Source organism: Patiria miniata, unplaced genomic scaffold (genome assembly GCF_015706575.1).
Source record: "Patiria miniata isolate m_02_andy unplaced genomic scaffold, ASM1570657v1 HiC_scaffold_9, whole genome shotgun sequence".
Lineage (NCBI taxonomy): Eukaryota > Metazoa > Echinodermata > Asteroidea > Valvatida > Asterinidae > Patiria > Patiria miniata.
In genome coordinates, this window is record NW_024037076.1 from 12,768,376 (window position 1) to 12,912,554 (window position 144,179).

At 40.3% G+C, this 144,179-nt stretch overlaps 3 protein-coding genes across 5 annotated transcripts in view; 1 reads left to right on the forward strand and 2 right to left on the reverse strand.

The window, feature by feature from the left end:
* Nucleotides 1–24,276: 24,276 nt before the first annotated feature.
* On the reverse strand, nt 24,277–25,165 carry LOC119720155 (pre-B-cell leukemia transcription factor 2-like). Its single transcript, XM_038189714.1, has 2 exons — nt 24,829–25,165; nt 24,277–24,409 (listed from the first exon to the last, which is right to left on the reverse strand). The coding sequence occupies exons 1-2, from the start codon at nt 25,131–25,133 to the stop codon at nt 24,292–24,294; spliced, it is 423 nt and encodes a 140-aa protein (XP_038045642.1). The 5' UTR covers nt 25,134–25,165; the 3' UTR covers nt 24,277–24,291.
* Nucleotides 25,166–25,380: 215 nt separating this feature from the next.
* On the forward strand, nt 25,381–85,826 carry LOC119720154 (target of rapamycin complex 2 subunit MAPKAP1-like). 2 transcript variants are annotated; one of them, XM_038189713.1, is made up of 11 exons: nt 25,381–25,507; nt 29,375–29,973; nt 48,915–49,085; nt 56,238–56,392; nt 57,351–57,523; nt 58,560–58,748; nt 70,355–70,464; nt 74,747–74,854; nt 79,622–79,759; nt 80,178–80,321; nt 84,199–85,826. In XM_038189713.1, the coding sequence occupies exons 2-11, from the start codon at nt 29,784–29,786 to the stop codon at nt 84,396–84,398; spliced, it is 1,578 nt and encodes a 525-aa protein (XP_038045641.1). In that variant the 5' UTR covers nt 25,381–25,507; nt 29,375–29,783; the 3' UTR covers nt 84,399–85,826. The 2 variants fall into 2 exon arrangements, with proteins under 2 accessions (XP_038045641.1, XP_038045639.1); XM_038189711.1 differs by lacking the exon at nt 25,381–25,507 and adding an exon at nt 27,362–27,395.
* A 54,318-nt stretch (nt 85,827–140,144) lies between these two features.
* LOC119720507 (kinetochore-associated protein DSN1 homolog) overlaps nt 140,145–144,179 on the reverse strand; it is a 9,985-nt gene continuing 5,950 nt past the window's right edge. For both annotated transcript variants that reach the window (XM_038190191.1, XM_038190192.1), the window contains exons 7-8: nt 143,562–143,797; nt 140,145–143,246 (exon numbers count right to left, since the gene is read on the reverse strand). In XM_038190191.1, the coding sequence (XP_038046119.1) occupies nt 143,143–143,246; nt 143,562–143,797 (340 nt within the window). In that variant the 3' untranslated portion in view covers nt 140,145–143,142. The remainder of the gene's footprint in view (nt 143,247–143,561; nt 143,798–144,179) is intronic.

Here is a 144,179-nt window from a genome sequence, read left to right on the forward strand (position 1 = left end):
GAAAATGTCTGCAGATTTTCAAAAGAACTGAAGAAAATCTCTCTTTATAGAGTATTTGAGACAAACTGCATCAGAACCATTTGACGACAAAGAATTTAATTGTAATTTCAAAGGGTGAGTTTTTGAAAGACGATCATTTCCATTAAAGTAAAATTCAAAGAAAATTTAAAAATAACAAAAATACTTAATTCTAAAGCTGAAGTGATTTTTTTGCACTGTCCCAATTCACTGCGTGCAGCTGGTGAGACATTCTGCAAAGATTATTTATTTTTTGGCATGAATTGATTTAACTTTTGGCCTTGACTCCCACCCAAAAGTGTAAGGAGGGGATTAATAGAGTCAGAGGTGCCCCAGCGTGCAACAATAACAACCTGTGCCTTGGACAAGCCACGGACAGACGTCAGGCTCCAGCCCTGAGCCCACCGCACATAAGAGACCCACGGCACACGACACACGCATGGTGGAGCCCTTTCAACACTTAGGGCCAATGAACCTGTTCAGCAAAAAAACGATAAGCATGAAAAATGTGCAGTGTGTGTGTGTGTGTGTGTGTACTTGGAAAGGGGCTCCCTGTTGATGAGCGGCTGACATCTGCAAGCACCTCGACCGCACCGGGGATTGACAGCCCCACGCCGAAAAATCAAAGATTAGCAAACGTTCCATGCCCAATGTTTTATCAAGCAAGATGCAATTCTGCTCATCCGAAACTGTTGGCAAAGTGGGGGTGAAGAAGTGGGGGATGTAAGGAGGGAAGAGGGAAAAAAAGCAAGAGCACAAGACAAGCTGACGTTCAGGACGGGGGAAGCGGTGGGGATAAACAGGTAATTTTCCAGTACCAGAGATGAGTCAAATTCCGCCTGAGTGACGGTTTCTTCTTTCCTCTCCCTCCCTCCATTTTTTTCCATTCTTTTTCGGTGGTAGATCCGTGGGTGCAATCATCTAGAAGTTGTTACGATGATGACATTTACGCAGGCCCGGGCCGCGGCTTGCTGCCTCGGCCTGCCAAGAGTGGCAGGGGCAGGGGCTGGCCCCAGACCCCGGCCATTGATTAAGGCATTTCGAACGAATGTGTCAGTATTTACTTTGGCATGATTGCGGATTTTTTACGAGTGCAGGGTGAGAGATTGCGTCCGTCATCGCGGGCGGGAATGATATTGCGGGCTTCTGCACTTGCCTCTTTTTTAAGCCCTCCGATTCTCTTTCTCTTCTTCTTAGGGATCAGTGGCAAGGGGATGAGCTGAGCATGATTGGGGGTACGATCCATCTCCAAAGGTAGAAGGCCTCTCGCGGTCTTTGAACCAAATGGACATGAACTTCGCGCGGCACAGAAATGACCAAGTCGTTAACAGCTTAAACTGGATGGCTTCGGCCAAGTCAGGGAGTGACAGACAGAGAGCGAGACCAATGTGTGAGAGAGACCGGGAGACAAACACACAAGACAGCCAGTCGCACTGGAAAAGCGAGTCTCACACACAGCCCACAGAATGCCTTCCTCTTAAAACAAAGCAGACAACGCGATGACATCAAAACAATGACCCAGTTTCCCCAACCAAGTTACTCTAGTTATACTAGGATTTAACATCTGCAAGTTGGAACACATGTCAACTTAAAGCTGCATGTCAACTTACTGCACGTACACATGTAGACGCACCCATACTTGTTTCACATGACTAGTGTGGACTTTCCATTGCTTTCGTGTAGTTAACAAAAACCAGTGAAAAAACTCATTTTTCTCAAACTGTGAAAACTCTTTCAACCCAATTTTTTTTCTATGATTCCCTTTAGTGGTTCTCTTCATTCTGCTACAGATAAACCTAACCCAAAAATGCCTCTAAACCTGTTTTCCAGAAATGGGGAAACACTGTGTGGACGTGGGGCAAGTCCACACAACGTCGGTGCTACCTACATTATGTGGACGTCTTTTGTTCGGAAGTCCACACTGCGTATGTAAGACAAACTCACTTGCACAGGCATTACCACCTTCTTGCACACAAACCTTGAAATGAGCGATCAAAGCCTTCCATTTTTTTTGTCTGGTGCAGTTAGCATCAGCAGCACAGAACAGGGAGCCCCTAATTACCCCGAGAATTTAACCAGCACCCAGCGATTATCCAGCTCATGGTCTATCCAAACTGGCCTTTTGTGCAAGAGGCTTACGGCTCATTACAATATAACTGAATCTTCTGCCCAGCTGAATCAAACCCACCCCTTGTCATCTGGTAAGGTTGGGGATGGTTGTGGCGGGGGACAAGGGCTAACTGATTGAATACTGGAGGATTAGCCTGGCTGAGACTATTCAGTCATAATAAATAGGCCGCTGCCAAATATATGGGATAGCATCCGTTTAAGCAAACAACATTTGGAAGCGCCACAAATTGGACCACTGCAGATCCTTATTAGGTTAACAGATATTTTGTTGTTGTTGTTGAAAAACTTCACCGTCGATTCCTTGCCACCCGGATACAAGAAACTATCAAACTGTAAATAGCCATATCACGGACAATCTTGCCCCCAAAAAATAAAATAATGTAGATTAATGGGGAGGGAAACCAAAGTTAAAAAACGATTAAACTCTTGGGTTTGACTTTCCGAATGACAGCTTCAATTAGAAGTGAAAATTATCCGACAGAAGCCACAGTTTTTTTCTTGGTGATGAACAAGATGCTAAAAAGTGACAATGAATATTTTAAATGTACATTGTAGTAAATGTAGTTCAAAAGTTCATTCTCAGTTTTATCACTATATGAAGAGATTATTTCCTTTTGAAAAAAAAAAAAAAAAAAAAAAGTTGCATGGTTTTGGAAACTTATAGAACATACACAGCAGTTTCTTAACTACATTTTTCGCTTTAATGTATTCTTAAATTGCATGCAACTAGATAATAGCCTTTGAAACTGACTTTGTGCAACCAGTAGAGGGTGGAATTCTAAAAGGTAACAAAATGGCACTTATTACATTCTGGGAACAAGTTCTTCATATAATCTAGGCATCACTCAATAGAGTGAAACATTTGTCAAGTTGCAGGTACCAAACGATAAGCCATCTTCCAAAAATACAATCCACAAAGCGAACTTTCATGATTTGGACCAACTGTTTCACAAAGCCGATATACCCACATTCCTCAGACGCTGGTCAAATATGTTTAACCTTATTTCCCTCGGAACCTGTCCCCTCTGGTAGCTGGTAAGCCTAATTCTAAATTCTATTTCGGTCAAGTGGTCTTTAATTCAACTCGGGCCTATTCTGGAGTGAGAATGACAAGCCACGAGTCCGTGGCCCTCAACACTGCGAGGAACTACCAACAGTTTAGTTGTTGGACACGCAGGGATTGTCTGCCTTGTTGACAAAGTAGCGGCTCGGCAAATAATCACCGCAACAATGGAAAGGCACACAGGACTGCCTCCCAGCTTGTACACACACACACACAACAGTTTGTCCGGGTACTCCGTGCTGTGTACATGTACATATGGGCTTCTTACTTTCGGATCTAACTTGGAGGCTGTGGTCCATATTGTAGTGTGTTCCATTAAGGCATCGTACAGCATCCAAACTTAAAGGGGCCAATTCATAAAAGAAAGTCATTCATTTCTCATACATGTCTCTCTTCTCATACATGGACAAACCTTCAAAATCCCAACAAATTTTACCCTTTCTTGTTATTCAATTTTATAAACCCATATCCCATCATGTGAATAATCCTAACTGAGGATTTGTAAGGACACTTCCTACCGCAACATGTATTGTAATACTGTGGAATAAATTGCCTTCATAAAGATGGAATTTAAACAATGAACATCTATCTTTGAGCCATACCACCTTGTTTCACGCAGGTGTCATTTTGAGCTAATGTATACTTGCTTGCTAATATGCATAAAGTAATAGCCTGGATTTAGACTGTGCAAGACTATCGAGTATAACCGACTACTAAAAGACATGTTGCTGAAGTTATAGGCAATTACTTATCACTATTCTCCAGCACCATTCATACTCCTGTGTGTTTTTCTCATAAAAGATTTCCCGAAGCTTCGGTTCAATCCGCACCTTAACCAAACACATCCTAGAACCCTGCAAGATTGTTTCTTTCATTTACAAACCACCTCTTCTCCCCCTTTTCAACCGCGGAGGCACAAACAATCATACAAAAACCACCCCGTGAATGGGTCTTTGCACCAAAACCTACAGCTGAATGTGTTCAAGAAGTCAGGTTTTCCATTCTGTGAATGGAGAACCCACACGAAAATACCCTCTGGGCCAAGATGAAGAAAAAAAAAAAAAAATGGGGGATCAAAAGTTTTGGACTGGCACGCACACACACGTTTTGTCATTGTGTGGAATCCATCTATACGGCGTCTAATTATTTGGTTTGGGGGTCTATTGTGCAGGCGTTGAGACCCATTCAACCTACCTGGACTAAGCCCACAATGGGGGGTTTATGCCTCTCTTGTCCCGAGCCAGACTCCTTACAGACCGGTAGGGCTGAGCCTAAATTGGACAACCCCCACGTTAGCCCCATCCTTTTCAAAATGGTGATAAAAGGCGGTTATCTCTCGCAGTCCCAGGATAAAGGCGCGCTGGCATTTAATCATGGCGCTTAAAATTCCCAATTTCTGTCACTGTTAAACCTCGGTATGGCTGGAAATCCAAATGAAAGGAAAAAAAAAAAAATTCTCCCAACCCAACATAATAAAACCGGTGAAAAGCAGCTGGTCTTATCTCAAGACCTTTTCCATTAAGCAATCTCTGAGACTTACTCCAGAAATTTGAGGAATTCTTTTTATCCTGACTTCTTTCCTTTAGCCTGGACCACCACACTCATGTAGGTCAATTCATGGTCAGAGTGACTTTCAGCTTTTGCTCCATGAAGGAGAGGGATTTTTATGGCTCTACAGTGGCTTAAAGAGGCACCAAGTGGGGCTTTCGGCTCTCACAAAAAAATTTCCCCCTCGTCGTGACACTATTAGCACTCTTGAACTGGAAAAGCTCAATGCTGCTTAGTGCTCCCAATTAAAAACTGTTATTTGTGGCTCTTCATCCGAGTAGAAAGTTTGGGTGTTAGTTTGGGTTCCATCGCAGCTCAGCGGCAAGGAACCCTGTCAAAGGATTTAATTAACCGCCCATTCACTTGGTAGGCCATTCAGGCCAGGTGTGGCCTATTATTAGGCTGATCCTGATTTGTGGTAGCGGAGACAGGTAGCGTGCGCATCACGGAAGCCCCTACAAAACAAGCCGCCGTGTCCATGTCCCAGAGGATTCGTGTTTTCCTGCTGACACACACACACACACACACACACACAAAAAACACCTCCTGCAGAAGAATAATTGTTTTCTTTTGCCGTTCTCTCTGTCTGTCCCTGGGCTGCCCTCCCATGGGAAACACTGGAAATGCGCAGACATTACAGGGCAGAAGAGCCACTTTACAGCTGAAGAATGGTACAACTTTTCATTACATTTGTGGCCTACGGACATCCGAGACACAAGTGAGAAGCTCGTCCCATCCGTTGTTATTAATATTATAAAAAAAAGCAAGCCGATGAGATCTGCGAGCTATGATTTCTGTTTGTGAACCTCAACTTTGAATAAAGGATGGCGCGAAAAAAATGTGATTGCGTTGCTGTTTATAAAACTGGGCTCACAGAACAGAAAGGACACGACAAAGCTTGATGTACTCGGGCTAATATCAGATTTTCTGGTTTCTAGACACACGTTCTTCCGGACACATTAAGAAAGAGGAGATTGATATCACTGTATAATTACACATTAAAACTCACACGGTTGAGGTTTATAAATTTGCAGTTTCAAGAATCCGTAAAGCAAATTTCTGTCGTAAACTTTGACACACCTGCATTTAGTCGTGTAAAAGAATATTTGCTCACATGCTCAAATTCCCCATTCATCTTCCTGCAAGCCCTCGTTCCCAGCAAAACAATTTACTTTTCGTGAGCGCAGGACACATTTTTTTATGTATGGCAGAGAGGAAGGGAATGTATGGGGGGGTGGGGGTGTTAATACATTTTTTTTCTGCACAATCCTATAGACGCAAGCCCAGTTCTGAATACGATCTGATAGAGGAAGGATGTCGGTGGAACACGAGCACAAGACCCGTCGCAAATCAGCAAGCCCATCTATGTTTACACTGCACTGGTTGAGTCTTCCTGCTAACACAACGCTGCCAGCACGTTCCCTTGATTTTGCCTGATTAACAGCCCGGCCCGGGCCTAGTAAGCCGACACCGTCCTAGTGCTGGGAACACTGCTAGGGAGTCTACTAGAACCCTGCATGGCATTGGCAATTCTCCCCCCCCCCCCTCCATCCCCAAACCTTCCTTTTCCCTTTCTTTCCCCCTTTTTACTACCCAGCCAAATTTACACATCGTGAGGAGCCAACTAAATGGAAGCACGGTACGGAACGCCGGTCATTAGCTACGATTTGGACTAATGTTACAGCGAGGCTGCGGCACCGCTCCAGCGCGGTCAATGGACATGTTTGATAGAATAAACACGCTCTTGATACATGTAATCCATCCCTACGTTGGGAGAAGATTCAGGCCTCGGCACACGTCAGCAGATCGACTTTCGGGGTCCGTTTCCAGCCATTGTTGGCTGTGCCTACGGACGCATTAGGCTCCACTATCAATCGGGGAGTGCTCATCAAATTGGATTTGCGACGGAAAAATGGAGGGAATTATTGCATTAATACGAGCTCTGAAAGCCCAGGGAAAATGAGATGGGGAGTTCTGCATGCGCACACACTGCTTGCTACTTATAATGCATTTATAATGGTACTTGTTGACATTTTTGACAGATTTAAACAGGGGGCTCTTTGTAACTGTGATGAATACCATAAAATTCCATCATGTCTACAGCACATTTGAAACAACAGCTTGCAATATGAATATAAAACTTGATGACTGAATTTATCTTTTAAAAACATTATGGCATTTTAACAACGCGCAGACTATTATTTACCCGAATATTTTTACAAGCCAATTTTCTTTTAAAAGCCTTTTAAATTGGGTTTTGCCCTTCACCGACCTATCTTATAAATACTGTATTGTACTCAGTTATTAAAGCCTATTAACATGTGCAAGGTTAAAAATCTTACAAATCAAAGCTAAATTTAAGCCAAAATGATTCCCTAAATTTCAGATTATTCAAGAAATAAAAACGTAAACCCACATTGATTAAATTATCTCATTTAATAATTCTTTACTAGCATTTATTCTTTAACTACGAGTATAACTCAAAGTTCTTAGTTTGGCCAGACTAATATTTCAAATAATTGCTAAATGGCCATATTGTTTTGAAGATGCCACAACACTGTACCCCTCGCCACCCCTCTCCCCCAAACTTAAGGCCCGCTTCTACCCTCTCGTGGGGGTGAAGGAAGGCTCCAATTGGGCAACTAACTAGTGTCTTCCCCTGGCCTACCATGGGAGGAGGCAAGCTGCTTCCTAGTGCACGGGGGATATTGGGTCAAGGAGAACGGAGTAGGAGATACAAGCTAATAACATGGATTCCTCCTTGCATGCCTTGCAGGGGTCGAAGTTCAAGGGTCATTCGGGTCAACAGGAGAAACTGCATCACGACGGAGCAACACAGGAAGGGTATTGCAGATGCACAATTTTTCAACGTGGTTGTGAAAAATATGGACCCAAAGTGAAGTATCTGTATCTGTTATTCAAGACGGAATAAAATTCATTGGTTCCGATAATTTGAACGGAATATATTTGCCATTATGGCAATTTCTGAAAACTCAATGGGGCAGGGACATGCATTTTTGGATGAAAAATACTAATCAGATTAATCCATGTTCCTTGAATGATTTTCTACCATTTGGAAATCCTGATATTGTTGTAATCCACAAAATCCTCAGCCGTTGTGAATCAACAGCCAATTCCTGCCAGCTTTTTTTCCCTTTTTTTCCCCCCTAGGTCAAATGTATGAACTGCATGTACCGAGAGCCACACACATATGAAGGGATATTGATGCACATGACCGCAATGATGATGATGTAGGATGTCAGGCGTCGTGATGGATCCACATTGATCACTCACGCTCACATATTGTGGTGTTTTCATTTCCACTTGGAACACACACACACATAAAATGTTCAAGTGCTGTGAGCAAAAATAAATGAGAGAGCAAATCCCACACCAACCCTGTGATTTTAGTTTGACCCAGCAGAACGCAGATTTCACTTGCTGATGAAATCCCTCACTGGCGAAGCACCCACATTTCAACAATTGCCTGAAATGCTCATACAAATCATCAAACCAACAAACCCTTAACAAAGAAATGTTCAATTAGATGGTATATCAAAATCACAAATTCCGCCAAATTTATGGCTTATGTTTATCAGCAAGCAAGATTGTTTACTGTATTTTGTTGACAACTTTCAGTAAATAATAGTTGTCCCTAGAACATTTGTATACCTTTTTAAAATCCAAATACTTTTATAAAGAGCAAAATGCAGGAATATATCTCCCAAACATGTGTTCATTTTGGAACAACATGCCTGACCAGTAATTCCCTGGGGTGTGTGTATGTGCATGAGTATCACTCAATTCAGTTCCCCTCTCATAATACCCAAAAAAAGGTCACAACTGAAAAATGTCCAAGGACAGAAAGTCAACCTTTGCAGTCTGGCATCCAATTACAGGCCGAAAGTGACTGCCTTGAATGAATGCCTCCATAGAAACCAGTGCATTGTGTTCTGAATAGGCAGCTCGGTGACCTTTAACCTTGGGTTTTTTTTATATTCCCTCTGTGGTTTTTCCAGAGCAGGTCGGGACCCACCCTGCAAATTATCACTCAGATGCAGAATCACAATTAAATACATTAGGACTTTGCATAGGAGGGCAGGCTATGATACCAAGGTGAAAAATAACCTGAAGTGAAAGTGCTTCTATTTGCACTGGCTGTTAATGTTATATTAAGAAAACCTCATCTTTTTCCTACAAGATGTTTACACAATCAGGTAAAGCTCTCGGAAAAATTAGCTGGCAATGACTCATTTTGAAACTCTTAATCCTCATTTGTTATGAATATATCATTTCACTCTTGTGAAGTACAAGTCCCTGAGCTATAAGCAGATATAAAAATGCTCACATCGCTTTTGAGGATACATACGTTTTGAACATGGTGGCAACAAAATCACTGGTTTTCATACGGGCCATTCTGTAAATTTAGGGTGCAAAGTGTGACATTGGTCCTGCCCCTGCTACCTTGGTACTTAGTAATTGCCATTCAAGTATTATCAATTAAGAATGACACTAAGCAATTTGTTTGATTTGTTGGATAGGCACTTAGTTACTCATAATCACTCTTGGAGGACAACTGCATTTATTTTTGGTCTGACACATCTTTGATGACAGTTTTGAGAAACTTTTGTCTAGACCAGGACAATTTTACTTTTTCTTTTAAATAGATTTTTAATAATTGTCCGAAGATATAAAATAAATAAAATAAATAGGAGTGCATCCAGAATTACGAAATCATAGATGTCAGATGCAATAATTTATAAAATGACCCATACTGAAGAAGACAAAAATGGATTCTTAAGAAATATCTGTTTATTAAAACGTGCTGAATGTCCAAATGGTCAGATTATCAGTATCAGAAGCTGAATCCTTGACGTAACCCACGCTGGCTCAGCAGGCTCATCCAATCGCTCCATTTCCTGAACGATGAAACCCAACTAACACTTCAGATTACGAATTGCTAAAATAACTTCCTTCATCCGAGTGACGTACAAGAGCTTCCCCTCCCTCCTTATAACAGAAGGGAAACAAAAAAAGTACATTGTGCGCACATTCAATAATAGAACCAACAATATTGGATAGATACTGCTGTCTGGCCAGTGTATTTTTTTTTTGCAGAATCAGGGGGTGTAACCAGGAAGGGGGAGGAGCAATCCGCAAAAATCCCTTAGATTTCCGGGGGCGGATTTGGTTGGAAAGGGTGCTTTACAAACCATGACACCAGACAAAAAAGGGACCAAGCAGATTAACTATATTCTGTTTTTGAGAAGCCTTTTGGGGTGAAGTTTGTGTGTGTGTGTTTTCGTGACTGAAAGTTGGGTTGGGTGTACAGCTGTGGGGCAAAGGAAGTGAAAGAGATTAGCCATTCACAAATCCTAATTCTAGCCAAACAAAAAAATCTGAGAATATTTCTTGAGATAAAAAGGCCTGTTTTTCCAACTCTGATTCCAAATAATATGTTTAGGTTTAGCTGAATCATTGCTAATAGATGAGGTGTACTTTGTTTATCAGAGGTTATAAAGACATTGTTGACTACCAAAAAACTTTTTAAAAAGGAGGAAAAAACACAACAGAGAGAAGCAAAAATCTGTATTCTGTAAATCTGGCTTTATGCATTTCAAACTAAATTAAATGACTCTAAGCTTTTTCATAATGAAAAAGATGATCTTAATGGTGCATATTTTTAATGTCTAAAATGGTAGTTTAGACAGGTAGCAAATTTTATGTGCAAATTAGCCTGCCATGTCATTCTGCGAGTGTGCATCAGCTCGACTGATCATAATATTTTCTTTTGTTTGCCGTTCGCACCGTTTTGAGTGCCGTGTCACTCTTGCAATTTAATTAATTGGCGATCTCACTCTTGCAGAGATTGGAGAGACTCGAGAGAGAGAGAGAGAGAGAGAACTAGAGAGACAGTATTATCATGGACGAGAGTATGAGTTACAAATTAATTTGTCAGTGGCAGGCCGGGGTCACAATCCACGCTGCGCAGGGGTACTTCTTTCTACTCTAGTCGCCATGATGTGACGAAGCCCTGTCTTAGCTACTTATCACTAGGGGGATAGCTGGATGGGACTTGTGGACTAGACGGCAGAGTCGTTAGGTGTCAGGAGTGGTTTAAATTTGGCTGCGATGTGGCAGCAAGTGGCCCCCTTTTGACGGGTCCGGGGACATGGGGTAGGGGGTGAGCCATCGGCGAGGGGGATTAGGTTGGGGACTTTGGCCACTCGGACATCCAACGTCGGGCACTGTGCAGAACCAGTCATGGGAGTTTACCAAGGCTTTGGCGTGACTTCAGATTAACTTCAGACTTTAGCTCCATTATTTCAGACCCCTGACTTTGGGTGACTACAGCTCATTAAAGATCTTGTTTTTAACTTCAGAAATGTGCAACAGTACAGGACAAAGTTTGAAGAGTATTTTTCATTTGGTTTTCGAACATTCAAGTCACGCAAATTAATACAGCAGACAAGACAATCTTAAACTAAATGTGTGCAAAACTATTTACATGAATTTGGGAGAACAAAAGAAAATGACAGTGAAGTGCTCTGGATTTCATTGAATTTTTCACATTTTTTTTTTAAATACTGGAGATTATGTTGTTTATTACGGAGCACAAACTGAATTTTGGGGAGAGGAGACAAAGAGGGGTACAGCAAGCCTCTCCCTTACCTCTCAATTTATTGTTTCTTTCTTGAAAAATATTTTTGAAAAAATTAATATTTTTCAGCTCATTAGCAATTTTTATTTTCGCGTGCACCATACAGTCACACATGCTTCTTCAAAGATAGCTGATCCATACATGTTTTACAATGTAACATTCACTGTTCAGCAAAATATGCAAAACAAATAATCATTCTGTGAATACTGAGTGTCGATGAAATATTAATTTACAGGCTTCCGTTCTTGGCATTTAAATGGCTAGCTTTCCACGTCTGACGGAACCTAAAGATTACTTTCTAGAAAGAGAAATCAAAGCCTTTGCACACAGAAGCAGAGTCAGAGAGGCTGGAAACCTTTCGCAGCTTGCGCACGAAACCGCCCAAAAACAAAACGCAGCCATTAAGACTCTTCCTGCGTAGGAATTACGGCCCCAATCTTAGAATAACATGGAAGGTATCAACTGATCCATGGCTGGCAAGCCTGCGTAAATTTCCTCCAAAATATCCCGCCGCTAGTGTCAACATTCAACAGTTAGCGCACGCTGAGAACCACAGAAACCGAGGGGAAAGAAGACGACGATGAAATAGAGAGAATGAAAAGAAAAAAAATAAATTGTGAGTCAGCCTCCCAAATTGGAAATGGCCAGATCCTGGGTGCGGAAACCTTTAATTCTCCTTCACTATCTCCTACAAGGTCAATCTGGGTGAACCAAATCAACATTAAAGGGGACTGCATGCCAGCATTCAGGCAGCTTCATAAACAATTCCAACAACATGCATAGCATTTTAAACCCAATGAGTTCTTTTGTTTTTGTAGGTTATCTCTTAAAACTATTATTGGTTTGCTTGCGAGGTATGATTTTAAAGAATAAAAAAATTATCTCTTTGTTTTGTGCATGTCACATCAGAAGTGTATTTACACATTGAGTACGCAAACATCTACTCCGCAACAAAAAGGACACACAGCCAGGTTCAGTCATGGATAAATACATGTATCATCTTGAGAAACTTCAATTTCCAAATGTGCTTCTTATTATCAGAGTTCGCTAATAAATGGATGGGACTTGGGGCGCAAGTCGAAACGGTCTCAAACTTGTTATCCGTGAAAACTAAAAGGCCTGTCCAATTCTGCGGTTGTTCACTTTATTAGCCAGGTAAGTGTACGGCCAAGGTGGAAAACACTAGAGAAATCTTTCCCACTCTCGGCTCTGTCTAAAGCCTCCCGTGATGTAATGAAAATGTTACCACGGCTCCGTGCGAGCCCCCCCAGTCCTACCAAATTACAGACGTTGGGGCCGGGTCGCAGAGGGGATGGCTGACGCGAGACGAGCGGGGCACGGAGAGGGACGGGACACGCAACGGTCTCCTCTGAGTCCCGATCACTTTATTAATCACGGAGTTCAGCATCTCTTGAGTGGGGAGGGAAACTACGCGCGGATATCTGTTGCCCTCCCAGGGGTTGCGGGCCGGTCTTAATGGCTTTTGTTGGGAGCATTTCATGCCGGGGACGAAAAAATATTGCTGAGGAAAGAGGTATTAGGATGTTGCTTGATATTTCTTGCCGCGTGCATTGGTAAAGTCTTCATGAGACCGTAAATATGTTTTTTGTGCCTGTCGAGATTGCGTCTGTCATTTTTCTCCTTCTTGCCAATACAGACCTTTAGCATGCTGCCACCGTTTTAGTCATGTATCCAATAACAGTGCTGAATGATAATGTTTTTGTGCAACAAGGAACCAGACTGTTTGTCCTTCCAGCCTCACTTTGGTTACGTTGATTTGAATGGGAACAAACGAAGACGGCTGCACCATGATAATGGTCTATTGCTGCTGTTGTTGCAAATGGTGGGTATGTATGTATGTGCATGGCTTGATCATGAAAATTGTGATTCCTGGATTGTGCAATGCCGTGTCTGGGCCCAACCGGTTCAAATTTTATTTCCTTATTTGGAAACTTGCCAGCTGCATGCAAGTTCTCTGATTACTTATTCGCAACTTTCACCAGGTACATACATTCCAGAATCTTTTATAGTTGCACGTGCTCTCCACGTGTGTCCCCATTCTAGGACGTTTATCGCTGATTCAACACCCCAAAAATATTTTATCGCGCCCTAAGTGGAGTAAGTCGCACGCAAACCGAAAGCGGGACAATGGCAGATGTTCTCATATCGCGCGCAAAAAAAAAGTACAGGTTGTTTTTCACCGAATGAGAGGGAGAAGGAGTTGTCGCGGCAATGAGTCTGAACGACTTCTTTTGTCCTTCGCGCCCTGTGACCAACTTTTTTTAACGGTTTATCAGCAAATGAGATAACAATTAAGGGCTACGGCAAATAACGGCTGGGGCGTTATCTCCGCTACAAAATGGAAAACTCGGTTAGCCAGATAACCTGCCTTCACCTGTGTGTAGGACAGGTCTTTAATGGGTAATCGGGCGGCCCAAAGCAATGGTTTCCTATCAGGCTGCTGGAGTGCGCATTCTTTCCTCACTCACCCCCTACTGGTATTTATTCAATCCAGAGTCACTAGGATTTGGTGAGAAGAAACATGGCCATCCAATGAAGCCGACAAAGGCATTTGAAATATTCAATTGTGTCCCGGAGGTGCAATGTTAGTGCATCCCATCGCTCACCTTTTGTCACAGTATTTTCATATTCTAAAGAAAGAAAAAAAAGTGGAATAGTTGCCTATTCAATGTCAGTGTTATAATCTGTGCAATGTGGCAACTTAAAAAAACACTGACACTGCTATATATACTTTGTACAGGAATTCGGTGAGAAGGATCGACCTTGACTTACATGAGGTGTAGTAAATTGAGTTAAAAACATGAATAAGTCCAGCCGGTGCAACAACTTACAAGCCCCACATCCGATAAAGAGCTTTAAAAAATGATGAATCATGCCGAGAAAGCTAATGTTGGTCTGTAAGTGTGAAATGAGTACACTGTGTGTGTACATGTATGTACATGTACATGTATTATTGTATATCATCCTGTAGGTATTCACAGACAAAAAAACACTCTAAAAATGGAAGACTTCATGTATATTGTACACTGCAGTCAGTGTATATCTGTATCTGGGTCACTTTCTAAACTCTAGTGCGACATCAAAGTCAACAGTTTTTAGTCTTTTGCCACGCAAGACAAAGTTTTCCCTCAATGAACCGTTTCAGTTTCACCACAATGTACAAAATGGGCTTTTCTGCCATTTTTCCCATTCACAGTCCCAGCGAACGCATGCCTTGTGGTCAAAAGAATCACCCCCCAAAAGCTGTATACAACAACAAATACTCCGTTGTGCCGATATTTGGGAGTAGATTTCCCTTCTTTGTATGGCTGTTTTTATTCAGTTTTTTTTTTTTTTTTGGCAAAAAAGAAAAGAGAAAGCTGTAGTGCTGGTTGGGCATGCAGACAGAAGGCAAATTGTAAAGCAAGCGAGGTCTCTAGGTCTTACATTCCAGGCATAAACAGAGTTCACAGTGCCTGGAGGCGAGGTGCACTGGGGCCCCAGTTCAGCTATAGCCAGCTATGGTTGGAAGGATCGGGTGATTTATGTGAGGGTTCAAGACCGTGCATTGTGCTGTGACTGCGGTAATGGCACCGGGGTTGCGTCCCAACTTGATATATGGAAAATTCCTGGACGGATGGCGTCAATAATTTTCAGTTTTAATATCCGAATACACCTCCACTGGATCGGACCGGAGGAATGGCCCAAGCAGTACATGCAGCGCAGGAAGACCCCCTTTTCCCAAAGAATAATATACAGCGACTTGGTCCTGGGTGTTTTCGAAAACAAGATTTATTCACAGTGACTGACTGTGGCCCTGTGTGTACATGTACATGTCCGTGCACATGTACAGTCAGTGTAATACCTTACACATTGTAATTTGATGTATTAAGCCCGGTTGAGAGTTTGAACATGATGAGGCCTTTTCACACTATCTCCGTTTCGAACCGTGTTGAAACCTACCCGGATCCAACCCGGTTCAGCCCGAGTATTTTTCGACACGGATCGGAGAGACGCGACGTTCACACTGTCCTTTACGGGAACGGCCGCTACGTGAACCGTGTAACGTTCAATCCGGCTACGGCCCCTGTGAATTCACACTACAAATTCTCGACACGGATCGCATTCGGCACAGGGCGCTGCGATGATTTTCTCAATCCCATAATGCATTGCGACGCACGCGGCTGCTGCGCGCACGAGGCTTACGGACAGGCCGGTGTGCAGCGTGAATTTACTACTCTGTGAAATACGGACTCATTGGTAGTATTGCGCATGCCTATTAGGAGAAGGACCTGTCACGTGAAAGGGTTTGACCAATAATAAGAGAGTAAACGAATCCAATTTGGGAGTCCGATTTTTGTACGACACCAGCGCAGCTGTGTGCAATATTTCCAAAATGGCTCCGGTCATTTCGTTAGACGATTCGTTCTATTTAACATTAGAAATGTACTTTTTTGGGGTACATTTTGGGGACCTAATACAAGCCCAGACTCGGTAAAGGATGCTCCATACACCGATACATTATTGGATGGTAATTAGGGAGCGATTGTTTCGGGATCGGTGTTTATGACGGCGATAGTGGTGGAGGGAAATATTATGCACGGCGTGTCAGATTTTCGGTCAAATGTTGGCCTCAACTCAACACGGATCGGCCGTGAGTGACTCAAGCCGGGGCGGTTCACACTATCATTTTCGACACGGTTCACGCCGAAAAATGCAATTTCGATCCGGGTTGAGATTTTCAACCCTGGTCCCTCCCAGGGTTGATTTCGATCCGGCTAGAGCACTCTACCCGGGTCGGAACCGGGTTGAAATTTTAGAAGTGGGAAAAGGGTTGAAAAAAATCTCGGGGTTGGAACCGGTTCCAACCCGGAGATTTTGGACAGTGTGAAAAGGCCTATGGTGGTAGACTGCTGCACTGGCGCAGATACAGAGGTCAAGGTTTAAAGGTCGAAATCTCACAAAAATTCCTACAAACTGAAAGAGTCCCCGGCCATGCTGATGTTGTATACTTGATTATTTGTCATAGGAACGTTATCTTTTGTGTTAATACAAGGCGACTGCCAGGTGCTATTAAAGCTAAATAGTCTGGCTTCATAAATCATTTTTTTTGTGTACTTCGTACATAGCAGAACTGTTTCTTAATGGGCACTTACATGTACATTTATTGTGATCAAAACCGTAAATAAAAAAAACTTCACAGTTATGGTAAATCACCATGACAAGTATAAACTCAACTATAGGCACCGACAACATCATGCAGAAGCATATATACATGTTTACTTTGTGCCTAACTCCACTGCAACAGTTGTGTGAGAAACATTTAACACTGTAGACTGAACTGGGCCTACGGTCTAGTTCTAACAGAAAATATAAGGGGTGACAATATTGTCCTGGTTGCTTTGAAGTTTTTCCTGTAATTTTACAGTGAATATCCTTCAAACCTTGGCTCATGTTAAAGGTAATATACAACATTTGCTTCAGACGAAAACTGAGCAATTTATAGACGTCAGGGAATTGTCAGGTCAGGGAACCAGACTAGCTGGCTTGCACCCATTCGCGGATGTGTAACTGATTGCAAACAACATGTGGAGTAACTAAATTTGGTGAATTGGGGGAGTATTAGAAGGCCGACCATCGTTGGAAATTGACACAAACATTCTTTTTTTTTCTTGAAAATGACAGCACACCAGGTGAAATATGATTTAACAGGATGATTGAGACTATTCTTCACTAACAGTCCGGTATCAATTTGGTAGTTTTGTTTTTTGATGTTTGAAAAATACCTTTAACAAATATGAATAAAATAACCGTGATTGGGTTGACAGAAAGTAATGACTGAATAGCTTTCTTTTGCATTAGCCACGGCCAAAACCACACTCTATTTCATTTTGATGGCCTCCTAATGAAACCACACAATGGTTTCAAAAGCAATCTATCTTTACAGAGAAGTGAAAGCAATCGAGCGAGTAACACACTGTCATTCAGGAGGATATAAACACTGTTTTGTTATAATACATGTCAAATTCCAGTGACAGTGGATTGTTACAGCAATTGAATTTATAGCTAATGCTATACTGAATCCAACTTGACAATTACATGTTTTTAAAAAGAAACTTTACTTCTTGTCTCAATATATAGTAAATGGTATTGAAATATTAAAAAGGTAGATCTGAGCAGTAATTATTTGCAGCTTTCATAATCTTAAACTGTATCAACGAATGGGAGGCTTGCGGTAGCACCATGTGAATGACAGATATCTCTAATTAGTGAGTTGTGTGGTTCTGAGAAGAACCAGTTGGTTTAAGTCAAGTTTTACTCAAACTTTATGTTCTGTTTCATTTTTATTGTTTCTGAAGATTTTTATTATAGGACTACGCATAAATGCAGGTAGCCTAACACTTTGTTCCAAATTTTGGTAACAAACTAAATCTTGGCATAAATCTATAAATGCGTTATATGTAATTCTTAGTGAATAATATGACAGTTTTCTCTGACAAAAAGCACCTGTAATGAAACTACAGCAAGATTGTGCTTTGTGCACTCTTTTTTTAGGGTAAAAATCTGATATGAACTTGTTCAGGAGTAAACTCTAACCTGTTTTCAAATGTTTCATATTGAACTTAGGCCAAAAAAGTAAAAGTTCTGCTTCCGGTTACCCAACCTACCCTATTTTGACAGCCCCTACCCTAATTTCTTTTTGGAAAAAATGAGGGAAAAACCCTGAAAATCATCAAATACATTTACACCATGTACCTTTTATCTTTTACTAGTAATGCAGACACCTCCATATGATCATGCACAAACAAAATTGCCCCCCCCCCCCAAAAAAAGAAGAAAATACCCTACCTACCCTATTTTCAAATGCCATGTAATCGGAAGCAGGACTTTTTTGGGGCCTTATTACAACTTGACAAAGAATCAGGGAATGACATTTGCATGCATTTAATACAAGTGAAACCTAAACTCCTCCGTAATTAATGTAATTATTATGCTTAACCCCAAACCTTTGTAGATTTTACCAGGGAAAAAAAACTATTGAAACTTTAACTCCAGAATTCCCTAAACTCCTCCCACCCAGGATCCGCAGCACTTTCGGGCGGATTACCCCCAATAAACAGCAACAGACCGATATCGCCAACTGGAAATAAAAAATTTAAAAAGCAAAAACCCCAGCAGGACTTACAATGTTTGGCCCCAGTTAGTTCCCCATAGCTTGAGACTGGCCAACATAATTAGGAACAGAGCAGCTCCTGCCCTGCGACTGATTGAGACTACATGCTCCATAAATCGCCGGCGGACTCCCCGGCACATGGTTTGCATCACATGTACCTTCACAGTGAACTCTTAGGGAACATTTGGACTGATAGATTTTACTACTATCAAAATAAAAAGGGTCACACATTTCCAGCAGGCCAGAGATGCAAGAGCAACTTGAGACATTGACAGCATTCATGGCAAGAATAAAATGAATTAAAGGTAGCAATAGATCACAACACCGATCTCGTGTAAAACATTTCACCTACATTAATAAGGCCACAAAAAAAAATAGTTCTGCTTCCGGTTTCCCTACCTACCCTATTCTGACAGCCCCTACCCTTGGAAAAATGAGGGGAAAAAAACACCCAAACCAGAAATTTCTACCTTTTACCCTTGGCTACACGCAGACACCTCCATATGACCGTACACACAAAAAAATAGCCACAAAAAAAAAAAATTCCCTACCTACCCTATTTTCGAATGCCACGTAATCGGAAGCAAATCTTTTTTTTGCCTAAACACTCATAGGCTGACAAATATGATGCTCCATTGATCGATAATACGTCATATTTCGTTTGAAGAGGTTATTTCCAAATTGCAATAAAGCCTATAATAATCATTTGAAAAAAGTAAAAAATTTGTACTTTTTATAAAACTTCAAAAATAAAAACAATAAACATGTAACAGCTGTTTCTAAACTTCATTTTTTGCATAATTGTATTCCTAAATTGTGTTTAACTATTAAACTGATTTTTAGGCAGCCAGGACACAGCAGGATAAATTCTGGGATTCTAGTAAAAGGTATTACAAAATGGTATTAAACTGTTCATTTTCTGCATACAAACACTAGGAAAATCCCATCAATTGAAGACATTCAGTGTTTTTACTTATATATCTAAAAATAAAATTTTGTAAAAAATTTAATTTTTCAATTGTAGAAATATGTAAACTTATTTTAAACATTGAATACACGTCTGTTTAAACCCCGAAAATGGCATCGTCACGCCACCCTCAATCGTTTAAGAATAAACCCTATTGTAGGTTTACAACTGTAGGCAGGACCAGCATCAAGTTATCCACTTTTTAAACTATATTTGAAAATGCTGTTTTTTTAATTTTACAAAAAAATTCAATTAAATCTGATAATTACAAAGTGTAAAGTATAGACCTATCTTTTCTCTTCAATAACAAAGCACACACTTTCTTTTCAAAGAAATCAAACCTAACTTTCTTTTATCAAGAAATTTCTTAAAATCTTTAAAAATGGCCACATGTGCATGAAAAAAACATCCCTTTCTGAAGACCAGTAGAAGGAAAGCGCTGTAACTGTTGTAAGGACATTCTGTCGCCCAAATAAACTGTTTATTCGGAACAGCAGGAAATCGCTTGGCTTCATCTGGCTTGAATCACACAGCCTCAGCAACGGATTATGCTCAGATTTTGTCAGAACACTTCCAGGATTATGCCAATTGTCCTTGAAGACATTTTCTCCACAGCTTTGAATGTTCCAGCTTCAACTGGTACTGCGCTGGATATGCGGAATATAGGCCTACCGAATACTCAATCATCAACCAAAAATATCCAAATAGCAGTGTTTTTTTTTTATTCACACAAAATGTAAGCGGTCTCGAGGACATGATGAAAACTGTCCGTGATGTTCTCTCAATCATGTAAGTTGAGTGGGTTTATTTCTTTGTTTGCCAAATGCCACACTTTTGTTGAAAACAAACTATTTTTAGCTCAAATATCAGCCATTCTGCTACCTGTTCTTCGTATTATTTTTAACAAGCTCTTTGTCAATTTTTGATGAGCACAGATGCCTCCACGGCCAGTTAAGGCTGGCTGCTGACGCAAGTTAAATTTCATCAACGCATTTTAAATATTGGAATATTCGATCAAGACTTGACCAAATTAGAATAATTGAACATTAAATTATCGAAAATAGCAAATAAATAAAAAAAAAAAAAATGGCCAAGTCTGAAACTCGATGTTAGTGTGTTTATCTGTAACTGTGACAAGTAACAGAAAAACAATTAGGAGCCTATTGGCAAACAAATTTAATTACTGATGTATAGCCCAAAAATAGTGATTTCAACCCAAACTTAAACAAAACAAAGGAAGTTTATGTCCCCAAAACCCAACCAAAACACCAAAACTGACACAATGCAGAATTATAGAACGAATTGCAACAGAAATGGACAATTGAAATGCTTTCTAAATTGATTTTCAACAAACTGCATCTAGTATTTATACGATAGTATATGTTTCTTTCTATTCCTGTGTATGTTTTTTTTTCTGACTGGAAACTACACTGTGAAAATAATGTGTTTGAAAGTTTCATAAAATCAGTCCATAACAAGTCTCACGCTACTAAGCATCAAAAGGTTACCAGAGTGCGTGTATTGCTTTCAACTGAAAACCATTCTGTGAAAATAGACAATTGGGTGTTTCGATACCGTGTGGAATCTTTGATACGTGTTGCGGAACTAATGACATTTTCACACACATTTCAATTCACATTGTGAACTTTATAACAATATCACCGAAGCAAAGCCGTGGCTCACTTGATTTGAATTTTTTGGGGGGGGCAGCTACTGTGCAAGTACCCGCCTAAAGATACCTTCAACAAAAACCACCCTTGCTCTGTATTAACCACTGTACAAGATAACAAATCGGGCAAATTCTTTGCCCAAAACCTAGCCTTGTTTGGTATGCACTCAGGACCCTCTCCTGAACAACTTTGAGGAACGGGGGAGAAAAAAAAAAAAGCGGGATCAAAATTCACCCCAATGAGTCCCAGCCATTGAGAGGGCAAGATAAAGGCATTCAGCAACCGAACTGGTTATCAGTGGCCGGGAGTATATAGCGCCCGACTGATACTATAGAACTAATCTGCAACATCGAGCAAAACCTGGCAACAACAGATGCCAACCCCCAAAATATAAAAACACAACAACCCGCCGCCCCACAATCAGTGTATGCGTTTGTATGTATGTATTATGTCAGATGAGGTCTGCATAAATAGAAGCCGCCTTAAAAATTATATCGGTTTGCTGTGCAAACAGTGTCCTCATTTGACCCGCCATGGAGGCGGTAAAGGCAGGCTGTGCTCCGCCGGTGTTATAAGGCCATTATGGTCGCTGCGCCTGCCCGCATCTGTGGATTGCCCGGGACTACTGGCTTAATGCTCCAACAGAGCTGTGATATTCCCCGCTCCGTGCCACAATTTGATCTTGTGTGTGTGCCATGTGGGGTCTCCATCGCTTGTGAATACAAAAGCCAAATCTCTCATGCCATAATATTGCACTCGAGTTCTTCCCCGGCACACACACACGCACAGTGCTACTGATACAATTTCTCCTGTGTGAGAAACTGTCCCATCTGTGTATATGATTGTGTGTACTCGATAATAATAAAAAGGAAAAGAAATGCGCAGCGGAATAACTGTTAACGAGTACTGCCACTCCAGTATGGAAGTGTGAAGCGGGGCACGTTTACAGTTTGAGTGCCTGTCGATAACATTACATGTAGGGGTTCATATCTTTCATCGTTTGCCGGCTATTCAAGTCCCTGGCAATATATTTTCTATAGAGGACAAATATAAATCTCCCTGCGTGATTTGTAAAAATTGTCATAGATGAATGAAAAGTACTTGCTGACATGTCTATATCATTTCTTTCCAGGAAAAGATGAACAGCAAAAATTAAATGTAGGATTTTCAAATTGTCGGGCTATCTTATACTGTGGCATGTATTTTAGTATTTTGAAGGGGGAAAAATGAAATTCAAGAATGTAGTGTCAAATGCTGCCCTTATCAGTGTGTGCGCACACACTGATAAGGGCAGCATTTGACACTACATTCTTGAATTTCATTTTTCCCCCTTCAAAATACTAAAATACATGCCACAGTATAAGATAGCCCGACAATTTGAAAATCCTACATTTAATTTTTGCTGTTCATCTTTTCCTGGAAAGAAATGTACCTAAATTCCGACAACACTTGCCACTTCTTTCTACATTTTCTGAGCTTGCAATTTCACCACATTATGAGCCATAATTTGAAACAATACTATCCCTTGGAAATCCTACATGCAGGCTTACTTTAAAAAAACAAACAAACATGTGGATTGAGAGCGCCTGGCAGTTTACACATATTTTTTCTTTCTCTGTCAGCAACTGAGGCCCCGATATTGAAAAAACATTAATGATAAACAGAAGAATCAATATGTAATATGGAAGCCGTGTGTTTACCCGTTTGATCCGATGTTTGCAAACGCACCAGATAGCAGGAAAACTGTGATAAGTAATGGTACCCAAAAATAGTCACTCAATAGTTTTAATAACACAGATGTAATATTCAGTGAAATAAATACTGCCCACGAAATCCAGTGCTCCACAAATGCTAAATACAGTAGCATATTGAATTGGTTACAATGTAGCAACAATGTAGCAACATGTAATACAATGATGCAACATTGTAATAAATAACTTGGAAAATGTAATACAATGTATGAAAGAACCAACTCAATGCAAAAGACAACACAAAAGGCTGTATAATAGCATTTAGAATGACAATCCTAATGTAATAAGAAGAAATACTGCATGACTGTCTAAAATAAATGAACACAAATTATGTGAACATTTTTCTGATAGGAATTTCCACTATATGAGTTTCCACAAGTATTGAAGTTTTTTGTCCAGGTAAATTCAGCTAAACCATCCTGAAAATATTGTAAAGCTGTGATAGGTGGGAGCACAATGTGTTTTGTTAATCTTAGGGATTAATGATGAGGTGCAAAACTGTCTTAAATTAGGCCATTGTGCTCACTTAAAAAAAGGCAAACCACAAAACGGCTTTGAAGTCTTTTCAACTAATGACACAAACCACTACACACAATGAAACACCATCAACACAGTATTTGATAACATGTAAACCCATTTTCGCCTACATGTAACAAAAACTTCAAAGCTTATGAAAAGAAATGAGACATTGATGAAGAAAAGTAATTCCAACAATTGAAGTCTTAAAATGTGATGGCAGAATAAAAAACAAGAGCATTTTTTTAAAAAGTTATACCACTTTTTTTCGGGCATGTTTGGATAATCGAACCAGTTTGAAATATGACAATCAACATTTGCTGTGAAGTTTCCCTTGCACAAAGTTGCAGTAAATCATTGTGGAACATCAAGTAAATAAAATAGAAAGCAGGATTTTAAATTTAGAAAACACATCAATCTAAAAAACCACAAGAAAACAACACTGGACCCACACCAACTTTCGCGGTATTTGGAACCGCGCAATCGCGGGGTGTCACACACCACGCGAAGGCCGTCGACCAAAAAAAAAAAAGGATAATGGCCCACACTAGACAGAGACGACCGTTTCGCAAAAAAACCGTGATAGATTGATGGGTCTCTTTTGTCATTTATGTCACATAACTCGAGCAATGAGAACTGCCTTTCCCGCCATGACAATTAGTAAACACGACGGTGGCACTGATTTGTGAATTTGTTGGGTTGAAAAGTAAAAGAATTTGGATGTTGTGGGACGGGACCGGGTAGCGTTGGCTTGGCGCACGGCCGCTCGGTCGCGCACCGTACCGGGGTTATTTCAAGACGGGGTCGGGGGATTGAGGTTGGCCCCTAACACCTTACCTGTCTTCTCCTTGATCTCACAGAGCACGCTGAATAGAGCAGGCTTCATCCGATGACAGTTGAGTGCGTGTTTTCTGTGGGGGTGAATGAGAGGGGTGACACGCCGAGTTAGTCCGGGGATAAATCACCGGTGCAACGGGAAATCCGGCTGGAAGACAGGAGGAGGGGGTATACCGGAGCGAGAAAACACTGGGAGGTGACACCGGAGCGGCGCGACCGATTGGGCCGTGGGTGCGTGTTTTGGACGCTCAAACGGCTCGTGGTACCGCGATCGCAGTATGGAAGATAAACAGAAACCAACGCAAAACATTGGGGGACCAGACAACAATCTGCTATTTTGAACATTTTGGCAGAAGGTTACACGATTTGCCTTGAAATTGGTCGTCAACTGTACGACATGCACTACACACATTACTTGCACTGCGTAAACGGGGGAACTACAAATTGGACACCCGTGTTATATACTTCCCGTTAACGGCAACGGCAAACTCACCTTGCTTGGGCCTCGTCTAAACTCTGATCCGTGATGGTCATGATTTGCTGTAGAATATCCCCAATTTCCTGCTTTCTCGCCTCCTGCGAGTGCGTGTGTTCCCCGGCATGTTGTCCCTGTTGTTGCTGGTCCACCGTGCCGTGGCTGGTGACGGGTGGCGGCTGCATACCGTGGTGAAGATTCGACAGGCTCGCCATGGATTGTTGATGGTGGGGCGAATGCACCACATGGCCGGCCGATACCGAGTGCATGCTAGGCACTAGGGCTCCCTGGTGTTGCATTAGGGACCTTTGTTGATCGTCCATGTCCTGACAGAAGAACGGGAGGGAAAACACACGGCTACGTGCACCGATCGTCGCAGCACCATACACGGCTCACGTCGGACCCGTCTTGCTCAATCGGTTTCACCGCCGAGATTTTGTGGATCCTTCGGGTTGACAGCTCAAGCACGTGGATGAACGGGGGGATTCACAATGTACGGACGTAAACGTAGTAAAGAAAGGAGCCGATGAAATGTTTTTATTCTGCTGTGATGTGTGGAGGTGGGATGAACACGGCTTGACGGCCACAAATGCCACTCAAATCTGCAGACGTGTCAAAACCCAAGCCGCCATGCCCCGCCCTAATACGTAAATGACGGTTGCCACGGACGACCAACGGGACTTCTATTCGCTAGCAGGTAAAGTCCATGTTTGCTTTCTGTGCGGAGGGGTCAAATAGCAGAAGCCGTTTCGCTTTGAAACAGCCAAGACAAACCCGTACATTTTAGAATCGAGTTTTATATGGGTAAACACGGTGACTAGTCAGTCGGAAAACATCAGGGCATTGAAAGAACTCTCCATAATATAACCAATTGCCGTTACTGTCACGCGCTGATTAGAACGACACCCCTAATCGAAAGTTGAGCTGTCTATTCATGTATAATGTAATGTCGTAGGCTCTGATTTTTGTCTTGAAGATAAAATTAGTAATGGATAATTAATAGACGTGATTGAAAATGCATTTGTCTGTCAAGGCTGATCACGCCTATTGTTATGCGGCTCATACTCAATGTGACACATTACGCGTAACGATTGGTTCAGTTGTAAACAGTTATTTTCTTCCGTTATTCATATTTTGTGGGCGGTATATTTGAAATTGGTTAATTTACATATCTGTTAATTAGGCCGTCGAATTTGAACTGAGTTAAAATTTCGCGGACATTGTTAATTGATCAACGCAACGTTGCTATTTCTTTCTTCTTTTTGTTGGGAGGGGGACAATTTTCAGCTCGTCTCCAGCTGTGGTTTATGTTTGCATGGAAGATGGAGTAAAGTCAAAAATATTATGTCTAATATTAGCCTATGTATGTTGAACATTCTGAGAATGTATACATTTTAAAGTTGAACTTTTTGGTTCCGCCTCTTTGAAGGCGGTTGTATGCATGGCGAGAATGTAATCAAAATGAAAGTAAGCCAGTGCGTGACTAATGTTACTAACTTACTGTTTTTTGTGTCAACCCGTTCAAAACAACAATATTGCATATCCTTTTCGGTTATTAAGTTAACCCTGTGTCGTGTCTGCAGTTTCAAAGAACACGCAATTATCCAGGAAAAAAGGGAAGATAAAAAAATAGGCACGAGCGTTTTGGACAAAAAAAAGTATAGACCTGCATAACACGTGTGGCTAATTTAAAGCAGACGGCGTTTTAGTTCAGCGTGTCGGCTCTAATGTGGACCCGTGTAAATTGTGGTCCCTTGCTTTTCGGAATATCCCGTCCGGAAGAGGTTTCTCTTTGAACTGTCGGCTGCAACATCGAGCCTGATCCGTCTTTTCTGGTCAGACAGGAATACAGGTATTAGGGCATTGCACGTAATAATATGACTGATGTACACATGTACATGTATACATGTGCGGTATAATAGAGACTCGGGAAACTGGGGACTTAGTCAATTGAACAAACACGGGAAAGTAAAACCCATGCGTCAGGTCCATAAAGATATCATATGGCCCGCATGTGGAATGTAATAAACTTCTTTTAGGTTCATACAGTTTTTTTTTTTTACATGTCGTAGGTGCAAAAAAAATACAGTATGACTATGAGGAAATATAAACATCAGATCAACAGGCTACTAAATTCTTAGTCTGGTAAAAAAGTTTATAAAACGAAATAACACTGAGAATGGATGCATTACCCGACGCCGGGATTTTGTTCTTGACTTCTTCTCTCGGGAATTAGGCAGGTTACACAAAATAATGGATATGTGTAAAACTTACTAAAATATTACTAGAAGTAGAAGAAGAAAAAAACATGTCCAAACGGGGTGTCGAAAAAAAGAAGAAAATAATGTGCTACCATCGCGTATTAAACGGGTTCTCTGTTTTCAGTCGTCTTACAAAATAACGTCTGAAAAAAACCAAAACTCTACTTTTAAGTATCATTTTTTGTGTTAGCAAATTCCAACGACACAGCAACATGAAATGCAACGCTTATTTACTGAAAATAATCTACCCCTTAAAGGAAATGGAACACGCCTATGTAATATTAATTAGGTGATGCATGCTGGGAAGCAAGATGGCAGCTCACGGTAGGTCAAAATGATCTGAGATTTTCTCTACGCGTATATTTTTTAGACATAAACGGCATTTTCAGTGATCAAATAAGACCGTTTGAGATTTATTTACAATAATATGTTCCATCATGTTAAGTTGATGATGTAAATGCAGTTGATTGTTGTCTGGATTTGTTGATAGCCCCGTTGATCACGACTGAATACACCTGTTTTTAATCATTGTCACTCATTGTCAGTGCACTTGTTTGTCACCTGTTTACATGCATTGTACGTATACTATATTGTACATGATGTAGTGAAAAAAGGGGGCGATTTCAAAGCGAGTGCACCCACGGAACGGTTTACTATATCCTTTATTTGGAAAGATTCCCATGTCTGGCCATCACTAATTTTTCCCTTCAGTGACCTACCATCCATCAGAAATTGATAATGTCCTAACAAAAGTCAAATTTAGCAAGGACAATATTGAAGTATAAACTGAGAAAACACTTAGAATTTTCAGACCAGTCTCATACGGTTTGTGCACAGGGTTACAAGTGATGGCCACATATGGAAATCTTTCCCTTTATTTAGTATGTGCTGTCTCAATTGTGTACATGGTGTGTCTGTTTTCCTTCTAGTAGTAGCCTACTATAGCATGCCAATTTTGCCAAAGTTTAATGATTGATAATCAAATCACAGTCAAAGAGAAATTTATTGATTATTTTTATTTTTACATGAATGTTCAGAAGATTTCATGATGTACTGATAATGTTCCTGAAATTTGATTGTGGTTAATTCATAACACATTTTCAAAGTTTTCATCATTAGTACACATACACAAAGAATAAGAAAATTATAATATTTACTTAAAAAAAACCCAGAAATGTGAATGGAAGTCAATATAGTCATTGGTAGGCAGGCCACAGTGTTTAAGTACACTTTTGTTTACCCTGGCCGGTTTGGAATGTTATATTGTCCTTGTTTTCTGTCCCTCTATCTCTTCTCCCCTGCCAAACTGTCCATCCTCCCTTCCCTCCCCCCCCCCCCCTCGACCCATTTCTTCTCACATCCTTCAGTCTTGTCTGGTCATACTTTTTCAATTTCCAATTTTGTTTACTTTTTGATATATCTCTGCTTTGTCATTGTACTTTTGTTCATTTGTTGGCCGAATAAATAATAATAATAATATACTAGTGGAGTACTAGTACTACTAGGCGTAATGCTATTTTATTTTATACAACACCTGAATAAATCCCCGTCATCTGATTGGTGAATTGTAGATCACGTGACATATTATTATTCGGTATAAAGCACGGTGCGACCATGCGTTATACCCGTGCGTTATACCGTTTCACTTTGCGCTTGTTCCATGACGCGGTATTTGCGTGCAAAATGCATGCTGGTGTGCGCGTTCAGCGTAGCGCGTATTGTTCCAAAGAGCCAGCGCTACAGCGTTGGGTTCAAACATTTTCGTGAAGGGGTAGTTCAACATCTTTAAAATCAAAATAAATTGTAGTTTATAATTTACCAATCAAATGACGAGAATTTATTCAGGTGTTGTATAAAACAAATAACGAATGTTTTACGTTCGTGCGATGGAAAGAATAATTTCATTCGGTGACAGATTGAATGTTCTATTCCACTCGGCTTCGCCTCGTGGAATAGAACATTCAATCTGTCACCTCATGAAATTATTCTTACCATCGCACTCACAAATATTCGTTATTTGTATAATAACACATGTGCAGTTTTCAAATTACCAAGCAGTGCTGCACGTACTTGATTTTTGATGGCCTACATAATTTTTCATGTATTTATCGTGTCAACAAAACTTGATCGCTTTATCAATTTTGTTTATTGATGTTTTACACAGACATTTGGTTGTACTTTACAACAATTTAATTAACGCTGATGCATGTCAACATTTCCACACAGTCTGCACAGACCATGGGAAATTGTACTCATCCGCAGTCTATTTGCAAACTGAATCTTGGTCTTTCTTTTCTTTTCAGAAATCAGAAGACCTCCACTTCTGTAAAAGGAAGTAACATGATGCTGTCAGCTCCTTCCCCCATCTGGCTGGCCTGTTGAGTCCAATCAAGAACGTTGATGAAGTCTATTAAAACCTTATGATTTCTACGGTCTACATTTCGCAGAGGAAGCGTTTAAGTCCACCGAGGATCGATTGGACCAGACTGATAAGGAAAAAACACCTTGTAACAAAATCTGTGTTATTTCTACTATATTGGAACAATACTTGTCTAGAACAGCTTTAGAGTTTTTGCATCATCCCGTCAGGGATCTGTAGTGTCCGAACTGCAAGAAAGAAAAAAAAACCTTTCTAAGATGTGTGGCTTGTGATAGAGTTCAGTTATAATATTGTCAATCATAACGTACTGGAGCATAAATAGAAACAACAAGATGGCTCTTTTGGACGACCCAGCGTTTATCATCGCCCACATCCGGCACTCCTTCATCACCAGCGATGACACTGGGATGTGCGAGATGGCCATCATGAATGAGGACCTGGACTGGAAGGAGAGGAGGCAGGAAGCCTTGGACCGGAGGAAGAAGCCCTGGGCCCAGTACTACAGCATGGATCCCGATCAAGGTAGGAGTTACGTCTAGCAAGACTTTTAGGAAGACTAACTAAAGATGTAGTCAAGCAAATCAAAAGTCAGTGAGATGACAAGTCACATCACAAGGAATGGTGCCACAGGTAGCATTGTACTTGAAGTCCATCATACATCCAGTTGCAAGTCCTCGTGGGAAAGGATGTAGTATCCAGACGCCACTTCAGTGGTTGTGTACAGTGGTTGTGATGAAAAAAATGGGGTCAGGATGCAACATTCTTTCCCTCATGAGTCCATCACAAGTCACCTAGTCCCCATTCCAGTCACGAGTGGTAAATCAAGTGAACTTTGACAAAAGCAATCCGTTGTTATTATTCACCCACTGTTGCTTGTGACTGGACTTTTGATTTACTTTTGACTAAACTTGTGATGGACTCGACTACAACATTGGCCACAGGGATGGTGGGATTGGTGGTAAAAGCAATTTTCTCTTAGTCTTAGAAAGCTAAAACAAGAGAAAGAAGCCGGTTGTCCATACTACAAGCATGAATCCTTATCAATGGAAGTTCAGAAGACTTATTAAGTACTACACTAGCTCTGTATCTGGAAAATTTGGAATGAGTGCAAGATGGGATTGTTGGACTCGTGGTAGAGGTAATTCACTCTTGATTAGAAAACCCATGACAGGAGGCGGCAGCCATGGTCACAGCAGTACCCGTGTGTTGATCCTAATCAAAGTAGGAGCAAGGAAGACAGTTACAATCTCTCTCCAGAGGGATGGTTAAGGTGTGAGATGGGATCGCATGATCAGATGCTAGAATCAATTCCATGTAGAAACCTTGGGCAAGAGGAAGAAGCCCTGGCCAGTGGTCACAGTGCCAAGGGCAGACCTAGAGAGGTTACTGCTGGGGGGGGGGGTCTTTCAAAAGAAGGACTCTCTCAAGTGAAAAATGGACTAATTTGATAAAATTTTGGTCACTGCCGGGGGGGGGGGGGGGGGCCTCTACATCCCCTGGATCCGCCACTGAGTGCTGCGGCAATAGCAGCATGGCCTGATCAAAGTAGAAGTTTGAGGAGGACTTAACAGAGTTGTAATCAATCACAAGTCAAATTTCAAGTCGTCAATTCATTCATGGAACAGTGGATGGACGATGACTAAATGATGCCTTTGACGTTGTTCGTTTGAATAGCTTGTTATGTGGAGCGCTGTGGTCACGGAGCACTGTGGTCCAATAGTTACAAGTGGTGCGTGGTTCGAACCCTGATGGGGGTACATGGTGCTTGGGTTCCTGGGCAAGACACAAAAGGCAATTATCGATCTTTGCGAATCGGAAGAACAAATCGCAACAACAATACTACAATTGCCTCTCTCTCCCCAGGAGTGTAAATGGGTACCTGTGAAGGTAGAGCTCAGAATGCGCTGATCGCACAGACCAGATAGGAGAGTGTGATTTATACAGAGAGGTTCTGAGGGGTTTTGAGATGCACTAAAATCCCTTTGTCTTTAATGAGCTGATAATTATAAAGAGAACCTCTGGTCTCAGCCCAGTGCACAGCACAGGTTAAGATTAAGGTAGGTACTATGACATGCATGAGGTATTTCACCTCTGTGGTTGACTTGAGTTACATGAAGATCTGGGTCTGATGGAGGGCCAGAAAGAAGGACGATACAAAGAAAGTTGGCCAAGGAGGTTAAAAGCCATGATATCAATTGATATTCACAGTGTAGACTCTGTATAAGAAGGGTACTAGGAAGTCAATAATGTCATCAGTGGGTGGGTCTTAAGATGTATCAAGGATGCCGAAGGAGAAATGGGTGTAGGGGTGCTCAAGTTCAGCTCAACAAGTCTCTCATGTCCAGGATAAGGAAGCCTGGGACAAAGGGAAAGCTGTGGATATACTAGTGCATGTAGTTGCAAGTCATGACAGGGCCAGGATATGAAAGGCTTGCCAGACATCCTTGAAGACATTGGTGTCTGCTTGCCCTGTTTGTTGCCTATAGGGTGTTGTCTTTATATGATTTCATAATCCCAATTTTCCTGGTCTTTTTGTTTGAATTCTTCCTGAATCGCCCAAATCCATTTCTGTGCAGGCAGTAAATGCAGTAAATTGCTTATGCTGTTGTACATAGGTTGAATTTGTGTGTTAGTTCCAACCTGTGTCTCAGTGTGCTAGGCACAACATCTTATGGGTTCCATGCACAAGTACCCCCACAACGGAAAGAAAGGGAGATTTGGGGTTCCTGACCACTGGAAGAGACGTTTGAACGCTTTGCCGAAGACACCTGATAATCATGCGAAGACGCTACAACTTTATCCACATTCAGAATAAAATTAGTCATGCGTACTTTGCGCTATGCCCGTGTGAACCAGTAGGCGCACGCAGTGGTGTCACGTCCACTTGTCTCTCGAAATAAGTGAAAAAAGTGCCCTCTCTTGTCAGCGCATGGAACCCATGGCACGTCTGGGGCCATTAGGCTTGCCTTTTTTTCTGGTTCTCTGTTACAAAAATAAAATGCAATGAAAACTTCTCTGGCATGCAAGAGGTCATGGGTTCGAGTCCAACCCAAGGAAGATCAGTTAATATTATTGACAAGTTTGCAGATATTGCACGTCATGGATCATGGTCTTTGTGGAGCATCAATGTTATTGTCCAATAAGCTTACACAAATACTGACCAAGTCGGCTGCAGTCCATACAATGCTTGTAAGTCGTGGACAAGTTCAGAACGCCGTCCTGTGTGTGTGTCACACCACACTTTGCTCTCAGATCTCCCAGTGATATTGGTTATCTCTTTTGCCTGTTCTGTTTACATAATTATCTTCCAAGGGAAGCTGCTGTGACGTGTCTGTGAGCTATTTTCACCTCCGTGGCAGACTTGATGGATGGGCATTTATCAACATTTTTATCTGTAATCACCAGAGGAAATTTGGGCCATGTGTATGACATTTTCGGTTCACATGGACTGAGATGATCCACCCTTTTTCTTAATTCCTTAATTCCATATTTCAAGATTTCTTGAAGAGGCGAATTTCCTGTCCCGTACCACACTACGCTCATCTTGCGAAAACAGCAACAAGCTGCGGAAACCAACTTTAGGAAACCAGACTTTTTGATTAGGTCTAGCTGCTTTAAAAGACAGGTAGAATTGTGAGAATAAACATGGCCAAGCGAGTGCAAAGACACACGTATGTAAAAGCCACTTAAGGACTGTGAAACATTTAACAATTGTTGACTGCACTGTAATGTGGAATATGGCGTTTTCAACGCCCGAGGGGCACATCAGGTTAAAAACGACATATCCCACATTACAGCAATTTTTAACTCACTTTTCAAGAAATAAATTAAATCACTGCAGTTTTAACCTGTCGATTACTGCGAGCTTTCCTGCCAGACATGAGATTGAGAGGCTGCAGTTCTTAGGGGTAAGCAGGCCCTACACACGCATCGTTCACATGCATGCAATACATGTATTTATGCAACGCAGTGTATATATGAAGTAATTTACATGCAACGCAGTGTATACAAAGTAAACAATCATTTTAAATGTGGCCGTTCTAAAATGAAATTACAGTATCCAAGACACGTTACAACATACATTTTGTTTCCCTACAACTGAAAAATAAACAAGTACACATACTTATAAAAAAAATTGTAGTTTTGAAGAAACTGTTTTAAAGCAATATGAAATTTGTTGGCTTGCGTAATTATATAGAATGAACTTTGTATAACGGAGGGTAAATGGGAAAACCTGTTTGGGTGAAGGAATGATTAATAATGTACATTGCCGTGAAACATGCATTATAACACTGCTTGCCTCTGCTTGTAGAAAAATATAAACCATGTAGGATAGTATATGTCTATATGAAGAGTAAGTTTCCAAACACGGTAACACCATTTTGTTAATAACTTGAACACTTACCCTGCTGAATCCAACAGGATCCAACTATATCACCCATTGAAGCCTGTTGGATTGAGCAGTAAACTACTTGTACAAATGTACACATACAATATTCAGAGTCGGATTCTGTTGGGTGCTGATAAATAACGCCAAGTTGGACTCTGTTGAATCCAGGAGACAACTAAAAATTAGGCACAGTTGGATTCTGTTGGATTGAGCAGGAAGAAACTGTTGGATCCTGTTGGATTTAGCAAGGTAGTCCTGAGGTAGTCCCGGCCCTAACCCAAAGTCAGTTTTTACGGTTATTTTATAGTTAAACACAGTTTAAGAATATTATACTGTGAAGCAAAAAATGCAGTTTAGGAACAACTTTTATTTTGTGAATGTTTGACAAGTTTCAAAACCGTGCAACTTTTTCATTATTTTTTTCAAATGGTTTTCATGTTTTGACAATAAACTCTTCATATACAGGGTGAGTAAAAAAGAACGAAACCCAAATGTCGGGACCATTGTTTTAGTGAGGATCTGAATGTAGCACTTTCAAAATCTAGGATGTGAAAGCTCAATTCATAAGCTTTCTTTTAGTACAAGAATCATTCAAATCACTCACAGACTTTTAAGCACAACCACCGTTTTTAAGTTCTGTCCACGGATCACAAAAAGGTACATGTAAGTGTTCTTTCAGCAGAATGAATACAAATCACATATGGATGTGTGTGAATTGTTTTTGTTTTGCTGAAAGAATGCACACCTTTTCTGTGATCCGTGGACAGAACTTTGAAACGATGGTTGTACATGTATTTAAAATTCCGTAACTTGAAAAGTACATAAGTGATTTGAATGATTCTTGTACAAAAAGAAAGCTTATGAATTGGGCTTTCATATCCTAGATTTTGAAAGTGCTATACATGCAGAACTTCACTAAAACAATAGTCCCGACATTTGGGTTTCGTGTTTTTTGACGCACCCTGTATGTAGATGTTTCAGAAGACAGGTGCGTGCTGAATGTTTCATAATTGAACTTCACATGAATTGCATTTGTTTGTCTTAGCGGTGACATAAAAAGAAGTATGGTGAGATGAAAAGTGTTACCCGTCCTGCAGAAAGCACACACATAATGTTTGGTTTTCCGTTATTTTTCATACATGTATTTATTTGTCCCCGGATCTCTGTAGAAAAGAAACCACGTACTTTGCTTTGTTGGCAAAAATATTAATCAACCAAAACAACTGTCAATCATGATCCTTTCAGAGGAAAATTTCACACACTTTCCACATGGTATCGCTAGGTAAATACACACAGTTTTTCCTCCGAAAATAAATAGATACCGTCCACAATGTCCATGTTATGAAAATTAGATTTCATGACGAACTCCAGATGAAAAGTTCCCAAACAGATAACCGGCTGATAAGGTATCGCCAGAGTTTTCACGTTTGAAAAAAATGCAATATTTTGGTGTCGCTGTTGAGATTGGAAATTTTATGAGCATTGCAGAAAGAGGTTCATTAAAAAAACATTAATTTAAAGAATTTTTTTTATATTGTTTCATATAAATTCGCTTGATATCTGTAAAAAAAATAATAGTAAATAGATAAAACCAGTTAGTAACACAACTGTGAAAAAACAAACACAGAAACTTAAAATGAATGTAGGCCTACGTTTCAGCATTTTCATAGTTTGTTTTTTTAAAAAGGGAAAAAAATTGTGACTTATGGGACACAATTTTATAACAGTTTTTATGAAGAGAAGGACTTGTTTGGTGGACCATTGAAAATTCAACAATATCATCACTAATTGCAGTTAGAAAAAAAATGAAAAAAAACATTAAGCCTGTAGACCTTTGACTAAAAATTACTGTCATCTCTTGTCATCTTTTAATAAAACGTTACAAGTTCGTGTATACGTGCTGTTTGGGTGTGGCACCTTAAAAAATAGATAATTGAATTGATAATTTTCTAGCTTTACATTAGTTATGAGATTTCCAATGAGACATCGTACGAAAAATCGGCTCACGACAAGTAATCAAGTAATTAATTTCAACTTTTAAATTAAGAGCAGGACGCTCCTAATTCGTTCGGAATAGTGTGCGCAATTTCTGAACTGGAGCGCGCCATTTAAAACCACTTTTGAAACTGTATAAAGGCCTGCAAAAACAAACCAGCTAATTTTCATTGTATTTGTTACAGGACACTACTTTTCTTTCAATTTCGTTTGGAAAAAAAGAAAATCAAAATTTTGAAAAAGCATGTAACCCTATTTAAAGGTTCAATTGTAAGCAAAACTTAAGATTACTAGCATTGGCAGTATAGTACTGAGTTTTTATTTTTTTAAAATAAATGTAAGGCATGTACCTATTAGTTTACTGGGGAGCAAACAAGAAAACACAGAGACTTGAACATTTGATTCCACTCAGTTACTGTTAAAATTGACAAGATTAGTATACAGGTGCATTTGGACTTGATAAGCCGACTTGACTTCAAGTCAAAACTGTTCAGTGTTCATACACTTTATCTATTCAGGATGTCAAATGGAAATGGTGTCAGGGCTTTTTGCTTTGCACTTAGATTTTGCTGTTGATTAAACCGATGATGTTAACCACAAGTTCCAAAAACCACGATTCCCTTGTTGGGTTTGAGCTAACCGTCTGAAGACTGCTTAGAACAGTGGCGAGGAACGTAGTGGTAATCCCATATTGAATCTTACATTTAAACTAAGGAATGTACAACATTTGCTTTTGCTGCAATTTTCAGAAATAAATGGATATGGAGGATTAGATATTGTTAAACTGACTTGTTTCACGTTTTGGGCTTGTAGATGCTGGAAAAAAAACCAAGAAAACCTATCAGAGTGATTTTTTCCAACTTTCACTCGGGAGGTAACGCACTGAGTATACAGTGTTAAAAAAAAAACGTCGGTGAAGGGCAAAACCTAATTTGATTTATATCACCCCGACGCAAAATTCCATCTTATAAAACCTATCATGTTCTTGTAGTCTGGTTCCCTGACCCCACTTAAGATGAAACAGAGAAATTTATAGACGTCGGGGAATTGTAGGGTTGGGGAAACAGTCTAGCTGGCTTGTACCCGTTCATAGGTGTGTAATCGATTGCAAACAAATGCAGCCTAACTAAATAATGGTAATTTGGGGGCATTATTTGAAAAAAGCCATTTTTTTTCCAACGCTGGTCGTCCGACCAGCATTAGAAATTGATACAAAAATACCACTTTTCTTGAAAATGACGGCACATCAGGTACCACGATTTTACAGGATGCTTTAGACTGTCATTCACTAAAAGTCCAGTAAGGTATTTCACATTAATTTGGTAGTTTTGTTTTTTGATGTTGCAAATGTTGTATATTTCCTTTAAAAGTGGGAGCATTTTTCAATCCTTCAATGTCCTTTCCTGAGCTGAAAACCAATTGTGTATTCTGTGCACTTGAAACTTTCGAGTCACATCTAGTCCAGTGCAAAGAGAAAAGTGGAAGGACTTCACACATGAACTCATAGTTTTGCAAATTCCTTCAAAACCTGGAGAAATTGACAGGGTTATAGGGTTGTGATAAAGAAAAAAATGCCAAGTCTCCTCATATTGCACATGCCCTAGGTTTCGTCAAGATTTGTTACAGTCGTGAAATATTGTCAACAGTGAGTCCGAGTGATGCCATCAAGTTGTCATGATGAGACGAGTTATCGTTTGATTCTCCTTCCCCGCTATTGTCACAGTCTCCCCAAATTTGGACACAATAAAAACACTCTCATCATCCTTCTATTTTTTGAAATCCAATAAAAATTGACACTGTTTAGACATCAGGGGAGCGAAGGTGTGGTCCGTCCATCAGAAATGAGCGAGAACAAATTTGTTTTTTAGGCAGATGGTTTTTCATGCTGTGTGTATACTGCCTCGGACCTCAACACGGGGAAAGGGTAGATTTTGAAAAAAGAAAATATGTACTGTTCCATTTTGTTGTTGAAGCAATTACACTTTGAAAGGGGCGAACACAGAATGCCAGGATTGCCTTGACTCGGTGAAAAATGTTTGAAGGAAGCTCCTAATGTGCACCGGGAGGGACAGGCTACCGACTGCGTTATGTATTTAGCTGGCAGATGGCATATGGAACGTGGCGCTTTAGATCAACACTTGAATCCAATTTGGCAAGCTGTTGGAAAATTAAGAATAATATCAAAGCACACACATTACACTGTTGGTTATAGGGACTCTATACCCAAAGGGCCTGGAAAACAATGAGCGACAATGTAGTTAACTATCGAGGAGACATTAGATTTGCCCAATGCCGTGTTGCTACTTCTCTTGGAAAAAAAAAGGAAAAAAATTATCTCCGAAAGCCGTGTACACACAGACATCTGCTTCGGGTCATTGCCGACTGTAGTGGCAACATGGACATTAAATTGCACAATGAACGACCGTCATGCGCAGCAACACTACAATGCGTGGTTAAGGGTTATCATTGCAGAGTACACATACCACGTTACAAGTCCAGTGAGTGGTACAGAGAGACTCTCAAGAATTCTGGAAAATTTGGGGGGAAAACACGTTTGTTCTTTCCAATTGTAGTAGAAAACCCATCCCAATGTTAAAACAAGTTGCAATCTCACACTGTACATTTTGTACACATGTATCCTATATCAATTTAAAAGATCCTATGATGTCTGTCTTTGTGTCGCGTAAAAGGCCTAAGGAGTTTCTGGAAGTGCAAAATGCAAGGATTAATGGAGAGGTTCCCAGTGGATGCAGGTCCTATGCTCCGATTTCACTGTCCTCTGGAGTCACGGTTGGTACGTGAAAAAATGATTTTGTTTTGTTTTGCTTTTTTGGCTAAATTTCTTTCTTTGACACTTTGAATAGTGAAATATTACAACATTATCTCCATGAAGACACTCATAAAAACATAAGGTTGATGATGAAAAATGTGGCAAAATTGCTTTACCAAGGTTTACCACGCCCACTTAGGGTCAACATGCAAATTGAGGTCAAAGTTCTACATACATGTAGTATATAATCCTTTAACCATCGATTGTACAAATTTGTATGATATGAATATGCATTTCGAAACCTGACTGTATGAACCCCTTCTCAAGAAAATACAGCTATTGAAGGCTTTACGACTCCACCCAGCTTTCACTCGGGAGGTAACACACTGAGTATACAGTGTTTAAACGTCGGTGAAGGGCAAAACCTTATTTGATCCACCCAGCTAGGCGCGGCATCCCGCTAGTGTGTAAAAGCATGCTGTATTCTTGTTACTATACAAGAAGCATTTTATTTGTCATTTTTATACAAGGTGATATTTTTTCAAGATTTTTTTGTCGCGATTTATCCTGATTTTCAAAGAAATTCTTGTGAAATCCTGATAATTCCTGATGTTTTACTGTAAAGGTGTTTAACCTTGTTTTTACCTTAAAAAGTTTATATGAAACAAAAGCATAGCAGCATATATACTGATATTAGATTCCATCATGTTGATAAGAAATATTGCAGGGACGTAGCTTTCGATGTCATCGTGACATCTTCATTCAGCGTAGTGAATTAAACCACTCCGGTCACATGACCACCTTTTGGGCGATCACAAACCAGCATTGGGTATTTTACAAAACCATTTGGGTATTTTAAGGGGTTCCTTGAGACAGATACTCTGGGGTCCTCAGTGACTCTCAAACCCTCTGCAATTTATTTCGTGGATTTTTCATTTTCCCCCAGTCTCGCCCCTGTTTTATAATATTGCACTAATGAAGTATGTTTATCCTTTTCATCCATCCATGACAGCACACAGTGCTTTCTGTTATTGCAGTTCATTTTTTCAGTTGTCTTACTCAGGGTGTAAGAAACTCTTCAAAGTCTTTGAAAAATGAAGATTTTCAATAGGTATAAGCACTGTGACTCTGTTGCCAATTTAAGGGGTGTGCGTTGGAACTGAGTACCTGACCGCTGATGTATATAACCATAACCAACTTTACAAATTACTTAAAGTAATTTCTCAGACAAGAAAAAAACAAATGTTTTGAATGGCATTTGTGGATAATTTTCAAAATGAAAACCAGGCTACATGGAAAATCAAAACAGATTTTACGTAAGTTCATGTGCATTTTAACGCGCAACAGATGCTCGCGAAAGTTGCTATATACACCATAAAGCTATAAAGCCCTTCAGACAACTTCCAGGATTCGAATTTTGGGGTTGGGTTTCTTTTACAGGTACCCGGGTACCCGTGTTTTTACTTCAGTAGGGTACCCGGTTCCCGTACTACCCGTAGATGCACACCACTATATGCCACTCACAGCTGTTCGTATACTCCAAGGTGTATTGCTGCCAAACACCTCAAGTCCCTAACAGGTGTAGGATTCTGCCATATCATCCTGCAAATTAGGGGCCAATTAAGCCGTAATGAGGCACTGATGAGGGGATGAATCCAAGGGCGATTGTGGGTTTGGGGGACAATTTCCTTCGTTGGCCTCACCTTCCCTCAACTCCCAGAAAATCCAAGCCGACCCATGGACAACGAACGGTTTGCCTTGGCTATCCACGTTCAATTGGATGCAGTTCCACTTATCGCCACAGTTTTCACGAAGAGGCAAATTTAGTGTACTGAGGGGAAAGGAAACTTGTCTCTTCGTTAAAATTGTGGCGTTATGGGTGGACCCGTGGTAGGCAGGTTGATAATGTGAAAAGTTCTTTAAAGAAGTTTGACAACTTGGGCCAAAAAAAAACCCTTCTGCTTCCGGTTTCCCTACCTATCCTATTCTGACAGCCCCTACTCTAATTTTTTTGTGGGAAAAATGAGAAAAAAACACCAAAAATCATTAATTTTTACCTTTTACCCTTGATTACACGCAGACGCCTCCATGGATGTTATTGTACACCAAAAAAATTGGCCAAAAAAAAAATCCCTACCTACCTACCCTATTTTCAAATGCCATTTAATCGGAAGCAGAACTATTTTTTTTTGCCTTATATGCACCAAAACTGGCTTCGGTTATCAACACCAGATTCAAATAGAATCGATTCTGAACTTGGAATTTGAATGTGTGACTCCTTCCTTGAGGAGTTGAATCTCTGTATCAGCTGATTGCTGTTACCTAAGAGTGGAATTTTCAGGAAGCTACTGACAATTCTGAAAAGAGTGCATCTGCAACACAAGTTGAAGTTGGACTTAATGAATTCATGCAATTAACAACATCTATCATCAAAATCTGTTCCGAAAATTTTGGAGTTGCCGACATCAAATCAAAAGTGTTGTTTTTGTTTTAAATTTTTTTTGTTTATGTATGTCCCAGCACATGATTTTTTGGGGGATCTTTTCTACAATTTTGCCCCAGATTCATTCATCCATCCATCCATCCCTTTAATTTTTTCCATCAACTCTCGAAAGTGTGACTTTGAAAAAGTCTTTAAATTATGTACAGACAGAACTGTTAAACTGTCATTGCTTACTCCGTGTGGTTAAATGCAGAATTATCCCAAGTTGATTTCTGAATTTAACATGTGTAACAACATGTTCTTTGCCAGCTGCGGTTGGGTTCCCCAACCCTTCGCCCTCCATCAAGTGTTGTGACTATGTTGAAGCACCCACTCGGCGTCCCAACAGTCCCCTGACTATTTTGCAAACTAGAAGGAAAACAAAATACATGTAGGTCAACTCCAACAGTCATTTCAGCGTGGACATGAACTCAGGTGGCAGGAGCGCGCAAGGGTCTCAGCATTATGTCATCTGGTCCGCATAAAACGGGAGGATACCCGCTTCTTCGCTTGACTCATATCGCCGAGCGCCGCGCTCGGTCGCACGATTCTGTTAAACCCATGCAAACATGATCTTTTCATTTCCTTTGTGCAAATTGCAACAGTGTGTCTGCCTTGTCGAGTCAAGGTCAGGGAACTGTATAATGAAATCACAGTGCGCTGGGAATATTGACCTCCCTCGCGCAAGATGGTAGCAATTTCTACAGAAGTACGTTGGACGGCGTCTAAGTCAAGTACATGCACTTCACAGTCATTTCTTCCATTCATTTTTGTGCCGCCTAAACGAAGTTTTGGGAGACACTTACCAGTCCTAAATTCTGCATGACCATAGACTATGGGGTACTCATACAAAGTGAAATTTAGGGAACAATGCTACCCCACTACTCATCCTTAGAAAAACGGTACACAGAAGTGAAATTCTAAAGAAGGGGGATAAAAGGACAATGCATGTTCCCCAGAACTCCCATCTGCTGGGATGTCCATAGCCCGATACCGATATGCATGGTAAAGTTTCGGTTAAGTTTTTGATTTTTTTAAAAAACATCTACATGCTTTCATTGATTTTGATGAAACTTGGATGCAGTGACCCTTGGGTGGGAAGACACAATTCTTCATTGGATTACTGAGGTCAAAGGTCATGTAGGGGTCATTAGAGGTCATTGTTCATATATACGTCAAATATTTCTTTGTCTACAGAATTTGATGGATTTTATTGTAACTTGGATGGAGTGATCCTTGGGCCGGGTTCATCACAACTCATCCAAAATTGGAGGTCAAAGGTCATCTAGGGGTAATTTGAGGTCGTTTAAAAATGCACAAAATGCGACTTTTTTAAGAACACAAAACATATAGGGATCGACCGTGAGAAAAGGCGACACGTACGATCCGTGAATCACTTATCTTTTCTCCCAGATTTGATGCATGTGAAATTGATGAGAAGAGTGTACATGTATAAACTCTTTCCAATGCACTTGTCGCCCCACTCAATGCATAGAGCACACTGATATCAGTTGTGTGTTATGATGAAATCATATTTAGTTAGTACAGTTCCTTGTTTGTTTTAAAAGTACACGTACATGTTGTTCCATTCAATTCGTCGCCGTGTTTTAGTTTCAAACCTGATACAACAGACCTTTAGTACTCTGCAGTTATTTAGTCCAAGTGTACACAGATGTACAAACACTGTATACAAGCAACTGTTTTTGTGTTGCAAACAGAGCACTCAAAGTAGGGCAAGCTGAGATAATGCAAAAATGGACAGATTACAAATTGTTTGCTAGCGCTATAGATACAATTTGACGTGTCATGAAAGGAATTATTAATAATAATCTGGAAGATGGAGTTAAAAAGTACATTGATTTGTATACGTGCGTGTGTACAATAACAATCGGTCATTTTTAAGGTGTTACAAAATACCACCTTTCTGTGCCAGTCTTAGGCTTGGACGATTTTTCAATAATACCGTATACTGACAAATTTTGTATTTCAACAAATTTTGATATTGAATGATATTGTTAAAATAACAAAATACCGAAAAAATTTGGTATGGACTTTCAATACTACAAAATTCTCTCTAAAATTTGACCAGATGTGTGCAAAATAACTTTAAAAGAAAGAACGAAAAAAACAGACTGAGCAATATGCACAATGTATGGATAATTGTTTAGGTTCTTTGTGGTCATGGTACAGAGATAAGACAAAATTGTGAGAGCTGGACTTAAGCTGAAAACCAATATTTTTTACTTAAAAGCCATCCATCAGGGCCTTTGAAGTTCTGCTAACATCTCCTGGTTGCAGTGTTTTATTTTATTTGTTTGTGACATAATTCTCTGCCCAGAATAGTTTCTGGTAATACCGAATACCACAATATTTTTGTGATGATATACCGTGGACTCAAAAAAGCCTATACTGCAAAAGTCTAGCCAACGTTTTTTTTCCATATTATGTGTACACTAAAAAAAAAGTTGAAAAATGGGCTCGTCCTTTGCCCATTGTTTGTCAACATACCAACTGCCTACACTCAGGCAAATTCTTCCCATGAGCTTGTCAATTTTTTATCCAAACTAGCTGATAGTTGAGGTAATTTCATCCTTACCTAAATAGCATTTTTACCCAACTTTTTGTCATGGGGCATGCATCAGTGGCTAGTAGGAAAATATGCAAAATAGTTGTGCAGTTTCAGATGAAAATTGGTAAACAATTACTCACACTTTGTGGGCTTTTTTTTTTGGTGGGGGGGTTTAACAGCATTTGATACTTTTGTTTCTTTGAATTCTGTTGCAAAATGCACCTGGAAACCAATGATTGACTTGTATGGGATTTATTGAAGAAATTTTAAATACTTTTTCATCTCATGAGAATTTGTCCCATATATCTGGAGAAACAATGTAGTCATCTTGTTTCTTAATTATCCATGCATATAATTTCTGTGAATCGGTTACACAAATTTCAGCTGCATGACCGTATTTTAATAAATTTATTGTAGTCCCACACTGTGAAGAACTCTCGAAAAGATGTAAAGAGCACAGCAATAATGTCTGTTTTCTTTTCCCCGGCCGTCTTGTATATCTTGCGAAACTGAACCAACAGGACAAAGAAAATAAATCCTCCCGAGAAACCAATTTTCCCTCCAATTTTTTTCTTCTTCCTTTTCCCTCGCGGGAGGAATAAAAATACACAAACTGATCCCGGGGAGTAGAATGGAGACGGGGAGGGAGAAAGCCAACACCAAGGCAGGGACACGTGCACTTCACACGAGCACGAGCAATTTGCCAAACGAAGACCTCATCCTTTAAGACAAAAGAAAATTGTCTGTTGCGGCCGGGAACACGCGCAGCCCTGGCGAGCAGCTCATTTCCCATTGTGTAAACAGAGTTTCACCTCCGTGGCTTACCAATCAGGCTGATTTCCTCGGCAAATTAACGCCGCCGTCCAAACAAACTGGGACACTCGTGTGTTTTTTCTCCTTTTCTTTTTAACCCCTTGTATATATATATATGCAGATAATATAAACCTTGGGATGAGTCTCCAAGATTGCAGGACCCGCTGCGCCGGGGCCGAGTCCCCGGGACTGAGTGTACACAAGACGGCAAGCTGCCGAGCCAAATCATTTTGTCGCGCAAACATTTGGTCGGGCCTATCGATTACCCCCATCTTCTGGTGAGACATCGCGCTCTGTCTCCGTCAGTGTAATGAGGAGTCATCTACAAACAAATTTCCATGACCCAGCTAAGGTGTAATTCGTTTCCCTTGATGTGTCACTCCATCATGCTGCTAATGTAGATTACACTCTTCGACCCCCCTTACCACCAAGCGCCAACCACCAACCACCAACAAAAGACATCTGACTTTCATGGAAGATGAAATTTGAAGACTATGACAACACTTACTTAGGGAATTGAACGTTCCCACAAGGTCCAAATGCTTAAAGTACAATAAACACCACTTGTGAAATTCGTTCAGGAAATTGACTCAAAATCGTGGTGGATTTTGAAGAAAATGACAGGTAATGTAGTCATACAAATTGCACAAAATGGTGACAAATGTTGGATTTATAGACTAATTCGACAACAGCCATTTTCTGCGGTGGCACCAGGCTTGCGCGAGCCGTAAATACGCATGCACTCCGGGCTCCGACCACCAATAGGGTTACCAAAATGCATGCGGCTTGTCTTTAAGAAGGCGTGTGGCGTGCGCACGGACATGGCGCCACCTAAAAATGGCTTCTTATTTTGTTCGGTGAAGTACACTATTGACAAATACTTCAATCATACAAAGGCCTGTCCTTACAGTGCAAGTTGACTCCCCCTCAAAAAAAAAAAAGTGAATTGAAAACAGACAAACCACAAAAATTGGAATAACCAATTAACATGGAGACAAATTGTCTCGCGAAAAAAACACTGATAAGAAAATGAGAAAAGAGCAATAAGGAAAGAAGCGACCACTTGCCCGCGATTCGAAGTCGAAAAAGCAAGAACTGGGGAATTGAGTGCCAGACCCCCCCCCCCCCCCCCCCGATAAAGATAAAGAACCAGAAGATAGGATAACGGGGATGAGAAAGCGACGTGATTAATAAAACGCTGGATGAACAGCACTCTGCACTCTACATCCCGCCAAAATCGCATTAAAAACCATAATTTGGGCCCAATCTGTACGTGCTCCACAAAATATTGTTAAAATTTCCATTTCCTTGGCCAAACACGCCAGGGTCCAAGGTACACGCTTTATCTTGAAGACTGGTAGTTTTTAAGTCATCCATTAGCATAGTTTTTGGTATTTTTGTATTTTTGTTGCTAAGAAATCGGACCCAATTCCAATACAGTGCCGCCGTGTTGGTGTCGTCACCGACGGCTAATCCGTCAGAGAGCAAAAGCTGACCGGGACAGAAAGTTGTTCATTAATTAATGGCACCAGTTGCCGGCTGTGCCGGGGCGATGATGTTTACCGAGCGCTGCATTCTCATGGTGGCGTGGGGGGGGGGGGGGGTGGGATGGAAGGGGAGGCCAGAGTACTTCTCGGACTCGAGAGTCACTATCTTACAAACTCGTTCAGGGCTTGTGAGGAATTGAGTGGCACTATGAGCAGCCGAGTCAAGTGAGATTTGATGTTACTCATTGTAACTCGATCAAGGATACTCCTAGGGATAAGGGTGTTCCTGTGTTATTCTCTCCTCATTCCTTGTAAATATAACAGCATTCAGTTGATCAACTATACAAAATGACATGATTCTTAATATGTAACAGAAGTGCTGTTGGTCAAGATCAGCATGGCATTATAGACTAGTGCATGGACAGGCCCAAGGGGGGGGCCTGGTGGGGCCGGACCCCCCTTGGAGAGCAACTGGCCTCTCCCCCCCCCCCCCCCCCCCCGAATCCAAAAGCATATGTATTTTTGTATTTTTTATGGTAGTGGGCCCCCATAGTTGGTACTATGGCCCCCTGATGCTTGGGGCTGGCGACTGTGCCGTGCATGGATAGATTAGTGTATTTCAATTGATAGATTTTCTGCTGTTGGAACAATGTCACATTGACAAATTATAGTAAATCTATGCGGAAGGGATTTTTAATTAACAATGTGGCCAACTGAAATTCTTCATGTTGCTGGTATGTATGAGTGATAAACATGGCTGTCACATATTTCATTGGGATCTCTTTCGATGAATATATCGATATAGTGGAATTTAGTGGATTGAGCTGAAATCTTTTTTCTGTTATTCCCCTTTTTTCGGGGAAATGGTTCTCTTTCAGAACCATTCATGTTTGATATAAAAAAAAATATTGGACCAAAGTTACCTATATTTCCCTGTGGACTATATAACCAGTCAAATTTAATTACACCTTCAGCAGGTGGCCACGTGATGTATGAAATTGCATCCCATATTACCAGTTCCTCAGCCTGGGCAATCTCCCCACGGAGGAAAACGGGGTTTCGCTGGATATCCTCCCAAATTCCCATCGCCAAACTCGTCCCACCTCGGAACGAAACGGCTTACGACTCAAGTCGCACGAATCCTGTCCCGCACCAGTGCTTGATCCAACCGGTCTCCGCGCCTGGTGAAATTCACACCGCGCCGGCCAAGCAACGGTAACGCAAGACAGCCCAACATGTGTGCCATGACCGTTCATTGTTCCTTGTCCGACTGAAAAGAAAAAAGGGAAAAAAAAAGAAGAAAAAAAACCTGTAGTATCACAAGGCTTGTCGCTACTCTTCCTCTTACGCGGCTAATTTGTAAGGCGATCCGGCCCGGCTGATCTCGCCAAAGTAGTCGGTAGAGAGCGCGTTTATATAAGTCAGACGTGTTGGCCGCGGCCGGCTGTGTTCCGAGCCGCTGCTCATCAGTGATGAGGGTGTATTTTCTTTCGCAGCAAATTAGCCGAAAGGAGTCAGTCGGCTTTTCTGCGGCTGACACATCGGTCGGGGATTACAGAGTGGTGTCGCAATCAGCATTAGATGAAACTCTGTACACAAGGCACGACGGCAATCCAACCACAAGTATTGTTTATGGGCTTTATTCACGAGTCGGCCATATTAAATTGAAAGCGAGGTAAAATCTTCAGTTTTGTAACTTGCGAAGAGAAATGAAAGCAGTGACATACATGTAGAGTTAACTGCAAATTAATACCAATCTGCTCTGATGACTAATTTAAAATTTGTGGTTAAACACGTACCCTAATGTTTTAAGCCACATTTAAAAAGAAAGTGAAAGTAAGGCTGGAATGCATGAATAGTCTGGCACCATCCCATTCAACGGTTCACAATTTACAAAATACATTCAGGGAACACAACCAAAATGGCTTCCTTGCGAATAAGGTCCATGGCGCGATTACTAGAATTCACAGGGTGTTTTATCATGCTGAAATTTGTGAACTACTTTTTGCTTGGTAAAAGTGCTGATTTTAAAATTTGACTTTTTTTGTTCACCTACAAGCAATGTCTTACGTATTCTTGTTATTTCGACAGATTTCAGGCATGAGATTTTTCAGACTTATTGAATCTGAGAGAAAGAAAGCAATAATACATCTTTCAGACCACCTTCATGCAATTTTCAGCCTTTAAATAAAATTGACATTCTCATCCCTGTGATGACATAACTTGTATAAACTCTGAACTTAAACTGTGAAGCACTCAGTGAACATAGGGAGATGAACCATAGAGTATGATAATATAAAAGGGCTGCATCCAATGTTAAAAGGGTACTGAAGTGTGCTGTGTATTCTGTTCCACGCGCACAGCTAAAGTGTGTGAAGACAGCAGTGCGTGAACAAGAGTGAACCAGAACAATGAAAACTGACATCACACTTCGGTACTCTACATGTATGTGATGAAAAGTGCATTATAACAAATTGTACTGTGCACCCATGCGCCCCATGCTTCCACAGCCAGGTTTTGTGGCTTAAAGTCCCATTTTTTCTGAAGTAAATCTAAATATTCATTTTCAGAGTTTTGACAGTCTTACTACAGGAAATTATTTTCAAAAGGGCCTGTTGGAAGGCCTATGTACACATATATGCAACTCTGTCCCACAAATCAATGAGCGTGTTTTCATTATTAAAGGCGACAAAGTCGTGCGACTTATTTGCACAATTTAAAAAAAAAAAAATTGAAGTGATTTTATTGCGCGACACAAAAGGTCACTTATGTGTTTCACCTGGAATCTACATGTATGCCTGAACTGCAGATGGACGGAAAAATGGCACGATATATTGATATATAATGATATAACTGCTAAAAAGTGTTACAAATTTCAATGATCTGTTATAATTTATGACAAACAATTAAACATTTGTTCCTTTTTTCCCCTGTGTTTCTATCTGCCTACTTTACAGAAGATATAGACATCTTTGGTGAATCATACGAGATTGAGGCTACTTCGGAGTATGGCTTCCGACAGCGATCCAATACCGCGGTGCGACTGGAGAAGCTACGCAGTGACCGCATGGCCCAGAAGAAGTGCAAGCGTGTTCAGTGGAAAGGCGAGGCTTATATGGAGTTTCCCGGTAAGTTGGCCGTGAAATACCTGTGAAACTTGCAAAAAAGATGATCATTCTATTACCTATTAGTTGCTGTACCGCCCCAAAGTGCCCTGCCTGTCACTCCTTATAATACTGCCCCAAACTGCCGCACCACTCTGTGGTTTTGATGGATTTATCAAGGAGTAAATACAATGGAGTACCATGTAATACAAGTGCTAATTGAATAAAACGGTGGAATTTCATTGGTCAGGAACTGGTCACATGGCATTTCACAGGAGTTCATGTACATGTATAAAGCTACCCTTGAGTTTCTTGTGTACATTGCACATGTGTACCAGCATGTTTATTTTGTTATTGACACAAGTTTGTCAACAAGAGAAGTTACTGCCTTGCAGTCCAAAATTTGGTATAATTCTGCATTTGAATACACTTAACTGTTTAAGTTCATTTCAAAGATTTCCAGATGCAATATTTTGATATTTTGAGAAACAGAGGAACAGCCTTTTCCATAATATCTTCACTTTTGTGAATTTATGCACAATTTGTAAATAATAATAATAATATTTTATTCTTGATAAACGTTTTACATTAAAATCTCAAAACACTTTACAGAACATCAAAACCACATAAAAAATTAGCCTGTTAATTAAAATGTAGTTAAAAATAATACCTTTTATAAATAATTTTTTAAATGAATTTAAAAAAAAAGAATTTGATTAGCTTATTGTATTCCTTGGGAAGTCTCACATACCTTGATATGTCATAGAAATTAACCCATCATTATATCCCTATTTAATGACCCAGGCTGTCACCTAAATAGTAGCACTATTTTACCTGCCCACACTAAATGGTCCATCGGTAAATCGACCATAAAAGATATGGCCAACCGATGAAAGAATTAACCATGACAATCCTTGAATTGGTCAGGGATCTCCAGTGTCCCAAGTACTGTTAACACTAGAGAAAGCACATAGTCCACATGTGTTGTGGAGTATGGTGTTTCAAGGGTTATGGCCAGTAAGGGTTATGGCCAGTGGCCATCAGTCATTGATGTAACAGTGCCCTCTTGTGGTCAGTGTCATTGGCAGTCAAAAAATAGTTGGCAAGAAGTGTCTTGAAATACAAGGGCGTATCCAAGAGGATTTGAGAAAGCTCACTTCAAATATTGCAACCTCTGTGCATTTACCAGACTGCCCCTTTAAAGCTGTAATCTGCCGGTTGAGCAAGACTGCCCCTTTAAAGTGCGACCTCCAGACACCTGCAGGTGCTATTGTTTTTGGTGGCATTTCCCTGCTGATTGGCTGCTAATTAGCCCACGGACAGGTGTGTGTGGGCTTTCACCTCGTTAATGAGACAGCCAGTCACGTCTTGGCTAGATGGAAGCCTTGCTGTGGGTGGTGTTTATGGCTGTAGAGGTATCCTGTAAATAGACATACCTCCATAGTGGACTTATTAAAGTTTCTTATGGGACATAAAACAGGTGCATGTGATTCCATTTTTGATGTCTTTTCAGAACGTGGACTTTGCCTGTGTCCTCTTAATTAGACTTACTGAATTTATAGAAGTTGCTTCTTGTGTTCTTTATACCTACATTACTAAAAAAAGAAGGGGGGAGGTCTTAGCTCATGTACAAAACCAAAACTTTTTTTAAAACCACATTTCTTTTGATACTGTCAGGAAAAAAATGATAAATGGGCAAGTCCAAGAATTCTTACACACTATGTATGTCCCATGCGTTATGAAAGTTTAACCTAAGATATTCAATAATTCATGGATTTCAATATTTGTTATTGCATCTGCAAAGAGAAAACCCAATTTTTTTTTGTTATTAGTCTTTAATATTAGTCTTTTTGTGTGTGATTATGTCATTAAAGAAAACATGGCGTTACGTGTTGGACAAAAAGGGGACATTTTATACTTGGATTAACCCAAATTCAATTTGACTAGGAAATAGATTTTCAACCTTGCTTTCAACCACTAGAGAGAGCAAGACTAGACTGGCAAAGTTTTGTAGTTGTTCCTCACGCAGTTCCAAACCTCAGATTTGAGAGACTTGTATTATGTAGATGGCGTGGTGTGAATTAAATGCACTCATGAGAGACAGTCAACAAAATATTTTCTGTTGCACACTGTGTTGCACGCACGTGTTGCTCGGCGGTATGAGCAGAGTGTGTATTTTTCATCCAGCGTTGGCACTCATACTCGTAGATTAGGCCTATAAATGTAGTCTAGTTGGTAAGATAAGCCCCCTATGCACCCCCTCGGAAAATTTAATGACACCTACTTTTGTATGTTCCTTTTGGTGTCTAATAACCGATGGGATGTTCCCGTCGAAACAAACTGCACCATGGGGATCGTATTGCAGCCATCTTGGATTTTGCTGCGCGGGACAAATGGTAAAAACCACGGTTTACCATATCTATTCAACTAAAAACTATATACATGTAGGGACAAATAGGCCTAAACCCACTTTGCCATACTATTTTGACATGAAGAAACATTTGGAAGCGCCAACTTTTCAGATTTGAGCATGCCATGTGGGTAAAGTTATTCAAAACATGGGGAAAATATGCAAAAATTGACCAATTCCCTATATCTCCGGCAATTAATTCGACTTTTTGACCCTTGTCTAATGACATTAGCTTATTACGCTTGTTGTTCGCTCGTACAAACAGGGCGCTAGGAAGGGCTGATGCCGTTTCACAGAATCTTGTGAAGGAAGTACGGATGGCATTATGGGTAACTTATCATGACCTTCGCATGCAGCTAGCGTGCGCTACATGTACGTATGATAAACAGCAACAGCGCTGTATGTATGTCACAGGTCATGCAAAATCTATGCAATGAGAGCTCGAAGAGATCAGCCCTTCCCAGCCCTTCTCGGACAGGGGGTACGAGAGAATGCTTGTTGGTGCTTCTGGCCAGTTTGACCATTGAGGGGGTACTTGTGAACGGGGTCCATAACTGGGGACAATTTCAAGGAGTCGTTGAAGAACGCTGAAAAGTGCTAAGCTTTGAAAAGTCTCACTTGTATGAACTAAAGCCATTTTCAGTCAGCCACTTACAGCCTCCTACTCAGATCACAGGTGGTCAGCACGCATTTAATTCCCTTTGATTAAACCGCACAGAAAAAAAACAAAGCGAAACAACTGTCCCTTCTAATTAGACAAGGAATCTGGGGAAATTAAGACCCCCGAAGGCTACCTGATCGCTAGAGGCAGCGCTGGAACTGTTAATCAAGGATAATCAAGGAGAAGATAATTAACAGGAAAACTAATCAGATGTTATATTTTTTTGAGGGTCTTGGGATTAAAAAACGAAATTCTCAATGAGCCGTGCATTAATAATCGCCACAGTACACCGATCGTTGCCATTTCAAGGACTCGCTGGGACGGATTGGGCACTGTCACAGCGTTGTAAAACAGCTCTGATGATGAGGAGGAGTATAATTGCCGTCCTTAATAGCTCGTGAAAAGAATCATTCCGTGCTCGAGAGGCGTGATACTCGTACCAAATTATTGTTGGAACAAACTGCCTTGAAGATGTATTTTGTAGGAGTTTTTTTCCAAAACGTGATAAACGCCATTTTGTTACCTTTTAAAATCCTGCCAGCTCATTGGCTGCTCAAAGTGAGTTTCATTGGTTTTTATTGGTACATATAATGCATTTAAAATACAATATAGTAGAATTAGCTGTTATATAGGTAAGCACGTTTTAAGAATACAATAAAGTGAAAAGTTTAGTTTGGAAACAGCTGTTGTACTGTGTATGTTCTCTAAGGTTTCATAACTGTGCAACTTATTCATTTTTTTCAAATGGCTATTGCATTTTTACTGAATCCTTCAAAATCCTCTTTGCCAAAGTGGAGGAATTTGGAAGATTGAGGTTACACTGCAAAAGTGCATTACTGATTTCGTAGGATGCACTTTGTCAAAGTCTTGGGTCGGACCTTGTGTTGTTTTTGCTCAGCCATGCATAGACATAGGCCTGGATTATGCTTGAAAGCCTCGTACTGCTCCAGGATGTCACTGGCCAAACCTCAACATATTGACAGTTGCTGCCGCAGGATTTTGCAGGATTCAGGGACAGTGGTCACACCTCCACGGACCATATTCAAGAAATAATGGAGGAATTTGCAGGATTGAAGCTACATTTGTATATACATGCTAGTTTTCCATGAGGCCAATTGGAGGATTTTGCAGGATTGAGGCTACATCCTAGCAATAAGGCCTAGGGAGTTAGGGTTAAAATAAACTCTTCATTTATTATGTACAAAGACAGTTACACGAAACGTCTTTCAGTGGAATACATGTTGGTGTTGACCTTTCAGAGAAAAATGTGAACAGAGAGTAGCCCTTTGTAGAATTAAGTTGGTAATTAAAACAAGGAATGATTCAATCGTCCACATTCCAGAATATTTATTGCCACCTTATGATCCAGACATGCATTGAATTTACAGAGTTAATCCTACCAGCTTCAATCGCCAGAGACTGTAATCCATTTTAAAATATCAGTTGTAATTGTCAAGGTGACTCAGATTCACTTAAATGATGTATTTCCCATTAACAACCCTAACTCCCTAGGCCTTTTTGCTAGGATGTAGCCTCAATCCTGCAAAATCCCCCAATTGGCCTCATGGAAAAATAGCATATAGCCTCAATCCTGCAAATTCCTTTGTTGTTTCTTGAATATGGTCCATGGAGGGGTGACCACTGCCTGAATCCTGCAAAATCCTCCGGCTATGACTGTCAATAGGCTGAGGCAGAGGCAGTGACATCCTGGAGCAGTGTGGAGGATGTCAAGTATAATGAAGGACTAAATTTATGCATGGCTGAGCATAAACAACACAAGGTCCGGCCCAAGACCTTGACACAGTGCGTACTCCGAAATCAGCAACGCACTTTGGCCATGTAACCTCAATCCTGCAAATTCCTCCAATTTGCAAAAAGGATTTTGGAGGATTCAGGGCGGTTAGGGTTAGCTTTAGAATTAATATTAACATTACTTACATTGTACATGTATAATGACTTGCCCATTGTGGTATCGTTTGTTTAATTGTTATGCCATAAAACTGGCCTAGAAAAGACGCTTTTTAAGTTTTGATCACCAAAAGACACGTCGTTACTTGCAACGCGTTTCAAACTGTGAAATCAGGTGCAGCATAAGCAAGGAACTTCAAGTCAAGGAAGGAGGTTTATATGCTAAATGTACTTTTTTGTTAGTGAGTTACACGAAACAGTTTGGGTCAACCAGTTCGTTTGTGTAATCCAGTTTATGTGTGAGCCAGTATAATTTAAATAAGATGCATTTTTAGAGCTGCATAACTCAGTTGGAGGAAGTAATTTGTGAGGCCACAGGTTCGAGTCCCAATTCAGTGAGTTTTCCTTGTTCTGTTACATTAATAGGAATTACTTGTAATATTCATAGGGGCAGAATATGAGGTGCCACCCAAGCTACATGTATGGGTGAACATGTCTGTGCTATGTTTCTATTTGATGTTTAAGTTCTTAAAAACTTTAAACAATTACATAAATCTCCCAAAACATGATTAAATTTCCTCTGCAATACTTAACCCCCCCCCTCAAAAACCCCTCTTTGTTACATGTAGCGTTTTTGATGCTCTGTTCGCTGTCAAATATGGCAGTTTTTACTGCTTTTAATCAGGGATATCCTACTGTAGCTGCAACTTTTTCTTCAAATTTAATTTCAAAAATGTTAAAGATAACGTGATGGATTAATCTGGTTACAAGGTTAAATTTAGTATAAACGAGAAAACGTAACGAGATTGGGAACTCCTAATCAACTGCGGGCATTGTAATGTAGGTCTGATTAATTGCGTCCTTCTCTGATGAGAAGAAAAATCAAAAGGTTATTTTTCATTTGAGAACTTTTCCCCTTTATTTACTCCGTGGTTGTTGATTGACAGTAGCATTGGCACAATGGCTCGCCAAAGGGGGCTGGTCAAAATCGTTTGTTGATTTAGTTCTTTGTTTTCTGCTTTTCCTTTTTGGATTAGTATTTGGAAGAATAGCTGTAGGATACATGTCCAAAATGCTCTTCAAAGACATGTTTTGTAAAGTTTTCACTTCAAATGCCATTTCGTTGTTCAATACATAAACCTTTGAAAGCACACACACACACACCCAGACTTACATTACATACCTAGTGTGGACATTGCTTTGTTTTCGTGTAGTTAAGAAAACTCGGTACAAAAAATAACTTTACTTAAACTGTGAAAACTCTTTTAACCCAATTTTTTTTCTATGATTCCCTATAGTGTTTCTCTTCATTCTGCTACGGATAAACCTAACCCAAAAATGCCTCTAAACCTGTTTTCCAGAAAGGGCAAAACCTTATGTGGACACTGCTTAGTCCACATAAGGTTAACACAACCTGCATTATGTGGACCTCTTTTGTTCACAAGTCCACATAGGGTATGTAACACAAACTCACTTATTACTCACATTTTTGCACATTACAACGGAAATTCCCAAATGTTCAAAGGACATTTTTAATTTGTTTTATTTGTCTAAGATATTGCATTCTTTATGCCATCGTATGTAACCAGTTCGCGCCGGGATTATTTTGACATTGACCGGACCCAGGTGCAGGATTGTTTTTTCACCAGCCTTGACGCCAGACGGGTTCAGGCCGTCATCTGCGGGTAGCACACCTTGATATTTCCGGCCTCGCTCGCAATGAGTGGGTCGCTGACAGATATTTCTGGTCTCGCTCGTTGCGTGTTTATCCGTCATCCGTTCCGAATACCGCAAAACCTTTGCGTGTATAATGGAATACGGCAAACAAGAATTAAAAGCTTTTACTGCGGTGTCACGTTCATGTGCATGCTGCACGTGTTCTTAAAGACGAGGCCCATGCGCATTTAGGTATTCCTATTGGTCGAATGAGCCGGAGTACATGTGTATTACCTGAGCGCGACTCACGCAAGCCTTGCGCCACCGCCGGCGGATTTGTCTAGATACACATCATCCAACGTAAACTGGTTAAAACTGGTCATTGGATCCTTATAGCTGAAATGATTTTTTTCAATGATGCCAAAGACTTCCTTCCGCTGTGAAGTGTAGTTCCTTGCATTCCAAAAGATTCTTGTGTTTGTACTTGAGACCTCCAGAAATATTCTTATGATTGTTTTTTTCTTTTCCTTATTTTCCATAGAGGAGGATCTGGATGAACTGTTTGCCAAAAAGAATGTCCCCAGAAAGAATTCCGATAATGAAGACCGTCGCCGCTCGGTGCTCTCCCTGCAGCTGGAGCAGAACCCGGATCAGGCCAACAATCCCTTCTCAGAATATGCCAAGTTTGACGGCAAGGTGAGGTCTTAAACAAAATGTACTCATTTGCATTTGTCCGTGACCAAAAAAAAAGGAAAACAGGGGGAAAAAAGTAACTTTATGACATGCCACATTTGCCGTGGTAATATACAGTTGGTCAGGTCGGTAGTGCTCTGCAGAAGTGCCCTAAAACATAAACACAGAAGCGATCAAAAGTCAGGTTTAAAACAGTACCGAACTAAAACCGTCATGACGAAAGAATGATCGTCTTAACTGTATGTCAGAATTGCACTGGTTTCTGACACAGAGGTTGATTTTTAAACATACTGTCTAATATGCCCTGGTTTCATTAGATCAGTTTTACTAGTCACTTTTTTGGACGAATTTTGAGAGAGTAAACCTCTACCTATACAATTGGAAAACAAATCTAAAAAACAAATAGTGCTATTAATCTGAGTGAGTTTAAAAGTCATTGGCTGTGGAGTTTTTAAAAGGATCTTGACAAACTATTTCAACAAAAAGTTTTGCAAAAACACTTGAGAAAATATTACAAAAAAGTATATATATTTTTTGTAAATGTAGAAACAGCCTAGCAACCCCCCCCCCCCCACCAAAAACACTCTGAATTTGATGGTGTACTTAGGTAGGACTTCAATTCTAGATCTCCCAATTTATTGCAGCATTGCTGCAGACATTTCTTTAACCCTAACCCCCCTGAATCCATCAAAATCCATACCCCTGTTTTTGGAGAATTTTGGCGGATTTAAGATACCTCCATATTGAAAACTGGGGGATTTTGATGGATTCAGGATTGTAAGCCAAGCGGTACTGCAGGATTTTGATGGATTCAGGAGACCTCCATATTGAGCAGTCACCAGCTCAAACCATTTCGGCGTGACATAATCGGTGGATTTTGGCGGATTCAGGATACTTTCTAGTAAAGATACCCAAAGGGTTAGAGTTTTAATGTTGTTTTCTGTTCCATATACATATACAGGCTCATGCAGGCAATTCAAACATCAAGAGGATTGACATCTACCTGGCCATGTGTGAGGGAGATGCGCGAGAGTTCCCCGTCACCATCCACGTGGTGGGGAATGCCAAGGTGTTGGATCTCATTGGACTGATATGCTGGCACTACCTAAACAAGGGGTACCAGCCTAAACTCAGGTGACTTTACACTTGTATCTATATGTGTTGCTTTTTATTTCCACTGTTGGAGCATTTCCAATTTTCAAAATGCTGCACAGGTGTGCTTCTGAGGTACCTTTGTCACCCATGTTTGAATTTGACCTTGGTTTACTTGTCGATTGGTTTTTCAGTCCCTGCTGGATTCTGTGGCTTCTTTGTGGAATATTCCAGAATTTCCCTTTCACCCCTAAAACTGAAGGTTTTTTGTCTTCATCTTCTCCCCAGTGCTTGACTTGTTGCCCCCCCCCCAAAAAAAAGAACTTGTAAAAATGTATAAATGTACAAAATAGTTGTTGAAACTAGGGGTGTGCATTTATGGGTAGTACAGGATCGGGTACCCGATTATAAAAAAAACACGGGTATCCGGGTACCCGTTAAAGAAACCAACCCCAAAATTCTAATCTCGGAAGTTGCTGTTCAGATTGTTCATATAAAGGGCCACATGATAATACTACTACATCAGAGTGTCATGTTGGGTGTAAACTGCAACTTTCATGAACGTCCAAAACGTGAAATATGTTTCGTTTTCCCACATAGCCTGGTTTTCATTTTGAAAAATCCCCACAAATTACATTCAAAACATTTCTTGTTCATTATCTGAAAACTTACTGAGTAATTTGTAAAGTTGGTTATGGGTACCCGATCCCTTAATCTGGAACCAGTTCCTGACATCAATGGTCGGGTACCTGGGTACCTGGGTACCCAGTTCCGATGCTTACCCGTATTTGAAACACAAAGGAGAACAGCCCAGATTTTACTATTGAGTTTTAAAGTTCACAAATCATACCTAAGTATTTGTAGAAAGAAGGCCCTTTTCGGGTTTGAGTGCAGGTTTGGTTCAGGAGAGTATAAAGTGTGAATGGGAGCCAAGGAAGGGGTCGGTCATGCTTCCCTCAAAAAGAAGAAAAAAGTTAGAAATTTTGATGCTTTTTAATATAATTAAGAAGAGCTCACACCCTAAGATAGAATAGTACAGTTTATACATTTCTAAATGAGGTGGTTTGGTTTTTTTCAGGCAAAACGTGGAATCTTACTGCCTGATGATTGCTGAAGAGGATGGGGAAGTGGACACGGACTTTCCGGCGCTTGACAACCGAGAAGCCATCTCCAAGTTTGGCTTCAACACGCTGGCCCTGGTTCCACTGGACATCGTGGAGGATGGGAACAGCGAAGAGCCGCAGCAAGAGGGATGCGTGGTGAACATGTGAGTATTGCTGAGGTTGGCATTGGTCTTGTTGGATTTGGTGAGAGAAATTATTAGGTTGTGGGGGAAAAATGGATGTAGTGATGGGAGGGATCCAGAATTCAGATGGGAGATGGGCTTTGTTTTGCTCAATAAAATGGCTGTCATTCTCAGTAATATGTAAGCCAGCATTCTGGTACCAAAATGTAATAGAAATAGCATGGGGAACGAGGTGGGCTTCAGCAAGCCCTCAGCCTCCCTACATGCCCTAGTCCAACAGTGCTGTGAGGTACAAGTAACTACATCCTCTGGTAATAAAAGTAAATGAAAATGCCAGTTAGTACTTCATATGAATGTAAATACAGAGTGATTAGGATGCCTTGAGCCTCATGCAGCCTTTTTACTGGGTCCTCATGAGGTTTTACTCGGACCTCACTGGAGCCAATCTAGGCCTTGTTTGTTCTTGTTACTTGTTATGGCATTGTGGCTTCCACACTGTGCCTCAAACAACCTTGGCTGATCCTCACACAGTCCTGAAGGGATCCTCAGTAATGTCTGGTTTGAAGTTGCTTGGTCTGACATTTGCCTATGGACCTCACCAGAGGTTACATGTAGGTCTTCTTAAGATCCTTACTAGGAAGGTCCTCATTAAGTAGACACTAACTAGGTCCTCACTGGGACCTCAGTACTGTTGCCATATTTCTAAACATGAAGTTTCTATTTGACATAGACTGCACTCATATATTGAACCTTTGGTTAAAAGATACTCAACTGTAGAAAAATGCTGGGGAAAAAAACGATCATTCTTAAAGTGAGGAGGATATTGTTAAGTTTTGATGGTCATTGAAGGTAAAATTCTTGTTCAAGTCATCTCAATTATTATCTTCTTAATTAATTGTGCCAATTTTTGTTCCCTCTTTTTGATTCAGTCGTAAACTAAACGTCAATATAATTATCCCATCGTTAGCGATTTTGCAATGACCACAGCCATAATTTACCTTTAAATTCCTTGATGTATTCAATGTAATCATCTTCACGTTCCAGCTCAACAAAAATATCAAAAAAGCCTGTCCTGCACGCACCTCCGCACCATTAAAATGTCAACCGGCATAAATTACCCTAAAACATAAAAAAGTCTTGCCTCTGGCCGCATTAGCCCAGGCGCACCTCTGATTAATTTCTTGTGACAACTTTGTCGTGTCGTGAATAACCCTTCGCGGCTGCCCCGGTTCCCTCTCGCCTAGGCCCCCAACAGTCACTACCAATCTAGCCGGGCCCCCGCAAAACGTCTCTGTCTGGCAAAAGCCGCCGACCGTCCCACCTTTTTGCACGTCCCTATTTTTTTTAGACAAGACATGAGATGTTTTTTCTATGTGTTTTCTTTTTCTTTTTGGCGTGATGGGCTGCAAGCCCGTTTAATTACCCAGGGTCTTCGCCGGGAATTAGTCTGTCCCGTTCCATTTGCAGTCTTGGCCGTGATTGGCTCTGCGAAAGGAAGCATCACCTGTTTTGGTTGTGGGTGGTAAACCTACTGCTTCTACGTACGTTATCCCTCTAAAAATTCTGCTGAGTATTCCCTAGCCAAGTCCACTGACACCTACCCTTTTTTATTCCATGTCTTCAGTAGGAAGTCCTTTGATCCATCCGGGTCAGACTTTAACCCAAAAAAGGCGTTTATCTTGTGCGCACCCTGCCAGTTGGACATCGCGAGACGAATACCGAGTTAGATTCTCTCGTTAACGATGTAGCTGTTTGATGTGGAATAATCACTTAATGCACTTCCGGAGAGCCTAGAATCGGGATTAGGAATATAGGTCAAGGCTATGTGTAACTCATCACCCAGTCCAAAACACTGCATCGCCATCTCACTGCCAGATATAGAATTTGAGTACGGCAAGCGCGCCATTGTCTTTATGACCTCTTGACATGGGGTTAAAGGTAGAGTAGGCTATGTCATTTGCAACTGTCCAAAAAGTAACTGACGAAATTATTGTTTAAAAGCATACTTGGTTTAATGATAGTAATGACACTAATCTACCTGTGAAATTATTCTTTCTGGTATGCTGTCGTTTTGAAGAAAACACTTAAAGAAGGTCATTTCAACAGATGTGTCTAAAGATGCATTTTTAGAAATTTCGTTAGTAGTTATTTCGTTAAAAGTAGCTACAACAGCGATCTCGATTGCCGCACCACCTCAAATTTTTGTACCAAGGAGCACCAAGGAATGGGGAAATTGCACAAAGGCAAATGATGGAGGACACCAAGGCAAATAATGGAGGACACCAATGTACTGTATATGAGGACACAAAAAAGCAAAATAGTACCCACCTTGTCTGTTCAATCCAAGCTTGAAAAAAAAGAAGAAGCCACTCCCCCCAAAAAAAACGTCGCTGCATCAATTCCGGAACTTTGGTCTGACCAGAGACCGACTATTTTTGTTGTTGCCCTAACCTACACACAACTAGGCAATGCAGTCTATGTATGTACACAACAAGCCTAGATTCTAGGGAGGGTAGATTCATCATAGCAATGCAATCTCAGCAGCTTGGAAGGTGTTTGCTGTACTCAAATATATGCGTGAAGTCAGGTTTTTAGTCCTCATTTCTGAAAATGACCAACTCCTCTTGATTTTCAAAGATTTCATACTTTTTTTTCTCATGCAATTTGCGTCATCACGACATCATTGTTATTATTAAGATGGAATTTGCGTCGGGGTGATGTAAATCAAACACTGGGTTTTGCCGTTTAGGCATTTGTACAGCTATTCAGGAACCGGTTCCAGGTGAAGGGAGCGGGTACCCATAACAAACTTTATAAATTATTAGTAACTTCTCAGACAATGAAAAAGAAAGGTTTTGTATGCCATTTTTAGGGAATTTTCAAAATGAAAACCAGGCTACATGGAAAATCAAAACACATTTAACGTTTACATATTTTTTATATATGCATTTTGAAATTGCAAATCCTTTCACCTGCACCGTACACACTTGTGTCTTGCTGCATTGATGCACCGATGTGATAGTGTTATGGAGCACCTTTATGAAATATCTGAACAGCAACTCTCGGGATTTGAATTTTGGGGTTTGGTTTCCTACCCATGTTTTACTTCAATAGGGTGCCCAGTTCCCCTAAATACACTCCCCTATTGCCCACAAAAGTGAAAGTGATGCATTGGGGAATGACAGATGATTCAACGTGTATAGATTTGTCACCATTGTCACTGTCACGTCGTTGAGTTGTTTATTTGGTTGGCTGACTTACTGACTCCGGTTTGTTGATGGGCTTGTTAGATGATTGGTTTAGTGATTTGGTTAGCAGACATGCGGATTGATGATGGTTGGTTAGTTAACCTTTTTTTTGTGGCTGACAGATAAGTTGACTGGATTCAATGTATGTATTTGTGAGATACGATTTGAAGGTTTGCATGGTGAAGTTAGCAAGCAAGAAGGGGGGGGTGGACCTCAGTTTTCGGATGGCATACTCTGTCCATCGGCAGTCATCGTCAGTCTCCTAGTGATGTCATTCATCGGACGGGTAGTTTTTTTCAGAACCTCACACAAACTCACTAAAGAGATTTGTCACATGGTGTTACTGTAAATCTTTATCTCATTATTTATTGGTGGTTTGATTGGATAGTTGGAGTTGATTTTACTGGATAGCAGACTAGCTACTTTGTTGGGTCTTGTGGGTTGTGTGGTTTGGGCAAGTTACTAAAAGATGGTTTATATGGGTGCTTTGTTGGTTTGTTGGTTAGTATTAGGATTGGTTTGATGGTTCTAGTTGGTTTTGGTTAACCCTAAACCCTAGGCCCTTTTGGGTAGGAACCGTCCTTAATCCTGCAAAACCCTCCAATTGCTACCATGTATAAATTGGATTCAGCCTCAATCCTCCAAAATCATTCGTTATTTCTTGAATTTGTTCAGTGGATGGGTGACCATTTCCTCAATCCTTCAAAATCCTCCAAAAATCAGTTAATGGGTTACAGCAGTGCCGATGACATTCAAAAGCAGTGCATGTGAATGACATTGAGCATAATGCATGCATGGCTGAACAATGCAGGGTACATCCTACGAACTTGACGCAATGCGTCCTCCAAAATCAACGGACACTTTTTGTCATTCAGCCTCAATCCTCTAAAATCCTCCAAAACCACCTGGATGATTTTGGAGGATTGAGGAAGGTTAGGGTTAACTAACTTTGCTTTTTGTTTTATAAGATCTACATTTTGATCACCTTTATTTGCTGGTTGTAAGGTTACTTGAAAGACTGAAAGATTGCATTGGTAGACACAACCCTTCTCACACTTCAACTTGTTTTGGGGGAAAACATTCAAGACATTTAATAAATTTGCAGAAATCTGTTTCCTCTGATTTTTTTCAGTCCTGTCGCAAACACCCCAGCTCACCTTTTTTTTTTTAACTTGAGCTCTCGTATACACGTTTATATTTTAGTGTGAGGGTCGTGTTTCACTTACCCAGGAAACCTCTCACTATCCTGTGTTGACCTGACCAGACTAGACTTCCTCCCGAAAACATCCCAAGTATAGCTGTCTGACCTCTGTGTTGATCCAAAAGGGGGGCTAAGGAGAGGGCCAGGTTGTTGTGAAGGGGTACATGTACATCCTCAAATTGGTATTAACACTTTGCAAGCAGGATGCTGTCACAGTCGGAAATTATCACAGCCAAACCTTGCCCGCATTTTTTCACCCAGGTTTGAAGCACTTTTAACAGTGCTGATCCCTTGTCCTATAGGTATGTTCAGACGGAGGGCAGCTTTTGAGCTAGCTCTCTTCCAGTTAGTGAACTCAACGGGGGTTCTGCGGAGGTAGTGATAAAATCTAAAATCTGCTCACGTTCATACAATGGTGGTTAACTCGGGAGCTGGAGTTAAAGTGGAGCTAAAAGGTCACTAAATAGGTTACGGAGTATATGTTAGTGGGTGACATGGTGAATCAAACATAATAAACAATGAGCGGATGCGTATATAGGTCAGTTGCGTTCAAACGACAAATAACGGTCGAACAATGACCGGATGCATTGGTCAGTTGCATTCAAACGACAAATAACGGTGGAGCTAAGTCGTAAAAAGAAGCCCAGCTGAGCTGAAAGTGGAGTTAGCCCCACAGATTTTTGGGGCTAGAATTGGCCTGGCTTGCTATTTTACATGGAGCTAGCTAGCTCCGGAGCTATTTTCAGAGATAGCCCTCCTTCTGAACGACCTCATAGTGCCTTTGATCCAAGACATTTGACAATTTGGGAGACTGCCATCCTATAGTGCTGGAATGCTCAGTTGGTAGAGCATCGTTATGGCATTCTGAAGGTCTCAGGTTCAAATTCTGCTTCTGTCAATTCTTTCTAAACTTTGGGGTTTCTTGTTTGTTTGAAAAGAGATTGTTGTGGGTGTAATCAAGGAACCTGGCAGATATGGCATGCTTATGCATGTAACACCGAAGATTTCCGATTTCAAAATGACATCTTTGCTATTCAAGTACATTTGATTCTGTATTTTGCCAATAAGCTCATGGAACCACCCAGATTTATGAGAGCAACAAAAATACTGCAAAGAGTTTACTGAGCTGGGATTCCAATGGCATCATTCTTTTAGAACGACTGTTTGAGTCGTCATTACCTCACTCAGAGTCCTAGAAGAGCTAGGCACAAGCAACATGCTGCACAAGGATCTCTTCAAAGTACGAAGACATCACACTGCTGTACTGAATAGTTGCCAAGTTTGCAAGAGGAAACTTGCGATACCAAAAAAAAAAAACGGTTTAACTCTTTGACCCAGCTGGATCTTAAGAATGACTATTTATCCTGTTGCTCTATGTCGGGGTCATCGACAGAATGACCACGTCATTGTTCTATCATGGTAACCGATTAAAAGAAAAGAAAGTCTTCAAGTTTTGTGAACCTGAAGTCCTTTGCACTTTTTTTTTTCCTCTCAGCAAAACGGGAGTCTCTTTCAACAGACACTTAATCTCCCCCTGCAGATCTTCCCCCGATACAAGCGAGTATCCTCCCCCTGCGGCCAAGGGTTGGCTATATGCGACGCTCGCGACGTGGCGGCGTTTCCTGCCCAACACCACCTCCCTGCTTCCCCACCATGCCACCTAGCCTGTTCTCACCAGGTCTAGCTTCCCAGTGGGGGAAAGGGGGGGGGGACCCTTGAGGGCATGTTTCCCCTTTGCTTTTCCTTCGCCTCCGGGCAGTCTTTTCCTAAATACTTCATCCTTCTCCGATCACAAGGCGCTGGCTAAAGCATCGTCATGCTAGTTGAAAGGTTGTATCAGTGCATTGAGCTTTTTTTTTTTATTCCAGAGGTCGGCGCGGGCATTGATGCCAAGGCAATCGGGGCCGTATCGGCAAATTTTGTGAAATGAGGGGAGGGAAGGGAGAAAAGGGGAAGGGGTTGCTTGTAGCGGTGTGGCAAAAAAAGTTGTACGCTTAATTGACTGTGAAGCGTAACTTAAACATCAGATTCTTGTTAGACCCAAAATTCTCTTGGGTCCCCAACCCTTAATCAAATAATAAAAAGGTTTGTAACTACAGCACTTGTGTTGCCTTCAACAACGAAACTGGTGTGAGTAATGGAAAACAGGTACAGGGGCTTGTTAGAGAGATCTTTGGCTTGTGTACCTGATACGCGAGAGGAACATGCAAATTGGACCCGTTTCATGTTACTGGAGTTGTTGTGGTCCCACATGCATTCAGGTCTAATTGGGGGAACAGAGTTTGGTTCTACTATGCAAAAGCAAGCTGCAAGCTCATGTAACTCAAGTTGTCTGATGGTATTAAAGGGGTGTGGCGGTGAGAAAAGTTTTGCAGGGGAAGGTGTTTTGGCCGGGGGGGGGGGGGGGGGGGGGGGGGGGGGGATGATCACACACAATTGCAAAGTCAGGGGTGAAATCAGAACTTGGACGAGAGGAATTCTCTTTATCTGCATGTTAGCATTCAAGAATTGAGTGAAATTGGTTGGGGAGAGTCTTCAATTCTTTTAGCTCCTCCTACCCTTTGAGGGGGAGTCTTCTTGAAATGAAATGATACCATCATTTCAGGTTGAAAATGTCCATAATTAACCCCCAAAAGGTTGCAGGGCGAAGCTTCCATCACAACTTGTTGGAATTTTTTTGTGAAAAACTGCACATAATACATAAAACCTGCGTAAATAAAACACATTGTGTGTACTCGTCTTTTGTGTCCATTTACTCAAAATTGCCAAATCTTCAAATGCAGACATACACCTACGTGCTTCGACCCTCGACTGGGAAAAAAAAAAAAGCTTCCATAATTTACCCCAGAAAGGTTGCAGGGCGAAGCTTCCGTCAAAACTTGTTGGATTTTCTTTTTGAAAAGCTGCACATAATACATAAAACCTACGCAAATAAAACACATCGAGTGTACTCGTCTTTTGTGTCCATTTTCTCAAAATTGCCAAATCTTCAAATGCAGACATACACCTACGTGCTTCGACCCTCGACTGGGGAAAAAAAAAAAGCTTCCATAATTTACCCCAGAAAGGTTGCAGGGCGAAGCTTCTGTCAAAACTTGTTGGATTTTCTTTTTGAAAAGCTGCACATAATACATAAAATCTACGTAAATAAAACACATCGAGTGTACTCGTCTTTTGTGTCCATTTACTCAAAATTGCCAAATCTTCAAATGCAGACATACACCTACGTGCTTCGACCCTCGACTGGGAAAAAAAAAAAAAAAAAAAAAACCTCAGTTTCATTCAAGGCTGAAATGCACCACCAACGCGTAATCATCAAAGACAGTCCCATTGTTTTTACCATTCCCCGAAGGGCGACGATTGCAGGCCAAGTGAGGTTAATGACTCAAAGTGCACCCTTCAGTTTTTCGGCCACGAAACTCCGCCTCTTTCTTTTGCCTGGGTGAATCATCCACAACAACACGCTCGTGATGAATCACGGCACATCCTGGTGCAGAGATCAATAGTACAGTCCATCATCAGCGAGGTTGACCCCCTTTTTTTGTGGTCTTCTCCCCCTCTCTTAATTAGCGGCCCCGGCTTGTACTTTGGCGAAATGAATTTATATTGTCTTGCGTGGAACTGATTTTGAGGGACCAGGAATGCAGACAAGAGGGTGCAACGTCTGTTCAGTCGCGGTGTGTTTTAGAAGGTCAGGTTGGGAAGCCGTAGGTCTTCTTTTGATGTTCTTGTCAAGTACGAAACAAGTACCTGTTATGTTTTGCAAGAATATGCAACTGATACATTTTGCCCCCCCCCCCCCCGCCCCCCTTTCCGCCCCCCCTTTCCGCCCCCCTCCTAGACTGAGGATCAGACATTCACGTGTTGAGAGCGACGGTCCAACGTCTGATACATCCTAACATGCACATTTTATGCGACCCCGCGCACCAACCAATCGGAGGCGACTTTAGAAACTGTGATATTGTTTCGATCAGAAGTGTGGACTCAGCTGTTGATTGGTCAATTTGGATGCCATGGTTTTGTAATACAACAGTAGGTAACTGAAGACCAAGGTCAGGACGCAGTCTTGTTTTGCAGAATTAATTGCCAAATTAATCTCATATCATATCCCTTTGCTATGCAAGGGGATATTGATAGACTACCCCCTCCCTCGACTTACTGAAATAGTCTCCTTTACTCACGCCGTTTTTTTATTCCATGCTATAGACATGAATGTATTGCACTGGCAGATCTACAGGAGGGGGAGGGGGTTTAGGGGGCCTAAACCCCCTTCTTGGGCCACAAATGCCAGCATTTTTTTGCAAACAGGTCCAAGGTAAAAAGAGTGACCTTCTCTTATCAAGTCTTCATGTCTTTATGCCAGACAGGTCGAAGCTGCCATTTGCTATCATGCATTTTTTTTTCCTGTCTTGAGTCCTTTTGTGTCATGTGTGTGAATATATCTTTCTAAACTTAACTTATGGTTTTTACCAGCAGTAGAATCAGCAATGTCTTAAATTGAAATTCTTTTTATTTTAAAGTGATTTCAACCTTGTTATTATCTTGTTTATCTCTTCTAAACTTGTTATTGTTCATTTCTGAATTGGTATTTACTTGTCCACTCTAGTTGTTGCACCTACATACTTAGGGTTGCAGACCAGTAAATCGGTCCGAAATTGCCTACGCCGGCCAAATCACGATATGCATGCCCTCAAAATCTTCAGTATTTGAGCATACTGTGGGCCATGAACTGGAGGGTTTGTAAAAAATATGGGTGGAAGCCGTGCACAGGACTGTGAGCTTGTAGTTGCGTTCAATTTGGATGAAATTGGAGCCCTAAAAGTGCTCTATTTTGCAATGGAGTGTAGGCATCGTTAAATTTGGTAAATAGAGGACAGTACTTGAAAAGTCAGGTTTTTTTCCAACGATGTTCAGCTGACCATCATTGGAAATTGATACAAAAATTCCACTTTTCTTAAAAATGACAGCGCACCAGGTGCTATGATTTCACAGGATGCTTGAGACTATTGTTCAAGTAAGGTATTTAATAATAATTTGTTAGTTTTCTTTTTTTTATGTTGGCAAATGTTGTATGTTACCTTTAAAACTTGAAACGTCCAAACTTTGTTAGGGTAAGGAAAGCCCCTTAGGGTTCTACGTGTACGTGCATTTGAATGTATTGTTAGTGGACAAAGTCTGACCATCCAGCCAGGAGCTCTAGGCAGTGTCCTGCCTTGAGGGGACTGGCTCTTTGTCTCTGATTGTATCTCATTAACCCTTGACCTATTTGAGGTCAGGGGTTAACCGGACCGAACAGGTGTCACCAGTGGGGAATGTTTTGGTTCGTGACACACCACCAAAAATTGACCGCTTGTGTAGTGACTCTTCGGCTTGTTAGCCATTTCAATATTGAAATGGAACAGTTTTTTTCCTCTCAATTGAGAAATGCCAAATGTAAAAATGGGATAACTTTTTATTTTTTTTTAATTACGATATTTTATATTTGATATTTAAGTGATGCCAATAGCCAAAGTGAGCCTAGTAAGGAAAATTGTCGAAAAGCAATGCAAATTATCAACAAAGTCAACGCTACAAGCCTTATGTTTATAAGCATTTAAATTTGAACTTCCGGTAAACCCGGAAGTAGAGGTCAAACAAACGATACACAGACAGACAGAAATATCCCTCTGGATAACATTTACATGGTACCTAATTATGAAGTCCATGTGTCATTCCATTGAGGAGATACTGCATCCTTAAAATATTCCCTTTTTGGTCATTTACATGTAGTATGAGAATCCTGTGGCATGTAGTCTGTGAGATATGATGTTTTTAAACACCTTTTCGTGGTTTTCGGCCTGTAATGTGACACCCGATAACGTCATCATGACAACTTTGAGTCAGTGTGCATGTATGTACCAAGTATTAACTTCATATGAACTTGCACATGTACTCCAATAAGTGCAGAAATCACAGGGTGTAAAAAGTAAAGAATAATAATAAACTTAATAGAAACAAGAGGTGCTGTGCCCAAACATCCAATGAAAGTGCTCTTATGTATTTTCCATTCATTGTGTGAAGTGGTCTTCATACAAATTCCACAGATAGTCGACACCCTACAAGCACATTCCCCTTGGCCCATGCCAAATGTTCGAAGTCATGTTTCATATTTTTATTTTTGACCCAAAAAATGTGGCAGTTGCTCCCTTGATTGCTGTGTCATTTCCTCTGTCTCCAAATCCCCCATGGGGAAACATTTCGGTGAGCTGTTCCCCTCTAGTTCCATCCTCCCTGTTGGTGTGAGCTGTCATCCCGAGCCAAGGAATACCCTTTTTTTTTTTTTGCTAGAAGGGTTTACATGTAGCACCTTATCCATAATTCTCAAGGCATTTTTGTCAGAATCAACTGAATCATTTGAAGAAAAAAAAAACCTCTGTAACAGCGGTACATTTTTGTCTACACTACATTTTCAAGGGGCATTGAGCCCTGTGTAAAGTAATAGTGGCTGGGCTCTACCTTCCTCAATCCTACAAAATCTTCCACTGTGTATGAAACCAATGGCACACTCTTTGTACCTACCAAGTTTCAAGTGACATCAATCCCTATGTAAAGTAATAGTGGCTGGGCTCTACCTTCCTCAATCCTACAAAATCCTCCACTGTGTAAGAAACCAATGGCACACTCTTTGTACCTACCAAGTTTCAAGTGACTTCAATCCCTGTGCATTTTTTTAGTGGCTGGGGTCTACCTTCCTCAATCATACAAATTCCTTAATTTTTTTTTGTCTTCAATAACATTAACATAGCATTTTCAACTAGTTTTCACACATATTTTCAACTACATTGGGCAATGAACCAAACTTAGCTTTTGTAGACTCTGATACAGTCACACCTGTGTCATTTTGTTAACCGAAAACCGCAAAATCTATTTTGTCCTGTACACCACTTCCAGTAGAACAAGCCAGATCCAGCTTACTACCGGCCAACGGATTACATGTTAGCCGTCATTGCCCTTGATCTACAATACCCTGCCCCCCTCCCCGAAACAGAAACTGACATCCGACACGGCCATTTTAAGTGAACCTCCAACCCCCCTTTTCCCCCCTCCCCTTTATTTCTGACTTTTCCTTTATCCCCGTCTATCGTCGAGCCGCGCTAATCTCCCGTCTCTGCCTTGTTTCCCCTCCTCTTCTGTACCAGAAAATCTTCCGACGGTGAATCCAAAGTGGCCGTTGACAACCTTAACACCACGCTACGCGAGATCTTAGTCCGGGCTTTGCGGAAGCGAAAGGGGGTCATACCGACGGCAGGTAAAGCTCTTTTTATTTTCTAATTTGTAATTTTTTTTGGCGGGCTGACTGACAGCTGACTTGGGATTAATAATAGTACCGGGTTCCGTAATTTTTTTATTTTTTTCTTTGGGGAGGGGGGGGGGGGGGTGTTTAGGGGGAGGGGGTTAGAGGGATTGTTGTCCGTTCCGGGGACAGGCAATAGGGCCAATTACGGCTGGGGTTAAAATTAGCAAGGTGTTGTAAGAAAGGCCGGGATGGGGAAATATCATTGGCAGGTTTTGGACTCCGATGAGTTGTTGAGGATTAAAGTTGCGTCCCCAAAAAAATTGGCTGATATTCAAAAGGTTATTAAATTGAATTGCATAATTTGATGTAGTTCGCTAGTGGTGAAAGTACACAGGCCTTTTATTTTTGTTATAACTTTCTGATTGCTTTTTTTTTACGTTTAGAAGTGAAAAATGTATTGAATAATTGAGTGCCATTTAAATGGAAAAAAAAGTACTGAAAATTGTGATCCATCTCCTGACTGGTCAATTTAAACAAGAATTTGGAAAATGTTAAAACTTCCAGAGGTTAATGTGATCCACATTATCCTAAACAAAACATAAATTGGGCCAGTAATTGGCTTTCCTGCTTAAAATCATGCCATTATATGATAATTTGTGGACAGAAATCATGTTTCAACAGAGAATGCCTAAATTTATATTAAAAATTCCTTGCACATTTGCAGTACAAGCCTTTTCTAAAAAAAATAACTTCAATCAGTTTGGAAAGATACCAATTTTGAAGCACAGTCAAGAACCAAGGTGTTGTCAAGATACAATCTTCCTCAGTTCATTCTGCCTACTTGCACTGTCCTGTCCAAACTTTTCAAATCCCCCCCCCCCTGCAACACACAGCATCATAACGTGGTGCAATTATGCTTACATGCGCACTGGAGAGAAATGTAAACGGCAAGCGCAGTGCCGGCTGCAATCAATAGCGTGTGCAATTAGCGCGGCGCAAACACCGTTATGGCATATAAATGACTAGTCACGATCAATCACAGTGTCAAAATCAAGAGTTCCTTCTGTTTTGTTTGGATTTTTTTTCTCTCTCTTTTTTTTTTTCTTCTTCTTTATTTTCCCCCATTGCTTGATGGTTGCGGTTAGATTTGGTTCATATGTGCATTAGGATGCAGGGAGTTTGTGTGCGGCTCGCCAGTATCATATCAGTGTTGAACTTGACAAATGCTCTTGTTTGTTGAGTCTACTTCTGTCACACCTGGGGAGGGAGAAATCTGGTGAATTATTAGACGCTGGGGAATCAATGAAATTGCCATCGCAGACATATGGCACCTGGATATTCTGTACACAAACTATCAGGCTGGGGCGCTATTGTACTTGCACTGTTATGGTAGGGTTCACTGCGTATCTTTACATGTTAACTGTTAACATGCAAAACTGTAATGTTGCTGTGTTATTGAAGCTAGCACATTATACCAAGGACAATTTAACATCATGTTGGCTATTTTCATGTGTTATTCTGTCAGTTGACAATTTTGTAAAAATTCTCAGAAAGTGAGCGATACAGAAACAGTTAAATGTACAGGGAATTACGCATACTCAGAAAAATTGAACACAGGTAGTGTGATATGAGCAGTATAGAGAAATCACTGCATTTGGGGTGCTGTGGTCCAATGGTTACAGTGTTCGACTCGTGCCGTGGTGCATGGGTTCGAATCCTGATGGGGAACATGGTGCTTGTGCTCTTGAGCAAGGCACTTTACCATTATTGCTTCGTCCTTCGGATGGGACGTAAAGCCTTAGGTCCCATGTGTTGTGTAACCCAGCAACACTTATCGCAAAGAGAAAGGGTTTGCCTCGGTGTTTCTGGCAGTGGCTGCAATATGCGCCGCAGCACCTTGTACACCCTTTATAAAAGGTGCTACATAATCAGTCTCAAATTGTTCATAAACTTCATTCACCTGTCTTTAAAAATAGACATAATTACCAGCACCTTGAGTACCTTATTGTAGGTAGATGCATGCGCTAAATAAGACTCCTGTATTATTATTATAATTTGTTTATAAAAGAAAGTACAACAGGTTTTTACATGGAATATAAAAGGAGATTTGCTTGAATGGTAGTATTTTTGTCAATTTCGTCTGAATGATTGTAACTTTTCCCTGTGTTTTTACTGTTAGTTCTCAGTCCATAAAGAGTGAATGTCGGTAACGCTTTGAACTTTTTTAATTTGCCTCATGAAGAAGCTTGTAACGAAAGTCCTGACATTGTTTCCGTGTCAGTGGAAGGCCTGAAAAAAACAGAACAACAGAATAATCTGAAACCGTCTTGTCTGTTGTGTCACATGTGAACCACAGTTTGAAGTTCTAAACACACAAGATACAGAAATGTAAATGTTTATTTCCTGTACGGTAGTCATAAAAATTTCAACCGAAACTCACTGTGCGAAAACAGCGTTGATTTGATTTCAACCACGAACAATTCAATCAACTTTGTAAACAAGAAAGTTATCCCATCCATCAGTGTCAATAAAGGAACTGTAGAGTTTCTTCCCTTTTTTGGGGGGGGGGGGGGTTTGGGTCTTTATCCTGGCAGTGACGCCATATACCGTGCCGTATACGAACACTCGGGGCCTTGAGCAGGGACTTAATTACTGCATGAGCTGTGACAGGCTGGCCTGAGCTCATCAGACAGCCAAAAAAAGGGTAAAAGATCTGGCGTCATGTGTCGCCGCAAGAAAGTCAATTATTACACCAAGACGATCAATGTACTTCACTCAAACGAAAGTAAACTTACCCTTTTTCCCAGCCAAGCTTTGTATATATTCCACACAAAAAAGCCAGAAATGTTTTTTTTCTCCTGTTTTGCTGTGGCTGGTCGTATTTTACATTTGGTAGTACATGTATTAATGACAAGGTATCTGGCGAGAACGCAAACAATTGGAAGTGGTTTTTGCTATTTAAAACACTTCCCTGTTCTGAGCACAATTCAGTGCTCCACGAAATTGGCCCCAATGTTTTCTACTATCCACTCAATGGAACTGTTATCGCAACAAAATATTACCAGAAATTTATAAATAAATTCAATGCCGAGCAGAAGTCATTCACAGGTAGGGCTGTGCATCGGAACCGGGTACCCGAGTACCCGACCGCTGATGTCAGGAACCGGTTCCAGATTATGGGATCGGGTACCCGTAACCAACTTTACATAATACTTAGTAACTTCTCAGACAATGTAAAAAAAAGGTTTTGAATGTCATTTGTGGAGAATTTTCGAAATGATAGCTAGGCTGTATGGAAAAACAAAACAGATTCACGTTTACAAATGTATATGACGCTTGTGACAATGCAATTTACACTGTGAAGCTACATGTATTGAGCTCACTGTAGGCCTACACACTTATATCTTGCTGTATCGACTCACCGATGTGATAGTATTATCGTGCAGACCTTATGAGCAATCTGTACAGCAGCTTCTGAGATTTGAATTTTGGGGTTGGGTTTCTTAAACGGGTACCCGGTGGGTTTTTTTTTCAGTCGGGTACCCCATTCCCGTACTACCCGTAAATGCACACCCCTAGTCACAAGCAGTATACATTTGATGCCATCTTTTTCTAGTAAGCTGGGTTTTTTTAAAAACCCATTCTAGTCCCTGTAGCACCCAAAACCATCCAGCCTAGTACTCCCTACACCCCCAAAACCGCCTTAGGGTCCAGACCAGTAAATAGACTGCCATAGATCTTAGCGGTAATTACGCGCACTTCCAAAAAAATATTAACAATGCTCACAACTCTCTGAGGTGTTCAAGACGTACATCAAATTAAAGCTTATTTCATCATCTTTCATTTTATGTTCAATTTTCTGGGGGTTAACCAGTGACTTTTGGGAGAAAATTCCATACAGAGATGATCACCCCTAAAAACTGTCCTGAAGCCCTATCGCCATTTTAAAAATGGACGCCTACACTCCATTGCAAAATAGAGCCATTTTAGGACCTAATTTCATCCACATTTCACAGAAATACGAGCTTGCAGTCCTCTGCACCAACCAACTCATTCGAACCTTCTTTTTCACAAATCATCAAGTTCACGGCCTTCACAATGCTCTAATACCGGAGAATTTGAGGGCATGCAAATCGTGATGGTGTTATGGATCCTTCAGGGAATAGATGCAATGTAATACGATATACCTCAAGGTGCTAATGGGTTAAGCAATTATTTCTTTCTTTTTACAGTTCACATAAATTGCCCCCTCATGTTACCGACCTTAATTAGTTTTTGTTTCTGCAATTTCTAGGCCCAGACTACATCCTGGAGCGGGAGCATGAACCGGGCGTGGCCCTTGACCTTGACACCAAGCTGAGTGACATGAGCTCCTTTGACCTGGTCATGGTCCGTGAACACAGTAAGTGCCGATGGGACCCACTCGCTGACAAACGAGTGGTGAAAATTGTTCAGAAAATAATGAACTTTTTGCAGTAATTCACTTCATTGAAAAGAATGGCATACAAGCGTTTTTGCATATTTGTATTGGACAACATATTTCCTTTTTTTTTTAATAAAGATACTCAAACTGTTTAACTGCAAAGTAGGGAAAGACTTGTCAAAAACTATGGAAGCAAAATGTGCACTGACACTGAAAGATAAAAGTTTCTGACTAAATTTTAGTTCAAAGGTATATAAGAAGACTGTAACGTGATGTCAAAATAATGATATAAACTGCACTGAAGAAGCAAGTGACACATGGTGCCCCTTTTTTAAAAACTTGCTCTAGACTTCATTTAGTTTACACATTTTGAAAGTAACAACCACAATTTAATTTCCTGCACTGCCATTTTTGGGGGTTTATCTTCTCGCTTGCTTTGTAAGTGTGGGACACATTCCCCAGCTGACATGGTACCTAACAGGTTTAAGGCAAACATACACTCTGTTCCAAGTTATCCTTTCAGTCAAAATCAGTCAAGTGACTGTTTTTGTCAACAGTTAAGAGCTCCTAGCCTAGATAAAGCAGGATTGACTGGCTGTGACTAACTATGCTTGTATGTTGTCCTCCCCTTAAAACTTGGCTGCTGTGGGTTCCACAGTGCCCTGCCACATTATTTATCACCAATCAAATTGTTGTTCCAAAGTTGTAAACTTGTTCCCACTTCTTTAAGTGGAACAGTTAAATCAAGAGGAGAGATCTAGACTTGTTTCATGTCTAGCTGTCTCTCCATTTGTAGGTTTAGACACAGTTTAAAAAAAAACAGCCAGGAACTAGATGTCAATTATGTTGTTTTTCTTGAAATTTAAAGTGTGTCGGTTTGCATTGGTAAAAGACTTTAAAGTTTACTCTCAATAGTAGAGCCTTGATGACCTCATGCAATATGTATTGCTGTCCCTCCCAATGCATTGTGCAAAGCCCTTCAAGTGTTGGTAAAGCTCCTGCTTGTGTGGAGAGCTCGGGAGCAGGACTGTCAGTCAGTCACTTAAGGGGCCCCATCCTCCGAGCCGGCAACCAGTCAAGGTTTTTTGAAATGCCAAGTGGTAGTGGAGGGCCCTCTAGGGTGATGGGATAATGTCAACCAAGGGGGATTTTCTAGGAGGGTCTGAGCCCTCTTCATGTCCAGTAAATCCTGGACATGGACTGAGGGCATGGACTGCAGCTTGAAGGGTTTGTGTAGGGGATTTCTGCTGGCTTTTTTTTATATGCTCCGTATTGGACAACTGTTTTATAACCTGTAGTTGCACAGTTTCAAGGCAACCCCTTTTTTCATGGTAAGACGCTCAACAATTTGTATTAGTACCTTTTTAAATGTCACCGAAAGCTATTAAATTATTTGTGGGTTAAATAGGTGAAGAAATTGGTAAAGTGATTCTGCCAGTTTTTATTTTTTTCTTTCTTTGGCTCTGCTTACCGTTGGTGAAAAATCCCTGCATGCTTACTGTAAGCAGAAAAGTCTGTGCTTACGGTTTAGCGTATTTCACAGTTTAAAAAGGAATTTTGGCTTCTGCGCATTTGTTCATCCCAAAACTAAGGATTCTGTGCTTACAGGTTTAGCACAGAATTTTTCAGCTAGCGCGGTTAGCACAAATAGTGATTGTAAGCACAGAATTCTGTGGTTAGCAGAGCCTTGATATTGGGCCCTGATCTCAATGCATTCTAAAAATATATAGCAATGATTTTACTTCCTAACGAAACAAAAAAATTAACAAATGCACATAGGTTGATTCTAAATTTGGTAATAAAGTAACGATGTCCCAATGCTTCTGAAAGGAAGAAGAATGGCTAGCAGGTCCTAATCTAAATACATTGTATAATTTGACTCAACCCCATTCTGTCTGGTTTATACCAGACATTTATTACTGCCGGCCTGGCACGGTGTTGCTAATAAATTAGTGTAGCCGTGCAAGTTGAACACGCACTTTAGGGCTCATCTGTAGGCTGTGAGACAGCTAGTGTCTGGTACGCTGTTGCAAGAACAGCACCGGTGATATATAGCCTAGCAATGCTGTAAGGTCTTTAGCGATCCTGGAGAGAGAATGATGGTTTCACAAGAATGATTAAGACGAAGAAAGTAAGGGAGTACAGCTCAAGACAACTGCACACAAGGAAAAAAACGGGGTCGTGGGGGAGGCAAAAAAAGAGGTGATGATTTAGCGTGAAGGCATTTTGTGGGTTGGTGTACTTGTGTCTTATCCATCATTTAGTTTAGATTTTCATGTTTGTCCGGCCGCCCGTATATTACCAATGGGTTTGACGGCAGGTTTTGAAGCTCAGATTTATTGACGTGCTGGGCGGGGAGTTTTCTCCCTCCCTCTTTTGCTTGCTTTCTTCGGTGATGGATGCTGGTTGTAGACTGATTTCTTGGTGGGATGTCGTCGGTCGGGCGTCCCGGTTGTCATCGCGCGGCAGGAAATTATCAAGGATTATCTGCGCTTTGTCATAATTACGGCGTATATGTGGAGCAGTGCGTCAAGTTAGCCCCTGTTTTTTCGTTGTTTGTAATTGCTTGACCCCAAACGTTCGGCGGTTATTTGGTTAGGGCGGCTCAATCACGGGCAGGAACAGCGTGTTTGCTTTGTTATTTGTCACCGGATCAAGAAGGCAATGAAAATATTAGAGTCCATCCTTCCCCTCCCCCCCCCCCCTACCATTTGATAAAACTATCTTCCCAGGGCTTCCCTTAATAAATAAAAAAAAAATTCATGTTATTGCATGGTGGGAAACTTTTCTTTCCCATTGGTAGTAACCAAATTGGGGTGTCAAATTGGTTGGCCTTTTTAAAGCCTTTCCTAAATGAATACAAGATCAAGGACAGTCTTTTTGTCTGAAGACCTGCGTTTCAGTTTTCTCACAGTGCAAATATTGAGGACTGTAAATCCTGGTTGGAAGTCACAGATGACTTTGGTTGTTTTTTTCCCCCTTCCTTTTGGTGTTCTGTTCTTCAGCAGCTTCACCTTTCTCATGAACCGTGATCCGTGGCTCTAACCTCCCAATTTTTTTGGTCGTTGGCAGCTCCTCAAGGGACGAACCCTGTTCCCCCCTCGCGATAAAAAAAGTTTCCCCAACGGGTCTATAATAATGAGGGCAAAACTGATAGCCTATCCCGCCGCACATAGCCAGCCAAGCAGCCAGGGAATAAAGAATGTTTCGCATCGTGGTTCCGTGACGAATTACCGCGGCGCGGGGGACCGTTGGGGAACCGGGGCTTGGATTACGGTCATTAAGGGATGAGATTCGGTCGTCGGTCGGGGAGGCCAGATTTTGGGGGGCCAGGCAGGATGATTTATTGCCGTCCCGCGCGCTCGGGTTTTTTGGTCCCAGCACTGAATGCACTTGGATTAGGATCCAAATTGCTAGGACCAGCAGTGGAATGATTAGTCAGTATTTTTGTCAGATGCCTACAGTCGGACTCGGTCTTGTCAACTACGTTGTGTACCAGCACCTTTTTCTACCTGCATTTTCCTGCATCACGTGTTATTGGCAATTAAAAATAGGAATCGTCAAATTTAAATTAATCGTGGATTAGATTAATCTAGGTATTTGTTGTATCCTCAGTTGACCATATGTTCTGTTAATCCAACTGCTTCGTTTGGCAATATAATATCAAAGACACAAGCCAAAAATAAGTCCCAAACTGGTGGCTATGAAATTCATAACATATGAGTCAGTATCATTGTTTTCCTTTGGTGAGTGGGAACTTTAGAATATTTTAGGCTGGCTTTGTGGAAGAATTGCTTTTGCCTTGATCAGGTTTGATGCACAGGCTCAGCACAGCAACATTTGAAATACAGTGTCCAGAAATAAAACACTTCAGTAGTACGCATGGAGAGACTTCCACAACATTTTTCAGTTTTCTCAGTGATTTTTCAAACAGAAAGTTTGAGCCTCAAAAACGAGGGAAGATAAGTGCCTAATCCCCCTTATCTCTGTATTAATTGTATCCCATGAACATTTAAGTATCCCAAGAGAAAAATAATCGAAAGAATATTTCATTATATTAAAGATAATCAGAATTTTTTTTATCCAGTTCACTGTCCTTCCTCGTGCATTACACGTCCATTCTTACATTTATTCTTGCAAATTGGGGAACATTGCAGCATGGGTCAATACAAAATGTAGCAGTCAATCTATAAAAATTAAAACTACTAGCACTCATGTTTTGCAAAACTTATCTATAGAGTCTGAAGGTCTAGTAATTACTCTACACAATGGTCTTTATCCCATCTCATTTGGACACCCCAGTCCAGAGATACAGCTAATGAAATGAAAAAACTTTAATTCCAAGTTGGGCCATATTACAGATTATCTGGTATATACAGAAAGGCATTCACATGCCAAGGTGTGTACGAATGCCTTTCATTAGATACCAGATAATCTGAAAAGTAGCCCAAACAGATTTTGATGGTCTTAACAAGCTTTGCCTTAACTTTTAAACAAAAGGTCCAAATCACACAGAACAAAAATCCTGTCAAGGGTAAAGAAACACTCTATCATCTCATGGTTAATTTTTACCACCTCAAAAAACATTTAGTTTCCTCAGAAAAAAAAGTGTTGTTTGATTGCTACATTTCTTTTGAGACACGCTGTCCATCCAGCTGTATTGTTGCATGGTCGTAGTAAATATATTGGGCCAAAAATTTCAAAGAGTCAATTTTGGTTTTAATTGTTTTGTCCTCTTGTCCACAGGCAAAAGGGACTATGGCAAACAGGAGAGGGTAAGGCATGTATCCACAGTGGAACCACCGCTGGTACTCAGCACACAGTACAAATCCTACAGAATCAACATGCTGCACAGATTGAGACCAACCACCGAGATCCAACTTGGTAAGTTTTTTTAACATATCACCCAAACAAAAAAAGCTGTGGCACTTAAAAAACCCAAAAAAAAACAAAGCCAAGGAGATTTGAGAAGGGAAAAGCAGCATCTTTTGGTGTTTCAGAAGATACTCTGGAAGGAAAAACTAAGATAAAAAGTCCAATCTTAAGTTCTGGTTGGAGATTTTTGTATGAAATTACCATCACCTGAAGATACTCCAACCATCCTTTAAACCCTGTTGAGTTTCATGCTGTATCAAATGAATATATACAACATGCCTTTAACAGTTATCAAGAGAATGACCAAACTGGACCTGTATCTGAAATCCATTGGTTCTGAAATCCATTGGTTCAAAATCCCAGTCTGGTGCCTTGCTAACAAGCCTACCCACCAACACTTGCCATCTCCATATGACTTACCCCACAGGAGTGTCCGGGGACAAGATCGAGATAGACCCCGTCTCCCAGCCCAAGACCACCGCCGCCAAATTCTGGAGTAGCAAGCAGAAGGCGGTTTCCATAGATACCGACCGACTGGCGGCCTGCGCCATCACGGACGAGAAGCCCTCAGGTGAGTCGGTGTGGAAGTAAGACGACTGGCGACCGGTTTCCTACCGGTCGCCGGTTATACTTGTCAATCATACCCAGAGACTCGTGAACGCTCCTCGTGTAAAGATAAACTTGTCACTCTGTAAACCTCTGAATTTCATCCTCCGGTGGATCTGGAAATTACATGAATGTCACATCAGACGCTCGCCTGCCTGCGCAATACAGCTACATGCAGCATTATTGGAATTATCCGAATCTAATAGAAGAATGTATGATAAAATTTGAACGCTTGTATTTTAGGAGAAATGTGCCTGAAGCATTTCCGAGACGTGTGATTATACAGACTGTAGTCTGAAATCAGACTTTTTGAATCTGAGAAAAACACATCATCAGCATAGAACAAAAATTCATCTTTCAGATCTTTCAACCAATTTTCATACTTATTTTATAAATTAACAATCTCATCCCTAATTTAATATACATAACCACATGGATAACAAAAAATGTTAAGATGCATTTTGAAAATAATATTTTTTGTTTAGATAATGAAAATACATGTATGTTACTTATTTTCAATTTAAAATGTGTCATTTCTGCTTCTGCTTTTTGTTTCACCGCAAAGAACCGTACCAGAGTTTATAGTGAAGCGATGTAAAAAATACCGATGAGAAAAAGCCTTGCTAAACACTTCATTGTTATTGAGGGGGAAAAAATGTTACAATGAACAAAAATGTACAGTAATCTTTGCACGATCAATACGTGGCCTTGGTTCCTGCTGCTTTATACAGAAGAGTATGTTTGCTTTGCCTGTTGATGCATAAAAAAATTGCGACCAAAATTTGTAATTTTTGTAAGTACTGCCTATTTCTTAATGCTACCCAGCCAAAATGCTGCACTAAGTAAATATTTTGGTTGGAGGGCTGGTGCACTGACAAGCAACCAAAAGCAATATCGATTGTGCGGCCAATTCGTACGGTAACCAGAAGAACAAGGTACCGAGGTCTTTATCTAAACAATTTTTGGAGTGTGCGAAAACCAATCAATGGCAAATTTTCCTAGTGACCGGGGAGGGAGGGCGCACGCAACTTTTCCTGTATGAAACCGGATACTTTGAAAATCAACACTAGTGTCGCATTCCTTACTGGTTCCCTCCCCCCCCCCCTCCCTCAAAAGAAAAAAATCAAGACCTCAATTTTCAAAATTACAGTGCCGCAACAAAAGCCGAGAGGATGCCGTTTACGGAGGTGGAACCACCAGTAATGCCCTAGTCAAAGTCAACATTGTCGTAATCTCAAGTTACGATGATGTCCACCACAAAAGGGCAGCCCATCTTCAAAGACTGTTTTTTTTTTCTGTCTGTGTGTCTATTCCCGCGTATTGCTCCCGTTCCAGAAACAAATTTCAGATATATCAAAACAAATCAAGCCGGCTTTCATATGAGATATCCTGACAAGTGCAAATATTGTGTCAAGCATGACCACCGCCAATTTGAAGGGATTCCGATTTTTTCCTTTAATACTGGTCAATAATTGTCACACGTACGTCAGTCAGTCACGGAAAGTGTTTGCGGTTGGCAGCAGATTTAGTGTCGCTTGCCTCCTATGCAAACTGGTCAAGAATGAAAGTGTCCATCATTTGGAAAGTAACCTGAACATCAAATAGGTTTGATCCAGATTTTGTCTCAATGAGTTACAGATAATCCAAATTCGAGTCACCACTTAAAACTTGTTCAGTGCTCCGAGACATAATGAAAAAAATATATATCAGAATCGAGAAGAATATCGAAATCGAGAAAAGAAAAAAAAATTGTAAAAATGTTTGAGGATTGTTTAGCTCAGCTTTCTCTTTCGATTGCATTGCATGGATTCCGCAGATCAATTTATCTGCGCTTGCAGCATTGGCCACTAGTTGCTGTGTGTGTCCCCCCCCCCCAGGTTTGCTTACACGTTCTAGCGAGCTGCCGAACTAATCAAAGCGTGGCTTGCGCAGTCTTGATCACTTTTCTGTAATGATTTACAGGGGAGCGGAATGAGTAAATCCAGCGCCGTGACAGGTGTAAACAAAGCTCGCTTCCCGCCGCACACACACACACAGAGGGGAAAGAGTACAGGCTCCTCCTGGCTTACTTCCTGTCCTGTTGTTGTCTTTGGAGCTTGGGTCACAATTTCCAAACCGAAGGAAGAAAGAAAAAAAATCATCTTTCCTTTTCTTAATCAGCCTCGCAAATAATCAGTATCCTAGAGTAAACTCTATCTGTCATCAGTGTAATTTCTTCTCTTTCTGTATGTTTGTGTAATTTTGCCACCAAAAACAAGATTGAGCTTCCGGCCGTTGTACTTTCTTGGATGTATGCAGATTTTCAAATAAATTACCGATCACGGTTTTGCTTTTTCAAACGTTGATGGCAAGAGCGATTTTGGAGACCTACTTTTGGATTTACGTCGATTTATTAGGAAATCAAAAGTATGAAAGATCTGGTCTCAGTTGATTTAACTCACAAGCTTCAAATAAGAGAGACATCATTCAGGTATGGTCTGATGCCATTTCTGGCCCCTTCTCGCCCACCCCCTCACAGCTCACAACTCATCAATCGCTCCGTGCAATATTAACCCTCACTCTTCTTCATTTCCTCTGTGGCGCTGTCTTTCTCTCTCTCTCTCTTGCGCTCTGTCTCTTGCCTCCCTCCCGGCCTCAGGAGGCGACCACTCCTCAGGCAAACACGCCGCTTGTCTCCGGGCCGTATCGCGTTCCTGGGCCTGCCATTTTTCTCCGGCGATACACCTGAAGTGCAAAGCAAATATTTGGCCGGAGGAATTAAGCAGTTGCCGGCACGCAATGTTATGATTTCCATCCCCCCCCCCAAAAAAAAGGGAGGGGTTGGAGGGAGGATAAGGAAAAAAAAAAGACGAGTCTTGGTCGACCTAAAAATGCACAAAACATTGCTTTTTTTAACTTGTCAAAATAGAGATCATCTTTCATTTAGGAAAACATTCTCAAATCCTTCATTTGCACATTTGGGTTTATTTTTAAAAAATTCTTAATTTACTATGAATTGGTGAAGGCAAAAGATGTTAGTCATAGGAAGATGATCTTACAATACAAAGTTGCCCCAAAAAACAGGTGTAGACAGTCAAAAAGCCATTTGAATTATTTTTGTAGCATCTATACATGTATTTTCATTATGTACATTAACCCACCTATGCAAACATACATTCTGTGCCAAGTTGTGCCAAGAATTCCCAGCCCACATAAAGCAGGATTGACTGGCTGGGACTGTTTAAGTAACTTGATACAGCTATGCTTTGACTCCCAGTGAGTGATAAAACAGCTGTGACCACGACTTGCCTGCTTTGTCTGTTGACTGAGTTTGACTAGTCACAGTGCTTGCTTGACATTACGATCGGACTGCTGGTGACTAGCTTTTGTTAATAGTATAGCAGGGGAAGTGGAAGTGGATGTTGACCGTCTGTGACAGCTTAAATAGCAGGAGGGTTAAACAGATAAATCCTCAAAGGTCCCCCATAATCTACCCGGGAGACTTTGGAGAATTGTTCATGTTTACTTGAAGGTACAGCCAAGCTACATTTACATTTGGTGCCTAATGTGCCTTGAAAGGTATGAAAGTGCTCTGGGGTTTGGGCACAATAGTGGGTTTTTTTAAGATCCAGAAATAATCTTTGCAAAGATCCAAATGAATTAACGCTGCTGTAAACTTCATGCCAGTAGAAATGTGAAGCCATTGAAGCAAAATTTGCCAGAGTTAATATGCTTAACTCTTTGCAAATTCTGAGCGAGAAAAATGTGACATGATGTCACAAATTCATGCTCATGTTGCTGTTTGCACCGAGTATGGACCAACCCTTAGGGGTAACATTGTCTTTACATGTTTCTCATCATAGGCAAGACTGTTTTCCGCCTGACCTACAAGAGCGTCAGCCACGATTTCAAGCATCGGGACTTTGAGACAGACCACCCGACGGCCAAGCACATCGTCACCAAGATCAACCAGATCCTGGAGCTGCGAGCCAGCGCCGTACGCAACGACTACACGATATGGAAGGACCGACGGCACAGCACTAAGAGACACCATGACAAGTGAAGCTGTGCAAGTGTCGGTTAAGGGGCCGTTCTCCATTGTGCATTGTTACCGGATTTCGTCCGGGTAAAAAAAAAATCGCAATGTATTGGTACACACTGCTTGCGCACATATCATGAGGTAGCATTTTTCCAAAATATCTCAAATTTTTCCAAAATACTGTTGAGATATGGATTTGCTTTCTGATTCTGCAATCAACACATTGTCGGCTATGATGTTATGTAGATTGCCCACAACATCTCTCTGTAAGCCGTCCATTAATTTGCATAAATTTACATGATTCTGCGCAGGTTTACGCCAATATACAAATTTTGTACTTCTGTGCGACATGCTGCTGAGGAGGGGTGAAGGGGAGGTGGTCATATTATTTGTATGCAAGGGCTAGAAACTGCCTTGAATTTAAAGGATGAACACATGATGGCATTAGGCAAAGAAAGTCATCAAAATATTTTGTTTTTCAATATGGAGAGTTAAAGAGAGGAGCGTTGAACTTCATATTGCATTAGGGAGTGTGATTGTCAGGTTCGTGTGGCAGTTAATTGACGGTGTTTTTTATTTGTACCAAGTACATGTAAGTGCATGTACTGTTGTAGTGCTATGTGGAGAGTGAGAGTGTTTTCTTAAAACTTGAAAGCATAGATACAACAGTGACTTGGCATTTCAGGCTACTGGCTTTGGGGAAATTGTGGACCAAGTTTTATCTAAGTTTTTTTACCCAAAAGTCATTTGACCCCCAAACCTTTTTGTGACGTTCTTTAAAACAGAAATTGCATCCACACGATTTATAAAAGAGAGCAGGTAATGTCCCCAAGATGATTTGGTACCAAAATTATTCACAACATTTCAAAATCAATTACCTGGAGGTTGAAGTAAAAACTATTATTTGTATTCTATAAAAAAAAAAAAAAAGTCACTTCCTACATATGTTAGCAAAGATTTGTATGTTTTCCTTGTACTGACTACATACTGATACAGTTTACATTGTGTCAGTAACTTGTTATAACATGTAACTTAATTCTTTAAACCACTTTTTTCAGGTTTTATTTTTTATATGGTCTCACTGTATTGAATTATGGATTGCAATTCTGTTGCGAAAATTATTTGGTGAAAACTGACCATTGCTCAACAGAGTGAATTTGTATGAATGAGTTGTGAAATATTTGTGTTAAGTAAGATTTGAGGCTTTGCATGGTGAAGATGCTAAATAATGAAAGGTTTGCGGAAACACCATGTGCGAATAATTTCTCAACTAAGAGAATGGTTCTGAAAAGAACCAGAGGTATAAACTCGACGTTCCGGTCAGTATGCTCTGTTACCGAAATGCATCATTTTTTTTCCTGCAGGTGAAAGTTCATAATGTATACTTCAATGTAGTCCCTGTATCTGAAATGTCCCCAAATTACCCAAATATTTCTTCCTCTTTTTTTTTTTTTTCATTGCAAAAAATGTTTCGCAGGCCAATTTAAAATTGAAGAATTTGATTGCAAAATCTATGTTTTACACCAATCATTTGGAAAAGTTGTAAAAATCAGGTTTGCAAACACAACCCCTTTATTTCTCCTTAAACACTTTTATCAGGAACTGAGTGTTTTCAGTTGAGATCTTTTTTCGAATCCATTTTGTGTATGGGGAAGTTGTATGGAATGGCAGAAGACAAACTTCTTTTTACAATGCGTCCATGTTTTCTTTATGTACAACTATGTGATGAAGAACTTTGGGATGTAATGTCTTGTGTTTACATTTTTTTTTTTGTAAGCCTTCGCTGTGTTGTATTGTTAAGTTTTTTGAAAATGGATACTGGGTCTAATGCTGTGAAATTAACTGCGTTGCATCACTAATCACTGTACATCTGTGGAAATTGTTGACACCAAAAGCAACATTTAGTAGCAAAATGACATTGTGATGTTTCAGTAAATAATATACAGTTTGATAACATCAATTTGCACTACATGTATGTGTGTGCCTATGGTACATAGAAAACAACATGTCTTCATTCCGTGTGATAAAACACCGCAGGGTCCAGATGACGTACAAGGCCCAGACGTGCTACATTTTATTACGCACCAGGGTAACAGATTTGTGTTCAAGCATACTTATTATAATGTAAACAAGGCAGCGACAGTTATAACATAAAAATGCTGATAAATGGCAAATATTTTGTTTTGATTGAGGGCAAATTCCTCTGTATGTTGCTGATGTGCTGACCACAACTTAACTATTAGTTCAAAATGAGAATACAATTGGAAAAAAAACACAGGTTGATACCGTTGAACTTAAAGGCTTTTGAAAGCAGATGGGAAGTGGTGCACAAGGGATGGCCTTGTATGAATGCAGAACAGGGCCCAACTTCGTGGCTCTTTTACCCACAGAATTCTGAGCTTCCGAGCAACATTCTGTGCTAACAGCGCTAGCAAAAAATTCTGCTGTAAATTTGTAAGCACAGAATCCTGAGTTACCGGATGTGCATGTGTACATAAGCTAACATTCCTCGCTATCTTGTGAAATACGCTAACCGTAAGCACAAAATCGTCTTCTACAATAAGCAGGGATTTTGCCCTTACAGTAAGCAGAGCCGTGAAATTTGAGTGACTATGGGTTTCTATTAAATTTAGGTTGCTGTGAATTGGCCAATTAACATCAAGCGTTCAAGTTTCCCGAGGAAAAAAATTGACCATTTTTAATACCGATGAAGACTTTGAGAGATTGTAACATTTTACTCCTTGAGTTTGTCAATTTTCCTCCACAGATACTCTACAGTTTGACCTGCCAGTAGCCACCACTGGTAGTTTTAAATCTCTCGTTATTAAGAATGAAAAGTCATATTTCAAGCTTCAGCCAAACATGTATTTACTACAAACTGTTGTTTAACCTCTTTGCTAGTCAACTCATGGTACTGAAATAAGTCTGAAACAGCTTGTTAATAACTCACTGCAGTAAATTGTTATAAATTCCCTTTGGAAACAATGTACTTACGATCATCAAAAGTAAAAAATTTAAAAAAAATGCCTCTTCTTATCAAATTTATTTGGCCAGAGAGGTGCCACCACATCATTATTCATGTAAATATTTTAAATATGAAAGTTAATAATCATTAAAACAAAAAAGAGATGAATATATTATATTAATTTATGCATGTGATGTGTAAGGCACTTTGGATGTCTAAATTTGTTATGTAAACAGAAAATGTGCTATAACTATTATTTTGTTTTGAAAAGGTTGAATAAACCTCTGATGCCAAGAGATACGAAACGGATGCGTAATCTTTTCTAAGTGCAACAGTTTACCATGAAAACAGACACAGTTAGGGGAACTCGCACAAACTAAGACTATATGGGGATTAACTAACCAAACTATACTAAACTCGGGATCTTTGAAGGGAACTGTCGTGAGGAAATTGAATTAATAGAGACACAGACACAAATTCTAGACTTCAAACCAAAAAAACTGACAAAAAATGATTTATTTACAAGAACTTCAAATCAAAGACCAATAACCGATACCATAAAATCAAAACTAAAGATGAAGACCAAAACCTTTAACCTAAAAACCAACACAGTGTGTATAGTGGATCTTTAGAAAATACACTTTGGCAGAAATCAAAGCAAATGACTCGTCAACAGACCAACTTCAAGCAGAACGGGCACTCCAGTTAGCAGGAAAATATATGCATGTATTATGTCTATTGTCTGCTGGCTGAACAGAAGTGTGGCTTGACCATGTGGCAGCTTTTATAGGGGGAACATGTGGGCTGAAGTAAACAAACAGGGGACACACTACCAACAAAAAGGGGGGGGGACATCCAAACTAAAACTAAAATGATAGAACTTTGATCAGAAAGTTGGTTTCCTGGCATCGGCTGAACCAAATGATGACAAATCTTTTTTCCCCAGACATCCAAACTAAAACTAAAATGATTTTCTTTTTCTAAGGGGAGCTACTCCTATATAATACACTATAAATACATGAAAAGGTACAAGTAACAACTGGCCCTGCCACACATACACAAGCGTCCCCTCATTGGTAACAAAGAGTTAAGGCAGGTTCATACTCAGCTCGAACACAAACGTGTAACGCTACGTCAAGTCTTCATGCTGCGAAAAAAGTTGAGCATATTCCGAATTTTGCAACGAATGTTTCGTGACGTCAAATTCGTTTCGCACTTGTGTTTATGTGAATTGTGAACTGATGGCCCTTAGACTAGACTCTCTTTAAAGGGCCCATGCAATATAGTTTTTTTTTTAATGCAATATTTGAAAATGCACCTTTGTGTCCCGTTTAACTTTATTTAAAATTTTCGTTTTGCCATTTTCTAGGGTAGTTTGGTGCTTTTTTGTTTGTTTTGTTTTTATGCTAATGAAAATTTCCATATTCATGAGCAAAAGTCATTTTCAGGCAGAAACCTCAGTGTTACAGCTATCTCAAGATCAAGAGTTTGGATAATTTGCTGTTTCTTTGGTGATTCGTTGTTGTGTCAGTACATGGCAGTAAGCCAATGAGCAAACTTTTCTCACAAATGTTTTCAATGAGCAAGTTTTTTGGATCACAATTTGAACAGAAAACCCCTAAATTGAACAGTGTCTTCCTGAAATGACATCACAGCATCAGCGCCCTCAGTTGTCGGGAAAAAATGCATGGGAAAATTTATAAATGTTTAAAGAAGTGCACTTTTCAATGAAATTAACCCAAAAAAGGGATGTCAAACAGTTTTCATATATTTCAGAAGAGTGGAAAGTTGCACAAAATGTGTTCCTAAGAAAAGTTCATCTCATGGACCCTTTAATGCATGGATGATGTATGCCTGGCTCTCTTGTGAAGACAACAATGTTTTGTGCACATTCAGATCAGTGGCGCACCCAGGATTGGGGGGGGGGCTCACAATTTGTTTGTCAAATTTTGTAGAAGTTAAAAAAAAATTAAAAATTTAGCCCAAAAATTTTGGCCTCAGAAAGTTTTTTTTTTTTTTATTTTTGGGGGGGACTGGTTTTTTTTGCGTAGGTGGCACCACTTACACCCCTATTATACTACTCGAAAACCGGCCACATTCATATCACCAAGGCCAAATCGTGGGACTAAACAAAAATTACCCCCCCCCCAAAAAAAAAATGACAACCTCTTGGGGGGGGGGGGGCGTCATGCCCCCTGAGCCCTCCCCCCCTTTGGTGCACCACTGATTCAGATGAAAGTTAAACGTGTGTCATTTGCACCATACCTGCTCAGAGCAGTACATGCAGTATGCTGGCAGTGTGCCCATCCGCACAGCTCTCATGAGGAGTCACACAGTAGAATCTAAAGTTCATGTATTAAGTCCAAACCCTTTCAGTTCTGACATTTGTGGACTTGTGATGCTGTAAAGCCTATAAATGTGCTTTTCTGGTAAAACTAGGTTAATTAGGTTGGTGTGACTTTAAGCAAAAAAAATAAAAAAAATAAAATAAAAACCACAATTAGGATCAACTTGTTTGGCATCTTGGCCACAGATATTATGCGACGCATTTTTCCCAAAAGCAAGAGACTTAAAGCGTGATGGAATCTGGCCAGTTAAGTCCCAAACATCCCAAAGACTCGTCGTCGTGCCCATTTAATTTCTCCTGGCACATGTTGTCAGCCTATCTGTTCCGTGCAGTTTCGCAGGAAGGAGACCCGTGCACCCTCTTGAATTATGGGAGACGACAAATCGGGTTTCCCTGACGATATCAAGTGGCAACAGTTTCTAGGGCACCATGCTTTGCCTCAAATTCGGAACAGGCCGGCAAGCCAGTGATTTATAAGTTGACAAGGTGTTCAAGCTGAGGTCTAAAAATACTGGGGACTAATTGATGGCGCACACTAGGTGTTAGCAACAGAGGATGCAGAACAAGCATAGAACCTCCCCCCCCCCCCCCCCCCCAACCAGCCATAAAGTGTGTTTCAGGGATACTCTGATACATCAGCTACATTGCTCCAAATTACAGAGAGTTCCACAGTGATATTTCCATAACTGTTTCTCATTTGAAATTATCAGTCAGTAAGTGAAACTTCTACCTAGTGGATGTTGCACTGTGATGCTGTGTTGTAATTTTCTCTGAGAGGTAAGTGCCTACAAACATCCACACAGTAATCTGTGCATCATTTCAGATAGTGTTAATTGATGAATGTATGATTGAAAAGTGTTCACTAAATCAAATTTTATTTCAGGTTTTGCTCGTCACCGGTGTCATTTAATAAACACTGTATACTCAGTGTTGTCAGAGGGCTTGGGAGGAAAGTTTCACAAGCTTACTCGGGTGGGACTCGAACCCACGACTACCTGTTTACTGGGTAAGCTGGTTATAGGTCACTGTTTGTTAATGTCTGTAAAAGTTCCAGAAGATTCAGAATCTGATGCCCTGATATGCTGCACACTGTAAATGTATGTATGAAAGATGTTGGAATCACAGTACTATGTTCACTGCAAGTTTCACAAAATTTAAGCAGAAGTCAAGTGAAACTACTGATGTTGTTTTCCTCGACATCCATTTTTGGCTTGTTCATGATTCATGTTGGCTTTGAATGATATAAATCTGGGGGCCGTTAAAGCCACCCAGAAGATGGTTGGCAAGAAATCCAGAGGGAACCCATATCTCAGTTGAACAATCCCTTTTCACTACAATTAGGTTTATTTTGTAACTCTACAGGGGTTATACAGGAACCAGATGCGATACTTGGGCAGAAATTGGCGGAAATGTCTGAAACTTTTGATATCACTTGGCAGAATGACTCTGGCTCCAGTTCCAGCCAGACTACTGCATGATGTTTCTCCTTTTTTCCGTGTTTTGAGACGAGTGATTGTATTTGACAGCATCGACTTAACTTCTTAGCTAAAAATATGTGAACAGCGTCCCCGGGGACGAGAGGAACCTCACGCAATCAAGCTCATCAATTTTTGGGCCTCCTCGGTTTGATTTTAATGAAGATGACACTATCTTGGATAATTGGGCGCGTTCCGGGTTCAGTCCCAGCTTGTAATTTGGCCACGTGCTCCCAATGATCTCAATTTCCTGCTAGGAACTGCTGAAAGCCGGCAACTCACCGCCAAGACTTCTCGAATTCGACAGAAGTGTGGTCACAAACTTTTTTGTTTTTGACTCTAAGAGGATTTGACGCAAGACAACTTTCTTTTTTCTTCAGGAGGTGTACTGACACTGAAGTTTCTGGAGATCATCCATGACATTTCGACACAGAGATGTACCGTTTGAACGAGGGAGATTGATGGAGACGGTTTGAGGAAACGCTCCTGGAGGAACTGGATGTGGAATCAGAGGGAGGAAACGTCAACCCTCTTTTCGGCCAATTTACTCAGCTAATTCGTGGCTGTCAGCAGGGTGACAGACACAATATATCTCAGATGGACTTCTAATGGAGTTTGATTTTAGTCATTAGGAAAGGCTATGCAAATACATGTAGCTGTCAGAACAGACAGACGCGGCAATCAATATGGATTAGTCCAATTTGGTCCGAATCACAGGATACGTCATAAAGATAGAACTTTGATCAGAAAGTTGGTTTCCTGGCATCGGCTGAACCAAAATGATGACAAATCTTTTCTTTTCCCCAGACATTTTGGAACAATTTTGTTTTTGAAAAAGCAACTCTAGTCTATGGAATAGATACAGCAAAGGTCTATGATATGCGAGCAGCTTCGGCGATTGATTATGCAAAACAAGACTGCGTCATGACCTCAAGATTCTGACCATTCAGCGGGAGCCTTCTATCCATCGGGTCTTGCGTAACCTGTTGTTGTATTATAAAAACAGGTCAGCCAAATTGACCAATCAACAGCTTAGTCCACATTTCTGATCAAAACGACGTCACCATTTCTAAAGTTGACTCCAATTGGCTTGCGCGTTGGGTCGCATAAAATTTGTTTTATATATCAGACGTTGGATATGGAGAGGGCCCCGTTTGACAACGGGTGATACTCGGACTACCCTAAACCTCCAAGATCCTACAAAATCCAATAGGATTTGAAGGATTTTCTAGGATAGAAGACGGTAGCGCTATTACTTTACATGGGTCTGATTCCTCATTGAAAGTCTAATTTATATGAACTTCTTGCCCCATGGAGGACTTTCGAGGATTCAGGAAAGTTTCAAGCAATAAAAAGCTGAGCAAGGTTTCAGTAAGTTTCTTTGCTTCACAGGTATATATATGTGTGGATGTCCGTAGTGTACGCCAATTTAAATGCATACTGCTACAAGCCAAAAAAAGAAGAATTGTAATGCTTATGTAGTGCTTTCCATCAAATCAACAATCTTAAAGTGCTTTACAATTATTTCCCTGTTTATCAGGCCACGAGACCACGCGGCATTCGATATCAGCGCACATTCGGTCATCTACCCTCACAGGTACCCATTCATACTCCTGGGTGGAGAGAGGCAAATATAGTTAAGTGTCTTGCCCAAGGCACCATGTTCCTGGCAGGGTTTGAACCCATGCACCATCGTACAGGAGTCAAACACCGTAACCACTGGATCATGTCATTTTGCAGTGATCAAAACTGCAAAATAGACCCTCTGCGGTCCTCTCTGGAATAATGCCTGTCATTACTAGGAATGCACAACTGAAAAGCACTGATAATGTCCATCCACCACTTCTTTCCAACTTTTGTTCAAAGTTTACTGTCCAAAACTTTGATCACAAACTTAATAGAACTGCATGTATTTGAATAACTCATTAAATACCTTTTCCCCCCCCCTCCAAAATTGTTTTCAAAAGATGAAGTTTGTAACAAAGAAGTAAAATCGGGTCACCTCAGCAACAAAGGTATCAAAAAGTGCAGACAGCTGGGAGGAATAAAGAGCAAACATTTAAGAAGGAAGTTTAAAATTAGGGAAAGCCGCGGGGGAATCGGCGGTGCGAATATGAGACATCCACAGTCAGAGCAGGGGTCGTCATCATTGTGCGTGGATGGGCAAAAGGTCGACTGTACTTGGCCAAAAAAAAATAAAGGGGGGGGGGGTTAAGTCTTTGTTTCAAGGTCTGCAATGACAAAGAATGTTAATGTACACTATTAAGACTTAAGAGATCTTAATGTTTCACATAACCACCATATATTCCACAGGTGTTCCACTGAGTGGTGTACATGTACGTGTTCTACATAACCCCCGAGGACAGCCACATAAAGGGAGAACAACAGATCCTTTCAGTCCTCGGGAGTTGGGTCTTATGTTGGAAATGGTCCTCTGTAGTAAGTTTGTGTGCTTAGTCTATGGGAGAGTGTTGCATTACAGGGATAAAGGGAAACAAAAAGCATTGTCCTCGAGAGTATAGTAAAACACGACTGTGTGTACATGAACGTGTAGGTGAAGTGGTCCCCTCCCATTGTACATGCACATTTTAATCTTGGGCCAAATGCATTGCTTTGAAGATCTTATTTGCCCCAACAAAATTGCAGTGACTTCATACTTCAATAATGCATAAGGAAAGTGTGTAATACTCTCACCAAAAAATGCAATATAAGGGTCCGATCATATGATGTCAAAGAACCATGTGACCATCCGGTTTCCCAAAGATCGGCCACCACTGCAATAGGCAAGCGTTGGTTGTCAACCGCATCGTGCATTGTAAACTAAAGAGTAGTTTTCCAATAAAATAACAGCGAGGTTTTTTTTATCAAATTGCACAATCGTCACTACCTGTGCAGTGTACAGCTTTGACAATTACAATGGCAATGCAGACTTCCCGGTACCCGGTTGTGGGTCAGTGTGAGAGCGCTCTGTGCTGCCTAAAGATATGAAACTTTCACTGTTTGGCAGTAGGCCCATTTAATAGTAGTGTTAAGATATGATACTGACTGTCCTAATGCAGCATTACCACAAGCATACAAAGTTTGTTGGCTCGTAGATGAGTAACACAATTTTGTCTGAGTATACCGCCAACTATTTTGAATGCACTGAAGGGGTATCATACAGTATTAAAACAGACCAAACTGTCTGATAGTATGGACCAGCAAGATGCTGTAGGGGAATGGTTGATGTTTACCATGCCAACCGTCACTGGTAGGGAGGTAAGGGTGGGGGCGGGGGCAGGAGTGGGACTCAGAGGGGGGGGGGGGGTTTACCCAGAAAAAAATTCCCTGAAATTTCAATGGGTTCAACAATGTCTGTATACAGTTCGCAAAGTGCAAGTGGGCTATGTGCAGAGAGAACCTTTTGCCCCTCTCCCCCTTTTTTGTGTCAGGTTTTTTGTCCCCCCCCCCCCCCGCTACGCCACTGCTCCACACAGATTCAATTCAGCGTTCTATTATACCAAAGATGATTTCTGTCTTGAACACACAGCCTGTGCTTTTTCTTTCTCGACTGATAGTTGCCACCAAGAAACCACTTTGAACCTCAAAAGTTTCAGTCCTGTTAATTACTCAGTTCATGGGCCCTTCCTTTTCCCAATGTCACTTGGGGAGTCTATTCTCAGCAAATCCACTCAACAAGTTCCCCATGCAGACAAAAGTGCATCACAAATACGCCCATTCTTTCCTTTTTTAGAATCCAATAATCACCAAATTTAATTTAAGCCACTGACATTTTCTGACCTTCCTTTGTTTTCAATCAGTGGGACTAATCTGAAAATCTGTAAGGACTTTCTCTGGCTCTTTTTTTCAGAGAGAGAAAGCGGGTAAGGTTGGTGATAATTAAGCCGTGTGACACAGTACAGTGGACAAGCGCAAAACTTGGTGGATGGCCAAATATTCCATATTGATTACGACTTCCTGGGATAGGACAGTTCGCCAACTGCGCTGACATTTTACAGCCGAAGCGGGTCAAAGAAAAAGTTTTTATTTTGGTCACATGTCAAAAGAGGAAAAGTTCAATTTGGTGCGCGTTGATTACTTTTGTAGCAAGTTTCAGATATTAGCTGCGACTGCCAAATAAGTGCTATTTCAAACCAAAATTTCAAGATCTTGTCCTTGACGTTGACATTTGTAATAAAAAAACCCCAATGAAACCTCTTGTACTTTTTCGGAAGATACAAGACTTGGCTTAGATCCAATTACAGATAAGTTACATGTGTTAGCAACAGAATCCAGTTATACGAGCCCCAAAAATATGTGCATACGTTTTCTCTGTTTTCTCAAAATATATAGTATCCACTGAGCTGAAGCTTCAACAAGTTAGTTGTTATGCACCCTTCTTAAGATTTTTGATAATTAAGATGTTGCTTCAAATGAAATAAAAATGCACAAAAAAATACCGTCAAACAAAAATTAAGTCTTTTGGACTATCTCAGAGCTCATTTGGGAGACGAGCCTTTAGACTGTAGGCTGGTCCTCAAGATGTCAGTGGTACTAAACACCGTCCTTTGGCACTTCCCAGTGTTGTACCGGGGTAGGACTCAAGTCCATGGACTCGGACTCGAGTCACATTTTTGTGACTCGGACTTGACTTGAGTCACTTTGGAAAATGACTCGGACTCAGACTCGGACTCGACCATGATGACTCGGACTCGAGCTTGGTGACTCGTGTCTCGAGTCACGCATTTTCATCAAAAGAAAAAAACCTAACGTAGGGATGGGAAGGGATCATTGAAGAATAATGTTTGGATGATAAAACAAGGAGGGAAGGAATGGAGGAGGTTTTTTAGGGATGGGAATTAAAAGAAAAACACATTTTGGGTCTAAACAACATGTACACACACAAGGTAAACTATATACACTGGGATTAGACAAAATGGATGATTGAAAAATATTTTTTTTAAATTTGATTAGTGACAAGTGACTCGTGACTCGGACTCAGACTCAAGTTTGTGACTTGAGACTGGGACTCGAGGCTTGTGACTCGAGACTCGGACTCGAGGCTTGTGACTCGGGACTCGCACTTGACGTTGGTGACTTGATTACAACATGGCACTTCCACATCGAGAAGTTTGAACTGCCCTATTTATTCTGCCTCAAGAGGACAAAAGAGCTTGTGAACCAGACAACAAAACTTAACGCTTCGCCAAAAATAGTATACTTGATGATGGCACATCTCAGAGGCTTTGTGTACCTGTCAGAGAACTAAACTGAAGTCCCCTATCACCTGTTTCTGCTACTCATCTTCACTTCAACCCACCCCTACACCCATGAAACCTTGTTGAGAGTCTATATCGCTCTTCCAATGCCCTGGTGGGGTGCACAGACCTTAAAGGAACCGGGCCTCCAAAATGACTGAGACAATAATATCCGCCCAGACTGGCCTTCGGATGGGGGAGGGGAAAAGGAGGGGCACACAGGGTCTGCCCCTGCGGCTATACTCTTAAAGGAACAAGCCACCATTGGATAAGTTTAAGGAACTTCCAAAATGTCAAATGTTCGCTGAATAAAATTCTGTTGAATTATAAAGATCAACATCTGAGACTAGTTTACATGATAATATAACAATGCCATCTCTAATAGGTTGAATACTCTGTTATTAAACAGACATATACCTTGTTTTAATAAATGAATGCAAATGCTAATCCAATTCATTTAGCAACCAAATGCAGGGGCGGATCTAGCTTTCAGGAACATGGGGGGTTGCTGATATGAAGGTAGAGGGTGGGTTGAGTTTGGCACACCTTGCTAGGGCATCCTGGTGCTTCCCCCTGGAAAAAATTGTGAAATCTACGATCAGTCAGCGGTTGAACGGGGCAGGGGGGGGGGGGGCCCCCAACATACCCCCCCCCCTACATCCGCTACTGAAAGTAATGATTATGATAGACTTCAAAGAGCCAGTCCCATGTCCTACATTACAAAACATGTATCCAAATCAAAATACAATCAATTGGCCAAGCGCCTGATAAGCATATCCAACAAACAGCTTCTCCCTGGAAAAAATTTGTGAAATCTACGATCAGTCAGCGGTTGAACGAGGGTCTATGATAGCGCAACCCATCCAATATGTTGCAGATAGCATCCTATTAAATGAGAATTCTGATTCCTGACCTAAAATCAGAGTGTCCTTTAACCCTCTAAAACACTGTGAGGAGGAAAAATGAGAATTCTGAATCCTGACCTAAATTCAGAGTGTACCTTTAACCCTCCAAGACACTGTGAGGATGATTTTTTTTTTGGGGGGGGGGGGGGGGGGTTGAGGTCAGTGACAACCACCTGATGATAGAATGGACGGACTGATTCACCCCTCAAAACCGGACTTGCAAGCAGGATTGTGCGATAGGGTTAATTAATTGTAATTGACGGAGGAAGTGATAAGTGCGTTGATGGGAATTGGTATCCCGTCTTTTATCATTGCCCCCTTGACACATTGTTGTCCTCTGTGTTCGGTTCTGGATTTTTTTTGTTGGCTTTCTGCCTCAGAAGACTCTGATCAAAACTGCGTGGGTGGAGCTGCTTGTATATTAAGACTTAATTACCCTGACACTTTGATGGATGCACTAATGGAAGTACAATATCTCATTATCTTACATCCGAGGACAAGCCAAATATAGGGCCTGCTCCTATGAGAAACGAGAGCAAAGTCACGATAAGCCAAAGACTTCAGATTTTATAAGGATTTGGTCAAACAGAAGACAGTCATTTGATGGTATATAATATGGCCAGCTTTAATGCTGGTTCATTGGAATAATGACAATATTAAATAGTTGACTTGAGAGGCACGTACTTCTAACCCAGGTGAAAATTCCAGTTGAAACCAGTTCAACTGCAAATTGATGACTGGTTTTGATCTGGTTTAACTGGTTTTGAACTGGTTTAAAGCCAGTTAAACCAGTTCAAAACCAGTCACCATGATTTCCAGTTCAACTGGTACCAGTTGAAATCAGTTGAACCAGTTCAATTCAGCTAAATTAGTTCAAAACCGGTCAACAATTTCAAGTTCAACTGGTACCAGTTGAAACCAGTTGAAAGGAGCTTGTGGCAAACGATACCTTTTTGGCAGGGTTAATAGTCATGTCTATCACAATGCCACAAATGATACTGTTCAACAGTTCAGCTGTTACTTTTAATGGAAAAAATCAATAAGTACACAAAAAAATCAATTTGTCTGCATATGTCTGACACCATGGTGTTTCGAGGCCGATTTCTACTACAGCAAAAAAATGTCGGATGACTTATTTCTCTTTCAAGTCATTGTAGTAACTAACTGATATGTTTTATCAGAATTAAAATCCACTTTTTGATTATAACTTTGATAATGCACACTGTCGAATTGTCCAAACCATATGTCTGACACCGCGCAACTGCCATTTTAAGAGCCAGTCATACCTCCGTAGCTTCGTAATAAAATGTCCATTCAACTTCTATTCCATATCTGGCTTGATCACACAGATCCTGTGCTCTACAACTTACAATGAATGTATTACTTCTGGCCTATTTCTCCCTCCCCAGTTCAGAAGGTCCGGGGCTATGTGGGTTCTGCAACATCACCCCTACCCACCCCCCCCCCCCCCCCAAACGCAGCTGAAAAATCTTCCCCTATGTCAAGTCTGTTTGGGCTGATCCAGGTTGATGGATGGGACGGCAGAGAAATGTGTGATGGTGTTTTTATGGGAGGGGAAAGAGCGATTCAAGAAAATATGACAGAAAAAAAGGGATTTTCACCTGACAATGGGTGGGACACATTTTTTTTTTTGGAGGAACTTTTCAATTGAACCGAAGATGGCAGGTGTGTGAGCATAGGGGGAATATACCTTTGATACATTGTAAACCAGGATACGAGGGGCTCTCACCCTGAACTGACCCCCTTGTGTATCATGTTAGCAAAGCATAGGCTGTTGCAGATTTGCTGTTAATGAGATAGAAAGCATGTTTCTTTAGAGCCATAAAACCTGGTACATCTGTGATAGACCCCATTTCTTTGACAATGACAGGCTTTCAAGCAGAGCCAGGTGCAAAAGTAGGAGAATAGTAGGATCAAAACATGGCATGTTCTGTACTCACAACACTTGTGTTCCTCCTCAACTATAAGTAGGACTTTGGAGGACAAAATCGGGGCAGTTCTGAGAAGGACTTTTGCAGGCTTTCAGGAGTGGCTTTCATTGATACTGACCCATGTCCACAGCATCATAAGGCCAAAAAAAAAAAGTCTCCGGTTTCTGGTATGCGCGCGCGTCGCCGTAGCCATGCGCGTCGGCAAAATGAAAAAGTTTTTTTTTCAATAAAAGATGATGTCTCAAAACCGCCAAACTCACTGGTTTGACTGGAATTCTGCTGCTGCACAATTTTAACGTGTTTTTAGGTGGGGTTATGATCGAGAATAAGCTTTATGTGGCCTCTCTGGACTCCCATATATTTGCACCAAGTTTAGTCGGGCACCATTTGTAGTCATCAGCCGACATTTGAAGCCAAAAAAAAAAAAAAACCAGGTAAAAAAAAGAAAGAAAAGCCGCGTCGCCGCACCACTTTTGGGGCAAGCTCCATCCCAGAAACCGGAGACTTTTATATTTTGGCCTAAACCTCATTTGGTATATGCTATGTACTCACAACAATTGTGCTCCATCTTCAACTATTAAAGCTCTTGGGAGTACAGTTGCAGTACACAGGCGCCCCTTCATTGTGTGATTTACATATGATAGTAAGTAACACTGTTATGAAATATAGGCTATTCAATGGAATTTCATTTTTCGGAGTTGTGGAACACAAAAGAGTAGGAAAAAGGAGGAAAAGTAGGAATACTTGAGGAACCCTTCATTTCATGACTAAAAATGATAAGTATAACTTTGGTCCAGGAGCCCCAAAACAAGTCTCAATTTTTTTTGTCAGCAATTGATTTTCAATTGATTTTATTCATCCCCTTTCCCTCTACCAAGTTGTGAATGTGAATTAAAAGAGCAATAAGAAAAAGCGCAATAAGAAAAAGAGCAATGATAAGAAAAAGGACAATAATTGCACCAAAAAGAGCGTCAAATTAGGTCCAGCCCCTGCCCCTTCCACTTGTGGGGTGCTGTGGTCCAATGGTTACAGTGTTCGACTCATGTGCCGTGGTACATGGGTTCAAACCCTGACAGAGAACATGGTGCTTGTGCTCCCGGGCAAGGCACTTTACTACGATGACCTCTCTCCACCCAGGAGTATAAAAGGGTACCTGTGAAGGTAGAGACCATATTGCGCGGATCTCAAGCTGCTGCAGGGTCTTATTCCTGCAGAACAGGGATAATAATTGTGATGCGCATTTGATCACATCTTATGGAATTTGCACAATATAAATGTATAAATTATAAGTATTAATATTACTTGTCTAATTTAAAATGGCCAAACCCCCCCCCCCCAAAAAAAAACACATCAAAAAACAGAAACAAAATTGGTTCCGGATCCACCCTTGTACATATGTACGCTGCCTGGCAAAGCTATTATTGGACTGATCCCTGGAAGACCTAAATACCATTTGCTACATGATTGAACGCAACACATTACATGCAATGATTAAAAAAAAAACATGCCACAGGAACAATGACCATCGATTTATCTGAAGCAGTCGAAATGGTGAATACATGAACGGGAAAAAAAATCGCTCTACTTCAACGCCAGCATCAATGCCCAACCATGGGGAAAATTTTAACTCCAACTTAAAAACTCGGATGAAAAACTCCATAAATCAATGCCGATAAGAGGACAATACGTCAATGCTTCAACTTTCCGTTCCAGTTGGTTTCCATCTGACCCATTATACACTGCGGTCCTTTAATGAGCTTAATTATCCGCTAATCATATTGCTATTTAATGGCCTTTTTTTTTTTCCTTTCATAATTGTCCGTCGAATTAACTTAACCATGGAGAATGGGCCACCGTGTGCATTTATCATTATGCCAGTCATACTCGTTTCCGTTTAATGGACCCTCAAATTGTCATGTTTTGTGTTCATTCTATAGTGCGGAGGGAGAATTCACGTTGCCTTGATAAAAGGGAATTGTTGGGGAAATGGTATTCATTTCTGGCAATCAAGACAAGAAATATGTATGATTTCAAAGTAACGGCAGAAATTGGGACAGGCAATGAGAACAAAATGGGGACATACTCGATAACAACAGACCAAATAAACAGAGAATGAATGGCGTATGAACAAATTCTAAACTGGGGCCAAAATTATAGAAAATCATTCTAGAATTAAATTTTTAAAGAAGTACATGTTTAGTGGCAGAGTTATAAATAAAATCGGACAAGAAATCTGACGGGGGATGAAGTGACGAATAAAACATATCTTACTTTTAACCACTTCTAAATGCAAATGAAGATAAGACAAAATGTACACAAAGATGTCTCAAAACTGTCTCGAAGGAGAAAAGAGCGGACCGAAAAACCGGCAGACAGTGGTTGAACAAAAACAAAAAAACATGATGACAACATATATCAGGATAATTTCTGTTGTCTATCAAAGTTTATTAAAAATCAACACTATTTGAGCAGTAAGGTTAGAGTAAGGTGCCGTGTCCTATCCCCCATTCAAGCCCTGAAAAATGAACAATCCAACACTGAAGTTCAAGATGCAAACACGACAGAAATACAGATTTCACTTGATGATTTTTGTCATGGCAGAAAATGTGGACATATAGGGTGAGTCACACAAAAAAAGGAAACGCAAATGGCAGGACCATTTTCTTAATAAAGTTCTGCATGTAGCACTTTCAAAATCTAGGATATGAAAGCCCAATTAATAAGCTTCAAATCATTCAAATCACTCATGTACTTTTCAAGTTCTAGAATTTTAAACACAACCACCGTTTTAAAGTTCTGTTCACGGATCTCACAAAAAAAAGGTGTGTGTTCTTTCAGCAAAATGAAAACAATTGACATATGTCCCTATGATTTGAATTATTTGAATGATTCTACAGTACTAACAGAAAGCTTGGGCTTTCATACTCTAGATTATAAAAGTGCTGCATGCAGAACTTCATTAAAAAATTGGTCCTGCCCTTTGGGTTTCCTTTTTCTTTGACTCACCCTGTATCAATCATTGCTGTGACAGCAGGTATAAAAATATGAATTTTTATCAACTCGCATTGATACATCACAGAATAATTTCACTTCATTCCAAGCTTGTATGGAAACAATTACAACATGGAATTCTGAAGTCAAAGGCACACCAGCAATTCAAGAACATCTGGTCCCAAAGACGACCGGGTCTATAGCTGTGCTGATGCGCAAATGCCGTTCCGGCCCTCGGCACATTTTGACTTGATCACCCGGTTCCAAATTCAATTTCGCTAAAGACAGGCCCTGATCGCCGAGGATGTAATGAACGCGGTTTCGTCTTTCTTTTTACACCCTTTCCGTCATACCAGTCCGGACGTGTGTTGGAGAGAGAGAGAGAGACTATATTAAGAGTTGGAGATTCTCACAGATCTTCCTAATTAAGCTGGGAGCTGTGTTTCTATTATACGCGGATCAAGTTTCAAACTTGGCCGGGGAACGAAAAATTGATAAACTGGGGACGGGGAGTTCTGTGCGGCTGTTTCATGTGGCACAATCAGACTTGCTCATTTTTGCAAAACATTGCAACAACTTGGTCTCGTTTGATAATGTCTTCATATACTGTATTAATGCATTTGCCTCTGATAAGGCCTATGGTGGATGATTGCTTATGACTGAACAACAACTTGAAACATTATTTTTCACCTTAGTGACCACATTGACCCAATAGCAAGTATTGAAATATCCACATCTATAGCAATCATAGACTCATGAACAACCTACATTTTAAAACTTTTCTTTTTTAAACAGAAAATGGAAACTTGGAGATTATTAAAATTGTCTGCGTACTTCCGACCACATGATGTACAAGGTCATTAAGGTGGTGGTATCTTACATGTAAGTTTGTCTGTAATTGTTTTCTACTAGCGATGTATCACATTCACTTTGCCAACAGCAGCTCATTAAAGTGTCTCAGAGTATGTCCAAATTAATGGATTTGCTAAGCTGTTTTTTTTAATGCTTTATATGGATATATCTGCAAGCAAAGTGGTTTGAAATTCACCTGCAAAAAATTCCACAGCATGTAATGAGAAAGATATCCAAACTTTAAACTCAGTGGCCCTAATAATATAATATACTTCAGCCTCACTCACCACTGAAGCAAACCGATCTCATGAAACAGAAGCAGGCTCTGCCCCAGTCTTCCACCGACCCACACTCCACGATCAATTATGCAGAACCTGGTTCCCTCACAAAATCCAAAAGGTGGGATATCATCTCGACTCGTAGACCGTCCTGGATGAAGCCCGTTCCAAACAAGGACAAGACCGAGAGCGAAGGGGGGGTTATTGATGGCCTTGTTATTAAATTTTAAGGACCCGCGATGAGCTGTAATTGTGACTTTAGAGGCCGTCAAAGGGGGGAAATCTCAGGCACTTTGAGGTGGGGAAGCGACCATAACATTGACGGAGGAAGGAGCGTGGTGTCAGCAGGATTAAAGCTGTCTGGTGGTGGATCGTGGATTGTGAAACATAGTCGGTGTCAACTGGTGGTGACATGCAGCATACGTTTCTCCATTTGACACTTGTTAAAACATTTTTGGTGATGAAAAAAATCTAAATTTGGAAGATGATGATTGTTTCTGGGACACTTTGTTTATCCTGGTTTCTTAAAGATACCTGGGAGGTGCCGTCACCTCACTAAAGTTGCAGTGAGGTAATGTGTGTCCCACCTCGAGGCTTTATAAAAGATAAGCAAAATGAAAATAAATGTTCTTCGTTCATAAAATTAAAGCTTTTCTCCATTTGCAAGTGCTGAAACTTTTTTTCCCCTGTAAAGCTAAGAAACTCTGAGACTTCATGCAGACTCTAATCCATCCAAATCGTTCCAAGTTACACTTTAAATTCATCCGTTCATCGATGCCAAATTCTACAGAGGGAAAAAAAGGAAACCTGGAAAATTGGAAGATTCACGAGTTGTCTTTTTCAAATAATGCCCCTCTTTTTCCCTACCCCATTTATACCTTCAGTAAACTTCATGCAAGCCAAATCCAATGCACTATTTCAGAAACAACCCCTACACCACCCATTTCACCTCAACAAATTAAATGTAAGAACAAAATAGATGTGGATGCCTTTCAATTCATTCCTGGCCAGTTGTCCGTGTTATCAAAAGTGCTCGTTGTAAAACAGTTCTACAACCATTCAACTTCTTGCTGTTTCAACGGTGGGAAAAAAATGGATGGACATTTGGAAAACAGAACAGGTTGTGTGGCACCTGCCCTGCTAACAACAAATGAGGCTTGTGGGGAAAAAATGGAACAAAATGCTGACCGGGAATAATATATATGGAGACAGGTTGGCCCCGCTTTCCTGCCAGAGAGCTTGGGCAAAAAAAACAGAGAGACAGAGAAGGGTAGAGAGTGCCAAATTGAAATTGAAACAGAATTGGCACATTGGCGGGCTCCCGCATTTAACTCTGAATGGCCACTAAGAAGCCAGCGCCTGAGGGTGTGCGGCGAAGTCACTTCGTATCAACCAATGATGCAACATGCCGCCCGTTCTCATACACTGAGAGTTAGGAGGGAAAAAATAGACAAGAGAAGCAGCCGGTCAAGAGAAACATAACGAGAACAGGGCAGAGAGAGAGAGAGAGACAAGGAGAGTGAAGAGGGAGGAGGAAAAGTGGCTGATTGCAATTCCAAATTATTTTTTAAAGCTTCGTAGCTCGGAGCGGATTTCTAATTCAGAAAATGTACCCTTTCTCTCTCTCTTTTTTTTTTCTTCAGGTTCTCGCCTCCGACTAGGGGGTAAAGCACCTGGAAGCTTGATATATAACCAAAGTGGGATTAAGGGCCTTCACAAGAGCGCTGATTAAGAATAAATGCTGCATGAAATTGCGGCCGACGTTGATGGATAACCCTCCTAGCCTGACCCATATACAACTCCAGTGACCTTCTTTTTTTGTGTGTCTCTGTTCACTCTTCTCTCATGCACCGTTGCCGAGTCTGCTTTGCAGTGGGGGGATTTGCTCTTTCAGCTCTGCATGCTCTGGCCGAGCCCGGCCGGCTGTGTAAAGGGTCGCTGGCTGGCTGGCTAGCTGGCTGTACACACCGCCGGTACTATTGTCAACGCCGTTGTACCATTGTACTAGCCGGGATATTACTTGTAAGCTTTGCAACACAGCGCAGTGGTTGGTGGCAGCTAGCTGGATGAAGCCGGGGTGTACGGCATTGGCACAGACAAATTGCTGAGAGGCAAACTAATCACGGGCATGAAAAGGCAGCTTAATCAGCGCAAAATTGGAAAAAGATAAACATCGCAAATCCGCTACTTCATTTGTTTGGGAATACAGTAGCTGTTTCTTGCCTCGAGTTGAAACGAAAAAAAAAAAAAAATGAAAAAATTAAAACTACATAAGCAAAAGACTGCTTACAAAAACAACGAACTGTTTTCTATTTGCACCAACAACAATTTGTTAAAAAAGTTCTGTTTCAGCAACACTGTCTGCTTGATCTATTTGAACAGATTTCTTGTAAAAATTCCAGTTCGTAATTTGTAAAAAAAAAAATTCAAAATGCAAACTAAAACTTTTGCATTTGTTGACAGCAAAACTGTTCTTGTGATTAGATCATGAGAGGGCATTGAGTGTAGGTTCACAATCCCTTGGGGATATTTTCTGCTCAGGAAAGTGCTTTTTCAATTTTTTTGGTGAGCTTTTTCTCTGACATCTTAAAAAGAAAGTGTTTTTCTTTTTTCTCCTACAAACAGGTTTCTGTAATTGAGTGCAGTGATTGGGACCACTGCTTCAAAGACATCCTTGGCTAAACACACCAAGCTGTAGGAAATAGAATGTCGGCTGGCAGATGGGAAAGTGGACAAGATCACATGTGAGTGATGTCTGTGTGAATGAAAGCTGGGGAGTAAGATTTAAAGGATTGGAAAAAATTTGAAAATGGTAAAGGGTTCAGATTTTGTAGACATGTGACATTTCATCAAAGCAATTTGGCACATTTCCCTGAAATTCCACTTGGCACAATCTCACTACAGATACGTGTACATTGAAATGAAAAATGAAAGTGCAAATTGAGAGCATTCGACAGAAAAGGTTTTATATTCCATTACAGTGATGCTGAATCTAGTCTAGATTTCACAGATGATGTTGTTAGTACTGTTTCATATGAATACCGTACTTACAGTGACAACACGATGAGCTGTGTGGGGTCTTTCTGCATTCACTACAATCCACACAACCTAATAATATCAAAGCTGCAATTTGAAATTGCATTTTCGTTCACAGGAAAATAGTTTCTGAATGAACTGATTAACTTTAATTTGTATAAAAGCCCGCCCAGGCCTGGCTAATTGGCAACATATAGCAATAGGATCATGTTCGGGGTCTAGCCTTTCGCTTTCTGAACGAGAGAGCAAACAATTGAGTGAACGTCCCAAGTGCTACCTGGAACAATATATCATTATTATCCCATAATTCCACTTCACTGTAAGCTAATTTATTCACAATTAATTCTGCCAATATCAAAGCAGCGACTGGCGTAATGATACTGTCGTTATCTATCACGGCCGGTTAGCATTTTATAAACGGTCGCCATGGCGACCGTTTCCCCAGACCAAAGTTCCATCTTTGGGGAGGAGGGGGATGCCTTTCCAGTCGCTGCAATTTATCATCCCCGGCTATCCGATCGCTGGACGTTTTGATGGATTCTGGGTTTGATTTTCGGAAATTGCGGACTCATTAATACTTGATTGCTTTGAATAACATCCTGGGATAAACCGGGACTGATTGGAATAAATGGGCGGCCCTGGAGAGGGGGCCAGGCCCAGGTAACCCAATTTCTCCGGGAATGTAGGTCATACAGGTTGAGTGCCGATTGGGCAAAAAAAAAGGAAAAGGGACAAATTTGTTTGTGGCTCGGCTGGCATGGAAACAGGAAATCAAACATAAAATGCCAACCAATCTCTTGACATTACTAATGGAGACCGTTTTGTTTCTATGACTCAAGCATGGCATTTTCGCTGTGGAATCATCTAAGTGGAGGAATGGTATAAACATTTGTGTACACCCCCCCCCCCCCCCATACAGGAGATTTCTGTGTGTGTTGTTTTTGTCCGTGTATCTCTCATCATGAGAAATACCTGTTGTATCATTTTAGTGAATGTAAACTTTATTATGATTTGTCCACATAATGATCAAATGATCTGGATCGCAATTGTTACATCGATCTTTAAAAGGGTCTTCACTTGTCAGAAAAGTCAGTCTGGGTCTATGATATGCGAGCAGATTCGGCAATTAATTGTGCAAAACAAGACTGCATCTTGACCTCGTGATTCTAACCATTCAGCGGGCGCCTTCTATCAGGTCTTCTGTAAAGCGTATTACAAAAACATGTCAGCCAAATGGACCAATCAACAGCTTAGTCCACATTTCTGATCGAAATGACATAACGGATTCTAAAGTCGACTCCTATTGGCTGGTATGCGGGGTCGCATGAAATTTGCTCACAATATATATCAGACATTGGTTACGGAGAGGTCTCCATTGGACAACGGGTGATACTCAGACTACCATATTATGATATGACTTCTCATGCAAGTGTTACGAGTGCGACATGATCTGTGTTCCACAGGAATGCATTCCTTCAACACAACTGCAGCTTGTCAAACTAATAGATGATCAAGTTGGTGATTAAAAAAAGGAACAAGATTTACACATGTTGTCAACGATATGTTATCCCACTGTTAGTGACAGTACAGTTAAAAAAATTCAAAAATTTGTATTTTGTAAAAGTAAAAAATAGTAATTAATACCTTTTTATCAAGGTAGGATGAACAAGGGTGTCAAATCTTTTTGGATTGAAGTTCAAATGCAGCAGACATGGGTAGTCAGAAAAAGAAGAAAATTCCAAAGCTTCGCAAGACTCTTCAAGTGTTCTCAGGTTTTCTAAGGCACTGACAGGCTGTTACAGACAAGGTTGGGTACCACACCTCCACAGAACAGTTGTACTTCAGATACAAGAATTTCCATGCTGAATACCGCAAACATTTCTGACCAAAAAAAAAGGGATCACAAGCTTCACAATTCTATCAACAGTGTTAATAATGTTAAAACTGAAGGTTTCCTGAGTTATTTCGTTGCTGCAAATATCAAAGAAGAGACACAAAACTCACAGGTGAACAAGATTCCAAGTAGTTTAAAAACTGCAATAGCAGGGCGCAGATGGATGCCGATGTATTCCTCAACTTTTAGCTCAAAAAGCGTTTTCTCAGCTCACTCCCTGACCCCGAAAGGAAGGAAATGGAGCAAGCACTCTAAGCACTGTCAAAGCATATCCATCACGGAGTGTTTTCACAACCCAAATGCGGAGCCATCCAATGTACCGTCACTTCTTCCTCCTTTTATATCATGGGTTTTTACCGCTACCTCAGCCCGAGCCGGAATAAGGTAGATTATATTCCACCTCAAGCCAAACTAACAGTAAGAGTGGAATAAAAAACGGAGAAAGATAACTTTGCATTTGGGGGGTGTTTAGGACTAATATCGCGGCTTCCGGTGCCGGGCTACCTTTTTTCCCCCTTTCCCTGTCTCCCTCCTCCTTATTTTTACATCTGGCTTTTTGCACAGGAACATTTTGCCTCATTAGACAATCAACAGAAATCCCCTGCGCCGCGGTGCGGGCGCGCAAATGAGAGATGACAGACTGTCAGAATGCGGCAGCGTCCGCATGTATCTCTTTCTCCCTGCTTGCGGTCGACCACCCCCCCCCCCCACCTCCCCCGTACTCCCCCTGGGGGAGTTGCTTTGAGGGCTTGTAGCCCCCCATTGTGTCTAAGTTGATGAAGCGAGGAGGATTATGGAATTATTCCACTAGGGGGCCAAGCTTTTATTCATTTTATACAGAGAGGAAAATATGCACAATTGGAATTGCACAATTCAATAATTACAAGATTTGTTGAGTGCACGCGCGATTGAACCAGTGCTGAAAAATTACAGATTTAGATGTGTTTAGATGTTCCTTTCCATTGCCCGTAGCTTAATATTTTGTTTACAGTTAACAGAGGACTCTATTAGATGTTTTTCAAGCAAGATCTATGTATACTTTTTGAGATAAAGTAGGTGCACACTTTCCAACGGAAGTCTGTTTCAACTGAGCTATTTTATTCTGATTGTGTGGATCAACAATTTTTGAAAAGAAGGCAATGGATTTTTTTGTATTTATGGAAATGGTGAATGACAATTTCATGTCATTTTTATTTAATTCAAGGGAATACTCAATGTTCAAAAATGACAGATTTTTCTAAACGGACATTACTTCCCCCTAAACCTCCCCTCCGCCCTCCCCCGAGATCTCAAATCATGTAAGGGGACAAAGAGTCAAGTTCATTGTCAAGAGAGGGCAGTATATCAGTACCATCCCACACACAAATTTGAAATCGAATTATCAAAGTGCTTGCATGCAGGAAAGGGGAAATGGGTGAAAAGGAAAGGAGAGACACTACTTCAAGATTCACACTGTCCAGACAAAAAGTGCTGTAGTGACTGAATCGTATACCACTTAACCATTCACAACTCAAGTTTCGTGACGAAAAATAACAAAACAAAAAAAACAACGGATGCCGCAAGTTGCGATTCAATGACCGCGCGTGCAAGTGCATCTCTATACACGCGCAACATCTTTGCCGTTTCTCACTGAACAAACAAATTGGGCACATGTCGGCAGTCAAATTAACGCACTCCCTTCGTGTTCTCTCAACCAAGCCTGGCCACTCCGTACACACCCCCGCTCCATCCATGCCCTGGCCGACTGTCCACCAAATTAAATTTCACAGTTGTCGCTTGGAGTGGGAAAACATCAGACAGTCCACGCTACGGGGTCCTGTGAAAATTTGCTAATTTGGATGCAGCACGGCAGACGGGAAGCTTGGGATGGCCTACCGGTACGTGCCACAAGAGTTCTGACTCTAACTTGGGGAAAACGTGCCCGATGCACAATTGTCCGAAAGACCAAATTAACCAGTTTTGCCCATTGTTTCTGTTTGATGAAACAATGAGACACTGGCACATCCCATTTGCTACTTGTCATTTAAGGTGTTTGAGAGAGATACTCTTGGTTTATCAAACAAAATAAAAAAAGGAAAAAAAGAAAGGAAAAAAAGCAAGACATTATTTGGATTATGTTACTATTTGGATTATCCTATTTTTAAAATTGGGTTTTTGACCTCAGCCTTTTGACTTTGACTAAATTCTAACTTTGAAAATAGATTCCCTAACCACTAGATTATAAACACTATTAGTACAAAAATCAATAGTATACAACCCTGTGTTGTAGTACTCATAACCTTATGCAAACTCAGTACATTTTTTTGGTACTCATGCTTGTACTCATGAAAAAGTACTTGTACTCGTTCTCGCAAGAAAACAATTACCTGTATTCCTTTGCCTACTCATGACAATTAAAGTACTCGTACATTAAAGGGAATATACATCATTTGCTTTTGCTGTAATTTTCAGAAATGGATGGAATTGGGGGGTTGGAAATATAAAGTAAATATAGTTAAAATGACTTTTTGGAGGTTTTGGGTTCGAAAATGCTATAAAAATCAAGAAAAACGATCATTTTCCTGTAGTCTGGTTCCCTGACTCCATATAAGAAGAAACAGAGCAGTTTACATTCATTGGGGAATTGTAAGGTCAGGGAACCAGTCTAGCTGGCTCGTACCCGTTCATAGGTTTGTAATCGATTGCAAACAAGTGCAATGGTCAATTGGGGCCAGTATTTGAAAAAAAAGCCAGTTGTTTCCAACGCTGATCGGCCGATCAGCGTTGGTAATTGATACAAAAATACCACTTTTCTTGAAAATGACAGTATACCAGGTGCCATAATTTTACAGGATGCTTTAGATTGTCATTTACCAACATCCTATTAAGGTATTTTGCAAAAACTTGGTAGTTTTATTTTGCGATGTTTGCAAATGTTGTATATTCCCTTTAAAGTACTCGTTGCAAATATTCTCCCGCAAGAGTTCACTTTTCTTTATAGAGCTACATGCAGGAAAAGACCAAGTTTTCTACTGCTTGGAAGACTTCTGCATTTGTTTAATGCCTAGTTTGACAGCCTGAACAAAAAAGCCCATGAAAACACTTAACACCAAAAAGTTGAAATTAGCTCCTACTCGTGGAAAGTGCTCGTATAAGAAGTACAAAGTAGGACTGATGCAAGACATAGCATGCAGCACTAAACAGAAATATACGCAGGATAGATTTGCAATATGTGGATGTTTGTGCTGTCAAACTGATCCTCTCCCAATCAATTTACTGAACTTGTGGCTCCCTTAATGACTTCCCTCCTCCCATTTTTTCGACCTCTTTTGACAAATCGCACGGTGTGTGCAACATTCGCTGTGTGTGTTTCCCATCAAGGTAAATGCCTCAAAAAGTTTGGAGGGGAATTCCAATCTGATCGCTGGGTCTCTCCATCAGTAGGGAATTCTGACTGATGTCCAGTGGAAAACGTTTTGACATGATGCAACAAAATCATAACATCTGTGATATTAGGGGAGTGAATCGACCGATGTTCTCGACAAACAATTTTGGGCTTCTGGATTCTCCACACATTGACCTACAAAATAAAAATTGTGCATCTCTCATTTCTCCCAGGTAAACTTAATTTGGCAAAATGATCGGGTTTTTTACGCAATGTATTCAAAATCGGAGAGGGGCAGGATATGGTAATTATAACATCTGTGATTCCAGGGAAGTTAATCGCCCACAGCGCAAGACAAACGAACAAGTTGGGTTTCTGGACATTGACCAAAGACTTGGGAAACTCTGAGATGAATGTGTGTTTCTCGTTTCTTGTTTGCAAGTGAAAGAATATTCACAAAATTCAACCTCTGTTAAATGTACATGTATTAAAAACTAGAACGGCGAAGCCGCCATGGCTCACTGTCGAAGGCGGGAAGGAAGGCTGAAGGTAGGGTTGGGGATGGGCATGGATGGAAGGGGATCAGGATTCAGAATGATGTGCCAAGGTGAAGAGATCATTTATATTAAATCCCAACATAAAAAGTCAACAAATGTCCTTACATGTGTGTACATGTACCACATCACCACCATCATCGCAATCCCCCCACCTCCATCTTTACCCCACCCCATCCTTTACCCCACCCCATCCTTACCCCACCCCACCCCCGATCCTCCACCCACTCTACCCTCCCCCTTCCCATCCCACCCCACCCCCTACACCAAGCTTGCCAATAAAAAAGAGGGCAGAAATAAGTTGGAGCAAGACAGTTTGTTTCCAGTCCCAGTTTTGAATCAAGTAAAAATGGAAAGAGGTACTTTTTGGGACTTAAATTACAGAGCTCGTATTGATCAGGAGCTTACGACACCCTCACGGTGTCTTTATCAACAACAGGCCTAGTCTAAAGCCTTCTGGCATCACATCTGAAACCGTAGAACTATCAGCAATTAAAAGTTGGCAATAAGAATAATGAGACTGATGATCACCATAACAATTCCTGGGTGTATTTAAATAGGATGTGATTCTGAAAGCTAAAAAAATAAGAGCTTAAGCCAGTTAAGGTTCACATCCTGGAAATTTTAGTTAAGTTTAACAAATTTTTGTGGGAGAATCACATTATCTATTTTCAGAGTATATGCAGCCTTAGGAACCGATTCCTAGCAGAACCAGTTCTTCCAAGAACTGTTCTTTCTCTGAACCAAGTACACTCACAGAAGAGACGCATCCCGTAACTGTGAACCATCTTGTACTCGGAAAGCCTACTTCTAAAACAGCATCCTACCCATCCAAATTTCCAATAGAATATCATATCTTGTGGTTTCAAACAGGCTGACTAATAATAAACCTGAAACGCAACTGCAGCGCTATAGATTAGTTCAGCTGCTGGAGATAAAAATAACATGAAATAAAGCAGGAACTAGAAGGGGGGAAAAATGACATAAATATCTGACAGAGATTAATGGCACTTAGCTCAGGTCCTGCATGAACCCAACCAACCTTTACCCCTCTGGGGTTAATTTGTGTACTCTGCAAATCCCATGAAAACATAATCCCAGGGTACCTGGGGTAAACCGGGCTGTCTGTCTGGGCTCCCTATGGCACGCAGGGTTCCTTGTGTACATAAACATTTGGCTTTTACAGGCTTTCAGTTTTAAAGTTGTCTTCCCGTACTATTTTACGAATTTCACCCAGAAAGTAGATTTTGTTTTTGAACGGCTATTTTTTCTAGTGATACAAAAGTGATTCACTTTTGATTAAAAAATCCTCCTACTTTTGAAGTTATGGAATATTTGTGAGGCATTCCGGCAACATGAGATAGAACTGAGCAGAGGTCGAAGAGGGTTTGTGAATACTAGGAAAGAGAATTAATTCTTTTTATAATATTGTTTGTTTCACTTCAATCGGACATTCCATTGACAAATTATGGCTGTTTAAAGTTTGCATTTATCGACATGTCAAAATAGTAAAATACTGCAGAAAAGGCCATTAACAGTTTCAAGTTTTGTATTCGTGAAAATGAAAGATGCCAACTGTTTTTCCTTATGAACACTTTTATTCCACATATGTGTACTAGATTTGTAACATGTGTAGTAGACATATCAAAGATTACAAATATGTATAAATATGAAAATAAAAAAAACCAATTAACCCCATTCAGTTTCTTGCATTTTGCTCCACTACGGCCTGTGCCCAGTTCCGTTTCATTTTGCCAGAACGCCTCACATTTACTATACAAATTTCTAATAATTGTGTGTTATTGGCACAAAGAAACCCCAAATAAAAGTGCATTTTCAGAGGGCTGAAAACATCTACAATAGAAAAAAAAGTAGTTTTTCTGTTTAAATAAAAATACAAATTGAAAAGTCGTTAGGAAATAAAAAATAATCCTAGGTTGGCTGTTAATTTTATGTATCTGATCACTAGGTTCTAGTGGGAAAGCAAAAAGAGAATAGGGTAGTACTGGCATTTGTTAAATCAAAACATGATTTTTATTTCTAGGAGTTTGGGGGATAAAGGAATTTTTTAATGCTTTGAAAGAATGATTTTTTTTTAAATATACATGTATAGTGTGTATCTTATCTGGGTTAATATACAACATTTGCTTCTGCTGTATTTCTCATAAATTGATGGATTAGGGTGCTAGTGTTTTATAGCAGATATTGTTACAAGTCTGACCTAGGTCAGGGGTGAAAGGTGAAGAACGCATCACTATAGCAACATGTTGAGAAGTCATAGGAAGCCACTGTTTATGAATTAACTGTGACGCTAATATAATGAAGCCAATAACAGGTGAAATAGGGGAAACATTTCAAATATGATTTCAATCTAAATACAGATCTAAAAAAAAAAGTCATTCATGATTTCTATCTCCCAGGCCGAAGCACTGAACAGCACTCTTTGAGTTGCAACTTGAGTAAGTGACAACGTCAAATCGGTTTCTGGTGTGGCAGTGCCTCGTTACGGGTATATATGGGAATGTCTGGCACCGGGCTGAGATATGACCAATTAGTAAATGTCGCGAAAAACGCTGAACCTCCCCAAGAAACGGACAATTTGTACGGTGTTAAAAGGGCGCCATATCCCCAGCTGTTTTCCAGGTGCCCTCCTGCGCCAATCCCTGGTGGCCAAAAAAAAGAAAAAAACCATGAGCATCCACGAATTCTCCCCGAAAAAGTTTATTATCACAAGGACCTTCTCTGGAAACCCCGGCAGTGACACTGAAGTATGACCGACAGCTCCCCCTCCGTTTGCATATTTCTTCCCAACGTCAACAAGCGGTCCTCGCCGGACCATCGCGCCGTTGACAGACACAAACGATGTGGCATCGGCGACCCCGCGACCCCGCGACCCGGAGCTCATTATTCACGCAGGACGTGTATACGACTCGGCAGCTTGTAACCAATTGGCACCTCATAAACATTCTTCCCTGGCCCCGCGGTTTATATTAGCAGCACTTCAGGTATGCAGGGTAGTCATTAAGGCGCAGGTCGACTTTCCAAAGTCAGCGGGAAGAAAATAAAGAGAAATGTTAAAAAATAGGGATCCAGAAAAACCCGCCGAGGATAATCTGCAAAGTCCATGTGTGCATACCTCAAATTCTATCAACAATCTGTTCTCCCCTCCTGTGATCGTAGTTGGCATCGTTTCAAGTTCACTTTTGAAATATCGTCAGGCCTGAAACACGGACAGCTTGATTAAATACATATTACAAATACAGATCTGTATAGTTACCAGAAATTTACAAAAAAATCTCCAGTTAGTTTGCAAATGTGAAGGCATAAATTACAGAAATACATGTGCTGTATCTTACTGCTTAGGTGCCTGGTTGAATCCCATCATGTACAGTTGTGTATGGGATTGCATTTTTGAGTACTTTTTTTTTTAAATTAAATAAGTTGGTTTAACCTACGTTTTCTCTAAGCCTGACGGCAATTTATAATGTAGATGGGTCTACTGCTGTATACAAATTATGAACAATGCGATATTCTGAATACTAGCAATAACTTGCAAACATCTGACAAGGATTGTGTACTTTCAAAATGGATATACATTTGTAAAGCACAGTTTCAGTGTATAGACTTATTTGGCGACGGCCATTTTCTGAGGTCGCACTGCGGTGGCACCAGGCTAGCGCGAGCCGCGCTCAGGTAGTACGCACGCACTCCCGGCTCCTTTGATCAACAGTGTTACCAAAATGCACGCGCGCCTCATCTTCCAGAATGCGTGCGCATGAGTGTGGCTCTATAAACAAACACTCAAAAAAAAAACCACATCCGTTTCTTCTCCCTACTGAATGTCCAGTTATGTCACAACTTTGACAAAGAATTTATTAATTAATGAAAGGTTTGCGGAAACACCATGTGCGAATAATTTCTCAACTAAGAGAATGGTTCTGAAAAGAACCTGAGGTATAAACTTATACAGAGTATAAACTTATAAAGAGTTTATACCTCTGGTTCTTTTCAGAACCATTCTCTTAGTTGAGAAATTATTCGCAGATGGTGTTTCCGCAAACCTTTCATTATTTAGTATCTCCACCATGCAAAGCCTCAAATCTTACTTAAAGAATTTATTGTGACTCAAATGTTCAGCATATGATCAACATTGTGATTCTTGGCCTCAAATCTTATTGTAAGAGAGCCTGATTTGAACAAAAGAAGTCCATGTGATCTCACACTGACCCGGCCATCCTGAATACAGAGCCCCATCAATTGGTTCAGTGTACCAAGACTGTTTATTTGACATAACGGAAATGTTGTCTTTGTTCATCCAACAGAATTCCTCTACAACCACCGTTGAATTCACCGGCCGCCACAACATCACACGGACATTATCATACAGCGGACAACGGCCCACAACTCCTCCCTCCCCACACTTGATCACCACTGATTTACTCTCGGCATGGCTAGACAGTTATTAAAACCACAAATCCTTCTCTCAGCCCAGAAAATGTGACAAAACGCTCTTTCATCGCTGGACAAATACACCACCAGGTGGTCCCTACATTCTGTATTCTTGCAGTTGCGTGGTGGCCCTGTCATTAAGTCGTCTTTCAGCCTCTCCTGGCGTGATCCTGAAGAAGGTGGATGCTACATTAGGAGCTCGGGGTAACATTTCCCTGTGATTTGTGTGGCAATGAATCGAAGGACATTTAGGAGGGACCAGACTTGTTTCCCTCCATAATCTTCCGATCAGGCAGAATCTTGATCAAACATGCCATCATGTTGGACTCGAGTCTCCTCCTGGGGAACAACTGTCGTAAATTGTCTGATTATGTTTTAAATCACATTATAAATGACTCAGTGGGATTCCGAGGGAGGGAAAGCCGACTTGTCTTCCATAAAAGTCACTCCCCCCTTCCCCCTCCAATTCCTTTACCAACATTTTGACCACTGCGAATCACAAATCAACAGCTAGACAACATCTCGGCAGGCGTTTAATAAATGTGTTTCTGATTAAAGTGTTCTTGAGTAATTGAAGTGAATTTATGGCAGGCTTTTTTACATCTGAGTTCTGCCCATCTAGTCTTTCGTCAGCTTGGCGACACGCACAGCAGTGGATTTAGCACCCACGGCTGTTTCAGGGCTCTTCGGCAACAAATCAAATTGTACTTGTGTTAAACAAAATACTCAGACATTTACAATAAGTGCTTGTAATTTATAACAATTCCCAACAGATCAAGTTTTCCTCTATTTCTTTTTTTAATTTTCAAATAACTTACCCATGACTTATGAAAAAAAATCTATTTTTATAAACAAACAATTTAGATCCCTTTTTTGAAAAAAAATCTCATCTGCCCCTTCCCACTCTTCAAAATTGCAGAGTACTATCAAAGTGACACTGTCAATTGTCTACAAAATTGAGCAAATTGCTTTCTTGTAGTTATCAATATAGCACATATATGTAAAACACTAAAATATCATACATTGGATTCACCCCACTGAATGAAAAGCCCAAGCCAATTACAATACACAACAGCCAATGGTGAGCCACCTCTTGATACCTCCACCAATAGAAATGCAAGAAAGTTTCTGGGCCGCATCTCATGAATACTGATGATCTACATTTCAGCCACCTCACATCTATCATCACCTTTCTGTGCCCAACTTGCCCAACTCTGCCACCCATGGATTTCAGGCACAAAACATCAACATTTTTGAGAGGACAAAAAAGCAATGCTTAACTGGGAAAATGTTAGACTTAGAGTAAAGCCAAACATAAAGCTAAATTAACTTCTACCTTTTTTTGTATTAATCACTTTGCAAGAATCATAACCAAAACGACTTCAAAACAGCATTGAATGGGCACAAAACTTGGTATTGCTTCCTCGGTTATTCTTTATAACCTACAATCGTTTGAGGTAATTAATCTGACGCTGAGAAAAGTTCAATTATATGCCGATTATATTTTACTAATTTCAACTTAACAAATCTGACTCAGTAAGCCAATGTACACCGTTTCCCTGATGTACTGCATGCTGAACATGTGCAGGCAATTTTGGGTCAAACCTATTATCGTGAATTACTAGTATCCTCCAAATTCATAATCTGTGATCAATTATTCTGTTATTAAATAATTGATCAATTCGTTTTCATTTCACGTCTGAAATGAAAGCAATTTACACTGGTACAGTAATTCTCAGTCAAAATCTGGTAATTCCGTTTCTGTGTCCCCCCCCCCCCCCCCAGGTGAACAGCCGAAAGGGCACAGGGACAGCTTTAATTGCAGCCTTGCCTCATTTTTGGGGGGACAATATACACCATTTAAGCAGGGTCACTTGAGGAGCTAAAAAGAGTCTATTATTGCGCTGGTGTAATTGTCGCAAGGCCAGGAAACTATTCTATGACCCTTTTCTCTGACCCTGGATGGGTGGGATTGGGGACTTGGAATCTCAAACTCAGTGAGTTTACCATATGTTGCAAATTTAATAAAGTTTTTTTTGTCCTGTTGTAATGTTGATCATCTGGGAACCTTTTTTTTTTGGGGGGGGGGTGTCTTGGCCAGGGACCACCCAATGTTGAAACATTAAGGCTCTATTTTTCAGACATGATTTCTCGGAACACATTTTTGATTTAAATTTTATCTGGAGGTTTATCGAGAGGGCATATAATTGGTACTTAGAGAATCTATTCAGATGTTTGGATAAGATGAATCAACAGGCTTAAGCTTGTCATCAAATTTTGTTAGAGGAGGGATTTGATGAATTTCACAGAACTTCAAAACTTGGTACTATAATTGAAAAATACTGATTTTCAGCTGCTGCTTAAAGATACACAGAATCAAAAACCAGGGAACATTTCAGAAGTAAAACCCTTTGCTTGGCAAAGCTAAAGATTAAAAAGAAATTTGTCAAGACCTGACACACGGTGGCTCATGCAGAACTTTTGATTCGTAACCATAAAAGTTCCCTGGGTGGATGTCTGCCTAATGCACAGGCCGTTCCAATTATCGATAATAGAAATGAGAGATGTGTATGATTTTTACTTTTTGAAACTTTTACCACATTTTTAGTAGCCTATTTTCAAAAACTGTCTCACATTCTAGCAAACTCTTTCATAGTTTGTATCAAAGTTTTAGAAATACTCTTTCAAAAGAGTCATTTTGATAAAGGACTCCTTTTTGTTGGGGAGCTTAACATTTAGGGGAAACACTCCAGAACATCCTGCCCAACATATGCACCACCTGCTTTCAGGGTAGGAATATCCTGGTCGGCAAAGCTCAAAGGGATTAGTGCAAAGCCTCCTGAACATTCATGATGGACAAAGAAGAAATCCATCAAACAATATCTGTATCAATGCAAAGACACGGAAGTAACTTACAGGGTCAATCTTCAATATGATTCAGTTCTTTTCAACACCATCAAGTCCTCGAATAAAACCAACAACACAGTGACCCACTACCCTCAAAAGTAATATCCTCAAGTCAGAAATTATTACCCTCTAGTCAGAAAATATTACCCTCTTGTCAGAAATTATTGCCCTCTTGTCAGAAGATGTTACCCTCTTAGTCTGAAAATATTCCCCAGGAAAATGCAACTTGGAGACCCAAATCGGACCTGAAATGTGGTGTCAACACCCTCCTGCCAAATCAGGGATTTTTGGGGTTCTCTGGTGAGCAGGATCAGTGAAAACAGGACGTAAATCAATTGTCTGTATCCTCAAATTGCAGCTGACCAAGTGACCAGGCTGCCCCCACTGGGGAATCAGGGAATTTAAAAACTATTTCTGGGGAGATGAAAAAAAAAAATTGGGGCAAATTTCTGTCAAAGAGGAAATAATCTGATGGCAGAGGGTATGAGTGTTGGCGTGACAAATTTATGAATAGACAGATGATATTTCAACAGCGGATGCTACAACTTCTTTTTGCAGGTTTCTATTAAAATAAACATGTATGCAAAAGTTCATGAAGTTACCTCAAAGTTTGCATGACTACTTGAATATAAGCTAGGAATAAATATGGGCTTTGCCGATTGTTAACAAGTACTGTTTTGTAAGTTTTAAACTGGCTAGGGGCCTGGACGCAGAAAATGGCAAAAAATGGCGCGCGGGTGGCGTGTACTGCACGATGTTGCGCAGAACGCAGCGGTGCTGGTAGTGTGACTTTAGGAAATACGGACTCATTGCTGGTATTGCGCACGCTTAAGTGCAAAAAATTACATAGTACAGCTGGTCACGTGTGAGGGTACAACCAATAAAAGGGTAGGGACCACATTTCATAAGATTTCATAAGATAAGTGTCATGTGACACCGGAAAAAAAATGTTTAAAACAAGTCAGTGTTTTTTATCAACTGTTTACGTGACGGGCTATCCACCAATAACTAAGGCTCTTTCGCGAGTGCTGGCCATGACTGTGGACACGGCCCCGGAGCCTTAACCTTGACTCATATGTTCCGTATGACCATGGAGCTATCCTTTTTAGCTCCATGGTATGACCCCCCAATGGCCTAGGTTTTCATTTGAATTTACTATACTTTCACTTGAATTGCTAGATTTTTTCTTGCATTTTAGAAGTTTTAAAAAAATTTCCTCAAGATTTCAGGATTTCCTTAAAATTCCTTAAATTATTCATTTCCTGAGAAATTTCCTTTGAACGTGAACATTTCCTTACAATAAGGAAATTTCCTTAAAAAGTTTTGAAATTCCTTTGTGTAGCCTCATCCAGTTGGGCCCCTGGTTGTGACTGCACAGTGGATTAACCTTAATTCATATAATTACACACTACACTGGATCAGACCCCTTGATCCTGTCTACAGGGATTAAGAGCTTTTGAGCTCTTAAGTAGATTAGAGCCCTCACCCTCCACCTTTGGCTGGGATCTCTATTGTTATCCAATTTCTTTCTAAATTAAGTGGGTTACTTTTTGTTATTTGGAAATTCCTTGAATTGATAGTTCCTTCGCTATAAAAAACCTGGGTGCCTTTGACTTGTGTGGATTTTGAGACCGGGCGTTGGCTGTGGATGTTGTTCTGTAATTGTATGTACATGTATAGTCATATAGTACCAGTAGATAGGCCTACACTGCTGTGGCTGAATCAGCAAATATGTAAGTTTTGACTTCTCTCATTTAGCTCCCCTGCAACTGTTATTTATTTTGTCTCTAATAAATTTTTGGAAATTTTTATTTTGCTTTCTTGTTACAATTCCTTTGGTTGTCCAAAATGGGGCACCATTACAATACAAAGAATGCCACACAACGATTGAAGCAAGGGTAATATATTGAGAGGAGTCTGAACACTTTGGAAAGATTACCGTATCTCATTATCTGGCAATCAGTCTTGTCACCCTGTGCACAAACCCTATGAGGCTGGTCTGAAAATTTCTAAGTGCTTTCTCCGTAAAAACTTCAATATTTTCCCTGCTAATTTTGACTTTATAGGACATATCACTTTCTGATGGCTGATAGGTCACTGAAGGGCAAAATTAGTGATGGCCAGATATGGGAATCTTTCCAAAATGTTACTCCTTTGTTGTGAGCAGAGAAAACAAAAATTAATCAATGTGGATGGGACCACTCAGAAGCAGCTAAGCTAGGAGGGCAACATCCCCCCTTCTGAAAATTATCTCTTTTGCCCCTCCCCGCCATTTGGTTTAGTACTTCTAAGATGTACGAATTGCGACCTTCTTATTTCAGAAACCTGTTTGCTGTTGCCCAGGATCAAACTGAAAACCCCTTTAAACAAGTTTTGGTGGGGAAGGGGGGGGGGGTAGGCAAGAGAGTCGAAGAGAAAGAGCGATCCAAATTTTGACAACAATGAGCCAATTTCTGGCCTGATCTATTACCAAGCCTGTCATTATTGCACCCACAATTCACACACACACATGCTCGGCTGCAATAAAAACACTCTCGCCCTGATTACAATCACTGCTGTTCAACCAGCCAGGATACCAGCTAATGGCTCCCAGGGGGACCAGTGGTAATAAAAAAATACCCAAGAAGTGCCTTGAGAAACAATAAGATTGAGCGACCTCGGCACGACCTTAAGGGGGGAAAACCTATGCAAGGTCAGGCATTTCACCTAGGGTTTTGGGAATATGGTGGACCCAGACATAAATATTAGAATTGTCTGCCTCAGTAGTTATGTTTTAATACTTGCTCGTTTGCAGTTTTATTGGAGGCTGTCCTGGTAGGATTTGATACTATATATCTAGCTGTGGTGTAGATTTTGAAATGATTCATTGCCAGATGTTTAGGAGGAGATTTCAGTTATTATTTGTTGATACACAGATCTGCACACACATGCAACACGTACACAGGTTGAAAGTTAAACCAACCACACTCACTTGAAACCTCATGGGTCTGAACAGCCCTAGCACCATGAGAATGAGATGCCAGCTGATACCTCACTCATTTTCTTTACTGTCTTAGATTTAGAAACATCTTTGTTCATGTATTTGTTCATGCATGAGTAGACAAGTTACATTAGACAATTTACACTAGTAGACCCAAATCGGTCTTGTTCATTATACATGTATTAACATTTCGCAGTTCTTGACGCATCTCAAACTAACTGTCACTAGAGGATAACAAAAACAGCAGGACTAAATAGACATGCAAACATAAGCCCACAGATTACTGAAAAGATGAACTTTAATTATTATTAGACTAAAGAAACACCTTTTTTTCAGCTTTTCAAAACTCTTATCATATATCAGTAGAGCTTAGGGAACAACAATGTTTGAATTTAAACAAGAGTTCACAGTCGGCATTTCCTGCCAGTGTAAAACAAAACCTTTACTTTTCTACTCACAATATCCAAAACCCCATTTTTCATAAGATGTGCATTTTTTTGGTGGTAATTTAGCATGATCAGAAAAACCCAGATATAGTGTTTTAGGGTGGGCATTACATCTCACAAGTCTAGGCTTTACTTTGATTTCAGGGGGGGGGGGCGGAGACTGTCTACAACCTTTGTGTACATCGATCACTTACTGGTCCAATCACCACTCAGTAAAGTGCACTGCAATAAAAAGTGGACTTCCCACCTTTATAGAAACAATACAGGTTGCAGAGAAACTAGAGTAATGAATCGGTGTCAGCCAAAACTGGTAGGGAAAGAACAACACAGTGACAACTTGGGATGAGAAAAAAATAAACTTAAGGGTGAAGACAGACTTGGGACAGAATCACACTATTAGAGGTACTCTAAATGCTTGACTATTAGAGGTGCTCTAAATGCTTGACTATTAGAGGTGATCTAAATGCTTGACTATTAGAGGTGATCTAAATGCTTGACTATTAGAGGTGCTCTAACTTTTATTAACAGGTTTTTTTTGTAAGCATAGCATATGAAGTTACAGGGTTTATACAACGTTTGCTTTTGCTGTAATTTTCAGAAATGGAAGGATTTGGGGGTTAGTACTTTATAGCAAATATTGTTAAAGTTTTGAGTTCATGGATGCTGGAAAAACCAAGAACAAAAATGCTGTTCTTGAAGTCAGGTTCTCTGACCCTACTTCAGACGAATTATAGACGTCAATGAATTGTCAGGTCAGGGGAGCAGACTAGCTGGCTTGCACCCATTCATGGATGTGTAACCGATTGCAAACAAAATGTGGAATAACTAAATTTTGTAAATTGCGGGCAGGTATTTGCAAAAAGTTAATTTTTAAATTTTTTTCTAATGATGGTTTGCCGACCATTGTTGGTAAGTTGTATAAAAATTCCACTTTTCTCGAAAATGACAACACACCCGGTGCCATGATTTCACACGATGCTTGAGAATATTATTTACTAACAGTCAAGTAGGGTATTTCATAATAATTTGGTAGCTTTGTATGTTTGCAAAATGTTGTATATTGCCTTTAATCAGGTACTTATTTATGAACTTGCTGTTCAGCTTGATTTTGAAAAGCTGTCAGTCTGGACACAACCAACACTTTGGTGCAGGACTAAGACCAATCCTCTACACCTTCCCAAAAACAAAAATACTAGGAGATTATGAATTGCTCAACCAAAACCGTGGAGGAATTGGACTATTACTGAGTTGCATTCTGCAGTTTGACCCTTAGCATAAATCTGCCAGTCTCATTCACACACAGCTAGCCAGGCACACACACAGACACGCAGCCCTATTTCTGTCTCCGTCACTGGTAATGATCCACTGAAAGCCATCTCTCAAGCACCACTCACTCCGAGCCTCGGAGGAGCATCCACTGGGAAGGTTGCAGAGTGGGGAGAAGGAAGCCCCAAGCACGGGCACGCACTGGCAAGACCAAAAAGGTGTCAGGCGGCTCTCGAATCGGCGCGACGACAGAGCCAATAACGGACTTTGTTTTCTTTGCTCATTTGCAGGATCCAGATCAGGATGCATCTTTTTAATTTTGTGGTCCCTATTATAACTGGTTTTTACAGTTTAGCTCCGGGGTACACGCTGTGACAGCATTGCGTGTTGTTGTGGTGTCAGTCAAGGGAAACCTCTCATTTTCACGGGGAGATCCAAGGGATTGGGACAAGAAATCCTGTATACCTCGACAGGCACTGACACCTTGCAGGGGATGTCGGCCTAGGGGGCTAAACCCTGGATCTAACCAATTAGCTGAAATGCGATGAGAGCAATTAATCAGGAACACAAAAAAAGCTGCATGTCTAATAATATGGGCCTGAAAGTATTACCTGCAAAAAGTGCAGGAAGAATTGGAAGCCAAGCAATGAATTAAAATTTGTTGATGATGTCTCCCTTCAACCATAGGTGGATTTACGGGGAGGAGGATATGTTGCTAAAACTGAGGTTTTTACATGTAAAAGGTATAGTTGTGTGCCCCCTTTTTCTTGGTCATGTGCCCCTCCCCTTCAAAATACCCACCTCCGATGCAGCTTATGACCAAAACCAATCAATAACCGCAACATTTTTTTTTCACTTCTAGCAGGAGAAAAAGAAATAACTATTTCATGAAATCTTCTACTGGCACATGGTTCAATCAATCTCTTAACTCATTTGCAATGCATTCATCATTTTTTTCCACCGATTTTCTCCAGGAATGAGGAAATGGGATTTGGAAGTCCTAACTTCCACAGTTGAAGAGGAAGACCAACCCACTTTCAAACCTCATCTTAAAGGTAATATTATATAACAGTGGAATTTTTGTATCAATTCGATGGTCGGCCGACCATCATTGGAAAAAACTGACTTTTTGCAAATGCTTCCCTAAATTTAGTTGGTCCACATTTTGTTTGCAATCAGTTACAATCTGCGAATGGGTACAAGCCAGCTACCGGTAGTCTGGTTCCCTGACCTGACAATTCCCCGACATCTATAAATTGTTCTGTTTCGTCTGAAGTAGTGTCAGGGAACCAGATTACAAGAACAGCATTTGTTTCTTGGTTTTTCCAGCATCTATGAACACAAAACTTTAAACGGGTCAGTGTAACAATATTTGCTATAAAATACTTACCCCCAAATCCATCCATTTCTGAAAATCACAGCAAAATATTACCTTTAAATCTTTTCCTAAACAAATGTCTCATTACAATTTAATTGTCACTGGGACTGAACAATAAGTGATATAAAGACAAAGTCATTTTCAAGTACAAAAAGTACAGGAAGTTTTCTGTTCTGCACATGGACATCCAATTTATGCATTGAGATAATAACACTGATTTAAACTCTTTTAACAAATAAACTACAACATGGTTCATGATGTCATCAAGACTAAACATCTCGCAATCCCATCAACCAAATCACAATTACGACATAAGGACGCCAGGCCCTTGTCTACTAAAAACCGCCCACTCTATCCGGTGGATATTCCCCGGGTGTACCATTACAAAAGTATATCATATCCCTCCACTGTCTCCAACCAATTAGCTTGTCTGAAATATCATCTTGCGATACTCCAAACTGGCGAAGCAGCACTCTGAAGAAAAAAGAAGGGACTAGCTATGACATAATCCAAGCAACAACTTGAGCTCCACGCTGATAGAACTCATCACAAAACCGCCGCTCATTTTCTTCAGCCCGCAAATCTACCAGGGCGGCACGCGGAACCTTTTCCTCCAGACAAAGCCGGCATAAACCGGGCCGCCAAATCGCTCCTGACAGCTCGCCCACCAACACAGACCTCCAGCAAAGCTTTAGGGTCATTTTTCTGATTCCCAACGCCCCCCCCCCCCCTTTTTTTTCTTCCTCTATTGACGGCAGGGGAACTAGCTCTGTTGGGCGGGGAGTGTAAATCACATGAGATTCTCCTCGTCTCTCCACTCCCGGCCGGCAAAATTGGTGCGGAAAAGTGCCGGATTACTTGGGACGGATTGGGCATATTATCGTGCAATTTTCAAATTAAGGAGCCGGATCCACTCCGATGACATACGTTTTTTTTTTTTTAAGGCAAGCTAAAAAAAAAGGATTGAGACTTTTCCTCTTTTCAGGATTTTGGTTCGGATGACCTTTTGAGAGCGAGGCGGAGGACGTGTGAGCAAAAGCCACAGGGGCAATAACGTCTTGTGCAGTCGCGTGTACATACAATTTTTTATTTACTGTGAAACTTGGGCAACAAGACATGATGGATAATGTTGGTTTCGTGGTTTCCTTCTAAATGTTTCACATGAATCATGAAGGGAATGACACCAATTTCCTAAGAAAGTATGAATACGGATATACGGCTAGACACTTTGGGTAGTGATAAAACCATAAAATTATAAAAACTGTAATTTACCGTGAGCAACACTTCCTGTTTACATTAGAAAAAAATGTTGGCATTTTTTTTTTATTAAATTTTTTTTGCAAGTGTGCTGCCAGATTTGTTAAGGTAATTGTCAGAATAACCTCTGAAAATTCATGTAATAAGATGGAAAAATTTTAGCAAAAATGTTCTAAACTACAGCGCGTCCCACAAAAACAACTAACAGTTGAATCGGCATGTTTTCAGAAAAGTGGGGGTAGTACTCAAAATTGTGTCTAATGTATTGCTGAGTAGAATATTTGGTCTTCCAAATGCTTATTAGTTGGTTTCATTAGGATGTATTGTTCAAAAGATACAGCCATCACAAGACAGGACTTGAAAAACCACTTGGGCCATATTTTATATTTTTATCACCTGGTCTTCCAAACAAACCTTTGTCCAAATGATATTACTGATAAGCTGCACTAACACTTTTGATCCATCCTTTAAAGGGAATATACAACATTTGCAAACATCAAAAAACAAAACTACCAAGTTTGTACAAAATACCTTACTAGGATGTTGGTAAATGACAGTCTAAACCATCCTGTAAAATTATGGCATCTGGTGTGAAGTCATTTTCAAGAAAAGTGGTATTTTTTGTATAAATTTCCAACAGTGGTCGGCCGACCACCGTTGGAAAAACCTAACTATTTTTCAACTACTGCTGCAATTGTACCCCTTTTCAGTCCAAATTTTGTTTGCTATTGGTTACATGTTCAGGAACGGGTGCAGGCAGGCCAGCTAGACTGGTTTCCTTACCTTACAATTTTCCGGCATCTATAAATTGATCCATTTCATCTTTAGTGGAGTCAGGGAACCAGACTATTTGAATATTTTTGTTTTTCTTGGTTTTTCCAGCATTTTCGAACACAAAACTTCAAACATGTTAGTTTAACAATATTTCATCTATTATGCTAACACCTCAAATAGTTCATTTCTGAAAATTACAGCAAAAGCCAATGATGTACATTCCCTTTAAGAGTTTCTCTAACTGCGCTTTCTAAGTATTAAGGAAAGTGGCCCAGACGATTTTCAACCCTTGAGTTCGGTGAAGCATAGCATATGTTCCAATGCATCGATTTAAATGAAATAAAGTTTGTATAGTAAATTGGTTATCTGACTAAGAGATAATTTGAAAATATTCCAAAGCTCACATGCAATATACCTTTACTAATATGTTTTCGACTGTTAGGTTCTTTGTGGGTCAATTTGTATGACTTAAATTTTCTATTGAAATTTTCTGTTTGAGCAAATTCTTTGGGATAAACAGTCATACATATTGGAGGCTCAAACGTCAATCAGTTGAAAATCTCGGATGGACTTCAGTCAACTTTTCACTTTGTATTTTTCTCTGCTACGGCGTTCGCATGGCAGTTCATTATCCCATACCAAAACAGCATGAGGATTGATTTTTGAAGGTTAGCGTGTCCCCAGCAAAAAAAAATTAATAATACACAATGTACATCGTCAACCAAATTGACAGCTATTATTTCATATTGTCGTTCCGCTTGTCAATTTAGCATGAGCCATCCACTGGAAAGCTCCAAACCATATCATCAACCACCCAGAGAGATACAATTGAACAACAAATTGCAATATCGAGGGATGAAATTGTCTGAAAACGGGGATTTCTTCATGTGTACTTTTGGCCAAAATTACTTTTATTATACTTGGTCATCACAGGGTAGAATCAATAATGTGTAAGACTCACCTGACATCTGAGTTGGCATATGATCTATAATGAATACAATGTTGGTGCCATAGACCACAGATTAAAAGTTTTTGTGTCCTCAAGCAAGCTACTTTGCTCTAATGACTTATTTTTCTATTGTTGAGGAAATTAAAAAACTGAAGGGAAGAGTAGGCTAGAATGTTATAGCAAATATTGTAACACTGACCTGTTTAAAGTTTTGTGATTAAAGATGCTGGAAAAAAACAAGAAAAAAAAAAACGCTGTTCTTGTGGTTCCCTTACCTACTTCAGATGAAACAGAGCAATTTATAGACGTCTGGGAATTGTCAGGTCAGGGAACCAGACTTGCTCGCTTGCAGCCCTGCAAGGATGTGTGACCGATTGCAAACAAAATGTGGACTAACTAAAAATTTGGTAAATTGGGGGCAGTATTTGCAAAAACTCAGTTTTTTCCAACGATGGTCGGCCGACCATCGTTGGAAATTGATACAAAAATTCCACTATTCTTGAAAATGACAGCACACCAGGTGCCATGATGTCACAGAATGCTTGAAACTATTATTCACTAACAGTCAAGTAAGGTATTTCCTAATAATTTGGTAGTTTTGTTTTTTGATGTTTGCAAATGTTGTATACTACCTTTAAGTAAGATCACAGGTAAGGGTAATGGGCTTTCTCGCTGATGAAGTGAAAATGAGGATATTGCCACAAAAATCATGCTTTTGAACTTTTAAGTAAAGTTTTGCATAATGCATGTGAAAAGGAGAAAAATTCAAGAGTTTTACTTGTGCATACTGGTAACTCGGAAAAAAACACCAAAAACCTCCCTAAATAGCCCTACAAGATAATATCCGTCATCAGGCCATGACTCTTTTCCGTCAGTAGAACTTACAATGTATGTGTATTTACAAATAAACCTAAGTAAACTTAACTGCAGCAAAAGTAATAACAAAGGAGTTGCCTGGTTGATAATTATGAAAAAAATATACATTTGTTACATCTGAGGAAATCTTAATCTTAAAAAAATCTGACATCTCATTAGGAAAACTTCATGTTCCTGGGCAAAATGTGAGGCATCTGGCAAAATGAGATGGAACCAATGGGCATAGACTGTAGGAGAAAAATGCAAAAAAAAACCCACTAATTCGAGATAATTTTTTTTTGATTTTTAGATTCATTGATATTTGTAATCTTTGATATGTCTACTACACAAGAAATAGTATAAAAATTGTGGAATAAAATTATTTTTAAGGAAATAAAATGGCATCTTTCATTTTCACGAATACAAAACTCAAAACTTTAAAGGCCTTTTCCTCAGTATTTTACTTTTTTTACATGTCGATAAATGCGCACCTTAACTGCAACAAACAGTATCGTAAGGAGAATTTGATTCTTTTTCCTAATACCAACAAACTTTCAATTCGACCTCTGCCCAGTTCAGTCTCATTTTGCCAGAAAGCCTCACATATTTAAGTGCAAAAACCAAGCTATTGTTAAGGTAAAACTGAAATCCACACAAAACATCTCAAATTCGCATCTCCTCGACTTTGTAGAAATTTGTTTCAAAACACATTAAATTTTGCTTTCGAAAAGTGTGGAGTAAAAAATTCAAGAATATCTTGCCTGGAACAAGAGTGTGGACAGCAGCACCAAACCTGTTCAACTTGTCACCAAACATCGACACCTAACAGTGTAACACAAGGTTCATCAATCTTAGGCACAGTTACAACCATGGGGGAATTGAACTGATGTAAATAGATTGGTTCCTTGACACTGTATGAGAAATTATTAATGGCGGGATGACAAGTAAGATTCTCTGTTTAGGTCACCAATACTCCGGTAGGAGTCCCCAAACAAGTAAATCAAAAAAAGGAAAGAAAAGAAAAAAGAGTCTGTGCAACAGAGGGCGCTGTTCACAATTACTGATGACTGCACTGCTATAAATTAACTTTGCTGTTGGAAAACTATGGCTATGGATGACTGTTGAATGTCAACATATTAAAAAAAAGTAAACCAAGAGCCATAGCTATAAAAAAAGCCAATTTGGTAAATTTGGAAATTAAGTGCAAACTTTATGACAACACTTGAAAAGTTGTACATGTATAGTTTTCTGCCGCCTCCAGTACTTCAAAGAAAGTCAAACTACAGAAACACCATTTCAAATCCATTACATTTAACAAATCCATTACATCCATTACATTTAACAAATCCATTACATTTAACTATACCGGTACATGTACATCCCTCACCAAAACCATGGAACTATCAAGGAATAGATAACATTACATACAAGTTGAATTTAATGTGAGACTTTTCTGTGGATCGACATTTAAAGGGAATTCATGTACAACATTTGCTTTCAGCTTGCTGCAATGTTCAGTAGTAAATGCATTTGGGGATTAGAATGTTACTGCAAATATTGTTAAACTGACTTGTTTCACGTTTTGGGCTTGAAGATGCAGGAAAAACCAAGAAAAATATCATGTTTTTGTAGTCTGGCTCCCTGACCCCACTTAAGATAAAACGGAACAGTTTGTTGACTCGGGGGAATTGTAAAGGTCAGAGAATCAGTCCGGCAGGCTTGTACCCCTCCACAGGTGTGTATTCAATTGCAAAGGAAATGCGGAAAAACTAATTATAAAAATTGAAGAGCAGTTTTTTGAAAAAGCCAGTTTTCTCCAACGCTGGTCAGCCGACCAGCGTTGGAAAAACACAATTTTCTTGAAAAGATCAGCACACCAGGAGCCACGATTTTACAGGGTGCTTTAGAATGTCATTCCCTAACAATCCAGTAAGATATTTCGTGATAATTTGATCGTTTCGTTTTTTTTATTGTACAAATGTTGTATCTTCCCTTTAAAAGAATTATGTAAATGTCCTATGGACTACAAGTTATCCGACATCTTGGAGTCAGGTTAGTGTAGCGGTACTTTCCTCGCCTTCCATTGCTGTGACCCGGGTTCGAATCCCGCCTGGGCCAATATGTGGATCGGGTTTTCAGTCCCTACCTGATTCCGTGGGTTTTCCTCGGAATACTCTTCTGGGGTTTTCCTCCCATATCTAAACTGTAATTTCTCCACACTGTCTTTCCTTTACTGAGCCCCCTGGGAGACACATGGATCTCACTGAATGGGCTACCCAGTTAAAATAAGAATTAAACAAATAAATAAATATAGTTTATAAATAAATACATGTTCGTGCCCCATCACATGGTTACAGTGTTTGTGTTCCTAAGCAAGCTACTTTGACGCAATATTCTATTTTATATGGATAATTACATACAAGGGCAGATTTGTCTTGTGTAAGACCTATGGGTTACAGGTAAAGCTAAGGGCTTTCTAACTGATGAAAATAATATGTATCATATTATATTGACATTTTTAAAGAACATGTTTTTAAGAGAAGAGTCAATATTGAGTGTAGAAATGATTAAAGTCTGTATCCTTTGCAACCATATGACAAGTATGACTATGGGAATATGAATATCACCCTCCATCTTTGCAAGACATTATTTCTGAATTCTGAATAAGCTTCTTTGTAAAAAGGTAGTGCCATGTTATAGGGGTGTAACTTTCAGTGAAAAAAAACAGTAGTCCTCTTTTCAGTCCTCTCTCTCTCTCTCTTGTATTTTGGGATTTTTTTCTTAACAAAAATAAAATATTTGTATTTTGCGTCATCTCCAATACAGCCTGTCAGAGTACGGATGAAAAACCTTCAACACACAGAATTAGTAAAATAAGGAAGGAGGAAAAAAAGAAAAAGAGCAATAATGAAATTTGGATTGCCGGCTCATTGGATCAATGATTGACAGACAGGAACAATCTAATAGTCTCTACTTCCCCGGAATTACCTTCGCTTCGTCGGGCCGGGCCTGGCGGCTCTTTGAACATACGGAGAGGATGAGGAAAAGGTGTGTTTGCGTAAGGCCCTCGCACAAAAGGCCGGATAAACAATGCCACTCTTCATCAAGTTTTTTTATTTTTGGCTTTTATTTTGCTGGAAAGTGATCTCTGGAGAGATGGGATGATGGTGTATTGTTTACATGATCTTGAAGGACTTGTGGATTTTTTTTATGGGGTTGTTTACTGGTGCGATGTTTGCTGAGTCTACAGCAACTAGTTTTTGGATACAAAGCTGCCCTACTTTTCTTTTCATTCTCTTATTTTAAAATAGGTTAACATTCAGTTAACGTCTCACTAGTTGATAGGCCTACAGTTTGCAAAAAGAAGTGCAACCCAGGCATAATTCTTGACTTAAACTTTGGCGGTAAAAATGATGGACAGAGAGAAATCTGAGATATGATTACCGGAACGCCCATCACTAGCGACATAATTTTCTGAATGTAATCAATTTTTATGCGCTTACTTATTTTCTATTTCTGAATTTTTGAAGCCACCTCCATCAACTGGAGAAAAATGTTTTGTAAATTTCAATTTAAAAAAAGGGGGGGGGAACTTTCAATTATAATCTTAAGATGGCTAGAACTGAACCTCACACGAACCAACATCGGGTACTAATGCCTAGATATCTAAGGTAATTATCTCGCCTGATGTGAAAATGTTTTTAGTTTAATACTGGCATAAAAATTGATTTACTTTAGGGGCCGTTCACAATTATCAACATTTTCACAAGTGTACAAAGAGTACACTTTTTCAAGACCCCCCACCCCCTAAAAGTGTACAAAAAAAATGTTGATTTTTTTCCCACACAAGTCTATATATAGACACTTGCATGTGATTTAAAGGGTTTTTGTAACTTTTGTAGATCAAGTTTTTGGCCATGACATGTGACACTGGCCTTTAAAAACACGCAGTGGATACGGAATATACATGTACATGTACGTGTACATACATGTACAGTACATTTTCATGTACGTATGTAGGACAATGCCGCGCATTCTGTACACAATACGTTCATGGGATGCAATGCGGGGCCTGGCGCGGGGCGCGACCGGCTCGGCAAGTGCTCGATCGGCATCGGTTGCGGCTGTCGGCTGTGGCGACGGGCGAGAAAACAGATCGACATTAACACACAAAAAAGCGTTAGGCGGGCATAAACGGGCGAGAAAAGATATCGACATTTAAAAAAAAAAAAAAACGTACGGCTGCCATTAACCCCCTCCCCCCCCCCCCCCCCCCCAGCGTACGGTTTATACGCTCGTGAAAATGTTGATAATTGTGAACGGCCCCTTAATGGCCCTTCTGAAATGAAACTGAGCTTTGGAAGCAACCTGCATTTTGCATACTAAAAAGATTTTCAACTAAATTAAAAAAAAACACAATAAATGTAATTCTTCACTTTTTAGCCGGTAATTTTTTTAAATGGTTTCAAATTTTGTTCAACTGGTCAGCAGTTTTCATGTGGGGGAAAAAAAGCCAATTATTTTCAAATTTTATACAGTTCAGTATGAATGACAGAAAACCAATTAAAATGTTAGCTTTAAATATCATACATCTGATCCAAAACCCCAACAACCTTTTTTTGTACGTGAAGACAGCAGTTTCCACTTAGTTTTTTATTTTAAAAGTTTATAATAAACTTTAATAAAAGACAAATTAGCGATTGTATAATCATGGCGCTTTAATGAAGTACACGCACCATACAAGAGCTAATTCCTACCTCTATAATCATAGAGCCACCCGCCAATCATCAATCAGGCAAAGAACACCGCCCAGGTGATTATTAGAAAAACGGAAAAGTCAATAATTGATCTTCCTTAATTCCCCGTGTGCGCTCTGTAAACGTAGCGCTGGCTTACCCTACACGCACACTCTGCGTTGTTCCTTGCGAGTCAAGCCTGTCATTACCAGGGGGGCAGGCCGCGACAAGGTCCGCGCTGGCCTTGGCGGGGAAAAGCTTATACGAGAAAGAGAAGAGGAAACAACGAAACCTTCTCCCCTCTTAATATGACAGTAAACACAGACGGCTAATTGTGACTGACGGGCTGTCAATTTGGGAATATAATTACGCTGATGCTGGGCAATGTTTCACGCTTGGATGGATAAATCCTACTCAGACGACGCTGCACCGGGGTTCCATTGACGTGCACTGGCCACGGCATGCACGATTCAGCAGGAACGACACTTTGAAATCATCACCAGACCAGACATTGTGTGTGTGATGGTTCTTTTTTTTTAACTCAGAGCAAACCTGCAAAATTATGTGCATTTTCAGCCATGATTTTATTCATGTTCTTCTGTCCTTGCCCTCTGAAGAAGGCCTAGGCCTAAGGCTGAAATTGTTAAGTTCATGATGATTTTTTTCAGTGAAAAAGTGCACTGCATCGTTCTTTAAAGATAAGAGCTACATCTAAATTACAAACAACTAATTTCAAAGGGGGTTTTCAATTGTCATTTTTTTAAAACCTGAAAATGAAAATGACATTGTATCACACCACAATGTCCGAACTGATGATCAGTTTTTGTTTCAGGATGCTCAAAAAGACAGTAACTAGTAACGAATGAGAGTTGGGAAATTAAGTTACTTTTGAATGTGCCAGCTTTTTTATATATAAATCTTTACAAGGGCCATTGAAGTTTTGATGAGTTTCTCTCTTATTTCAACATCTCTCTTTACATAAAATTTAAGTAAAGCAAATTGTTCCACGCACATGACAGTTGTAGACAGTGCCAAAAATACCCTCCAACTTAGACTTCTGCAAAATGACTGGAAAACTTCAACAATTATTTGAGTTTTTAGAAAGAGACCAAACCGTAAAATGAAAAAAGCTTCCCTTCAGGAGACATTTTTTTCATCATAAGTTATACCTTGGGGGACAAGGTAGATTAAGTAGACATTTCAATGTCTCCCTAATGTCACAACTCCTATTTAGAGGCAAAATTGTAGTGTTGCAAATAGGCAAGATCAATTGCTTGTGGTCCAAGACATAAATGTACCAACATTTGTGGGGGTTGGATAAGGCAAAATGGGGGTTAGGGGTCGTAAAAGTTTGAAAATATTTGTGCACAACCCTATGAAATGTCTCTCTAAGGTACCATTTTTTGTGATGATAATTACTCTTTTATTTCTTTTACTTGTATTATAGTTAAATTAAATTATGTTACTATACCATGACATAAAGATGTTAGTTCCATAAAATGATGGTTCTAATAAAAAATCAACACAGATACCGGTATACATAATATGGACATTTTATGTTCTTCGGACAGTGTCCTTCCAAAAGAAATTCTTTCTGTCATTAATATTCAGTGTTTACAAAATGATGCATGTAGATGGTAAATGTGAAAGAAATCTTGGATTACAAACACAGGCATTTTAAAGCTATTTTTTGGACACTCGATCCCAAAATGGGATTTGGGCATCGTATTTCAGCATCAAGCTGACTCAGAATGTCCGACTCTCCATTTAGGCTCCTCATCAATCATGTCTGTGCTCTCATGGATGTCCGCAAACCAACGAGACTTTGAACACAAGCGAGTAAAAGCCGGAGGACAAAAAAAAAAAAAATGGAGAGGGGGAGCGAACGAGAACGAAAATATGCGAAAGACAAAAAAAAAAGGGGGGGGGGAAGCACATGCAAACACAGTCTCCTATCTCCGGGAATGTTGGCAACTCCAGGCCCGTTAATGAGTAACCCAAAAAGCATTTAGTGTTGGGCATTAACGAGCACTTAACAAAACTAACTGTTGGACTATAATCTGGGCCATCTAAAAGTGGAAGGAAGAAGGGGGGGGGGGACGTTGTTGGTTGGTTGGTTGGAACTATCGAAACAGCAGAGACGGGGACAGAGCTAGAAAAGGGAGCGAGGCAGTCAATATTGAAACATGTTCAATTAAAAACTTGAGGGTGAGTTAATCAGTAACTCCGGTGGGTGCTGCCTGCTCGCCACTTAGGGACAAACGAGCAAGGGAAAGCACTCAGGCCAATCTAGGACCAAAAAAAAAAAAAAGGAAAACAGCCACCAGCGCTAAGAGCAAGAGATTGAAGTAAACATTATCCAATTGAAATGAAGGGTCTATGTACACAGTTTCTAATTAATAATTGACCGAGTGTTTTTTCCTCTCTTAATGGACTTTTTCCCCCCCTTTTCTTCTTGTTTTTGTTTTATTCAATGTACAGCTAGCCGGGGCGACGGCTACTTTTTTTTGGCTGGTGTCTGCTCTGTGTGTGTGTGTGTGCACAAACCGTCTACCCCAAACAAATAGCATTTAACCAAAGTTGCTGGAGTGGAGGGTTGTGTCCACACAGCCGCGACCGGTTTGTTATCTGAGTAGTTTTTGAGTGCAGGGGAAAACAAGTTTACAACGTTATTACAGCTTGCGTTTCCATTCTCCCTGTCATCCCAGAAATGGGGGGACGCTGAGGGAAAACCAAGAAAGATTCAATCTAGAGGGGAAAAACAGACTGGTGAACAGTGAGTAACTGGATCTAGGGCATATCTTCCTTGATTTTTTGTGAACTTTTTTTCCTTGCATTTTCATTACCTACTTGCAAGTTTTTATCTGTAACATAAAATTACAAAAGCTAAATTACATGCACAACAGCAAATCCATACTGTTGTATGAGAAACATGTGGTATTTTTTTGGTGGAGAAAAACACATTGAATACTCCCAAAAACCTCAAGCAATTCAACATTCTGCTTATTGGGCTATATAAAAGAAACCGGAACATTTTTTTTTTCAGGCATAAATTATTCTTTATCCATCTCCCTTTTGCCACTCTAAATAATATTTTCTTTAAGTGTAATTAAACATAAAGATTTGACTTAGTCTCATTTAAATTAAAAGCTTTTTCAAAGTTGAACAAAATTTTTTTGACTGGAGTGGGGTTAGAACCCACGGCCTCCGGATTGCCGTTCCAGTGCTATCCAGCCCAATGTTGGCGGTTCCCCGATTTGTCTATGTTCTTGTTCAAGGGGCGCTAGTCAGAAGCCATAAACCCGTGTATCCATGTACCTAGGGATCACACCCAAAGTCATGATGCTATAGCAACATTAGCAATGCTGCAAACCTGGGTAATAGCAAACGGGCATCACTCCGACAGGATACGGCTGTTTATTACAAATGTTCAAATAAACCACAAAGAGGAGCTGACGAGGTGCGTTATAATAATTTTTTTAAAGTTGAACAAAGAAAATTGACTGGAGCGGGGTTAAAGATTTTGTACTTCTTTGCCAAGGATTGTTGTGGTTCCACATATCAAAGATGAGTTAAGCAAAATGTAAATTTTTCACAAACTTGAGAGCTTTGGAACATCAATGTGGTCATGAACACAAACGATGCTCATGAAATAAATGGCCACAGACAAGTTGGCAACCTCCCACAAGTTGTAGGATAGGTTTTAGGGGGACTCACAACATTGTAGAGACACTCCAAAGTCCCCACTACTCATTCAAAATTCTGTGAAAAAAATACGAACGTTTCCCTTAATGACGGGATATTCAAGACAAGGTAGGCTCACATGTGTACTGGTATTAGAGTTCAAGTCAATCATGATCATCCCCCAGTTATTCTCCTGCAGGCTTTTCTTACATTCCACGCTGAATGCTGAGAAATCCTGGAACTTTCCAACTGCTATCACCTGGCATTCCACAATGCACAGAGAAGAGAGCTAAGAGAAGAGACCCAGCGTTGCATCAGCTGGCTCTGACGGGACAGAATACTCAAACTGCCAAGGGAAAAGACGGCTAAATGGCAACCACATGTAGGGAACCCTGACCATTTCAGGTCTATATATCACATTACACCTGCGACTGCAGCAGACGAAACAAATGCACCTGATGCTTTAATGGCCAGGTGGATGTGAGAGTTATTTGAAGACAGATATTGGAACTCCTGACATGTCTAAATAAAAAAAAAGAGTTCAGAATGAGGTATTTATGCAATATTTCAGGTGCAAACTCTATGATTTTTTTTTTACATTGGGGTTTGACCTTTGTGCTGCCCAAGACCTTGCAAGATAAAAAAAATCACAATCTTTTCAGGTTGGACTCGAACCCACAACCTCCTAAATACTCTAGGCATATCTTATTTTATATACTATTTACAAGTGGTCCAATGGTGTTAGACTCACGTGCCGTGGTACGTGGGTTCAAACCCTGACGGGGACATGGTGCTTGAGTTCTTTGGCTAGACACTTTACACAAATGTACTACAATTGCCTCTCTCCACCCACGAGTATAGATGGGTACCTGTGAGGGTAGAGACCAGAATGCGCTGATCTTGAGCTGCTGTAAATACTGGTCTCATGGCATGATGAACAGGAGTAATAAGTTTGAAGCGCTTTGAGACATTTGGTACAAAGCGCTATAAAAGTACATTATTATTATTATTTGAAGCAGGTAATGCAATTTATTACTGATGATAGCATTAATTTTTCTTTTTGCATTAATTTAGGGAAATGTAGATTTTACCATTGAGTTTTGCCATCCACTGACACAATTGCCCTTCACCGACATTTGTCGATGATCGTTTGTGATTTGCGGTAGTTTCAGGTAGCCAAATGATTTTCTTGATTTGAATGTGAGAATTTATGGAAATTAATATTTTTTACCAAGATGAAAACTTAAAGCAAACTTAAACACTGAGTTTAGTTAGCATGCAAAAACAAATGAAGGAACCTTATTCAGAATTAGACATTTCTGGCTGTAACTTAATTAATTAACGTTAACAAAAAACCAAGAACACATGTAAATATACAACTCATGAAAGACACAATCATGCAACTGATTCAATTGAGCATTTTAATTCATATAATTTACAGAATCAAACAAAGAACATTTGTTGACTGTAATTAAATAACTTTGCAAAGAAAATTCAAACACAATTTAACATATTAATTTGTCGTAATGATACTTATAAACAAATGAAGCGTTAAAAAAGCTATCAAAACTGACAAACTGTGAAAAAAAAACATGCATGTTAGATGGCTCAGTTAGCTTTGAAGTGGCAAATAAGGAGGATTATAGATGTAAATTGCCTTCAAGTGTACAGCAAGTAGCACTTACCATAGAGCATGGAACTTACCAAGATGGTATTGTGTATTTAACTGTGAACCGGTCCCCGATTGTTTTGGGTGTTGTACCAGCGCTACACTGAACATGCGCAGTGATATTTTGGGGAATTTGTGAATTTTTTACAGTGAGGAATCTGCAGTTCATTGTCCTTGTGACTACATATACAGGAGACGGAGATCAGACCTATTGCAATTTCGGACATTATTTTCCTTTTCAAAAAAAAAAATCCTCCAGAGGCACGAATCAGAAAAAGAAGATGAAGTATTCTGCAATTAAATGTAGGATTTGATTTAAAACAAAAAAGGAAGAAAACTCTTACATTAGGGAGAATGAAACAAGCGCGATCAGAAATATGTTGGAAGCTGCGTTGACCCCAGTTTGGTCATGTGGCATGTTGGGGCTGGGCTACTGGTACTTTTGACAAACTTTGGTTGAAATTGGCCAAAAATATGTAGATGAGCAATGACAATGTCAAAGTTTGTTACTAACTAATGGACTAACGGAGAGACATGATGACTTGTTGAGCTGCTATCGTGCAGCTAATATTTTTTTTTTTTACGCCATGCATGGCTGCATCTTGAACTCGGGTCACTGGGCCGTCGGTCCATCAACGCCTTATCCATCAAGCCATGCGTTCACTCGGGTTGGGATGGTAATTTGTTATTTTATATTGCGTACTTGTATAGGCACGTGCGTGTGCTGAGGAAGTGTTGGCACAACAGCACAAAAAAATGCGTGACCAGTTCACGGTAACATAAACACTTCGTACCTTGAAAAAAAAATCATCTTTTTTTCTCTTTCAGTTTCAAGCCGGTTTTATTTGGCAACATTGCTGCCCAACAGCATGCACTGTAACGATCCATTTGGTTATTTAAGCAGAAGTGAATGTCTTTGGTCACTTTTTTTCAATTCAAATAATTATTACAAAACTGTACAAATTACTAAAAGTATCTTGACTAAGCGGCAAATGATTTGCTTCACTGTTTACATCAATGTGTTTTTCACTGAAAACCGCCCTCTACTGGTCCATTCCAGAAATATGGACCGATGAAAATTTTCCTTTCTCTCACTTTCAGAGTTGAATGCTTTATATCACTAGAGGGCGCTCAACCTATTTCACATGCATGTTTAGAGCACTGAACTGCATTCAGCAGTACAGTCAATAAATCAGTGTAAGACCAATAACAACCTTTTTGGATGAATGGACTTGTCTAGCTCTATCTTCAGAGAAAGATAGATGTGGCAAAATATCAAATTGTATCTTAAGAAGGTGGTACACAATTTATGACTGACAGTGAAGCAAAACAGTTGAACAAATGGAAATATGAATAGAAAAATGCAATATGAAAGTTCGTTCAATAAATAAATATTCATGTGAAACCACAATTGTTAGAAATATATTTTTCAAATGAAGTATTTTGGGTGAAATTAAAAGGTCATGTCAAATAAATTACAAGTATGAAATCAATTAATATACCCAGGGTAGGTCCATGATTTTTGTGGAAGATTTTCTTTTTTTACAATTTTTTACAATTTTATCCTGTTTTAAGGTATGTATTCCTTTTCAATTTTTTTTTTCTGTACAATTCTCAATGCTATGATCTTTTTCTTATATCATGGACACATGCCTGGAAATAAACAATTGTAAAACTGCAATAACTGTTTGTAAAACAAGTATGCAACTGTCTACCACAAAAAAACTGGGAAGCTTGAAATTTTGCATTAGCGATTGTTTCATCTTTGAAAACCACTTGTCAATAGTCACTATCTTTCAAAAGTAATCAACCCTTTCATTTGATTCTAAGAAAAAAACCTACTGGCTATTTCTTAGGTTCTACTTCATTATACTAAAAGTATTGCATCAAGAAACTAACAATTGTATAACTTCATAGCCCTCTTTATGTGGTAGACAATCACACAGTGAATTCATGCATGCAAATGGAAAAGGTTAGTTATGGACAAAATGTTTAAAACAAACTATATGTTAAACAAGTTGTATAAATGTATTCTGTAATCTGTCAGTAAATGTTCAGTGGAATATTGACAATTTTGGAGACATACACTGTATTGGATTGTTAAAGAATGCTACTTTAAAGTCTAGCAATGACAGTAAGGATGAGAATGCCATAAATACAGTTTCCACTTAATTTGTTACATACATGCGCACAGTTTTCCATTTTGAAAAGAAAGGCAGCACAAGACTGGTCCAAAATGGGACATGGTGCTTTGTCCAATGCTGGACAGACAAATTTTCGAACTCGCACCAAAAGACTCCCAAACGTCACAATTATAAACAAATGTAAAAACCACCAAAGTTCATTGCATTGGCATATTTTTGACAAGACAAATTTTCGAACTCGCACCAAAAGACCCCCAAACAACGTCACAATTATAACAAATGTAAAACCACCAAAGTTCATTGCATTGGCATATTTAGTCACGAGTAAGTAACAAAAAAAGCCTTCCAAAAAAGGAGTAGTAGGGTAAACTCTGCGCTTATGAAGACAAAATATCACACACTCACTGACGCTTGATGGCATAGTGAAATGTATAGTTTCAACTTTGGAAAATCATAAGCCCAAATTAGCTAATTTTCAACAAAGCATTCTGATGCCAAAATCCTGACTTGCCAAAATCCTTGGACATAAAACTATATTATTTACAGCGAAAAATACACGAGAAAGTCTTTACATGTATATTTTTCTGTAGGAAGGGGACTTGGTGGCCATGTTCATCCCTCACTTCTGAGTCACATCTGAACTGAACACCCTTTTGCTCAAATTTTCATCATGCCATCTAATATATATATATATATGTATTAGGGGCAGGGGTATTTTAACTGGCAAGTTAACTGACACCACAAGTGCTGCCACAAGATGATAATTTTCCGTGTAAAACACTCTTCATGGAAAATTCTTCAATGAAATGTTTCCTCAAAATGATCTCTACAAATTAGGTTGTAGTTTATTTCAGCAGCCTTTTCATGGCTTCTCCCACTGACAACTCAATTGTGTAAGCAGCACCATAGCTCACTGAAATCTAGACTTCAAACAGGATCGCTTTCATTTCCAGATATTCCTTAAGCCATCACAAAATTCTGATTCAAAAGGATATAAAACAGCCAAATATGTCAGGCCCTGACCAGCAAATAAGCGCTAACTTTTGGTAAAACAAGCTGAAGCTTTGGAGTTGGAGTGTTGAGCCTCTGTTTTGCTTTTAAATAATTAATCTCACTTGGTATAATAACCAAGGCCTGGACCTGCATAAGTTCTGCAGGTGATGATGACATCCATTTCTTTGGTCTTGGCTAAAGACAGTTCCAATGCACCTAACCCTATTAACTGATCTTGCCAGTATTAAAAGTAGAAAAAGCTGTGTAAGACCAGTCTTTGCAACGCAATCAAAGAGAACAAGACCACCCTCAGACAGCAATCTTCGCTTCCAGATCAGCCAGGTCATTGTATGATGCAAGGAGAAAAGGAAGACACACTTGTTCAAAAGTCTTCTGCATAGCTATATTTTATGTTTACCTTGTTTTACTGATTACTTGGAGGGAGACTGTGTATTTTGTGAGGAGCTTGCATCTCCTGCGGCACCTTGGATGAGTCTCCTTGGGTCCCCGAGGGCATCCTGCAATGATCTCTTGGCTATTATTATGGACAAAATCCGGAAAAAAACCCAGAAAGGTGATGCAGGAAACTGTGTGGGTATCAAAATGTATAAATGAAAACGTCAATATTATGTGACCTGCTCCCACAAAGTGAGAGTTTCTGTTTGGAATTTTCGGAGTCCAAGTGACAAAATGATCAAGACTGGACTTGAGACATCTTGTTGTTATTGCCCTCTACTGCCACAGTGGCTTTGCCGGGGATCGGAAAGGGCCACATTACAAGGGGAACAAAAACTCCATTCAGGAATTGGATCCAGACTACTGTGATGGCAAACAACGCGGCTTAACTTACCCAGTATCTTGGTCTGCTGGCCCAAGTAGGCCTCGGCATAGCGGGCAAACTGCATCATCTGCAGGCTGCCCTTGTGGACGCGCCCAGCCTGCAGCTGCAGCTTGTCCGACGTCTGCCGGGCCCAGCCGCTCATCCGTCGCAGGTCCGGTAGTCCGGAAAGCAGCTTTCTCTGCTCATTGGTCAGACCCTCCGGGGCCTTCAGGATGGGCCCTTCTGTTTGCTGATTGGCCAGAGCTCTAGGAGAAGAGAAAATACGAAAAGCGTACCTAGTAAATTTGACGAGACACGTTAGTTGATGGTTTTATTGATTTTGTGCACGATTTGGTGAAGCAATTAGTGAGACTGTCATGTCCAAACACACACCACAGCACTAAGCTTGACTCGAACCCGCAACCTGCAGAACTACCCGACAGATCTTGTGTTTGATGCTCCAGACCACAAGACCACAACATTCCACATCTCGACATCTGCCATTGACTCCATTCGAGTGGGTGAACAAGATAACGTGACCATCTCTCCCATACCATGGATGTGACACGTATCATAAGCGAATATAGTTCTTAAATTTTTGCTTATTAAACATTTACTGCATTAAAATGAGAATCCCATCTTTATTCC

Excerpts from the sequence above, each read along its gene's own strand:
- LOC119720154 (XM_038189713.1), top strand. The coding sequence starts at position 29,784 with ATGGCTCTTTTGGACGACCCAGCGTTTATCATCGCCCACATCCGGCAC. Across the intron at positions 74,855-79,621 it reads GGTCATGGTCCGTGAACACA|GCAAAAGGGACTATGGCAAA; the intron begins GTAAGTGCCGAT and ends TCTTGTCCACAG. Across the intron at positions 80,322-84,198 it reads CACGGACGAGAAGCCCTCAG|GCAAGACTGTTTTCCGCCTG; the intron begins GTGAGTCGGTGT and ends TTCTCATCATAG.
- LOC119720155 (XM_038189714.1), bottom strand. The coding sequence starts at position 25,133 with ATGGACGATCAACAAAGGTCCCTAATGCAACACCAGGGAGCCCTAGTG. Across the intron at positions 24,410-24,828 it reads TTAGACGAGGCCCAAGCAAG|AAAACACGCACTCAACTGTC; the intron begins GTGAGTTTGCCG and ends TCACCCCCACAG.